Source organism: Bufo gargarizans, chromosome 1, assembly GCF_014858855.1.
Source record: "Bufo gargarizans isolate SCDJY-AF-19 chromosome 1, ASM1485885v1, whole genome shotgun sequence".
Lineage (NCBI taxonomy): Eukaryota > Metazoa > Chordata > Amphibia > Anura > Bufonidae > Bufo > Bufo gargarizans.
In genome coordinates this window covers 740,690,485-740,834,663 of record NC_058080.1, presented here as the reverse complement: position 1 = coordinate 740,834,663, position 144,179 = coordinate 740,690,485, and the positions used below count along the sequence as shown (strand labels likewise).

The 144,179-nt window shown below is 47.4% G+C and overlaps 2 protein-coding genes and 2 long non-coding RNA genes across 5 annotated transcripts; 2 read left to right on the top strand and 2 right to left on the bottom strand.

Annotated features, from left to right (window-relative positions):
• Positions 1-4,253: 4,253 nt before the first annotated feature.
• Positions 4,254-6,577, bottom strand: LOC122924961 (zinc finger protein 260-like). Its single transcript, XM_044276505.1, has one exon. It carries the CDS (start codon positions 6,555-6,557, stop codon positions 4,830-4,832), a length of 1,728 nt encoding a protein of 575 aa, XP_044132440.1. The 5' UTR covers positions 6,558-6,577; the 3' UTR covers positions 4,254-4,829.
• A 16,297-nt stretch (positions 6,578-22,874) lies between these two features.
• LOC122925003 lies at positions 22,875-24,269 on the bottom strand. The gene is made up of 3 exons (XR_006387473.1): positions 24,240-24,269; positions 23,228-23,352; positions 22,875-22,924 (listed from the first exon to the last, which is right to left on the bottom strand). It is a non-coding gene; the product is annotated as an uncharacterized LOC122925003 (long non-coding RNA).
• Positions 24,270-48,241: 23,972 nt separating this feature from the next.
• LOC122925004 lies at positions 48,242-67,175 on the top strand. Its single transcript, XR_006387474.1, has 3 exons — positions 48,242-48,305; positions 66,952-67,043; positions 67,123-67,175. It is a non-coding gene; the product is annotated as an uncharacterized LOC122925004 (long non-coding RNA).
• A 10-nt stretch (positions 67,176-67,185) lies between these two features.
• LOC122924978 (zinc finger protein OZF-like) lies at positions 67,186-101,801 on the top strand. Of its 2 annotated transcripts, XM_044276526.1 has the most exons (4): positions 67,186-67,243; positions 71,185-72,415; positions 82,535-82,546; positions 100,517-101,801. In XM_044276526.1, exons 2-4 carry the CDS (start codon positions 71,217-71,219, stop codon positions 101,436-101,438), a joined length of 2,133 nt encoding a protein of 710 aa, XP_044132461.1. In that variant the 5' UTR covers positions 67,186-67,243; positions 71,185-71,216; the 3' UTR covers positions 101,439-101,801. The 2 variants fall into 2 exon arrangements, with proteins under 2 accessions (XP_044132461.1, XP_044132460.1); XM_044276525.1 differs by lacking the exons at positions 82,535-82,546; positions 100,517-101,801 and having other exon boundaries at positions 71,185-72,784.
• The last annotated feature ends 42,378 nt before the right edge of the window (positions 101,802-144,179 follow it).

The window sequence follows — 144,179 nt, the reverse complement described above, 5'->3', positions numbered from 1 at the left end:
ATTGATTTTCTGCAGAAAATATGGTGAATGCACTGCTGAGGACTGGGGCAAAGTCATATTCTTCGATGAAGCCTCTTTCCGATTGTTTGGGGCATCAGGAAAAAGGCTTGTCCGGAGAAGAAAAGGTGAGCGCTACCATCAGTCCTGTGTCATGCCAACAGTAAAGCATCCTGAGACCATTCATGTGTGGGGTTGCTTCTCATCCAAGGGAGTGGGCTCACTCACAATTTTACCCAAAAACACAGCCATAAATAAAGAATGGTACCAAAACACCCTCCAACAGCAACTTCTTCCAACAATCCAACAACAGTTTGGTGAAGAACAATGCATTTTCCAGCACGATGGAGCACCGTGCCATAAGGCAAAAGTGATAACTAAGTGGCTCGGGAACCAAAACGTTGACATTTTGGGTCCATGGCCTGGAAACTCCCCAGATCTTAATCCCATTGAGAACTTGTGGTCAATCCTCAAGAGGCGGGTGGACAAACAAAAACCCACTAATTCTGATAATTGCTATCAGTCAGGAAATGGCCCAGAAGTTGATTGAGAGCATGCCCAGTCGAATTGCAGAGGTCCTGAAAAAGAAGGGCCAACACTGCAAATACTGACTCTTTGCATAAATGTCATGTAATTGTCAATAAAAGCCTTTGAAACGTATGAAGTGCGTGTAATTATATTTCACTACATCACAGAAACAACTGAAACAAAGATCTAAAAGCAGTTTAGCAGCGAACTTTGTGAAAACTAATATTTGAGTCATTCTCAAAACTTTTGGCCACGACTATACTTCTGATTCCTCCCTGACAAGGTTTTTTGCTAATGGTAATAAAAGACTTCACTCCACAGGATTGTTCTTTGGTACTCCTCCTTCCACTCTCTGTTATGAGCTTTCCTCTAATGTGGAATATAATCTCCATTCCTTAGACCTTTCCGGATGTCCTAAGATCTATTTAGCCTGCAGGAAAAGAGATCCGGAAGGTTGTGAACAATAAGCTTAAGAGCCGCCATACGTACCCTGGCAGATATGTTATGGCTGTTATTAGACCTGATCACTTTGTTCAGAATTTGAATCTGCCTAATTTGTTTATAGCTACTATTAGAGCAGTGTCCACGTATTGTGCTGATGAAGTCTGACCCTGCTGGATTAGATTTATGCAAGTAGCATGGAGCTTGCACTGTCTGTTATATTTATAGTTCTCAGGGAGACTACTCTATGGCTGTCTATTTGAGTTCCACAACATAGGAGGGCCCTCCCTACGGGTATAGTGCTTGTTAATTCCCCATTATTGTGCTGCTGGTTGATTCTGTTCTCCCTTAGTCCTAGCAGCAGCACAAACACCCTGCCCTTAGTAAGATACATTTTAATCATTAATACAGGGTAGGAGGGGTTAGGTATCCTTATATAGGCTCAGGGGTCTCAAATTCCATCTGTTCTACTAGAACACAGGACCAGAGGGGGCATAAAACACCATTATTGTGCTGCTGTTAAGGGAAAACAGATTGTTAGAAATCAAGATTTTTTTTTTTAAAGAAGAACCCAAAACCTTTTTATTTTACTTGCTACAGAGCTGTTGAGGGACTGATTTTTGTAGAACAACTTGTAGTTTTCATTGGTATCATTTTGGGGTACATAACACCTTTTGATTGATGTTTATTCTTTTAGTTTTTGCAACAATTCTTGCATTTTTAACGGCGTTCACTTTACGGGATAAATTACACGATAATTGTATAGTGTGGGTCATTATTAACACAGTGATACCAAATATGAGATTTTTATATTTTTTTTATTTTCTTTTAACCATTTAAGTCCTACAGGATGACTATAATAGCCAATATTTTGCTTGCTTCTAAAATACTTTGCACTAGTCCTTTAGTAAAAGTCCTTTAGTGCAATGTATTTTAATCTCAGTGTTATACCGACATTGACTAGCAGGCTGCTCCAGAGAGGTGCAGCATGCTGGGAAACGCTGGAGGCACACTAGGCCCCGGCCTGCCTGCATTGATAATGGCATCTCATTTGCAGGGTGCTGATGGGATAAGGGGAGTCTGCTCCCTCTGTAACCGCTTATATGCCACAGGCGCTATTGCCCACGGCAATAAGAGGTTAAACAGCTTGAATCAGCGCTTCTTCCGGGCCATTAGAACAGTATGTATCAGCAGTGCCCTCGCTGCATGGCAGCCCAGTCTAACGCCTCTTACTGACCACTGTAAAAAGGAGAATGGAGCAGTACTATTTTTTGCACCAGGTTATTTTATTCTATGTGCATGTATTCCATCTAAAGTAAATGACAATGTGAATATATGACATGTATTACACCTGGTTCACCAGTGGATGGAGAGTGCCTGGCCATGTTCTGCATAGGAATGTAATTTACCATTCCATTCCTCCCCCTTTGGGAGAAGTGGGCTAGGCCGACTTCCTGCCAAGGGTGGGGGTTCAGCTAGTTCAGTCAGTGGAGAGTGAGGCAGAGAGGGGTGTCTGTGGCCCCTCTCCAGTCAGAAGGAATGTGGAAGCAGCTCATAGAGCATCCACTCCCTGCATATACAGAGAGGGAAAATGGGCCAAGGACACCCTCATCATCATCAAGCCACTATTAGGCCAGTGTTAGCTAAGTGCAGAGATCATCATCTAGTCAGCCTGCCACCGCACCTCCTCCACTGATGCCAGAAGGAATCTGCACTAAAGCCTGCTGAAACCAGTAATACAAAATCATACAGTAACAGGTAAGTTAGTTCCTAAACCTAAAACTACCTATAAAGCAACAATGTACCGTACAAAATAAATGCTATTAATCCATACACCATTTGTGATATTTAACTATTTATGATTATGGATTAATAAAAGTAGTTTTGTATGATATAATGTGGCTCTATTATTTGTAGGTTTATTGCACTGGGTATCAAAGTATCAATCAGTCTGGTTGGATAATGTCAGTTTTTCAATACTAAGCTGCACAAATTAGGAGAAGTTCCGATTAGGTACATGCACAACGCAGCGCACGCCATGTTCTCACCAGCAGCTGCACATAGAGAAGGACGGAGAGCGTCAGGGAGGGTGGAAAATCACTGACACATCCAAGAGGAGGGTTCCTCTTGCTTCTGATGATACAGCCAGCAGCACAGAGGAACACTGGGGGTTAATATGACCCATCAACCCAAATATTGCCATCATGTGAGATATATGACAGAGTAACTTATTATTGTGAGGCATTGACCACGTGGTGTTATTATTTTAGTACCTCCATATGCCTCACATTAGTAAGTAACCCCATCGTCTACCTCCTCATATAATGGGCAACATGTGAGGTACATGATGAGGTTATTTACTATGAATATGAGGCACATGGAGTGCCGGTGTGTGTGAAGGCTGCCTGGGGGTCCGATGTAGGCCCCAGACCAGCCTTCAGTAATTTCCATCAGGCTGCGCCTCTCTGGCACAGCCTGCTGGTCAATGTCAAAATAGCATTGCCATAAAAATGCAATGCACTATAGGGATAATGCATTGCATTTTTAAATGAATAAAAAAGCTGTCTGTTATAGTCCCCCAATAGGATTATTAAGTGGTAAAAAAAGAAATATATAAAAAATGTATTTAACAAAAAAATCCCATAAAAAATGAAGATTTTTTATTTCCATTGAATATACGCTTTTCGATAAAAAAAAATTGCAAAAAAAATATATCTCTCCCCATATGTTTGGTTTTGCCACGTCCGTAACGACCCGAACTACATAAATATGATGTAAATTACCCCCTACGGTGAATGCCGTAATTTTTTTTTTTTACCGAATTGCTAATTTATTCTTAGCTGCCACCGAAAAAATTTAATAACAAGCAATCAAAAAGCACTATATACTCCAAAAGGATACCAATCAAAAATACAAGTCGTCCTGCAAAAATGAAGCCCTCACACAAATCCATAGAAAGAAAAAGAAAAAAGTTATGAGTCTTGGGAAGTGGCAATGCAAAATCATTTTTTTTCTTTTAAACAAAGGGGTTTTATTGCATAAAAGTAGTAAGACGTAAAAAAACTATATATATTTGGTATCACTGTAATTGTACTGACCTAGAGAATAAAGATATTATGTTATTTATACCGAAAAATGAACGCCATAAAATTTATAACGTGAAAACGCAGTGGTAGTATTGCTGTTTTTCCCATTTCCCTCCCAGAAAGAGTTAATAAAAGCTAATCAGAAAGTTATGTGTACCCCAAAATGGTGCCATTAAAAACTACAATTTGTCCCACAAAAAACAAGCCCTCATAAAGCTATATAGACAGAAAAATAAAAAAGTTATAGCCCTTGGAACACGACGATGAAAAAAGGAAGAAAAACGCTTGGTCAGTAAGGCCCAAAACATGCTGGGCACTAGGGGGGCTAAAGCGGTTGTGCAGCAATATATATTGATGACCTATGCTCAGGATAGGTCATCAATAGATCAGTGGTGGTTTGACTCCTGGCACCTCCGCCGATCAGCTGATTGAAAGGTTGGCGGTGCTCCATGCGAGCTCTGCTTCCTGTTCGTTACACTGCACGTCGTCTCGGAAATCTTGGCAAAGCAGAAAATGACGAGAACTCACTCCATTCACTTGAACTAGTGTAACTATTGGTTACTACTGTAATGTAAATCAAGCAGCGCCCTTATGGAGCACTGCCTCCACTTCAAACAGCTGATCACCAGGGGTGCCAGGAGTTGGGCCCCTGTCCATTTCATAATGATGTCCTATCCTGAGAATAGCTTATCAATATTAAAAGCCCAAACAATCCTTTTATCCCTGTTACCCATTATGTGTGTAAAGTATCAGTTTGGTATTCAGTAACGTGATTCTTTAATTGGAATCGAAATCAAATTCTAAATTCTGGAATTGTGATCGTATCCTTACTCTTCTGTGATTTCTCTCATGACTAACAAGATCTGATTTTTGCGTAAAACATTGCTCACATTCTGAACATGAATATGGCTTCTCTACTCTGTGACTGCTCTGATGTACAACAAGACTTTGTTTATGTGTAAAACATTTCCCACATTCTGAACATGAATATGGCTTCTCTCCTGTGTGGATTCTCTCATGTGAAACAAGATATGATTTAGCTGTAAAACATTTCCCACATTCTGAACATGAATATGGCTTCTCTCCTGTGTGACTTCTCTGATGAACAACAAAATGTGATTTCACTGTAAAACATTTCCCACATTCTGAACACGAATATGGCTTCTCTCCCGTGTGACATATCCGATGAATAACAAGATGTGATTTCACTGTAAAACATTTCCCACATTCTGAACACGAATATGGCTTCTCTCCAGTGTGATATCTCTGATGATTAACAAGATGTGATTTCACTGTGAAACATTTCCCACATTCTGAACACGAATATGGCTTCTCTCCTGTGTGACTTTTCTCATGTATAACGAGATTTGATTTCATTGTATAACATTTCCCACATTCTGAACACGAATATGGCTTCTCTCCTGTGTGACATCTTTGGTGATTAACAAGAATTGATTTCACTGTAAAACATTTCCCACATTCTGAACACGAATATGGCTTCTCTCCGGTGTGATATCTCTGATGATTAACAAGATGTGATTTCACTGTGAAACATTTCCCACATTCTGAACACGAATATGGCTTCTCTCCTGTGTGACTTTTCTCATGTATAACGAGATTTGATTTCATTGTATAACATTTCCCACATTCTGAACACGAATATGGCTTCGCTCCTGTGTGACTTTTCTCATGCATAACAAGAATTGATTTCCATGTAAAACATTTACCACATTCTAAACATGAATATGGCTTCTCTCCTGTATGATTTCTCCCATGTGAAACAAGATATGATTTAGCTGTAAAACATTTCCCACATTCTGAACATGAATATGGCTTCTCTCCTGTGTGACTTCTCTGATGAACAACAAAATGTGATTTCACTGTGAAACATTTCCCACATTCTGAACATGAATATGGCTTCTCTCCCGTGTGCCTTCTCTGATGAACAACAAAATGTGATTTCACTGCAAAACATTTCCCACATTCTGAACATAAATACGGCTTCTCTCCTGTGTGTCTTCTCTCATGTATAACAAGATTAGATTTTTCTCCAAAACATTTCCCACATTCTGAACACGAATATGGCTTTTCTCCTGTGTGACATCTCTCATGTCTAACAAGATCCGATTTTTGCGCAAAACATTTCCCACATTCTGAACATGAATATGGTTTCTGTCCTGTGTGACATCTCTCATGTATAACAAGATGTGATTTCCGTGTGAAACATTTCCCACATTCTGAACATGAACACATTTTCTCTCCTCTGTGACGTCTTCGGTGTGTAGAAAGTCCTGAGCTGTTTATGGATTCTTTACCACAATGAAACCTTTTATTCCTTTTCTGACTTGTACTTGCGGTAACAATCTGTGATTGGTCCGGAGAAGGTCCCTCATAATTAGGAGGACTATATGACAGATCTGTACTGTGAAGACCTGGATGTACATTAAGGGTAATGAGGTTTTCTCCTGAAGAGCGCTGCATGATATCTTCATCTAGTGGTAACATGACATTTTTAAATTTCTTACTGGGATTTTCTGTTAAGATAAAAATAAATATTAATTTTAAATAAAAATTTTTTTTTTGCAAACTATAGCGTAGACAAACTTAGAACATTCCAATTAGGCTGGAAGTCGATCCAGCAGGAAGGAGAAGTGTTCATTCAGTTGGAATCCATTCCTGACTTTGGCCAAAAAAACTGCACTTGTGATCCCAGCCTTACAAAGCTTCTATAACTTCCTGATAAAGTCCAGGATTCTGGTTTACACCAGGTCATGACTTTTATTACATACAGTAAATAATCACTTAACAAAACAAAAAAATTTGAAAAGCCTGGCCATGTCTGGAAACGAGCCCTGCTCTCTGCCAACACATTTTGCCTTTCAACAGCAACTAGACATCATTTGAATAAAACAAGGAGCATCTTGGTTGGAGCTGGTGAAGTGGGGCCTAATTATTTGAGGCTGGTGGAGGGAATATAATGGTTTGGATCTGGTGAAGGGGGCATCATGATTTGGGGCTGGTGGAGGTAACATCATGGTTTGGAGCTGGTGGAGGGAACATCACGGTTTGGGGCTGGTGGAGGGAACATCATGGTTTGGAGCTGGTGGAGGGAACATCATGGTTTGGAGCTGGTGGAGGGAACATCACGGTTTGGATCTGGTGAAGGGGCCATCATGATTTGGGGATGGTGGAGGGAACATCATGATTTGGAGCTGGTGAAGGGGGCCATTATGATTTGGGGCTGGTGGAGGGAACATCATGGTTTGGAGCTGCTTTGTTGCCTCATGGTCTGGACATCCTGCAACCATTGGGTAAACAACTGGGCAGACTTACTAATCCTGTTTAACCCCTTCAGGACCCTGCCATTTTTCACCTTAAAGGGACACTGACAGGCAAAATCAGCATATTTAGTTATATATATATATGACATTACAGGTCTTATACCGTCTATTAAAAGCATCTAAGTATCCCCCCGTCCACCTTATAAATCCTGATAAATAAAGTTTTATAACCTGCCTGTCTCCTCACCAATCTCAAAATGCGCCCAGCCAGCCGCTCCCAACTGCCGTTCTGAAGCCCCGCCCAGCTCATCAATATTCACTTCGCTGGGCGGAGGCTACAACTTCTGATGCAGTGACATCGGCAATCAGTTTTTTTTAGTTGAGTGCGAACAGTAGAGACATGGTGTCTGACCACACGATACACTGTTAGAACATTTAGTCACCCTCAGGGCAACTCTGAACCATTCAGTTGTGCATGAAAAGTTATTTAATTTTTACAGTTTTACATTCCAACTCTCCCCAGTCACGATCCTGCGCATGGGCAATTGAATCCTCCTGGCATCGTTACCTCTAATCTTCTGCGCTTGCGCCCGGCCATGGTTACATCGGTTTTACATGGGTCTGTACGCAGGCGCGATGTTACCACGGCCGGGTGCAAGCGCAGAAGATTAGACGTAACGATGCGAGGAGGATTCAATTGCCCATGCGCAGGATCGTGACTGGGGAGAGTTGTAGCCGCCGCCCAGCGAAGTGAATATTGATGAGCTGGGCAGGGCTTCAGAACGGCAGTTGGGAGCGGCTGGCTGGGCGCATTTTGAGATGAAACGCCGCCCCTTGGGCAGATTGGTGAGGAGACAGGCAGGTTATAAAACTTTATCGGTATTTATAAGGTGGACAGGGGGGATACTTAGATGCTTTTAATAGACTGTATAAGACCTGTAATGTCAGATATATAACTAAATATGCTGATTTTGCCTGTCAGTGTCCCTTTAAGGACCTGGCCATTTTTTTTGCAAATCTTACATGTGTCACTTTATGTGGTGATAACTTTAAAATGCTTTTACTTATCCAGGCCATTCTAAAAATTGTTTTCTCGTCACATATTGTACTTCATGACAGTGGTAAATTTGATAGCAGGAAGAAAGGACCGACACTTGCTGTTGGATCATTTTGTGAATGCCATTTTATTTTTTGGGGACGTTAGAAGGCTTAGAAGCAAATCTTGAAATATTTCGGAAAATTTACAAAACCCACTTTTTAAGGACCAGTTCAGGTCTGAAGTCACTTTGTGAGGCTTACATAATAGAAAACACCCAAAAATGACCCAATTTTAGAAAATACACCCTTCAAGGTATTCAAAACGGATTTTACAAACTTTGTTAACCCTTTAGGTGTTCCACAAGAATTAATGGAAAATGGTTACAGTCTGTTTAGAAAGGATCGTCAAAACCGAAGAGGGGGAGGGGTCTGCCTTCATGTAAAGTCCTGTCTAAAGCCCACACTACGTGAAGATATAAGTGAGAGACATGAACTTGTGGAGTCACTGTGGGCAGAGATACATGGAGCTAAAAACAACAATAAATTACTAATAGGAGTTTACTATAAACCACCTAATATACCAGAGTCCACAGAAAATCTACTACTAAACGAGATAGACGAGGCGGCAAATCATAATGAGGTGGTTATTATGGGGGACTTCAACTACCCAGATATAGACTGGGAAACTGAAACTTGTACATCTCATAAGGAAAACAGGTTCTTGGCAATAAACAAAGACAATTGCCGCTTCCAACGGGTTCAGGACCCGACTAGAGGGACGGCCATACTGGACTTAGTATTAACCAATAGGCCGGACAGAACAACAGACGTGCAGGTTGGGGGACACCTGGGAAATAGTGACCATAAAGTAATAACCTTCCAATTATCATTCAAAAGAGCGTTTCTACAGGGAGGAACAAAAATACCAAACTTCAAAAAAGCTAAATTTAGCCAACTAAGAGAGGCCATAAGCCTAACTAACTGGGACAAAGTCCTCACAAATAAAAATACAGCCACAAAATGGGATATCTTTAAAAACATCCTAAAATCTCATTGTGAGAGGTACATACCGTATGGGAATAAAAGGTTAAGGAACAAAAAGAAACCAATGTGGATAAACAGAACTGTAAAGAAAGCAATAAATGACAAAAAGAAAGCGTATAAATCACTAAAACAGGAGGGTAGCACGAAAGCACTGAAAAAAAAAAAATAAAAGCAGCCAAACTAGAGACCGAAAGATTAATTGCCAAAGAGAGTAAAACTAACCCTAAAATGTTCTTCAATTATATAAATGTTAAAAAGTATAAATCTTAAGGTGTCGGCCCTTTAAAGAGTAATGAGGGGGGAGTCGCAGAGAGCGACGAGGAGAAAGCAAAGCTGTTAAATATTTTTTTTCTCCAATGTATTCACTGAGGAAAATAAACTGTCAGATGACATGCCGAATGTTGAAATAAATTCCCCATTAAAAGTGTCCTGTCTGACCCAAGAAGAAGTACAACAGCGACTTAAAAAGATTAAAATAGACAAATCGCCTGGATCGGATGGCATACACCCTTGTATCCTAAAGGAATTAAGTAATGTCATAGCCAGACCCTTATTTCTGATATTTGTGGACTCTATACTGACAGGGAATGTCCCACAGGATTGGCGCATGGCAAATGTGGTGCCAATATTCAAAAAGGGTCCAAAAACAGAGCCTGGAAATTATAGGCCGGTAAGTTTAACATCTGTTGTGGGTAAACTGTTTGAAGGTTTTCTGAGAGATGCTATGTTAGGGCATCTCAACGGAAATAAGCAAATAACGCCATATCAGCATGGCTTCATGAGGGATCGGTCATGCCAAAGTTATATTGACTGGGAAAAAAAGGGGATAAAATACTTAGTTCAGGTGTTTGAAGATGATAAACTGAAGGATTTTAATACACTGGTTAGGGAGTTCGGGATCTCCCAAAAGGATATTTATAAATACTTCCAGTTCAGGAACGCTTTAAGGACAGGGGTAAATCTAGATAAATACAGAAAGGAACAAACAGATCGAATATATAAATTTACTGATGGTGGAGAAAAAAGTGGTATAACAAAAAAAAGATATGGGATATTGATGGAAGGAAAGAAAGAACGGATTACAATATTAGCTAAAAAAAAAGTGGGAAGAAGAACTCCAACCTCTTTTTTCCGACGAGAAATGGAAAGATGCCCTCAGAAATTATCCAACGGTATCGGATAGGGGTTCACACAAAATATCACAGTTTTTTATAGTACATAGATTACACCGATCTCCTAAGACGTTAAAGAAAATGGGGGTCAGAATGTTGGATAATTGTCCAAAATGCAGGGAAAGGGATGCAGATTTAATTCATTGTTTTTGGAGATGTCCCAGACTTTTCAGATACTGGAGGGAGATCGCAGAGATTGTATCGGTATTCCTGGATGTTCAGGTGATTGAAGATCCACTAGTCTGTATATTGGGAGCAACTGAACATTTGAAATTAAAGAAGGAAGTACGACTGGTTTTGGGGAAAGTACTAATTCAAGCTAGACTACTTATACTTAGGAAATGGATAAAAGAAGATCCGCCTACAGTGGGACAGTGGCGTGTAGCAGTAGAAAATCTTATTAAGATCCAACGGGTTTCTGGGTGCTATACTAAAAATTCAGCGGGAATTTTTTTTCTTTTCTTTCCCCCTTCCTCTCTCTCCCCCCCTCCCCCCTGGGGGTGGCGGGTGGGCTTTTGGGTGATAATAAATTATACTTGTTATAGTAGTAATACAGAATATGTATACTATGTTATTGATGTGATGAAAGATTATATGTTTTAAGAAAGAAAAGCATGCGGATCCGTCTCACAAATACATTGCAAGGACGGATCCGTCTCTCCGCTTGTCATGCGGACCGACAGATCCGTCTTGTACATTTTTTCACATTTTTACCGATCTGCGCATGCGCATGCCGGAACGCCGGATCCGGCATTCTGAATGCCGGATCCGGCGCTAATACATTCCTATGGGAAAAAATGCCGGATCCGGCGTTCAGGCATGTCTTCAGTTTTTTTCGCCGGAGATAAAACCGTAGCATGCTGCGGTTTTCTCTTTTGCCTGATCAGTCAAAATGACTGAACTGAAGACGTCCTGATGCATCCTGAGCGGATTACTCTCCATTCAGAATGCATTGGGATAAAACTGATCAGTTCTTTTCCAGTATAGAGCCCCTATGACGGAACTCTGTGCCGGAAAAGAAAAACGCAAGTGTGAAAGTAGCCTTAGCCTGTTTTCAAGCATAGTCGGTAAGAGCACCATCTTGTGACATTTACCATAGTTTATATCTGTTACTTGTTTCATAGCTCATTACTATCATCGCATTATCCCATGTACTGCATGTTTAGCAGATTATTCTGTGTCTTATGCCATGTACCATGGATATTTCTGTTCTAAATGCTACTGTTTTATTCTGTAGTTTCACCTTTCCTGTCAATCTACTATCAATAAAAGAGAAAGTTAAAGCAGTACAGTTTTCTCTTCAAGACAGAAGGTTTAGCTACATGTCAGATCACACACCGTGCTAACGTGTATGAGGACAGTATAGTGAAACGACTGCTGAGAACAAGCTCCGAATATCAGACTATACGGAGCCCGCCATTATCCACGCAGAGCCTAATTACGGATATCGCAGCAGTCTCCTAACAGTCACAACATGTCTAATAGTCGAGCATCTTCAGTCAAGACAAGGTCTCAGTTAAGTGGCTCTAACAGGACATCAATCAGAGAAGCCGCCGCCATTGCCCGTGCAAAAGCAGAAGCTGCAAAGGCAAAATCCAGCTTCACAGAACAAGACATGCAGATAAAGATGGAGAAAGCGCAACTTGAAGCTTCATTGAATATGGAGAAAGCGCAACTTGAAGCTTCCCTGAATAGGGAGAAAGCGCAATTTGAAGTGACTCTAGAAAAACTCGCCGCAGATAAAGAGACAGCAGCTGCCATAGCAGAAGCAGAATTTCTAGAAGCCAGGGAACCTCAGGAAACCAAGAGTTATCGCAGCATCGTCCATCCAGGACTTGAATTCCAAGATCCACAACAGCGAACCTTACAATACATCTATCAACATTCCAAGTCAGATGACGACCCAGATCCACAGCTTAATACAAAGCAGTCTGTTGACAAGCCAAGCCAACATGCTTATTCGGATCATCAGAAAGTCGACTATCAGTCTCCTTGCAGCAAACTAGAGAATACACATCAGAGTAAAACCGGCTACAACAACGTCTCTCCAGAACAGAGAATGAGAAATCTGCCCCTGCTAAGAGAGATGCCCTTCGCTTCAGAACGGTATTCCACAGACCGGATTAAACCAGAGACTTCCAACAGGTATGGCCGTGCACCACACATTCACTCTGACAATATAACACCAGCTGGTTCCAGCGCCAATCAAACCACAGTGGACTTTGCCAGGTAACATAGTAACATAGTACATAAGGCCGAAAAAAGACATTTGTCCATCCAGTTCGGCCTGTTATCCTGCAAGTTGATCCAGAGGAAGGCAAAAAAAACTAAAAACTGTGAGGTAGAAGGTTCCTTGCTCGACGTGAGCTGGTCACCAAGGGACTTGTAAAGTTCAGCGACCACGCTGAGAACTATAGAGCTTGGCGAGCTTCCTTCCAAAATGCCACCAGAGACTTAGGTCTGTCATGTAGTGAGGAACTGGATCTCCTGGTGAAATGGCTGGTAAGTGAGTCCGCCGAACACACTAAAAGGATTGGAGACATCAATGTAAATTATCCAGACGTTGGTCTAAAAAGGGTCTGGGATAGACTTGATGAGGTTTATGGCGCAGCAGAGGTCATAGAAAGCGCCTTATTTAAGCGAATTGAGGACTTTCCTAAAATAGCGAACAAAGGCTATTCAAAGCTTAGAGAGTTAAGTGACTTATTAATGGAGCTGAGTGTAGCAAAGGCAGAAGGGTATCTGGTGGGATTGACATTCCTTGACACTGCTAGAGGTGTGAATCCCATAGTTCAAAAGCTCCCATACAACCTGCAAGAGAAGCTGGTCATGCATGGTTCTCGGTATAAACAGACTTAGGCCGAATGCACACTATATTACTGTACAGCAGCGGAGGTATGAAGCGCATGGCGTCATAGCAACCAATGACGCCGTGCGCTCCTGCTCTGAACATGAATCCAGGCCGTGTTACCACGGACCGCTCTCGGGCGCGTGCATTCGGCCTTACAATGTACCATTTCCTCAATTTAATGTGTTTGTAGATTTTGTCTCTGAACAAGCAAAAATCAGAAATGATCCTAGCTTTGATTTCATGATGTCCTGTGCCACCGCCTCAGTCAGTAAACCTCGTAGGGCAATGGTGGAGGTCCACAAAATTAACGTTTCTTCCATAAGTTCAGTCCATAAAGAGTTCAGCTCCTATCAAAGAGGAGACAAACCCAAGGACCCGAGCAGACAGTGTCCCTTACACAGGAAGCCTCATTCCCTACTTAAGTGCAGAACCTTCAGAGAAAAGTCATTGGAAGACCGCAACACCTTCCTCAAGGAGAACAACATCTGCTTTAAATGCTGCTCTTCAACTTCGCACTTCGCCAGGGACTGTGAGGTTAGTGCAAAGTGTGCAGAATGTGACAGCACAGCTCTACATACTGGGCCACCACCGTGGGCTTCACCCAAAACCCAAGAGCATAGCGGGGAGCGAAAAGACAGAAATACTGACACTTTGGCAGTTACTTCTAAATGTACAGAGGTTTGCAGAGACCTCAGAGGCAGATCCTGCTCTAAAATCTCCCTAGTGAGGGTTTACCCAGCAGACGACCGAGACAAAGCCATCAAAGTGTACGCAATTCTAGACGATCAAAGTAACAAGTCATTAGCAAAGTCTGCCTCCTTTGATAGCTTCGACATCAGAGGACCCGGGGCCCCCTAATCTCTAAGAACTTGTGCTGGTACTGTGGAAACAGCCGGAAGGAGGGCAAGCGGCTACATAATTGAATCCAGCAATAGTCAAGTGCGTCTGCCTTTACCAACTATACTAGAATGTAACCAGATTCCTGACAACAGGTCCGAGATACCCACGCCAGAAGTAGCAGCGCATCAGCCTCACCTGAAGTGTATGAGACACCTGATCCCGAACCTTGATCCTAAAAGCTCAGATAGTCTTACTCCTCGGGAGGGATATCCTACAGGTCCACAAAGTTAACAGCAGATCAATGGACCTCACAACGCTCCATACGCCCAGAGACTTGACATAGGATGGGTCATTGTAGGAGAAGTCTGTTTGGGAGGTGTGCACAAACCAACAACTGTCAACAGCATGCTTACCAGTACACTTGAGAATGGACGCCCATCTCTTCTCCAACCATGCGAAAATCACTTCTTCATTAAGGAACTGCCTCAAAGCACTTCATCATCAGGTGACCTTGCAGGTCCTGCCTACGATGACTTCATCTTGGATGGCAATCAAGACCACCTGGGATCCACAGTCTTCCGCAAGACTAAAGAGGACAATCGTATGGCGATGTAATTCGAAGATAGACTGTTCCTAGATATAATGGAGCAGGGAATGGTGCAGGAGGAAACAAGAAGCTGGGTTGCACCTCTACCCTTTAAGCCTCAAAGACAACGCTTACCCAACAATAGAGAACAAGTTTTCAAACGATTTGTCTCTCTCAGGCACAACTTACGAAGCAAACCTGAGATGAGAGATCACTTCTTTACCTTCATGGAAAAGATATTCCGGAACGGTCATGCAGAGCTAGCACCTGTACTTCAGGAATCGGAAGAACGCTGGTACCTGCCCATGTTTGGGGTGTATCACCCGACGAAGCCAGGTCAGATCAGAGTGGTGTTTGACTCAAGCACCAAGTATGAAGGCGTATCATTGAACAACATTTTGCTGTCAGGCCCGGATCTAAACAACAAGCTCATAGGAGTGCTTCTCCGTTTTCGCAGAGACTCCATTGCATTCACGGCTGATATCCAACAGATGTTCCATTGCTTCCTAGTTAAGAAAGACCATAGAAATTTCTTGAGATTCCTATGGTTCAAGAACAACGATCCCTCTAAAGATGTTACAGAGTATCGTATGAAAGTTCACATCTTCGGCAATAGTCCTTCTCCTGCAGTCGCCATCTATGGATTAAGACGCGCAGCTCAGAAAGTAGAAGAAAAGTATGGAGTGGATGTCAGACTCTTTGTAGAGAAGAACTTCTATGTGGATGACTGTCTGAAATCAATGCCCTCAGATGAGACTGCAATCAGTCTCCTTAAAAGAACCTATGGTAAAGCTATGTTAAGAGACTTCACCAGAGAAGGGTCGAACTGGGATACTCCTCTTCCCATGAAGGAAAGAACCACGTGGATGGCCTGGAAGAATTCCCTTACAGCCTTATCGGATCTTCACATAGCTCATCCATATGTTTCTGTACCAACTACTGCACCAAGGTTGAGACTCAAAAACGTTGTGTTTTCTGTGATGCTTCAATCAAAGCAATTGCGGCTGTGGCTTACTTGAAGACATTAGATACCAGCGGACATTGCCATGTAGGGTTCGTCATGAGTAAAGCAAAACTAACGCCACTCCAGGAACACACAATACCACGCCTGGAACTATGTGCCGCTTTGTTAGCGGTGGAGTTGGCCAAACTCATCACTGTAGAAATGGACCTAGAGGTTAAAGACTAAGTTCTATACAGATAGCAAGATAGTACTGGGATATATCTGTAATGAAGCTAGACGCTTCTATGTCTAGGTCAACAACAGAGTTCTAAGGATCAGAAGATCTACCTCTCCCGAACAATGGAAATATGTACCTACACATCTCAACCCTCCGGACCAAGCAACTTGATCCGTCGCTGCTGACCGTCTCAAGGATACGATTTGGTTTACAGGCCCCACCTTTTTGTATAAACCGACGCCCAACAAAACTGAAACTGCCATGTTTGAACTAGTAGACACACATACTGATGTTGAGATACGTCCTCAGGTATCTGTGTTACATACGGAGACTCTGGACCACCACCTGAAATCCCACAGATTCAGTAGGTTCTCTACTTGGCGATCTCTTGTCCGTACCATCACTTTCCTGACTCGCATTGTTCGGTCGTACAAAGCAACCTCAACGGCAGATAAAAATACCTGTAGAGGCTGGCATCATTGTAAACGTGTCTACACAGCTCTCGATCTAGAGCGGTCAAAAAATTTAATCATCCAAGCTGTACAGCGTGAAACCTATGCAACGGAAATCGACTGTGTAGTCAGCCAAAGACCCGTGCCCAAAGGTAGTGTTTTACCCAGTGATCGACAAAGATGGGCTCTTATGAGTAGGTGGACGCCTTATAGAAGCCAATATAGGCCTAACAGAGAAACATCCTGTGATAGTTCCTGGACAGCATCATATAGCCACTCTGCTTGTGCAACATCACCATGAACAGACAAAGCACCAAGGTCGTCTGTTCACTGAAGGAGCTCTAAGAACAGCTTGACTGTGGATAGTTGGAGCTAAAAGATGCGTATGCAGATTCATATTTAAATGTGTTACCTGTTGGAAACTTTGTGGTATGTCACAGGCACCGAAAATGGCAAACCTCCTATATGACCGACTAAGTACGGATCCACCCTTCACTAATGTTGGCCTAGACGTGTTTGGTCATTGGCCTGTTGTTGTCCGGCAAACCAGGGGAGGCCGTGCGCACGGGAAACGTTGGGCAATTATGTTCACCTGTCTGTCCATCAGAGCTGTCCATATTGAAGTAATTCAATCTATGGATACTTCCCGTTTCATTAATGCTTTCCGACATTTCATTGCCATTAGATGACCTGTCAAATACATTCGTTCTGACAAAGGCACAAACTTCGTCGGAGCAGCGAGAGAACTACAACTTTCTTCCAACTTAGATGTTAACAACATAGAAAGATACCTCAGTGAACGAGGATGCACTTGGACCTTCAACCCACCACACTCTTGGGAGGTGCTTGGGAGAGGATGATAGGCATCGCCCAGAGAATCCTTGACTCAATCTTCTTACAAGAAGGATCTTCAAAGTTGACTCATGAAAGCCTGACTACCTTCATGGCGGAAGTATCGGCTATCGTAAATGCCAGACTGCTAACAGCCAAACAAAACTCTATTTATTGCCCTGACTGTAGTTTACAGAAACACCCCACATGTGGTCGTGAACTGCTGTACGGGCACACGGCATTGCGCCGAAGGAAAGGAACATTTTTGGAGGGCAGATTTCATTGGGATCATTTTAAGCTGCCATATCACATTTGAAGACCCCAAGGGTTGTTGCGGGTATCGAAATTTCGATACCCAATCGATATTTTTGTCCCGGTATCGATATGATACCGGGATTTCCATTTTTTCTATACTGGCCTGCGCTGCTGCGCAGTCTAGTATCTCTGGACATGAGAGCACTGCTGTCAGTGCGCTCATGTTCTCTCAGCAGCACATGGGAGAAGGGAGCAGTGTATCCCTCCCCCTGTGCTTCTGCTGCCACCAATGGGGAGAGAGGGGTGGAAGAGGGGCAGGCGCACTGCGCCACCAATGATAGGACGACCTTTTTTATGGGTTCGGACTTAGTTAAGTTAGCAGGACATGTAGAGCGGCGCCCAGGGATCTCCCTGCCCCTGCTATTATTCCTGGATGCCGCTCCGTTCGCCCGCTGTGCCCCAGTTACAGTCTCCTGCTCCGTATGCCAATTACTACTATTGGAGCGATGGGGAGGAGACATCAGCTTCTCTCCTGGGCGTTCCTTCTCCCTGGCTGTGACGTTATGCGCTGCGATTGGACAGCGCTACAGCAGGGAGAAGGAACGCCCAGGAGAGAAGCTGATGCCTCCTCCCCATCGCTCCGATGGTAGTAATTAGCATACGGAGCAGGAGACAATTTACTGCTCCTCCGCCCTCAATGACAGCCACTCCCCCCCATCCCCCTGATTATTAGGGCCAGGGATCTCGCCCGTCCTCATAATATTGTGTCTGTGAAGTAGTTTCCACTCAGCAGAAGCGTAATACATCTGCCTCTGCTTCCCCAGTAGATATCTACTGCCCATGCGCGGATGCAAACCACTGCACATGTGCAAGATTGCAGGGTTAGAGTAATAGATTCGATCCTGCTCACAGACCCGAGCCTGAGTTACCGGGGAAGAGGGTTCCTCACTCAGGACGCAGCTAGAAACTCAGGACTAGGGACTCCTCATAAAAATCCAAAGAGCTCAAATTTTTAATATTATTATGTTTTTATTAAGATTGTATTCTTTGTATTTATTATGGTATTAGATCTGCGGAGACATTTTTAATTGCAACATGTATGTTTTCCGCAATAATATTGGATTGTGATCACTTGGTTTATATATCTATTCAATATATAGATAAGTTTTTTACTGTTGACACTACAATATTATATTATTACAGTTAAAAACATATAGATAGATTTTTACTGATAAAACTATATTGCTTTAACTAATGTTTATTAGTAGGATGTTGGGCAAGTAATTTTGGGCTTTATTTAGATGTAAAAACAAAAAACGCACAGATGCCGCACCAAAAACGCAGAGCGTATAGATGCGTTTTTTGTCTTAAGAAATGCGGAATCTTCCGATATAAGATCAGATGAAATTATAGAAATAAGAAGGATTGCTAGGGGTGTGAACAGCACTTTTTAGTTTCTTGACTACAACACCATGTTTGCAATTGAATGATAATGGAGAACACCTGAATAAATCGATGAACAGGATATGACGTCCGATTTGGGACCAATGAGACCATGAATCATTTAGTATAAAAGAGGGGTGAAGCAGACCACTGAGGAAGGGGTTGAACCCCGAAACGCGTCTGGTGCTGCACCCCCTCTTTGTACCAAAGGACCGACCGTACCTGAGAATCGACCATTAACCAAAGAAGGAGCCGTTTTTAATCTCCCGGTTGAATAGTGCTGCAATACCAAAGGCACCTCCGGGCAGTGTGGACATTCTAAGGTTCTGATGAAAACTTCTGAAAAGCTTTTGGTCGATTACAAGGTAAAGGAATACTCGTATCTGCAAGTTATTTAGTAGCGGGACGCGGCTGTGATTAATTGTGAGACACTTGTTCTTAGTCTCGATACTAAGTGGCCAGTCCCATCGATACTTAGTTATAACCATCGGATCCAGCATATGGTGTTCTATCGAACATTTGCTTGTAATATAATACTTTTATATTGTATATCAGTTTATGGTATTGGATCAGAATATATTTTGCTTTCACACACATTGTATATCACACTGTTATCCATTATTGATTGCCATTTTAGACACTTTATGTATTAGTCATTTGTCTTACCTACTGAACGCGGTCACCGTTATCCTGAGGGCCCTGTTCATTCATTTACAAAAATTTGGTATCGCAACAACTCTACCCTGATGCACCCCTAGAGTAGAAGCTCTAAAAAAGTGACCCCATTTTAGAAACTACGCCCCTTAAGATACTCAAAACGGATTTTACTAACTTTGTTAACCCTTTAGGTGTTCTACAAGAAGGAAAGGAACGCCATATGGTTTTTGGAAGGCAGATTTTGCTGGACTTCACCATGTCCCATTTGAAGCCCCCCTGATGCACCCCTAGAGTAGAAACTCCATAAAAGTGACCCCATTTTGGAAACTACGGGATAAGGGGGCAGTTTTGTTGGTACTATTTTAGGGCACATATGATTTTTGGTTGCTCTATATTACAGTTTTTGTGAGGAAAGGTAACAAGAAATAGCTGTTTTGTCAGCGGTTTTATTTTTTGTTATTTACAGCTTTCATCTGACAGGTTGGATCATGTGGTATTTTTATAGAGCAGGTTGTTACGGATGCGACAATACCAAATATGACTTTTTGGAGGCATACGCCTTTTTGATTGCTTAGTGTTGCCATTTTAGTGATATAAGGTGACAAAAAATGTTTTTTTTAAGCACAGTTGTTATTTTTGACAGTGTTCACCTGAGGGACACAGCGATATCTAATGTCTACTTTTCTTTATTTTCCCTATTTTTTTAACTTTATTTTGGGAAAAGGACAATTTTTTTTTAACTTGAAACTTAAAATTTTTTTTTTTTTAACTTTCTTTTTTTAACTTTGTTTCACACCTAATTTGGGACTTCAACTTTTGGTGGTCTGATCCCCTTTACAATGTATCACAGTACTTCTGTATTGTGATGCATTGTAAGTGTATTACACAGTGTAATGCAGGGGCTGGATCTCACCGGCTGTCACGTATGGCATCGGCCTGCCTTCCATGCCATTGGGTCCCCCTCACAGCAGCACGGGGACCCGATGGAAGCTCCGAGCGCTGACCGCGGCACATCAAGGGTTAATGCGCCGGCATCGGTGATTTCACCGATGCCGGCGCATGCAGCGGGGGTCTGGCTATCAGTGGCTGCCGGACCTCTGCCGCGGATCGGGCGGGCGCGTCTCCTGCACCCACCCGATCACAGCGCCATACATGTACGGTGCTGGTCCTTAAGTCACGGACATCTACACATAAACTCCATGTATAATCTACAATATATATACAATGCAGAAGACGTCTCTGTAGTAAAGTCTACTATACCGGCCCGATGGAGGCCAGAAGGACACGCTCCCATCATGTGACTGGAGCCCTATGGATATGACTGACATATAAAGAACACGTAGCCTCTAATGTACTGTGAGAAAAGACTGTGGAGATCCTCCATTACATGTCACTGCACACACGTGTATACACTGCACATGACGGCTCTTACCTTGTGATATAAGAGGCTGGTGCTCCTCCATTACATGTCACTGCACACACGTGTATACACTGCACATGACGGGTCTTACCTTGTGATATAAGAGGCTGGTGCTCCTCCATTACATGTCACTGCACACACGTGTATACACTGCACATGACGGCTCTTACCTTGTGATATAAGAGGCTGGAGCTCCTCCATTACATATCACTGCACACACGTGTATACACTGCACATGACGGCTCTTACCTTGTGATATAAGAGGCTGGTGCTCCTCCATTACATGTCACTGCACACACGTGTATACACTGCACATGACGGCTCTTACCTTGTGATATAAGAGGCTGGTGCTCCTCCATTACATGTCACTGCACACACGTGTATACACTGCACATGACGGCTCTTACCTTGTGATATAAGAGGCTGGTGCTCCTCCATTACATGTCACTGCACAGACGTGTATACACTGCACATGACGGCTCTTACCTTGTGATATAAGAGGCTGGTGCTCCTCCATTACATGTCACTGCACACACGTGTATACACTGCACATGACGGCTCTTACCTTGTGATATAAGAGGCTGGTGCTCCTCCATTACATGTCACTGCACACACGTGTATACACTGCACATGACTGCTCTTACCCTGAGATATAAGAGGCTGGTGCTCCTCCATTACATGTCACTGCACACACGTGTACACACTGCACATGCCGGCTCTTACCCTGTGATATAAGAGGCTGGTGCTCCTCCATTACATGTCACTGCACACACGTGTACACACTGCACATGACGCCTCTTACCTTGTGATATAAGAGGCTAGTGCTCCTCCATTACATATCACTGCACACACGTGTATACACTGCACATGACGGCTCTTACCTTGTGATATAAGAGGCTGGTGCTCCTCCATTACATGTCACTGCACACACGTGTATACACTGCACATGACGGCTCTTACCTTGTGATATAAGAGGCTGGTGCTCCTCCATTACATGTCACTGCACACACGTGTATACACTGCACATGACGGCTCTTACCTTGTGATATAAGAGGCTGGTGCTCCTCCATTACATGTCACTGCACACACGTGTATACACTGCACATGACGGCTCTTACCTTGTGATATAAGAGGCTGGTGCTCCTCCATTACATGTCACTGCACACACGTGTATACACTGCACATGACTGCTCTTACCCTGAGATATAAGAGGCTGGTGCTCCTCCATTACATGTCACTGCACACACGTGTACACACTGCACATGCCGGCTCTTACCCTGTGATATAAGAGGCTGGTGCTCCTCCATTACATGTCACTGCACACACGTGTACACACTGCACATGACGGCTCTTACCCTGAGATATAAGAGACTGGTGCTCCTCCATTACATGTCACTGCACACACGTGTATACACTGCACATGACGGCTCTTACCCTGTGATATAAGAGGCTGGTGCTCCTCCATCATGGCCTCCTTGTACAGGTCCTTGTGTCCTTCTATATACTCCCACTCCTCCATGGAGAAATAGACAGTGACGTCCTGACACCTTATAGGAACCTGACAACACAATGACACCGTCATCACCCAGACCCCTCCAGTGCTGTTACTGGAGAATTTCCCAGCATTCCCAGCAGTGTCACCTCTCCAGTCAGCAGCTCCATCATCTTGTGGGTGAGTTCTAGGATCTTCTGCTCATGTATCAGGGGGTGAGGGGGAGGCTCTGTGATGGGGGGAGGGGTCCTGCTCCGCCCTCCTGACTCCTGGAGATGGATGATGGGAGTCACACAGTCCCCCGATGTCTTCTTCACTATTGTGTACTCCTGTGGATGGAGAGAGACACTTAGGGAATAAACCCTTCAGGGGCCATGTGCTCTCCTCCGGCCTCTCCTCCTGGTACAACGTGCCTACTTACCTTCTCATGGCTCCTACAACATGACTATTGGTCACTGGTCACATGACACATCACTCACCATACTGGGGGCTGATCTTCAGGTTCTCTGTCACTTGGAAGGTCTGGAGGCCGTTCTCCAGGACCCTGGACTCTTCCTATGATGGATTCTCCTCCCCGATGTCTGATTTGTTACAGAATACAATAAAGAGGAGAGAAATCTAGAAAAGTTTACCTCTCCGCTCAGCAGGGAGATGATCTCCGAGGTGAGGTCTAATATCCTTCTGCTGATCTCCTTCCTGTCCATCCTTGGTGGCTCGTTCAGAAGAAGGCTCGTATTGCTGGTTTTCTTTATGATGCCTCCAAAATAAAAGAATTGAAATTAAAACTATGAGCTCCTTGTGTATCTAAGCCCCTGGCAGTGCAGTGTGTGGAGGCAGGAGACATGTCCTGAGTATCTCGGCCCCCGGTCTGGTGCTGGTCGGCGCACAGAACACTGCACACACAGAGGAGAATACACGTGTTTAAATCAGGCCAAAAACGGCCGTACACCTTCAATATCGGTCAGATTAACCTTCTTCTCCTGGAAGTTCTTCTCTCATACAAATACTGCGGCTTCAGCTTCTATGTCTTCTGGATGGGGGGGCAGCGAGCTGCTGCCAGACACCGCTAGTGGCGGCGGGGAGTGGGCATGCTGAATTCATCGTGCCCAGTGCCGTGGGTCCGCCAGTGGAAGTGATTCTGGGGGACACCAATACTTACCAATGTCGTAGTTGCTAAATCTTGGGCATGTATACCCTCCATTACATGTCACTGCACACACGTGTATACACTGCACATGACGGCTCTTACCTTGTGATATAAGAGGCTGGTGCTCCTCCATTACATGTCACTGCACACACGTGTATACACTGCACATGACGGCTCTTACCTTGTGATATAAGAGGCTGGTGCTCCTCCATTACATGTCACTGCACACACGTGTATACACTGCACATGACGGCTCTTACCTTGTGATATAAGAGGCTGGTGCTCCTCCATTACATGTCACTGCACACACGTGTATACACTGCACATGACGACTCTTACCCTGTGATATAAGAGGCTGGTACTCCTCCATTACATGTCACTGCACACACGTGTATACACTGCACATGACGGGTCTTACCTTGTGATATAAGAGGCTGGTGCTCCTCCATTACATGTCACTGCACACACGTGTATACACTGCACATGACGGCTCTTACCTTGTGATATAAGAGGCTGGTGCTCCTCCATTACATGTCACTGCACACACGTGTACACACTGCACATGACGGCTCTTACCCTGTGATATAAGAGGCTGGTGCTCCTCCATCATGGCCTCCTTGTACAGGTCCTTGCGTCCTTCTATATACTCCCACTCCTCCATGGAGAAATAGACAGTGACGTCCTGACACCTTATAGGAACCTGACAACACAATGACACCGTCATCACCCAGACCCCTCCAGTGCTGTTACTGGAGAATTTCCCAGCATTCCCAGCAGTGTCACCTCTCCAGTCAGCAGCTCCATCATCTTGTGGGTGAGTTTTAGGATCTTCTGCTCATGTATCAGGGGGTGAGGGGGAGGCTCTGTGATGGGGTGAGGGGTCCTGCTCCGCCCTCCTGACTCCTGGAGATGGATGATGGGAGTCACACAGTCCCCCGATGTCTTCTTCACTATTGTGTACTCCTGTGGATGGAGAGAGACACTTAGGGAATAAACCCTTCAGGGGCCATGTGCTCTCCTCCGGCCCTCTCCTCCTGGTACAACGTGCCTACTTACCTCCTCATGGCTCCTACAACATGACTATCGGTCACTGGTCACATGATACATCACTCACCATATTGGGGGGTGATCTTCAGGTTCTCCATCATTTGGAAGGTCTGGAGGCCGTTCTCCAGGACCCTGGACTCTTCCTATCACTTCCTATGATGGATTCTCCTCCCCGATGTCTGACTTGTTACAGAATACAATAAAGAGGAGAGAAATCTAGAAAAGTTTACCTCTCCACTCAGCAGGGAGATGATCTCCAAGGTGAGGTCTAATATTCTTCTGCTGATCTCCTTCCTGTCCATCCTTGGTGGTCATTCAGGAGAAGAGGAGAGAACTGGAGGAGCTGGAGGCTTCTAGTACTGCAGGCGCCTTTATGAGAAGAGGAGAGGAAATCATCCAGGGGACAAGACCAGATGTCACCTCCAGAACCGCACTTCCTGAGCCTGGAGGGGCCCCGCTTCTCAGAGCCCCCACCACATGGATTCCAGGGGCCCCAACATGGAGATTTCTGGTGGCTCCACAGGAGATAAATGTCTGATAGATGCAGGTCCCACCTCTGGGCTGTGCTCAGCTGTGTCCACAACTCCTAGAGAAGAGACTGGAGAGAGCTGAGCTCAGGCCGGGCCCCGCTCCATTCATTATCCTCCTGGAGGCAGGGGCCCCTCACCAAGACAGTCAGGGGCCAGCGAATGACAACTGTGCATCCCCCACACTCTGAAACTCACTACCCCAACATATCAAACTCTCACCTACAGTGTAATCCTTCAAGAGAAACCTGAAAACCCACCTTTTCAGACAAGCCTACAACCCGTGACCCTGCTGCCTCTATACCGCCATGACCAGCTTCACCCTCTCCTACTGTGTCCTTCTCCCATACCATGTAGATTGTAAGCCTCACGGGCAGGGCCCTCTCTCCTTCTGTACCAGTCTTTAACTCGTCTTCTTTATGATTAGTGCAATTGTTTGTATTATGTATGTGCACCGCTTATCATATGTACAGCGCTATGGAATTAATGGCACTTTAATAATAAATAATAATAATAACCCCCACTATCCCCACTACTACTCCCCCATCATACTAAGCTGTGGAGCGGAGAAGGATTCCTTGTGTGTAATGGAGGAGAATCTCCAGAGGTGACATGTCTGAGCTCTCCACCACACTGTCTCCTCACAGCTCATCTTACCTGCAGGCTGGAGGAATGGCTGATACCAGAGAGAACAAGAGCCCTGACTACCGACCAGGACCTGCCCAGTATCTGCTGCACTGCCAGAGCTGAAGGACCTGGGTGACGTCACCGTCATGTGATCAGGGGGCGGGGCTCAGGATAAGAGGTGGTGAAGAAGCGGAGATGTTAGTCATGTGACATGAGGGGGCGGGGCTTTCTATGGAGAAGTAACTGTAGGATTGAGGATATTTTTTTCTCTTTACAGCAAAGGAAATGCTGGGAGTTGTAGTTCTTTGATATCGTATAATAGCAGTCTGGATGTGCTGGGAACTATAGTTCTCTCCTTTGATTTCTTATGATAACAGCCTGGACAGGCTGGGAGTTGTAGTCATTTTCTCTGACATACTATAATGAGAGCCTGGGCATGTTCGGAGTTGTAGTTCTCTCCTCTGTTTCCTGCACATGATTACGGGGTGGCCATCTTTCCCGATGCTGAGAGCAGCTACATGGACTATGGGCACAGTAGACAGGAGAGGATTGTGGGCATGCTTTGTGCACTGAGCAGAGGCCATTGTGCAGGGAGGGGGAGGAGGTAAGCTGTGAGACTGATTGTAAATGGTGGATCCTGTGTTATCTAGACTGAGGTGTTAATAATGACAGAATTAGTCTTGCGTTGTATCTCCTCCTGTGAGCGCTGCAGGTCCCTTGTGAAGTGGGTTCAGTTCACACCAGACATAAAAAGCAAGAAGAACGGACGGCGCTGCTCCTCCAGGATCCACAAGCAGATTAGATCCTAGACGGCTCCTCCTCCGCTCCTTCTCCGTGCTGCCAAACACTGCTTCTCGTGTGGATTGCGGTACGGCTTCTACACGTTCCGCGTCCTCAGCTTCCCTCCAGGCTCTTCTCTTCCCCTCCAGACTTCTCTGCCCCTCCAGATCCCTCTATACCATTCGGACCCCTCCAGACTCCTCTCTGCTCCTGCAGACTCCTCTGTCACCTCCAGAGTCCTCTGTTTCTGTCCAGACCCCTCTGTTCCCCTCCAGACTCCTCTGTTCCCCTCCAGGCTCCTCTGTTTCCCTCCAGACCCCTCTGTCACCTCCAGGCTCCTCTGTTCCCCTCCAGGCTCCTCTGTTTCCCTCCAGGCTCCTCTGTTTCCCTCCAGGCTCCTCTGTTTCCCTCCAGACTCCTCTGTTTCCCTCCAGACTCCTCTGTTTCCCTCCAGACTCCTCTGTTTCCCTCCAGACTCCTCTGTTCCCCTCCAGACTCCTCTGTTCCCCTCCAGACTCCTCTGTTCCCCTCCAGACTCCTCTGTTCCCCTCCAGACTCCTCTGTTCCCCTCCAGACTCCTCTGTTCCCCTCCAGACTCCTCTGTTTCCCTCCAGAACCCTCTGTCACCTCCAGGCTCCTCTGTTCCCCTCCAGACTCCTCTGTTCCCCTCCAGGCTCCTCTGTTTCCCTCCAGACTCCTCTGTCACCTACAGACTCCTCTGTCACCTACAGACTCCTCTATTCCCCTCTGTCATGGTCTTACCTTCTTGCCGTCCTCCTTCGTTTGACATGTGCTGGCGGCCATCTTGGTTTCTGGGTTTCTTGTAGCCTCCCACCCTGCGGCTTCTCCTTCCCACTGGGAGGAGCTGGAGGCCTAGCTCATATATATAGGAGGTCTGTGGCTTCAGTTCCTTGCTTGGTCCTCCTGTGTTCACATGCTTCTAAGACTGCTGCTGCTTCTGGTTCCTGATCCTGGCCTCGTCTGACTACCCCGCTGGTTCCTGATCCTGGCTTCGTCTGACTACCCTGCTGGTTCCTGATCCAGGCTTCGTCTGACTACCCTTCTGGTTCCTGACCTCTGGCTACGCAAGACCCTGCTTCGGTTTAGCCATCCGTTTGGACTTTTGCTTACAGCTTGATTTTCAATAAAGCCTTCTTATTTCCACTTATCTCTTGTTGTACGTCTGGTTCATGGTTCCATGACATTAGGACCAAGCCATGAATTCTGACGGTACAGGGCCATCCTCGCTACCTACGCTGGTTGCCAGACTTGATCAGCAGGATCACCTGTTGGGTCGGTTCGCTGTGGCGTTGCAAACCCTGCTTGAACGCACGGCTCATTTCGCTTCCGTTGCCGATGGGTCGGTTGTCGCTCCTGGGCCCGCTCCTACTGCCGCTCCGGTTGTTGCGCCAGAGTCTACCCTGACACCTGTTGCTGCGCCTGCGGTGTCTCGGGGTATGACCGGTTCTGCCCCCCTTCCACAGCGCTTTGGGGGAGAGCCAACTCAGTGCCGAGGTTTCCTTAACCAGGTGGGCATTTATTTCGAGTTGCTGCCACATGCCTTTCCTACTGAGAGATCAAAGGTGGGCTTCTTGATCTCGCTGCTCTCGGACAAGGCCTTGGCCTGGGCCAGCCCTTTATGGGAGAACAACAATCCGGTGGTTGCCGAGTTTTCCGGTTTTGTTGCTTCTCTTCGGAAGGTATTCGATGTGCCGGCTCGTGCTGCCTCTGCTGCGAAGCTCCTTATGTCCATCAGACAGGGTTCACGATCCGTAGCTGAATACGCCATTGAGTTTCGTACCCTGGCAGCAGAGGTGAGCTGGAATAATGAGGCTCGGGTCGCTGCTTTCTCTCATGGTCTCTCGGATGCCTTGAAGGATGAGGTTGCAGCTAAGGACCTACCAGTGGAGCTCGAGTCTCTTATTTCTTTCCTGATTTTGATTGACACCAGACTCAGGGAGAGACCTTCCTTTAAAGGGTTTCTACCACTTAGGCGTCACATATTTGGCTGTCAGACACTAGCGATCCGCTAGTGTCTGCTCTGGCCAACCATCCTAATATAATTGCTTTTGGGGCGGTGGTTTGGCTAAAAAAACTACTTTTATTAATATGCTAATGAGCCTCTAGGTGCTATGGGGGCGTCATTAGCACCTAGAGGCTCCGTCTACCTTTAGAAACTGCCGCCCCCAGCGCGTCCCTCCAGCCCGCCCATCTCCTCCTGAATGCGATCCTCGTATGTATTCTGCGCATGCGCAGTAAATGTCTGACAGCTTCCCTGCTCAGACATCTCCACTGCGCCTGTTCCTCGGAGCACTATGGCGTCATCGCGCAGGCGCAGTGGAGATGTCTGAGCAAGGAAGCGGTCAGACATTCACTGCGCATGCGCAGAATACATACGAGGATCGCATTCAGGAGGAGATGGGCGGGCTGGAGGGACGCGCTGGGGGCGGCAGTTTCTAAAGGTAGACGGAGCCTCTAGGTGCTAATGACGCCCCCATAGCACCTAGAGGCTCATTAGCATATTAATAAAAGTAGTTTTTTTAGCCAAACCACCGCCCCAAAAGCAATTATATTAGGATGGTTGGCCAGAGCAGACACTAGCGGATCGCTAGTGTCTGACAGCCAAATATGTGACACCTAAGTGGTAGAAACCCTTTAAGGAGAGCCTGCGGAGGTCTTCTAACAGATTGGCGCCTACGTTTGCTGTCCCACCCGTGCCTCCCTCTCCTCCCACGCCTCCTGGGGATGACTTGTCTGGGGGTGAACCCATGCAGCTGGGGTTTGCTCGCCTGTCCGAGAGGGAGAGGGTACTCCGGAGACGCGAGGGCCGATGCATGTACTGTGGTCTCGGTGGGCATTTTCGGTTGGCATGTCCGAACCGTCCGGGAAACGCTCGCACCTGAGATCCTGTCGGGGGCAGATCTTGGGTGGAGTCTCCTCGTCCCCGGTTTCCCGTGTTGACAAACCACTGATCACTGTTGTCCTCTCCTGGGTCGGGGGCTCGGTGACGACCCAGGCGTTGGTGGACTCTGGTGCTGGTGGTTTGTTCATTGATAGTGTGTTCGCTGCCGCCAATTCCATTCCTCTGCAGCCTCGAGGTTCCCCACTGGCTCTTGAGGCGATAGACGGCAGACCCCTTCTGCCGCCACACGTGACTCATGAGACCCTTCCAGTGGGGATAGCCATTGGTGCCGTTCACAGAGAGTCGGTCTGTCTCCAGGTTATTTCGTCTCCACACTACTCGTGGTCTTGGGGTACCCCTGGCTCCAGAAGCATAATCCGACTTTCGATTGGAGATCGGCCGAGATCCTCTCGTGGTCACCGCAGTGTGGGGCTAGTTGCATCCATGGGCCTGTCAAGTTGCTGTGTACTTCCTCGGACTCTCTGTTGCCTCCTGAATACGAAGAGTACTGGGATGTATTCGATAAGGTGCGCGCGGTTGCCCTACCTCCGCACCGCCCATACGATTGTGCCATAGAGTTACAATCTGGTGCCGTTCCTCCTCGTGGCAAAGTCTATCCACTGTCGGTAGCGGAGAATGAGGCCATGGAGGAGTACGTGAGGGAGGCGCTTTCACGCGGACACATTCGCAAATCCTCGTCCCCGGCAGGGGCTGGATTTTTCTTTGTGAAAAAGAAGGGCGGCATATAACCTGGTAAGGATCAAGGCGGGCGATGAGTGGAAGACCGCGTTTAACACCAGGACCGGTCATTATGAATCCTTGGTTATGCCCTTTGGGTTGTGCAATGCGCCCGCAGTCTTCCAGGAATTCATCAACGATGTTTTCCGTGACCTGTTGCAGCAGTGTGTGGTGGTCTATTTGGATGACATCTTGGTATATTCTGAATCCATGGAGGCCCACATTCTGGATGTCAGACGAGTGTTGCAACGGTTACGAGAGAACAGGCTGTTCGGTAAGCTTGAGAAATGCGAATTTCCCCGATCCCAGGTAACCTTCTTAGGTTACATCATTTCCGCTGAGGGGTTCTCCATGGATCCTGAGAAGGTTTCAGCTGTCTTACAGTGGCCCCAGCCCAGTGGTCTCCGTGCCCTGCAGCGCTTTTTGGGCTTCGCCAATTATTATCGGAAGTTCATCAGGGACTTTTCTATGCTAGCCAAGCCTCTCACGGATCTGACCAGGAAGGGCAGTAATTTCCAGGTCTGGCCGCTCGAGGCCATCCGAGCTTTTGAGGCTCTAAAGTCCGCCTTTGTGTCGGCTCCGATTGTGTCGCATCCCAACCCTGGGTTGCCCTTTGTCCTCGAGGTGGACGCGTCTGAGACGGGAGTAGGCGCCCTTCTGTCTCAGCGTAGAACACCAGAGGGTCCTCTGCTTCCTTGTGGGTTTTACTCCCGGAAACTGTCTTCCGCGGAGTGCAACTATCAGATTGGTGACAGGGAGTTATTGGCCATCGTGCAGGCCCTTAAAGAATGGAGGCACTTGCTCGAGGGTTCGGTGGTTCCGGTTCTCATCCTGACGGACCACAAGAATCTGACCTACCTTTCTGAGGCCAAGAGATTGACACCACGTCAGGCCAGATGGGCTCTGTTCTTGTCACGTTTTAATTACGTGGTCTCCTACCTACCCGGTTCCAAGAACATCAGAGCGGATGCCTTATCACGGCAGTACTCCGAGCTGTCCGGGGAGGAGTCGATTCCGACTTCGGTCATACCTCCGAATCAGATCCTGGCCGCCATTCGCACCAGCCTGACCTCTCCCCTGGGTGAGCAGATTTTGGCGGCTCAATCTGGTGCTCCCTCTGGGAGACCCAACGGCAGATGTTTTGTGCCTGAGGAGTTGTGCACTCGGTTGTTGCGAACCTACCATAACTCCAAGGCCGCGGGGCATCCTGGAAAGAATCAGCTGTCCTGGGCTGTTTCACGTCTGTTCTGGTGGCCTTCTCTACGTTCCGACATCGCCGCATATGTAGCGGCATGCTCCGTTTGTGCCCAGAGTAAGTCCCCTCGGCACCTTCCGTTGGGCCTTTTGCAACCCATAGCCACCGGGGAGCGCCCATGGTCACACCTGGGGATGGATTTCATTGTGGACCTCCCTGCATCCCGAGGCCATACGGTCATTCTCATGATTGTGGATCGGTTTTCCAAAATGTGCCACTGTGTTCCTCTCAAGAAGCTACCCTCTGCACAAGAGTTGGCCACGATTTTCGCCAGGGAGGTCTTCCGGTTGCACGGTTTGCCCAAGGAGATTGTGTCGGATCGGGGGAGTCAGTTTGTGTCCAGGTTCTGGCGCGCCTTTTGTTCCCAGTTGGGGATTCATCTCTCTTTCTCCTCGGCCTACCACCCTCAGTCCAATGGGGCCGCAGAACGATCCAATCAGGCCTTGGAGCAATTCCTTCGTTGCTATGTCTCCGATCACCAAGACAATTGGGTTGACCTCCTGCCTTGGGCTGAGTTTGCCAGGAACACGGCGGTGAACTCTTCCTCTGGGACGTCTCCCTTCATGGCCAATTATGGGTTCCAACCTGCCGTGTTACCGGAGGTATTCTCTCCCCAGGATATTCCGGCTGTGGAGGATCACCTTTCCGTCCTACGTGCTTCTTGGGTACAGATCCAGAGGTCCCTTGAGGTCTCTGCGCAGCGCCAGAGACTCCAGGCTGATCGCAGACGAGCGCCCGCTCCTTCCTACCAGGTCGGAGACCGTGTATGGTTGTCCACCCGCAACCTCAACCTTCGAGTGCCCACTCCCAAGTTGGCGCCTCGCTTTGTTGGTCCCTTCCGAGTGCTTCGCAGGGTAAACCCGGTAGCCTATGCCCTTGCGCTTCCTCCTGGCATGCGGATCTCCAACGTGTTTCATGTCTCCCTGTTGAAGCCATTGGTGTGTAATCGTTTCACTTCCTCGGTTCCTCGGCCTCGTCCGGTCCAAGTGGGCAATCGTGAGGAGTATGAGGTGAGCAATATCCTGGACTCACGCCTGGTCCGCGGTCGGTTGCAGTTTTTGGTCCATTGGCGTGGTTATGGTCCAGAGGAGCGTTCCTGGGTTCCCTCCGCAGATGTCCATGCTCCTGCTTTGCTCCGAGCCTTCCACGCACGCTTCCCTCAGAAACCGTTCCTTACTCCGCGGAGGAGGGGCCCTTGAGGGGGAGGTACTGTCATGGTCTTACCTTCTTGCCGTCCTCCTTCGTTTGACATGTGCTGGCGGCCATCTTGGTTTCTGAGTTTCTTGTAGCCTCCCACCCTGCGGCTTCTCCTTCCCACTGGGAGGAGCTGGAGGCCTAGCTCATATATATAGGAGGTCTGTGGCTTCAGTTCCTTGCTTGGTCCTCCTGTGTTCACATGCTTCTAAGACTGCTGCTGCTTCTGGTTCCTGATCCTGGCCTCGTCTGACTACCCCGCTGGTTCCTGATCCTGGCTTCGTCTGACTACCCTGCTGGTTCCTGATCCAGGCTTCGTCTGACTACCCTTCTGGTTCCTGACCTCTGGCTACGCAAGACCCTGCTTCGGTTTAGCCATCCGTTTGGACTTTTGCTTACAGCTTGATTTCAATAAAGCCTTCTTATTTCCACTTATCTCTTGTTGTACGTCTGGTTCATGGTTCCATGACACCCTCCAGACTCCTCTGTTCCCCTCCAGACTCCTCTGTTCCCCTCCAGACTCCTCTGTTCCCCTCCAGACTCCTCTGTTCCCCTCCAGACTCCTCTGTTCCCCTCCAGACCCCTCTGTCACCTCCAGGCTCCTCTGTTCCCCTCCAGACTCCTCTGTTCCCCTCCAGACTCCTCTGTTCCCCTCCAGACTCCTCTGTTCCCCTCCAGACTCCTCTGTTCCCCTCCAGACTCCTCTCTGCTCCCCTCCAGACTCCTCTGTTCCCTCTATGGAAGCTTCTAGAAGGTTCCCATAAAAAAAATGTCATGCTCATGGAAGCCAAGCCCTGCAGGACTAGGTAGGATTGAAGTGGCTTCTGCTTGTCCCTGGTCTTCTTCAGGACTCGGGAACGAGAGGGATAGGAGAATAAATGTGGAGAAATATTATCCAGCAGGTAATGGATAGACCGTCCAGCTCCTCAGGATAATCAGCCGTCAGACTTCTCTCACATCACCATCACACCCATATCTGGAGCTCTCAGTTTCTGAATGATTTGGAGGAGAAGATGAGTATTAACCCTTACTCCGCTGAGTGGATTGTCTTGCAGATGAGCAGATTGGATTTGCCATTGACATTGCCTCTGATATGAACTGTAGAAATGCTTCTCAAGGTGACCTCCGCCCAACACACAATCTGTCTCCATTCTTCTGACCGGGAAAGGCGTCTGTTTCCACCGTGTTTATGGGGAAAAAAACATCCCCGGTAGGTCTCGGTGCTGTACTGTCTCAAGATGTTAACGGGGAGGAGCATCCCATTGTCTTCCTCAGCCGGAAGCTCACCCCAGCCGAGACTATGTACAGTATAGTGGAGAGAGAGTGCCTGGCCATCAAGTGGGCACTCGAGTCTCTCCACTATTATGTTTTGGGGAGAAAGTTCCGTCTGGTGACTGACCACTGCCCTCTCAAGTGGATGAGCCAGGCCAAAGAGAGGAATGCTCGGGTCACCAGATGGTTCTTATCTTTGCAAAACGTTAAGTTTTCCATGGAACACAGGGCAGGCCGGTTACAAGGAAACACGGATGCCCTGTCCCGGGTCCACTGTCTGGCAAGTGTTCACCCCCTCATCCTTGGTGGACATTTAGGAGGAGAGAACTCCACAGGAGATAAATGTCTGATAGATGCAGGTCCCACCTCTGGGCTGTGCTCAGCTCTCAACCACACTGTCTACTCTCAGCTCATCTTACCTACATTACGTTTTTTGTAAGAGGGATGGAAATGGTGATTTTTATTTAAAACTTAACTTTTAATTAATTTTTATATAGAATAGGGTCCCTAGATATTCTCTTTAGAAACAAAGAAAGTGCATGGTAACACCAGGGATACAAAGAAAGATTGTGCACGACAGCACCTTGTAAAAACCAGTGGTCCTACCGTACAGGCCAGGATCCTCCGGTCACCGTGGATGTTCAGTGAATTCAGTTAGCTGCAAAGAAGAGCAATTAAGGCTGGGCGGGGGGTATTAGTTGGTTGGGGGCACCTAGACAGCCCTAAGATTTAGGTACTGACTTGGCCCTAACATGGAGCACCCGTTCTAATAAGAACGACCCCACCCGGAACCTTGCCCTTTTTGTCTACTTGGCCCTATTGTGCCCTAGTGTAGCTAATCCCGACACGCATGTTTCGTATATAAAACTCATCAGGGGAATTTTAGGCAAATACAATGGGGCAATACAATAAGAACTTATTCAGTGGTGGCCTTTGATCCAGGCTCCAGTAAAGTACCAGGGCGCAAAACTTGCCTGACGGTATTCGGGCAGTATTGAGAGGTTGACCTAGATAGTGATCCGATTCTTCTCATGGAGCGCAGCGTTGTGTCCGGAGGCCATGATGTAGCCTGCTTGCCGGAGAGCGCTGGCTCCTATTTAAACATCCATTGGACTCAGAGTGAGGCTTGAGACGCAGCGCAATGACGTCAGCGGCACATACGACGCCATCGCGCACGCGCTCAAGATGTGGGAGGTACACATTGTTGCTCCTCAGAAGGAGACTTGATGCGCAGCGCGGTGACGTCAGCGGGCCAGCCGAAGCAGCCGCGCATGCGCAGACTATGCTGGAGATAGGCAGCAAGCTGACTGACGTAGTCAGAGAGAGACACATCATTCCAAATGGCCGGGGATTAGGTCATCAGCCCGGGACCGATAGTTGTCAGCGGCCAGTGTTTGGAGGGTTGCCTAGTAACCGGGACGCTGTGGGGCAACCTTTATTGCAAACACCGTCTATAGCAAGTGCGGTGTGTTTTTTTTTTAAATTTCATTTTTTGCAGTGCGATTTAAAATAGAATAAAGGTGTTCTGGTCGGTATGTTCCAAATACGGACACAGATAGAAGAGTATTCAGTGGATGTATACGACTATATGCCTCTCAGGAGTCACAGGCACATGTTATTAGCAGGGATTAACGTCCTTATTAACGTATACTTCCTTTGGGGTATTTCTAGTCTCATAGGATTTATAGTCTGTGCATTGTCTAGGGTGACACATGATAGGTAGAGTTAAAGGGAGATTGTCAGCATTGGTCTATAAGATAACCTGTGCTGTTCTTTTTGGCACATGCCCTTTACCTTGCCTTGTATGGGCCTATATGAGTCGTATGTGATGGTGCACAGCCCCTGTTGTTTTCCTGACAGATATAATGCGAGAGTATCAGCATCTACGGTACCTTATCTTTATTAAGAGAGGATAGGAGTTGGTGAAGGGCCTGTGATTACATCACTGTCATCTGGTAAGTGCCTCAACCACCGAGTCCCACCCCCAGGGCCGGACTGGGGATAAAAACCAGCCCTGGAAAAAGTTGCACACCAGCCCCACAGCGTTGCGTCATTATTTACTTGTTTATAAAAGGCGAAAGCGTTCACTTTAAAACACGTGTGTAAACACGAATATGAACTTTGCCCCACGATAGCTCTTTTGTACAACCCCCATTGTCTATATTATCACAGTAGACCAGCTTTTCCCAAACAGGATGCGATAACGATATGCAATGTGATATTTTAAGGGAATTGTGCTAGAGGTCTATTTGCACTGTTATGGGGGGATCTGTGGATGGCACTGTTATGGGGGATCTGTGGTTGGCACTGTTATGGGGATCTGTGGATGGCACTGTTATTGGGAATTTGTGGTTGGCACTGTTATGAAGGATCTGTGGTTGGCACTGTTATGGAAATCTGTGGTTGGCACTGTTATGGAAATCTGTGGTTGGCACTGTTATGGAGATCTGTAGTTGGCACTGTTATGAAGGATCTGTGGATGCCACTGTTATGGAGGGGATCTGTGGATGACACACTGTTATGGGGGATCTGTGGATGACGCTGTTATGGGGGGATCTGTGGATGACACTGTTATGGAGGGGATCTGTGGATGGCACTGTTATGGAGGGGATCTGTGGATGACACTGTTATGGAGGGGATCTGTGGATGACACTGTTATGGAGGGGATCTGTGGATGCCACTGTTATGGAGGGGATCTGTGGATGACACACTGTTATGGGGGATCTGTGGATGACACTGTTATGGGGGATCTGTGGATGGCACTGTTATGGAGGGGATCTGTGGATGCCACTGTTATGGAGGGGATCTGTGGATGCCACTGTTATGGAGGGGATCTGTGGATGACACACTGTTATGGGGGATCTGTGGATGGCACTGTTATGGGGGGATCTGTGGATGGCACTGTTATGGGGGGATCTGTGGATGCCACTGTTATGGAGGGGATCTGTGGATGCCACTGTTATGGAGGGGATCTGTGGATGCCACTGTTATGGAGGGGATCTGTGGATGCCACTGTTATGGAGGGGATCTGTGGATGACACACTGTTATGGGGGATCTGTGGATGACACTGTTATGGAGGGGATCTGTGGATGACACACTGTTATGGGGGATCTGTGGATGGCACTGTTATGGGGGATCTGTGGTTGGCGCTGTTATGGGGATCAGTGGTTGGCACTGTTATGGGGATCTGTGGATGGCACTGTTATGGGGGACCTATGGGTGATGCACTGTTATGGGGGATGTGTGCTGCCACACGCAGGATGCCGGTGAGGACATCCGCATCACGTCTGTATACAATGACTATTCTGAATCGGCTGCAAAGGCTATGAATGTGGTTTTCAGTAGCACATGGAGCTCATTGCCCTGAAGAGATTATTCATCCCAAATCACCTTTCCAGATAGCTTACTCAGTCCCAACTCACATGAAAGAAGATCTGGCGATGTTTATTCGTCGTATGATCCGTAGAATGCAAGTTACAACAGGTAAAAGAACGATTCTTCCATGCAGGTATAGAGAATAGACACAGGTCAGATGAATTACAGCATTAAAATGGCTGATACAGCAAAGAGGGGGAGGAGACTGAGCAGCATGCAAACTAAGGAATGCCACAAGAGACAAACTAGATAGGCATTAAAGAGACAGTACATAATAAAAAATAATATCATGTAACATGACACTCCCCGCCTGAAATCTTTAGATTTCAAAGTCTATTACATATATAAAGATAAGTCCAACTTGAACCTGTAGGGGAAGAAACGTTAAAGGTAAAACTGGTGTGTAAACCATAGATACGAGATCCCCGCAAACACAAGAAGGTATGCAGTAAATGAACAATGAAACATGACGTCCAAAAAACAGATGGCTTGAGTCCTGCGGTCTATCGTTTGTAATGGTGGGACTTCAACAGTAGCACAGTCAATAGTGATAGTGATATTCTCCCCGCCATAACAGGTATAGCCGGTACTCCTGCCTAAGTCACTTACTTGGGAGAAGAAGCACCAATTCCGTGATTGGTCGTGAGAAAGTCCGAGCAGAACCTCCTTTAGTTATCTTAACTTCAACCTTTCGAACCTTTCCGTCATCGCTGGGCATTACGCCTGTTACAAGACCCATAGGCCACTCATTGCGACAGACTTCTCTATCTTTCAGAAGAACAAGGTCTCCTACTTTGAGGTTAGGCTTGGGTGTTTGCCATTTGGAACGGCTTTGAAGGGTATGCAGGTACTCCATTCTCCAGCGGTGCCAAAACACATTGGCTAGGTGTTGCACCCGTTTCCATTGACGCCTATAGATATCCTTCGGGTCAATCTCGGCAGAAGATATCACGGTAGTTCCAACCTTCTGAGTAAGGAGTGTGGCTGGGGTAAGGATCATTGGAGCATCAGGATCGGAAGATACTGGTACTAGAGGCCTTGCATTAATGATGGCGGATACTTCTGAGAGAAAGGTACTCAAAGTCTCGTGAGTCAATAGTGAAGACTTGTGGTCCTGCAACATGGAATCGAGAATTCTTCGAGCGATTCCAATCATTCGCTCCCAGGATCCTCCCATATGCGAAGAATGTGGTGAATTAAACAGCCAAGTACATCCATTGTTTGCTAAGAAATTGTCTAGTTGAAGTTCTTTACAGGCTCCAACGAAGTTGGTACCACAGTCGGATCTTAGTTGTTTGACAGGTCCTCGGATGGAGAAGAATCTTCGTAAAGCGTTGATGAAACAAGACGAATCCATTGACTCGATCACCTCGATATGTACAGCTCGTACGCTGAGACAGGTAAACAACACGGCCCACCTCTTGCTATTGGCTGCTCCACCGCGAGTCCTACGAGTTACCACAGTCCATGGACCAAATACATCAACTCCAACGTAGGTGAAAGGTGGGTCTGTACTCAGGCGATCAAATGGCAGGCTTGCCATTTGTTGTAGTTGGTGTCTACCTCTTAACTTGCGACACTTGACGCATTTAAAAAGCAGGGAAGAAACACATCTCTTCATTCCAACAATCCACAAGCCAGCTGACCTGATAGCACCTTCTGTAAATTGTCGGCCTTGGTGCTGTATTAGTTCGTGATGGTGCCGTATTAGAAGAGTGGCAATGTGGTGCTGACCTGGTATGATGACGGGGTTTTGTTCCTTGCTGCACAGGTCAGATTTCTCTATTCGGCCTCCAACTCGTAGCAACTGATTGTCATCGACTACAGGGTTCAGATTAAATAGTGAACTACCCTTTGATAGAGGTATTCCACCTTTGAATCTGTGCAACTCTTCCCTGTACACTTCTTGTTGTACACAGCGAATGATTACCCTTTCCGCCTTTTCAATTTCCGTTGCAGTAGGGAGGTTGGTACAGATATGCCAGCCATGACATTCTGAAGTTGAGCTCCATTTAAAACAATGGGCAATGTGTATCAAATAAGCAACGGTCCTAACAGCTGATGACCAGGTTGAGAAACGTTCAAAACGATGCGACTTTAGTTTTTGTTCTGAACTCGCAGAGGTACACAGTGTGGTGTACATAGACCTGATTTCTTTATCATCGTCAGGATGTACCAGTTCATAGGTAGTGTCCGTGGGAATTGAGTAGGAGTTTTCAGAAAGAAATCTTGGAGGCGACAGCCACAAGCAGTCGAGGAGAGCTACTGGAGATATAGCTCTTGTCCCACAATCGGCAGGATTAAGGTCAGTGGGAATATGATGCCATTGCTTTGGCAAGGAGAACCTTCTGATACGTTCTACTCTATTGCTGACGTACACGTAAAATTGTTTAGTTTGGTTGTAAATGTAACCAAGCACTATCTTGCTGTCTGTGTAAAATGTGAAGGAATCAATGTTAATGTCCATTTCACTCTTTATGACTTCAGCTATTTCCACTGCTAGCACAGCTGCACAAAGTTCAAGTCTGGGTATGGTATGTGCGGGTTTTGGTGTTAGCTTTGTCTTGCCTAGAACAAAGTTGCAGTGTATGTCTCCATTAACTCCTGAGGTCTTCAAATAGGCCACTGCAGCTATAGCTTCAACTGATGCATCAGAGAAAATATGGATTTCCCTCTGGACAGCGGCTGAGATGGAGACTGGGGCATAGCAACGTGGAATTTGGAGCTGTTCTAATGTCTTCAGAGAACCTCTCCATTTCTCCCATCTTCGTTGTTTCTCAATAGGTAACGGAGTGTCCCAATCTATGTTATCAGTAGTAAGCTGTCTTAATAACATCTTACCTTGGATGGTGACTGGGGCTATAAATCCCAGTGGGTCGTAGATGCTGTTCACTACGGACAAGACTCCTCTCTTGGTGAAGGGTTTGTCACAGGTTGACACCTGGAAGGCGAATGTGTCTACTTTGATGTTCCACAGCAGACCTAGACTTCTCTGCATAGGGGGTGCGTCTGACCCAAGGTCAAGGTCTTTCACACTGGCAGCATAGTCCTCAGGGTGAAATGCATTCATTAGCTCTTGGCTGTTAGATATAATTTTGTGAAGTCTCAAGTTTGCTACAGCTAGCATCTCTTTTGTTCTGGTAAGAAGATTAATTGCTTCTTTAGCAGTAGGAAAGGATTTGAGCCCGTCATCTACGTAAAAGTTCCTTTCAACAAATTGACGAGCATCGGATCCATACTCAGCTTCTCCAAGCTGAGCTGTCTTTTTTAGTCCATAGATTGCTACAGCTGGGGAAGGGCTGTTCCCAAAGACATGTACCCTCATTCGGTAATCAATTACCTCTTTGTTGATGTCGTTGTCCTTGTGCCATAGAAACCTGAGGTAATTCCTGTTATCTTCCTTGACGATGAAGCAGTGGAACATTTGTTGAATGTCGGCCATCACCGCTACAGGTTCTTGACGAAAGCGAATTAGGACTCCAATGAGGTTGTTGTTCAAGTTAGGCCCTGTGAGGAGCATGTCGTTAAGTGAGAAGCCTTCATGTTGGGCACTGGAGTCAAAGACAACTCTGATTTGGTCTGGCTTTCGTGGGTGATACACACCGAAGGAAGGGAGGTACCAGCATTCTTCTCCTTCTTTCAATGGGGGTGCGGGTTCGGCATGACCCCTGTCAAAGATATTCTGTATGAAGTCCACAAAATGTCTTTCCATCTCTGGCTTCCTGCTTAAGGTACGCTTTAAGGAGGAGAATCTTTTGACTGCTTGATGTAGATTGTTTGGTAGCTTCTCTCTCGGGAGGCGAAAGGGTAGGGGTGCTACCCAGCTATTGGAATCTTCCTGAAAGAACTCATTGTCCATTACTTTAAGGAATTCTTTGTCTTCTGCCGAAGGAGCCAACTTGTCGTCTTCACTGCTTACATTGAAGACTGTAGAACCAAAGCTGTCATCGTAGGTGGGGGAAAGGTTTGTGTTGCGATGTTGCAACTTGCAGCTAGTTACCTTCTCCTTCACCCAGTAGTGATGTGGGCATGGCTCAAAGTGAGTATTACGACCATTTGGCAATACATTTGTCTTGAATGAAGAAATGTTAGTAGGCCTTTTCATTTTGCCTATACAGACGTTGCCTATGATGACCCAGCCTAAGTCCAGGTACTGGGCGAATGGGGCCTCTGGAGGTCCGCTGACCTGCCTGTGTACCTTGTGGATCCTTAGAATATCTCTTCCCAGCAGAAGAAGGATTTTAGCATCTTTGTCAAGTGGTGGGATTTCACTGGCTATTGACCTTAGATGAGGGTGGTAGAAGGCAACTTCTGGTGTAGGTATTTCTTCTTTGTTGGCTGGTATCTGGTTACACTCTACAAGTGTAGGTAAGGGTAATTGTAGGTTATTTTCTAGGGAGGACACAATAAATCCATGAGCCCTTCTTCCAAAAACCTCTGTAGTTCCACTACAAGTGCCTAAGGTGTAAGGGTGAACCTCTCCTTTTGTGCAAAATAGATCGAACAGTTCGGATCGTGCAAGCGATCGATTGCTTTGATCGTCTAAGATAGCATACACCCTTAAAGTCTTTTCTGGCTGATCCTTGTGATGAATATTCACTAGGCATATTTTAGCGCAAGATTTGTCACAGTGGTCTTCCCCACAGACTTCAGTGCACGAAGAAAATACCATGGTGGAATTAGGTACGTGATCTGTACTCTTCCCGCTGTGGTTCTGCCCAGGAGGAAGGTCTGCATGTTGTGAAGGATTGGACTCAAGGGGATGGAGTGCTTGCACATGGTCCTCGGAACCGCACTCTATGCACTTGATAGGAGTTTTACATTCCTTGGCAAAGTGATCGGTGGAAGCACAGCATCTATAACATACCCCAAAAGTCTTTAGGAGTTCCTTTCGTTCTTGTAGGGGCTTCTTTCTGAAACCGATACATTTTTTGAGGGGATGAGGCTTCTTGTGGATGGGACATAATCGGTTTGGGTTTTCGATCTTGCCGCTCTTGTTTGGGGCGGGAGTGGGAATAATGTCTGTCTTCCTAACGGACACGGGACCTCTGCGGTTCCTGTAGCTAGTATGTAGGTTGTCACCTTTAGGTGAGGGAGTATTGAACTCGTTGAATGCAAAACTAGGATCGTTCTTGGTGTCAGCAATGTTCCTGACGAAATTGCAGAAGTAGGAGAACGGGGGAAAGGAAACCTTGTTTTCCCGTTTGTATGATGACCCAACTTGGATCCACTTTTCTTGTAGGCCATGCGGAAGCTTGCAAATGATAGGGTTAACTCCTCGAGCAGTGTCCAGGTAACTGAGGCCAGGTAGCTTAGGGTCAGTTTTGGCAAGCTGGACTTCGAGAAGAAGGTCGCTGAGTCTCTGGAACTCTATATTGTCCTTACCAGATATCCTTGGGAAATTTTCCAATCGTTTGAGCAATGCATTCTCTATGGCTTCAGGACTACCGTAAGTCTGTTCTAGACGCTCCCATGCTGCGGTGAGACCTGCAGTTGGATTGTCGATGTAAACTGACCTGAGGCTCTTGACACGTTCTGTTGACTGTGGGCCAAGCAACCCGATCAGCAGATCCAGCTCACGATCGGCAGTAAAACCGATACCGCCTAATGTAGTTTTGAAAGCGGCTTTCCAGCTTCTATAATTTTCAGGATGGTCGTCGAAGTTTACTAGGCCTGACTTGGCGAGCTCATGTCGAAGTAAGTACTTTACTACCTCTGTTGTATCGGTTGCCTCTGACTTTACATAGGAGGTTGCTGGTTGATTGTTGTGGATCGCATTGTTTATGGTATCGTTGCAAAGAGACGTGGGAAGATATGGTGCAGCAAGGGCATTCAGCTGAATTGTTGGGTGAAGGTCTGGAACAGTACTGTTAGCAGGAGGCTGGCGACTTGCTTGCGGCTTAGTGTGCCGTTTTGTGACATATGCGGGATCAGCATGACAGTCGGGAGCTGCACTGGGGTGGGTTTGCATGTAGGAAGTGGCTGGAACGGCTTTTACCTGATGATGTGGTGAAGTCCTTGCGTTGCCGTGAAACGTGGAGGTAATTGAGTGTTCACTGCTGTGGTTTAGAACATAGTTCTTAGTGCGTTCAAAAGGATCTGCTACATCTGCCTTGACGCTGACCCTTTCGCTAGCATTTTCATCTGCACCGATAGCTTGTTCCAAAACCTTTAGTTTTGCTGCAGCTGCCTCGTAGTTGCTCTGTTCCTTTAAAGCTTCAATTGCTGCCCTTTGACGTGCCGTTTGAGCTTCTATTGCTGCCTTTTGATGCGCTGCCTCGGCTTCCATTACTGCAACCTCGGTCTCCATATCTGCTCTTTTTTTTGCATATGCGGCCCGTACCTTGATAGCCTCTGCTTCGGCGCGGGCATTCATTAGCTGTTCACTAAGCGTTGAGTGCTTTGAACTTCGGGATCTAGAGGAACCTTTAGAACGTCTGGTGGATACAGATTTGTGAGATACAGTGTCCCGTGGCAGCATTAATTTTGCTTCTGCCTTTGCTTTAGTTCGCTGGATAAAGCTTTCTCTTTCCTCATTAAGAAGCTGGGCATTGTTAAGTTGCTCTAAGGACTCCTCAGTGTTGATGCTTTGCAGAATAGTTTTATATTTGTTGCTTGTAGTCTGGTACAGTTCGTATGAAGCAGAGAGATGCTTTATGGCGCCCTCTAGTTGCAGTACCTCATGGCTGGGACATGAAATCACATCAATGTGGGTGAGGATTTTATCCCAAATCTGCTTCAAACTGGTTGCTAGTTCAGTTCTCATGGATTCATAGTTCTCTTTAACCTTCCAAGTGGGTTTCACAGAGCGTTTGGTCGATGCAGTGAACTCTGGGTCCTCATCCTGACTTTCTCTGTGTGAAGCATGCTGTGGTGTTTCATCACACACTGAGCCCTTTCCACTCATGATGGCCTGCAGTACACAGGCTTGACTGTAGCAGTGAAGAGTGTCTGTATACTGTGAGGAGCTGTAACGAGCTGTGCTGGGGTTGTATGCAGAATTCTCGTGCAATACACACAGTTACACTTCACTATGATCTGTCCTGTGACGCAGTTATCTCTGTGCAGGCTGCTGGATACGTTCTGCTGCAAAGGCTATGAATGTGGTTTTCAGTAGCACATGGAGCTCATTGCCCTGAAGAGATTATTCATCCCAAATCACCTTTCCAGATAGCTTACTCAGTCCCAACTCACATGAAAGAAGATCTGGCGATGTTTATTCGTCGTATGATCCGTAGAATGCAAGTTACAACAGGTAAAAGAACGATTCTTCCATGCAGGTATAGAGAATAGACACAGGTCAGATGAATTACAGCATTAAAATGGCTGATACAGCAAAGAGGGGGAGGAGACTGAGCAGCATGCAAACTAAGGAATGCCACAAGAGACAAACTAGATAGGCATTAAAGAGACAGTACATAATAAAAAATAATATCATGTAACATGACAATGACCATCTAACATTGAACAGATAAGTAAAATTATTGGTGACTCAGTGCCTCTGAATGGTCGCCTCTTATTGCCATAACCTGACCATAATGTCTGTTTCACTGTGAGGGACTGAACACCAGATGAGCTTTCTGTGCATTGAACATAGGTGTATTCGGGCTGGTTGGACTATACTGGCTCGGACTACAGCTGCACTGGGCTTTCTTGACATTATATCTGCGATTAGACATCTGGTGGTCATAAGGAAAGTGGATCTGGGCCGATCATTGTATAGCAACCTGGATGGCAATCTGTCTGTGTCGATTGGAGACATTGGATTTTTGACCAGTCATCTTGTGGTCATATATGTTTAATTTAGTCCCCTGAGGAATTGGTGGAAACCAAAGAAACGCGGCGGGACATGTTTAATCACAACTAAAAGGGTTAAAACCAGGACCTTTGATCATTGAGTGATATTAGTGTTGTATCATCAAGGCCTGATTGAGTCGGGCAGGAACACTGTATTGCCAAGCTTTACTGCATCTTTGCCAGTTGTCTCTGGACCACCGGTGGTGTCAGAGTGATCGGACCTGTTCACACCTGCTGGACGACGCTGGGCAGTCTAAACCTAGGGAGGGAGACTCTAGGGAATGTAAGGTAGCGTGGGGACAGAGACAGACTCAGGGACACCTAGGGCTCGAGACCCGGCCCTGTGTCCTTCCGTCTGTGTTTCTGTCCCGTTACTGGTCCCTCCCTCTCCTACAGCCACACTGCAATGTATCACACACACGCCGTCCTTCAGTTGTATTCAATGCAACACTTTTAATAACTTTTTGGGCCTATTATTTTATAGGCAAACATTAAATGCTAAGTTTTAGTACAAGCTTCTGACGATGTGTGAATTGTTACTGGATCTAGGGGTTTAGCTCACCATCTTGACGTGGTTGTGTTCAATTACTAGGACACATAGGGCCATGAGGGAGGCCAGCAGAAGATGCATTACTGTATTAATGTCCCCTCATATAAACCGCGCACATAACGGTCTCTGAAGGCAAAGTCTTTACTGCTGAAACTATCGCTCTCCTATTGATATTGAAAATCACCAGCCTCTGTACCTGACACACAGCCCTGAACAGCCGGGTGACAGCTCTGCACAAGCAGCAGGCTAAAGGACCTTCCGTGATGCCATGATCATGTGACCAGTCACATGTGTGGGAGGAGTCAGGCTCTGGGCAATGTCCGCGCTGGAGCCTGCTGTTGAGGGCGGGGCCGGGGGATGGGCTCCTCTCTCTGTCAGTCACTCTGTGTAATATACTGCACCAGCCAAGAAGCCTCCTCGCTGTCGGCACAGCCAGCCGTGCGGCAGGCAAGGCTACCGGACTAACGGGAATTGTCCCGGTATCCCGTTAGGCCAGTCCGGCCACCCCCTCATGCACTGATCACATAACGGTGACCTCATCACAGATTCTCCACCACCTGTTCTCCTCTACACTGATCACATGACGATGCCATCATCACAGGTCCTCCCCCCCCTTTTCTCCTCTGCACTAGTGAGCTCCGCCCTCTGCACCGGTCACATGACGATGCCATCATCACAGGTCATTCACCACCTCTTCTGTTCCCCACTGCTGAGCCCCGCCCCTTGATCACATGACAATGACATCACCCCAGGTCCTTCACCACCTCCTCTCCACTGCTGAGCCACGCCCCCTGATCACATGACGGTGACGTCACCCCAGGTCCTTCAGCTCTGGCAGTGCAGCAGATACTGGGCAGGTCCTGGTCGGTAGTCAGGGCTCTTGTTCTCTCTGGTATCAGCCATTCCTCCAGCCTGCAGGTAAGATGAGCTGTGAGGAGACAGTGTGGTGGAGAGCTCAGACATGTCACCTCTGGAGATTCTCCTCCATTGCACACAAGGAATCCTTCTCCGCTCCTCAGCTTAGTATGATGGGGGAGGAGTAGTGTGGATAGTGGGGGTTGTCATCATTTATTATTAAAGTGCCATTAATTCCCTAGCGCTGTACATATGATAAGCGGTGCACATACATAATACAGACAATTGCACTAATCATAAACAAGACGAGTTAAAGACTGGTACAGAAGGAGAGAGGGCCCTGCCCGCGAGGGGTTACAATCTACATGGTATGGGAGAAGGACACAGTAGGAGAGGGTGAAGCTGGTCATGGCGGTATAGAGGCAGCAGGGTCACGGGTTGTAGGCTTGTCTGAAGAGGTGGGTTTTCAGGTTTCTTTTGAAGGATTCCACTGTAGGTGAGTTCCAGATGTGTGGGGGATGCACGGGAGAAATCTTGGAGGCGATTGTGGGAAGAGGTGATAAGAGAATAGGAGAGCAGGAGGTCTTGTGAGGATCGGAGATTGCGTGTGGGGATCTATTGGTGAGTAGTGGGGATAGTGGGGGTTGTCATCATTCGCTCCTGTGGAGCCACCAGAGATCTCCATGTTGGGGCCCCTGGAATCCATGTGGTGGGGGCTCTGAGAAGCGGGGCCCCTCCAGGCTCAGGAAGTGCGGTTCTGGAGGTGACATCTGGTCTTGTCCCCTGGATGATTTCCTCTCCTCTTCTCATAAAGGCGCCTCCAGTACTAGAAGCCTCCAGCTCCTCCAGTTCTCTCCTCTTCTCCTGAACGACCACCAAGGATGGACAGGAAGGAGATCAGCAGAAGAATATTAGACCTCACCTTGGAGATCATCTCCCTGCTGAGCGGAGAGGTAAACTTTTCTAGATTTCTCTCCTCTTTATTGTATTCTGTAACAAATCAGACATCGGGAAGGAGAATCCATCATAGGAAGTGACAGGGTCCTGGAGAACGGCCTCCAGACCTTCCAGGTGATGGAGAACCTGAAGATCAGCCCCCAATATGGTGAGTGATGTATCATGTGACCAGTGACCAATAGTCATGTTGTAGGAGCCATGAGAAGGTAAGTAGGCACGTTGTACCAGGAGGAGAGGGCCGGAGGAGAGCACATGGCCCCTGAAGGGTTTATTCCCTAAGTGTCTCTCTCCATCCACAGGAGTACACAATAATGAAGAAGACATCGGGGGACTGTGTGACTCCCATCATCCATCTCCAGGAGTCAGGAGGGCGGAGCAGGACCCCTCCCCCCATCACAGAGCCTCCCCCTCACCCCCTGATACATGAGCAGAAGATCCTAGAGCTCACCCACAAGATGATGGAGCTGCTGACTGGAGAGGTGACACTGCTGGGAATGCTGGGAAATTCTCCAGTAACAGCACTGGAGGTGTCTGGGTGATGACGGTGTCATTGTGTTGTCAGGTTCCTATAAGGTGTCAGGACGTCACTGTCTATTTCTCCATGGAGGAGTGGGAGTATATAGAAGGACACAAGGACCTGTACAAGGAGGCCATGATGGAGGAGCACCAGCCTCTTATATCACAGGGTAAGAGCCGTCATGTGCAGTGTGTACACGTGTGTGCAGTGACATGTAATGGAGGAGCACCAGCCTCTTATATCACAGGGTAAGAGCCGTCATGTGCAGTGTATACACATGTGTGCAGTGTCATGTAATGGAGGACACCAGCCTCTTATATCACAGGGTAAGAGCCGTCATGTGCAGTGTATACACGTGTGTGCAGTGACATGTAATGGAGGAGCACCAGCCTCTTATATCACAGGGTAAGAGCCGTCATGTGCAGTGTATACACGTGTGTGCAGTGACATGTAATGGAGGAGCACCAGCCTCTTATATCACAGGGTAAGATCCGTCATGTGCAGTGTATACACGTGTGTGCAGTGACATGTAATGGAGGAGCACCAGCCTCTTATATCACAAGGTAAGAGCCGTCATGTGCAGTGACATGTAATGGAGGAGCACCAGCCTCTTATATCACAAGGTAAGACCCATCATGTGCAGTGTATACACGTGTGTGCAGTGACATGTAATGGAGGAGCACCAGCCTCTTATATCACAAGGTAAGAGCCGTCATGTGCAGTGTGTACACGTGTGTGCAGTGACATGTAATGGAGGAGCACCAGCCTCTTATATCACAAGGTAAGAGCCGTCATGTGCAGTGTATACACGTGTGTGCAGTGACATGTAATGGAGGAGCACCAGCCTCTTATATCACAGGGTAAGAGCCGTCATGTGCAGTGTATACACGTGTGTGCAGTGACATGTAATGGAGGAGCACCAGCCTCTTATATCACAGGGTAAGATCCGTCATGTGCAGTGTATACACGTGTGTGCAGTGACATGTAATGGAGGAGCACCAGCCTCTTATATCACAAGGTAAGAGCCGTCATGTGCAGTGACATGTAATGGAGGAGCACCAGCCTCTTATATCACAAGGTAAGACCCATCATGTGCAGTGTATACACGTGTGTGCAGTGACATGTAATGGAGGAGCACCAGCCTCTTATATCACAAGGTAAGAGCCGTCATGTGCAGTGTGTACACGTGTGTGCAGTGACATGTAATGGAGGAGCACCAGCCTCTTATATCACAAGGTAAGAGCCGTCATGTGCAGTGTATACACGTGTGTGCAGTGACATGTAATGGAGGAGCACCAGCCTCTTATATCACAGGGTAAGAGCCGTCATGTGCAGTGTATACACGTGTGTGCAGTGACATGTAATGGAGGAGCACCAGCCTCTTATATCACAAGGTAAGACCCATCATGTGCAGTGTATACACGTGTGTGCAGTGACATGTAATGGAGGAGCACCAGCCTCTTATATCACAAGGTAAGAGCCGTCATGTGCAGTGTGTACACGTGTGTGCAGTGACATGTAATGGAGGAGCACCAGCCTCTTATATCACAAGGTAAGAGCCGTCATGTGCAGTGTATACACGTGTGTGCAGTGACATGTAGTGGAGGAGCACCAGCCTCTTATATCACAGGGTAAGAGCCGTCATGTGCAGTGTATACACGTGTGTGCAGTGACATGTAAAGGAGGAGCACCAGCCTCTTATATCACAAGGTAAGACCCGTCATGTGCAGTGTATACACGTGTGTGCAGTGACATGTAATGGAGGAGCACCAGCCTCTTATATCACAAGGTAAGAGCCGTCATGTGCAGTGTATACACGTGTGTGCAGTGACATGTAGTGGAGGAGCACCAGCCTCTTATATCACAGGGTAAGAGCCGTCATGTGCAGTGTATACACGTGTGTGCAGTGACATGTAATGGAGGAGCACCAGCCTCTTATATCACAAGGTAAGACCCGTCATGTGCAGTGTATACATGTGTGTGCAGTGACATGTAATGGAGGAGCACCAGCCTCTTATATCACAAGGTAAGAGCCGTCATGTGCAGTGTATACACGTGTGTGCAGTGACATGTAATGGAGGAGCACCAGCCTCTTATATCACAAGGTAAGAGCCGTCATGTGCAGTGTATACACGTGTGTGCAGTGACATGTAGTGGAGGAGCACCAGCCTCTTATATCACAGGGTAAGAGCCGTCATGTGCAGTGTATACACGTGTGTGCAGTGACATGTAATGGAGGAGCACCAGCCTCTTATATCACAGGGTAAGAGCCGTCATGTGCAGTGTATACACGTGTGTGCAGTGACATGTAATGGAGGAGCACCAGCCTCTTATATCACAGGGTAAGAGCCGTCATGTGCAGTGTATACACGTGTGTGCAGTGACATGTAATGGAGGAGCACCAGCCTCTTATATCACAAGGTAAGAGCCATCATGTGCAGTGTATACCCGTGTGTGCAGTGACATGTAATGAAGGAGCACCAGCCTCTTATATCACAGGGTAAGAGCCGTCATGTGCAGTGTATACACGTGTGTGCAGTGACATGTAATGGAGGAGCACCAGCCTCTTATATCACAAGGTAAGACCCGTCATGTGCAGTGTATACACGTGTGTGCAGTGACATGTAATGGAGGAGCACCAGCCTCTTATATCACAGGGTAAGAGCCGTCATGTGCAGTGTATACACGTGTGTGCAGTGACATGTAATGGAGGAGCACCAGCCTCTTATATCACAAGGTAAGAGCCGTCATGTGCAGTGTATACACGTGTGTGCAGTGACATGTAATGGAGGAGCACCAGCCTCTTATATCACAGGGTAAGAGCCGTCATGTGCAGTGTATACACGTGTGTGCAGTGACATGTAATGGAGGAGCACCAGCCTCTTATATCACAAGGTAAGAGCCGTCATGTGCAGTGTATACACGTGTGTGCAGTGACATGTAATGGAGGAGCACCAGCCTCTTATATCACAAGGTAAGAGCCGTCATGTGCAGTGTATACACGTGTGTGCAGTGACATGTAATGGAGGAGCACCAGCCTCTTATATCACAAGGTAAGAGCCGTCATGTGCAGTGTATACACGTGTGTGCAGTGACATGTAATGGAGGAGCACCAGCCTCTTATATCACAAGGTAAGATCCGCCATGTGCAGTGTATACACGTGTGTGCAGTGACATGTAATGGAGGAGCACCAGCCTCTTATATCACAAGGTAAGAGCCGTCATGTGCAGTGTATACACGTGTGTGCAGTGACATGTAATGGAGGAGCACCAGCCTCTTATATCACAGGGTAAGAGCCGTCATGTGCAGTGTATACACGTGTGTGCAGTGACATGTAATGGAGGAGCACCAGCCTCTTATATCGCAAGGTAAGACCCGTCATGTGCAGTGTATACACGTGTGTGCAGTGACATGTAATGGAGGAGCACCAGCCTCTTATATCACAAGGTAAGACCCGTCATGTGCAGTGTATACACGTGTGTGCAGTGACATGTAATGGAGGAGCACCAGCCTCTTATATCACAAGGTAAGAGCCGTCATGTGCAGTGTATACACGTGTGTGCAGTGACATGTAATGGAGGAGCACCAGCCTCTTATATCACAAGGTAAGAGCCGTCATGTGCAGTGTATACACGTGTGTGCAGTGACATGTAGTGGAGGAGCACCAGCCTCTTATATCACAGGGTAAGAGCCGTCATGTGCAGTGTATACACGTGTGTGCAGTGACATGTAATGGAGGAGCACCAGCCTCTTATATCACAAGGTAAGACCCGTCATGTGCAGTGTATACACGTGTGTGCAGTGACATGTAATGGAGGAGCTCCAGCCTCTTATATCACAAGGTAAGACCTGTCATGTGCAGTGTATACACGTGTGTGCAGTGACATGTAATGGAGGAGCACCAGCCTCTTATATCACAAGGTAAGACCTGTCATGTGCAGTGTATACACGTGTGTGCAGTGACATGTAATGGAGGAGCACCAGCCTCTTATATCACAAGGTAAGAGCCGTCATGTGCAGTGTATACACGTGTGTGCAGTGACATGTAGTGGAGGAGCACCAGCCTCTTATATCACAGGGTAAGAGCCGTCATGTGCAGTGTATACACGTGTGTGCAGTGACATGTAGTGGAGGAGCACCAGCCTCTTATATCACAGGGTAAGAGCCGTCATGTGCAGTGTATACACGTGTGTGCAGTGACATGTAATGGAGGAGCACCAGCCTCTTATATCACAAGGTAAGAGCCGTCATGTGCAGTGTATACACGTGTGTGCAGTGACATGTAATGGAGGAGCACCAGCCTCTTATATCACAAGGTAAGACCTGTCATGTGCAGTGTATACACGTGTGTGCAGTGACATGTAATGGAGGAGCACCAGCCTCTTATATCACAAGGTAAGAGCCGTCATGTGCAGTGTATACACGTGTGTGCAGTGACATGTAGTGGAGGAGCACCAGCCTCTTATATCACAGGGTAAGAGCCGTCATGTGCAGTGTATACACGTGTGTGCAGTGACATGTAATGGAGGAGCACCAGCCTCTTATATCACAAGGTAAGAGCCGTCATGTGCAGTGTATACACGTGTGTGCAGTGACATGTAATGGAGGAGCACCAGCCTCTTATATCACAGGGTAAGAGCCGTCATGTGCAGTGTATACACGTGTGTGCAGTGACATGTAATGGAGGAGCACCAGCCCATGTCCTGGCTCTTTTCTTTTTTTGCTGATGTCAGATGTTTGGACTCTGCAGTTATGGAGTCAGCAGAGCGTTGGCGACTATTATGTACTATGCACCTTCGCAATTGGCGACCCTACTGTGTAACTTCACATAGTCTCCTCTTTAGGGCTGGGTTGCTGTGGTTCCTTCCAATTAATACCGATCACAGGTGAAGGTGGAATGTTTAGGAGGGAAGACATTTCAGAAAGTGACTTGTGTGAGCTGTGGTTCCTGTTACAGGACCACACTGTCATTCAGGGTGCTCCTTAGAGTTTAATAAATGTCTGTATAGGCAGACTGTATGGTCAAGGGTTCGATGTTATACACTGTGGTAATGGCAGGACTGCATGGCTACACTGTGGTAATGGTAGACTGCATGGCTAGGGGCTGGATGTTATACACTGTGGTAATGGTAGACTGCATGGCTAGAGGATGGATGTTATACACTGTGGTAATGGCAGACTGCATGGCTAGAGGATGGATGTTATACACTGTGGTAATGGTAGACTGCATGGCTAGAGGATGGATGTTATACACTGTGGTAATGGTAGACCGCATGGCTAGAGGATGGATGTTATACACTGTGGTAATGGCAGACTGCATGGCTAGAGGATGGATGTTATACACTGTGGTAATGGTAGGCTGTAAGGCTAGAGGATGGATGTTTTTTATTAAAATATAAATAAATAACTTACATAATGGAAAACTTATCCAAACATAGCAATAAACCAAACAAGTGACATAACACAGAGCCTAGCAAAAATACTATTCCCTTACCCGACCAGTCTCCCACCCCAAAACCCCCTATTTTACATATTTACATATTAAAATGCTTTCATGCTCATCTAAAATCCATTTATGCAAAACATATATACAAATGCAATAATTATATGCCAGCCGTATAAAAACAAATATATATAGACAAAACACAAGCAGAAACCTTAACTTAAATACTAACTATTAAACCCTTCACCAACCCCCACTGCAAACAGACAAACTGATCCCCCTCAAAGTGCAAAGGGAAAAGAAAACCCTGAGCTCTGTCAGTCCGTAAGTTCATCCCCAGTTGGACTGGGGTCGACCAGTTTGTATCACACACAATTTTTTTTTTTTTTTTATATATATTTTTTTTATATATTTTCCCTTTTATTAATAAATATATATATATATACACAAACCGGATTCCAAAAAAGTTGGGGCACTATACAAATCGTGAATAAAAACTGAATGCAATGATGTGGAGGCGCCAACTTCTAATATTTTATTCAGAATAGAACATAAATCACGGAACAAATGTTTAAACTGAGAAAATGTACCATTTTAAGGGAAAAATATGTTGAATCAGAATTTCATGGTGTCAACAAATCCCCAAAAAGTTGGGACAAGGCCATTTTCACCACTGTGTGGCATCTCCCCTTCTTCTTACAACACTCAACAGACGTCTGGGGACCGAGGAGACCAGTTTCTCAAGTTTAGAAATAGGAATGCTCTCCCATTCTTGTCTAATACAGGCCTCTAACTGTTCCATCGTCTTGGGCCTTCTTTGTTGCACCTTCCTCTTTATGATGCGCCAAATGCTCTCTATAGGTGACAGATCTGGACTGCAGACCGGCCATTTCAGTACCCGGATCCTTCTCCTACGCAGCCATGATGTTGTGATTGATGCAGAATGTGGTCTGGCATTATCTTGTTGTAAAATGCAGGGTCTTCCCTGAAAGAGATGACGTCTGGATGGGAGCAGATGTTGTTCTAGAACCTGAAGATATTTTTCTGCATTGATGGTGCCTTTCCAGACATGCAAGCTGCCCATGCCACACGCACTCATGCAACCCCATACCATCAGAGATGCAGGCTTCTGAACTGAGCATTGATAACAACTTGGGTTGTCCTTGTCCTCTTTGGTCCGGATGACATGGCGTCCCAGATTTCCAAAAAGAACTTCGAATCGTGACTCGTCTGACCACAGAACAGTCTTCCATTTTGCCACACTCCATTTTAAATGATCCCTGGCCCAGTGAAAACGCCTGAGCTTGTGGATCTTGCTTAGAAATGGCTTCTTCTTTGCACTGTAGAGTTTCAGCTGGCAACGGCGGATGGCACGGTGGATTGTGTTCACTGACAATGGTTTCTGGAAGTATTCCTGAGCCCATTCTGGGATTTCCTTTACAGTAGCATTCCTGTTTGTGGTGCAGCGTCGTTTAAGGGCCCGGAGATCATGGGCGTCCAGTATGGTTTTACGGCCTTGACCCTTACGCACAGAGATTGTTCCAGATTCTCTGAATCTTCGGATGATGTAATGCACAGTTGATGATGATAGATGCAAAGTCTTTGCAATTTTTCGCTGGGTAACACCTTTCTGATATTGCTCCACTATCTTTCTGCGCAACATTGTGGGAATTGGTGATCCTCTACCCATCTTGGCTTCTGAGAGACACTGCCGCTCTGAGAAGCTCTTTTTATACCCAACCATGTTGCCAATTGGCCTAATTAGTGTTAATTGGTCTTCCAGCTCTTCGTTATGCTCAAATTTACTTTTTCCAGCCTCTTATTGCTACTTGTCCCAACTTTTTGGGGATTTGTTGACACCGTGAAAATTTGAATCAACGTAATTTTCCTTTAAAATGATACATTTACTCGGATTAAACGTTTGATCTGTCATCTACGGTCTATTACAGATAACATACTGACATTTGCCATCTCCACATCATTGCATTCAGTTTTTATTCACAATTTGTATAGTGTCCCAACTTTTTTGGAATACGGTTTGTATATCCCCCCCCTTATATACACATATATACATATCACCCCCCCCCCCCTCCCAACCTAACTAAGCCCCACTACACCTCTACTAATATAATACAACATAATATAATATGATATAATACGGTACAAATTAACTACTTTCCAAAATCTACAATACCGAACACTTCCCACAACTTGTCGGCTATGGTTCAGTAGCCCGTAGCCTTTTCATCCTATTCTTATACAAAACAAAACTCTAACTGTGTCTTCTAGATCAGCCCACCACCAGGACCAGGAGTATTACTCAGTCAGGGAACCCCAAAACAAAAGCCCCTCCACAGGCGAGAGGCCTTGGGGTCCCCCAACTTTTCATACTCCAGAGAGTGCACCTTCACCAGGTCACCCATAATGTTCCTATGTACCGTTTCCACTGGGAGGATTTTAGACACCTTGCACATCAGATGTGATGCCTAACCACTGCACTAACTAAAAATAAAGTGCGACGGTCCCTCCCACCAAGGTCTTTAAATGCGCCATAGGCCCATTCCGCATAAGACAAGGCGGCCAGCCTGGGCCAACCGATGGAAGCCCCCACCCTTTTGTACACCTCTATATTAAAGGGACAGTGAAGCAGGAAGTGGTCCTTGTTTTCTAGCACGCTCCCACACTCCTCCCGGCGACAACCTGTCACGAGGGTGTCAAGACCCACGCCTGACTCCGTTATACCCGGGATCAGGAAGTCGCAGCGGTTGGCTGCGCGCTCTATGTAGTAAGATAGGGCTGTTTCTTTATGGTAGCTTTCTGGGTTTGCTTTGCAACCCTTTTTGGCTCACTCAGGGATCCGTAGCTCCTTCTCCTCAGCTGTTCCTTGTCCAGCACTCCCAACCTCCTTATATTCCCCTCTCACACTTCTCTGGTTGCCAGATATAGAGCTTTCTGCCTGGACTTCTATACTGACCCACTGGAGCTGTGTTGCTGCGTTCTCTGGTTGTTGGTCCAGAACGTTACCCTCCGGATCCCTGTTGGACCTTTTGTGGACTGCTGTGGTCGCCCACCTGGGTTTATGTGTTTGTCCGTATTGTCTGTCCTCTCCCTGGTGTTTTTCTCTTAGTGTCAGTGGTGCGGACTAGTGATCCCACCGCCCGTTCACTATCTAGGGCTCATTTTAGGGAAAGCCAGGGTTTAGGCACGTGATCGCCGCACGGGTGAGGAACCCGTCTAGGGACGTCAGGGCAGTCAGGTGCCAGCTGCAAGGTGAGTCAGGGGTCACCACCTTTCCCTCTCCCTTGGGCAGGGCTTTCCCTTTCCCTCCCTTTGCGTGACGCCGGTCATTACATTATATCTGGCCCTTATTTTGTGTAGGTAAATCCAGTATGGATCCAATTGCTGCTCTGTCCAAGCAATTTCATGGCCTGTCTTTGGAGGTGGCAGGATTGAAGGCGTCGGTCCTCCAGCAACAGCAGCAATTACAATTGACCGCAAGCCCAGCGGTTGCTACTGGTAACCAGGTTGTTGCGGAACCCAAGGTTCCTCTCCCTGACAGATTTTCTGGGGGAAGGGACAAGTTTTTGGCATTCCGTGAGGCCTGTAAATTATATTTTAAACTGCGCCCTTACTCCTCTGGTAATGAAGATCAGCGGGTGGGGGTTGTTATTTCCCTGCTGCAGGGGGACCCGCAGTCCTGGGCATTCTCTTTACCCACTGATTCCCAGGCTCTTCAGTCAGTTTTTCGGGGCCTTGGGTCTCATATATGACGACCCTGACCGAGTCGCACTGGCTGAATCAAGATTACGGAGACTCCTATAGGGAGAGCGGCTGGTAGAGAAGTATTGCTCTGACTTCCGTAGGTGGGCTACGGATACCCAATGGAACGACCCGGCTCTCAGGAGTCAGTTCTGCTCTGGGTTATCCGAAAGGGTTAAGGATGCGCTTGCATTGTATGAGACCCCCTTTTCCCTTGATGCGGTTATGTCCCTTTCTATCCGAATAGATAGACGCCTTAAGGACAGGTTGAAAAAACCGGAGCAATTGGTAACCCCTCCCAAGCAGCAGTCAGTCTGTACGGACTTAGACGAGCCAATGCAGCTAGGAGGAACTACTCGTCAGGTCCGTCCTCCTGAGGCTCGCCGTAGGCGTGGGGTTTGTTTTTTTTGTGGGGAGAGGGGTCATTTCATTAATGTCTGTCCTTCTTTCCTCAGAAACAAAAGACCGTCGAAAAACTACTGACCCCAGGCTGTGTGGAGGATGTCACCCGGGGGGTATATGTTTCCTCCATACGTACATCGCAATTTGTGTTGCCAGCGGTTATTGTTTTTGGTGTTAAGACGGAGACTATTTCTTTTTTTCTAGACAGTGGAGCAGGAGTAAATTTGATAGATGCCCATTTTGCCCGCACTATGGGTTTGTCTCTCTGTACGCTACAGAGACCTATTCCCATATTCGCTATTGATTCTGCTCCTCTGTCTCAGAGAAACCTCACCCACATTGTCCGTAACTTACACCTTCAGGTAGGGGACCACCATAACGAGATGCTTTCATGTTATGTTCTGGAGGGGCTTCCCACTCCGGTAGTGCTGGGCCTTCCCTGGTTGGTATCGCACAATCCAGTGGTGGATTGGCAGGCCAGGGAGATATCGGCGTGGAGTAAGCATTGCAGAGAAAATTGCTTAAATAGCAATTGCTTAGTCGCCTCCATAACTACCCTACCTACATTTATTTCGGATTTTGAGGGTGTTTTTTCTGAAAAGGGTTGTCAGAAGTTACCACCTCCATCGTCCTTATGATTGCCCGGTTAACCTTATTCCCGGCGCAAAGTTACCCAAGACCAGGTTATATAATCTTTCGGGTCCGGAGAGACAAGCCATGAAAGATTATATCTCCGAGAGCTTGGCTAAGGGACACATCAGACCCCCTTCTTCACCCGTGGCTGCAGGGTTTTTCTTCGTTAAAAAGAAAGATGGGGGCCTGCGTCCTTGCCTAGATTTTCGCGAATTAAATCGGATAACCATCCGAGACCCATACCCTCTTCCTCTCATTCCTGACCTGTTTACCCAGATTGCGGGTGCTAGGTGGTTCTCCAAACTTGATCTTAGGGGGGCCTACAATCTGATTCGTATCAAGGAGGGGGATGAGTGGAAGACAGCTTTTAACACCCCTGAGGGGCATTATGAAAATCTAGTTATGCCTTTCGGTCTGACCAATGCTCCTGCCGTCTTTCAACATTTCGTTAATGACATTTTTTGTCATCTTATCGGCAGGTTTGTGGTGATATACCTAGATGATATTTTAATTTATTCGTCTGATCTGAGAACACATGAGGAGCATGTCAGACAAGTACTGCAGGTCCTACGGACAAATAAATGATATGCTAAAATTGAAAAATGTGTCTTCGCCGTTCAGGAGATACAATTCCTAGGTTATTTTTTATCTGCTTCAGGTTTCCGTATGGATCCTAGGAAGATCCAGGCAATTTTAGATTGGGATCTTCCTGAGAACCTCAAAGCACTGCAACGGTTCTTGGGCTTCGTGAATTTCTATAGGAAACCTTGAGACATATCTAAGATGTTTTGTGTCTGAAAACCAAGAGTTGTGGTCATCATATTTACCGTTAGCTGAGTTTGCCATAAATAATCGTTGTCAGGAATCCACTGGCAAGTCACCATTTCTTGGTGCATATGGTTTTAATCCCCAATTCTGTACTTTCAAAGAGGTGGGGGGGTCTTCTGGGGTTCCCGAAGAGGAACGGTTTTCGTCATCTCTTTCATCGGTAGCTTTCTGGGTTTGCTTTGCAACCCTTTTTGGCTCACTCAGGGATCCGTAGCTCCTTCTCCTCAGCTGTTCCTTGTCCAGCACTCCCAACCTCCTTATATTCCCCTCTCACACTTCTCTGGTTGCCAGATATAGAGCTTCCTGCCTGGACTTCGATACTGACCCACTGGAGCTGTGTTGCTGCGTTCTCTGGTTGTTGGTCCAGAATGCTTCCCTCCGGATCCCTGTTGGACCTTTGTGGTCTGCTGTGGTCGCCCACCTGGGTTTATGTGTTTGTATTGTCTGTCCTCTCCCTGGTGTTTTTCTCTTAGTGTCAGTGGTGCGGACTAGCGATCCCACCGGCCCGTTCACTATCTAGGGCTTATTTTAGGGAAAGCCAGGGTTTAGGCACGTGATCGCCGCACGGGTGAGGAACCCGTCTAGGGACGTCAGGGCAGTCAGGTGCCAGCCGCAAGGTGAGTCAGGGGTCACCACCTTTCCCTCTCCTTTGGGCAGGGCTTTCCCTTTTCCCTCCCTGTGCGTGACGCCGGTCATTACACAACCCCTTTCCTCGGAGTTCCTGCACTTCATATTAACCCTTACATATAGCTTTCCATGAAAGCAGCGCCAAGTCACATCCCAAACCTTCTTAGAGATCCTTTCTGAATTAGGCAAAAATAGCCCACCCTCCAGATCCTGACTTGGGCAATCCTTCAAGGCCAGCGGCGCCTGTAAGAAAGAAGACAGGACCCCCCTGTCAAGTGAACCCCTCGACATGGTCTCTATCTCAGTCCTTTTCAGGCCCCACCACCTTATGATCTTGAGAACCGGAGCAACGTAAGCCGGGAGATGTCCATGTGACACACGCAGGTCTTTCACACGCCCTCCTGTCTCCCATTCCTGGAAGAAGGGCCGGAACCATTCCCTACAGGAAATTGCCCACAAAGGAGCCCTCTCTTTCCAGAGGTTTGCAATGTTTATTTTCAAGAAGGTATTTGTTAAAAAATACCACTGGGTTGACCATATCCAACCCGCCTAGTCTCCTTGTGCGGTAAGTCACCTCTCTCCTGATTAGGTTCAGCCTATTTCCCCATAACATCTGGAAAAAGAGGCTGTAGACCGTTGCCCAGAGAGAGCCCGGCAAGACACAGACACTGCTCAGATATAAAAGCACAGGAATCAGGTAAGCTTTGCACAAGTGAACCCTTTTCCTGAGGGATAAATACCACCCCTTCCAGCGGTCTACCTTTTGGGCGACATCTTTCAGTCTACCCTCCCAATTTTGTTGATGATAATCCTCATCTTGGCCAAAGTTGATGCCTAAGATCTTTACTGATTTCTGGGGTTCTGGAAGAGTGCCCTGGAGATCGAAGACAGGATCCCCTTCCCCCAGCCAGAGAGTCTCACATTTGTCCCGGAAACTTCCGAATAGCGATTCACCTCCGACATCACCCATCCCACCTCCTCTTCCGAAGAGGTAAAAATAGAGACATCATCAGCGTACGCTACCACCTTCAGAGATAGCCCCCCCCCCCCCACCAGTTCTATCCTCCATCCCCGCCAACAGTCCACGATCTACCCTTCTGATGAAAGGATCGATTGCAAACATGTACAGCAGAGGGCTTAAAGAACATCCCTGGCGGACACCGGAAGCCACCTCAAAAGGACGACCCAGCCAACCATTAACCAACGGGAAACTCTCTGCCCCTTTGTACAAGGTTTTTAGCCAATCTACAAACCTCCCGGGTAGACCATACCGCAAGAGGACAGACCACAGGTATTCGTGATTCACTCGGTCAAAAGCCTTAGCCTGATCCAGGGATAACAAAAGCCCCTTCCAAAGACCCACCCTGCCCCGTTCTGCGGCCTCCCGGACACTGAGAACGGCGCTAAAAGTGCTTCGCCCAGGAACTGAACAATGCTGGGACCCCGAAAGGAGCTTCGGCGCAAATTTCGCCAGTCTGCAGAAGAGTATCTTTGCCAAAATATTTCTGTCCACATTGAGAAGCGATATGGGTCTCCAATTCTCAATGCGGGATGGATCCCTACCCTTTGTCAGAAGAATCAGGGCGGACTTTCCCATTGACCTTGGCAGAGTGCCCGAGGAAAGACACTTATTATAGACCTCGGTCAAGAGAGGAACAAATTGTTCCCTAAAGGTCTTATACCACTCGGATGTTAAGCCATCCGGACCTGGCAATTTTTTTGGGCCTAAGCCCATCAATGGCCAGTCTCACTTCCTCTTCCCTGATGGGTTCTGTCAAAATATCAAGAGAGGGGTCCATTCCTGCCCCGGGAATCGACCCAGCCAAGAAAGCTGAAAGACTGTCCCGATTTAGTTCTTTCCTACCCAAGAGGTGAGAGTAGAAGGACCTGACAACCTCCAGGATCCCTGATTTGGACCTATTCAGGGAGCCTGTACTGTCAATCAGGCCCATCACTAGTTTACTTCTTACTGCCATCTTACAGTTCCCGTAAGGGTCAGGCGAGTGGTATTTCCCGAAATCCCCCCGGCAACTAAAGAGGCATACGTACCTATCATACTGACACCTCTTGAGCAAGGATTTTACACAAGAGATATCCTCACGGCTATCTCCCGTCGACGCAAGTCTTTCAAGTTTCTTCCTCAGTTCCTGGTACAGACGGTATCTGTCCCAGCTCCTGAGGTTAGAGAGCTTTTGGTAAAACCTTGCCGTCCTTTTTTTAAACATCTCCCACCACTCCGACTTACTGTTGCACATGTCCACCAAAGGTTCCTGGCTCTGAAGGAAATCCTCAAAGGATTGTCTTACCATCGCTTCTTCCAGGAGAGACTAATTAAACTTCCATATTCCTTTTCCCATACAGGGAGTCTCTGTAAAATTCAGAGAGAAACTAATTAAACAGTGATCAGAGAATTCCACTTCCTCAGCTTGTAAAGCCGAAAAAACAGCCTCCTCCTTCAAATAAAACCTATCTATTCTAGACCTACGATTTCCCTGATGAAAGGTGAAATCCACGTGATCTGGTTTGTGCCGTAAATGAGCATCCACCAGACGAGCTTCCTCAACTATTCTAACCAAGACGACGCCATCAGTATCCAGCCCACCTCTGGAGACCCCCCTATCACAGGCTCTAGTCACATTGTTAAAGTCTCCTCCAAAGATCACTTGTCGGCTGGTAAAAAGAAAAGGCTTAATCCTCATAAGAAGACATTTACGGTCTCATCTACTTTGTGGTCCATAGATGTTGATTAATCTTAATTCTTGTCTTCCCATGAGGATATCTAGAATCAGGCACCTTCCCATTTCCAACTCGATAATCCTCCTGCATTCTACTCTTTCGGCGGTTTTAAAAAGGACCGCCACCCCGCTACATTGCTCGGCCGCAAGAGACCAGATTGACGGACCGAGCCGCCATTCCTGGTTGGCTTTTGCCAGCAACTCAACACTTGTTAACCAGGTCTCTTGCAAAAATTAAATATCAGCATCAATACGGCTGAAAAAATCAAAGGCCATAAAACGGGCCACATCTGACTTAATGCTAGCAACATTAATACTTGCTAGCGTCAACAGGGTGAGTTCCACCATCATACATGATCGAGTTGGATAGCTTTCTTTTTCCCCCCTCCACCACCAGCCTCCTCATCATTATCTCCTGATCCTTCATTTTCCTTTTGCCTTTTCAGACACACTGATACATCCATACCGTTCTGTTTGCCCACGGAATCAGGCTTAGCCCCCCTCCAGAAGAAGGAGGGCAGGGCCCGGCAACCTGCGAGGAGGCCTTTGCGCCCTCTGGTACCACATCCTCCTCCTCCCCAACTGGAGTTGGGGGATCCTCGTCAAGGACCTGATACCGGTTGGAGAGATCCACAGGAGGGGCCCCGACTAATTCTTCCTCTGGCATCTGGTCAAGGGTGAGTGGGACAGATGAATCCCACTCCAGAGAGGGCTTGCGACCCTCTCCTTTCTTTTTCCTCCTGCTCCGTTTGTTCCTCCTATCCCTCAACCACATCCTGTAATCCTCATCCATGCTTTCGCCGTACGAGGATGCGGATGTAGCAGAGGGGTTGGCTTCCTCAGGCTGAACCCCAGGTCCTCCCTCCTCATCGCTGTACCCTGGGTCGCTACAACCTGGATCCCCAGCTAAAAGGCCTGCTAGAGGATCAACTAAGGGACCAGCTGCCACCTGCTCCCTATCTCTACAGCGTTTTTCTTGCCGTTTAATATTGGAAGGCCTTAAGTTCTTAACTGTACCCTGTCTGCTTCTTCCAGTGCTGGTATCACCGGCACTCGTCCCTTCACCAACCGGCCCAGTCCCGGCAGCAAGCCTTTCTTCAACAACAGACCCAGCTTCATAGCTAGGATCCGCTTGAGTCCGGGCCCAGCCCTAAGCCTTGTTGGAAAAGGCAAGCGGACAACGACTGAAGGGATGACCCAGGTCCCCGCACAGGTTACACCGAATCCGCCTACAGGATGCGGCAAGATGGCCAATGTCCCCACACTTTGCACACTTGCGAACGTCGCATTGTGCGCTAAAGTGGGTGGGACTACCACACCTATAGCAGACCTTCGGCTGTCCCTGATAGAAAACCATAATTCTATCTCTACCCAAGAAAGCAGAGGAGGGGATATGAGCAACTGAGTTGCCCTGTGCCCTCAGCTTTACGCTGAAGGTCCAGGCACCTGACCATATGCCGTGATCATCCAAAACTTTGGCGGGGAATTGTCCAACCTTGCCATAACGACTGAGCCATGTCATAATGTCCACGCTAGAAAGTGATTTGTTACAGGTTAAGACTGTCACTTTCTTGACTATCGTCTGGCGGGTTATAGCCTGGACAGAAAATCCCCGCCAGGCCGGGGTGTTCTTTGCTAGTTCATATTTAGACCAAAAGAGCTCAAGCCCCTCTTGTCTAACAAAACTAACATCGAAACTCTTGGTGCCGTAGGGATGGATTAGGGCAAAGATGTCATTTGCCACAAAGCCCATCCCAGGAGAAGCTCCACAACGTCTATCCTAGAAGGCGTTGCTTCTTCACTCCTCCAAGAGAGACGGGCCACATTCCTAGGGGTCCCCCTGGATGTAGGGAGAGACCAAACGGTCTCTCCCGCTCTTTCCTCTCGGAAGGTTCTCAGACCATGTCTCTCTGTCCAAAAAGACAGGTTAACCGGTTCACCCTCCACCTGCATGGAAGTCTCTTTCCCCTTCCTCAAAGCCTCCAAGAGGCGCCGTTGCAAGTTACCATTACCTGATTCCCTGGGCAAAGAGTCACCTGCAGCCACACTAGCATATGATCTCCTATTTGGACTTACACAATCCCCTGCTTCCCTTGCAACCTGCCTCCTCCTGTCAGCCTCTTCCTCCTCGACTTCCGTATCTGCTGCATAAGCAGCTACCAATTCCTCATTCATACTCTCGCCAGTTATATCTTCATTTGCCTCGCCATTCATTTCACTATTTACATCCTTATTTGTAACAATGTTCTCATTCAAACTCTCATTCATGCTCTCATTCATACTCTCATTTGTGTCTCCTCCTAAGTTACCACTCGCAACATCTTTTACCTTGCTTACAATCTCATCGCAGCCATTCCATCCTTCATCTTGTCCGCAACACTGTCAGGGGTTTTAACCCTGTCTGCTCCTGTGTTCTCCTTTCCACTGCAGGAAAGAGGGACACCTGCTGCCACCATCTCAGATTCATTCTCCCGTGCTGTTTGGCCCGATTCCACTACAGGAACTGGGCTGGGCTCAGCAATGGGTTCAGAAGGCACAAAACGTAATACTTCTTTTTTTATGATCTTCTTTTTCTTTTCTCTTACTACCTCATCTCCTGGGACCTCCTCGTCACCGAAATACAATTTGCCCACTGGGGATTCCAGCTGCCTGATCTCCACCATTAGTCTCCCCCCAGACCTGCCTTCATCCCCAGAGGATGACATAACTGGTTCACAGGGGTCCCCTTGGCCACCCGGTAATGAGTCCACCTCTGATTCCACCGCCAACTCCTTCACCTTCCTCTGGCTTCCAGACCGCAGCCCTAACGGACTGGAGCCAGACATGCTTTCAAACCGAGAGTCATTTTTGAATTTTTCAATAAACGGCCCTCCATTTTTCACTATAGAGGCCCTCTTTTCCTCCAAAGTTGCAATCTCCTCCTCCAGCTTCTCCAGCCTGGAGGAGAAGACCGCTCTTTTACTTCTTGGTAACATGTCCTGAACTTTCACATTCTTATACTCCAATTAAAGTCATTTTAATTGCTTCTTTACCTCCTCATACTGGTTAAAAAAATACGCCATCCTTGATGAGTATAACGACGGCGTTTCAGTGGGGCCCATGACACCCCAATTAAACAGTCTCCTGGCCTCTCCAGCTTGTACACCAGAGGAGATACCAGGAGAACCAGAAACACCGGCAACAACACTAGGAGCTAAGTCACTGCTAGTTACACCTGAAGCCCCCCTTCTGGGCTGAGGCACAGAAACACTACTCCCAGCCTCACATACCTCACCCTTTGGGGTTCCAGGCTCCATTCCTGCAGCTTTCCTTGGTCCAGAGACTTTGCAGGCTGCTTGTTCAGCAACCTGACCCGCCGGCTCTGCTCTCTGTTCACCCGCTGCCTGCTCAGCAGCGGGCCTTTCTTTTCCATCCAGCTTTCCCGGGTGCAGAGTTATCTGCTCTGAAGAGGAGCTCAGAGGGGATCCTAGGCTTGTTTTCCTCCCAGGACCTCTCCTGACCCCACCCGGTGCATTGCTGGAGTCACACAGGGATTCCTGTAGTGGATCTCTGCTGCTCCTGGTTGCTGCTCCTTTCCTGCCCGCTATCTGAGCGGGGCTGTCATCTGCTCCCTGCGGCTTTGCAGCCGCACGCTGCGGGGTTCTCTGAGGCTTTCCACTGGCCGCCGATGTCACATTGCCGCTGTTTCTTGATGCTGGAGAATCAGGAGGTAAGTCTCCAGTTTCAAGGGGTCTTCCTGCCGCACGCGGGGTTCGAATATGGCTGCCGGCACGTGTATATAAACAGCGGCAGTCAGGAACTCGAGCGGCAGTCAGGATCTCCTTACCTGGATAACACGCCACCCCCTGGGGAAAAGGCAGCGTATCTCCTAGCACACGATGTCAGGCTCTCGATCCTCTCACAGTGCAGCACAGAGGCAGAAACACATCTCCTCCCACAGGATGTGATACACTGTGGTAATAGTAGACTGCATGGCTAGAGGCTGGATGTTATACACCTGTGGTAATGGTAGACTCCATGACTAGAGGATGGATGTTATACACCTGTGGTAATGGTAGACTGCATGGCTAGAGTATGGATGTTAATTATCTGGGGTTATAGCACTAAATGAAAAACATGAATCCAAAGGTTAAGACATCCGGCCCAATACTTTACTCCATATAGTGTATATCTACCTAATCATAGATCAAGATACATATGAGATGATATGTGTAATTTATTATATACCACCTCAGATCATGGTCTACACGGCTCTGGGACTTTAGCACTGGTGGTGAGGAGCAGAACATTGATAACTAAACCTGAAAGAACTGAGAGAAGAGTCTGATCTATGGACAGATTTACAGGAGGCCATGTATTCAGTCACTGTGTGCTTGTGTATCCACAGATGGATCCAGGAGGAGAAATCTACCAGAGAGATGTCCCCGTCCTCTGTATTCCCAGGACTGTTCAGAGGAGAAGGTCCTAGAGAATACTCAGGTAGATGGAGCATAGAGGGGTCATAGATTGTGGGCACCTCTTCTGTGGATCTGTTAGATTTTGTACTGAATTTTTACAGATGACAAATCAGGGGGAAGATCTGACTGATATTAAAGTGGAGGATGAAGAAGATAGGATGATGGCCGATCCCCCGTGTAAGAGTGAGGTGGAGGAGGACATTCCAGGAGATGTCACCACAGGTATGGAATCATGAATGGAGAAAGGGAATTCCGAGGTTTATCAACCCTTCCACAAATGGACCTACAGTTACGTTCATTGGATGGCACAGAAGCTGTGCCCGCACCATTTGTAGCAGGAGCTGGGCTCCTACTGCAGTGATTGAGAGGAGCAATAACTCTTATCCCAGCCGTTTAACACCTTAGATGCTGTGGTAGATTGACTGCGAAATCTGTGCAGTTTGACTGGGTAGCTGTCAAGGACATCAGTCCCCCTTGACTTGTTTGCAGATTGCTAAAGTTTCCTATGGCAGCTGAGAGCCTGACAGTGGCCCACCATGGCTGCCATCTTGGTACTCCTATTAGGCCCTGCCCAAGGCCTCTCAATTCAAGCTCCCTTGCTCCCTTTATTGCTGTTCAGGTATCCGTCTTGTAAACTTCTGGATAGACTGGGTCATATGTGCCTCTGCAGCCAATGACTGGCCTCAGTGGTGAGGTGTCACCGAGCAATACATCTGCCTTTTGATTGGAGCACCTGCAGTGAAATTGTAGGGCTCCAATAGGCTACTATGACAGCCTCAAGCCCGCCGAAGTTGCCCAGACCTGTCATGGTAACCTGTCTGCTTAGCTGTGCACGAGGCATGGCTCAGCAGGCAGCGCGTCATAATCCCATTCACCATAATAGATCTCTATTATGGTGTACGGGACAAGGGATCAACAGATCCCAGGGACCAAAATGTATTATGTAAAAATAAAGAAAAAAAACTCAAAAATATTAAAAGTTTAAATCATTAAAGTCATTTTCCCAATTTTACTTATTAAAATAAATACCGTATATACTCGAGTATAAGCCGAGGCCCCTAATTTTACCCCTAAAAAATGGGAAAAATTATTGACTCGAGTATAAGACTAGGGTGGGAAATGCAGCAGCTACTGGTAAATTTCAAAAATAAAAATAGATACCGTACCAATAAAATTACATTAATTGAGGCATCAGTAGGGTAAAGGTTTTTGAATATTTATTTCAAAGAAAAACAATATGGTATCAACAATAACTTTAACAGTACAAAAACCAACTAAAGCGAATATTCGATTTTTGGGAAAATACCAGTTCATGCGAATTTTTATGCGAAAATTTGAATGCTTTTTTTTTTTTTTTGCAAATTTTCGCAATCAAGACCTAGACTCGAGTATAAGACGAGGGGGCTTTTTGAGCACAAAAATATGTGTAAAAAAACTTGTCTTATACTCGAGTATATACGGTAAACAATAAAATATTTTTCCTGTTCGATGAATTTCGTAACGGAAAAAACAAACACACAATTTGTCATTTTTTGGGTCACCTTATCCCCCCAAAATGATTGAATAACAGTGATCAAAAAGTTAAATGTCCCCAAAAATTGTACTAATAAAAACTGCAGTTTGATCTCCAAAAAACCAGCCTTCATACAGCTCTGTAGATGGAAGTATTAAATCCTTATGGCGGTCAGAAAATTGTAATTTCTTTCAAATAAAAACGATATGTTTGGTATCGCTGTAATCCTTTTGAGCCGCAGAATAATTAAGTCATCACATTTTTAGTGTACAGTGAAATCCGTAATATCGCACTCAAATTTTTTCCCATTTTCCATTACAAGAAAATGGTGCCATTAAAAAAGACGACTTATCCAGCAAAAAATTTAAAAAGTTATGGTTATTGGAATATGGGAAAGAAAATGACAAAACGGTGGATTTATTTTTATTTTTTTTCATCTCTGCATATCAAAAGCTATAACATTTTTATTTTTCTACTGTCATCGCTTATGAGGGATTGCTTTATATGGGATGAGCTGTATTTTTTAATGCCAACGTTTTGTGGTACATCTACTGTGTTGCATAAGTTTTAAACATTTTTCCTTTATGCCCACGACAGCACCCTGAGAGACAGGCTGCAGACCTATGGAGATCTTTAAAGGGGGGAACACCCCCATCCCCTCCGCTCCTATTTCTTGTCCTGCTGGAGAGTGTGGGAAGTGTAGAGGTGGAGAGCTTCCTTGGCCCTGCAGGACCTCAATGCTGTTTATGTTACCTGTGGGTATAAGACTGGTAGCTCCACCTCGTATCCTACTCAGCCCTGGGCAGAATTTCTGGCAGGCGCTGCATGCCATCCCCTCATGAAGTTTCAGTGAAGTTTTCAGTTCACTGTGCAGTTGACTCCAGGCTATTTTAGCGCCGGATATCTGGTCCTTCTTTTTCCCCTAGGCTGTTTGGAGATCATGTCTGGATGTTCCCCCTAGAAGTGGCATTACGGAAGCGGGGCGTCTTTCCTTTAGGTTTCTGGGTGCACTGGAAGTGACTACCAGTTTTTGGCTGCATGTGGACGCCAGCAGGGGCGGACATTTAAAATCAGCCTGGTTGGCTGAGCCGTGTTAGAGTAGGAGAGCCCAGCCAGACTTTGTTGGATCGCCAACTTCTTCTTGCTGCTAGGATGTAAAGGTTTTGATCATGTCGCCCCTTTTCGTTTTTTCCTCAAGACTATACAAGTTAAAGGGGTTGTCCAAGTTACTTTTATTGATGACCCATCTTCACTTCTATAGGACGGTTCTGCAGTATACACTTGAACAGGAACGAGCTGTCCCATAGTAGTGAATGGGACGGATTAGGTTTAATTACATTGCTCACCGCTGCGATGTCGAGGGTGATCAGGTAATCAATGTAGAAAAGGCTGTGCTGGCACGGCGTACGCCTTCACTTCAAACTGCTGATTTAAAACAAATGAATGCATATAAAAATCAAACAGTGGAGAAAAAGACGCACCATTTGATTTTATATGCATTCATTTATTTTAAACTTTGTAAGTACAATAAAAAAAAAAGCGTGATCATAAGAACCCCTGCGGTACTTCACTATGTTGGGTTGTCTTGCTAATATGTAGGAGACAAGAAGTCCGACTGGAGAGGAAGTCCTGTTGTTTATCCAGTGATCAATTGGATCGAAAATAGGCTGTCTGTGTGCCTTCGAACACTGATACTTCCATTGTGGATTTAGGAGCTGCGCCGTCTTTGTTCGCCTATAACGTTATCGACAAGCTCAATGTACCTCCTCCCCTGCTGCTGCTGCTGGCATCTTACACATACGTAGTGTATTTAGTTTCCAGTAAAATAAGGCAGCGGATGCAATTAGATGCTGTAATAGCACACTGAGACTGTTGCTGGTAGACAGACACTCTCTCACTAAAGAGTCTGCAGCCTATACTGACCAGTGTGATATTTTAGCAGCAGCAGGGGAGGAGGTGCACTAAGAAGAGCCGGTGAGAGAGCCTATGGCATGGATTCTTCTAGTGAGTCCACCAGCTTCATCCGGTATAGGAGATCTGTTTAATAATGAATGCAGTTTGTGTTGAGGAATGTGGTGACAGATACTTTTAAGGAAATTCGTATTAAAGTGATCACAGTTGGTGCGGAAGAGCACAATGTTTTGGCAGAGTGCAGGGCTAGTTACCAGACATGTTCAGGCTTTTCTACTAATTGATTCTGTCAGGATGTTATAGAAAGCTTTATAAGGCTGGAATCACAGGTGCATTTTTCTTAGTCAAGGACAGGAATGGATTCAAAATGAATGGCTTAGGCTAGTTCCACACTAGCATTTGTCAGATCCGGCAGGCTGTTCCTTCCCTCTGTATCTCTCCACACGTAGCTGTATTTTTCTGGCCGATTCTTGGCATATTTTGCCAGGTTAAGGCCAGATCTTCACTGGCCCCCATTATAGAAAATGAGGCAGAATGGCATCCATGCAGCTTCCAGCAACGTCGGATACAGAGAGTTCCAGCAAGCTGTTCCCTGACGGATCTGACAAACACTAGTGTAAAACTAGCCTTATACCTTTCCTTCCTGCTGGAACAACTTCCAGTCTACTATGAATGTTATACGTTTGTCTACTCGTTAGTTTAGAAAGAAACTAACAAATTAAATTTTTTATCTCAACAGAAAACCCCTGCAAAAACTCTGAGGGAAACTTCATGTTAGCTCTAGATTATAAAGTGGAAGATGAAGACAGCATGCAGCACTTTTCAGCAGAAAGCCATATTACCTTTAATGTACATCCAGGAATTCACAGTACAGATCTGTCATATAATCCTCCTAATCATGAGGAACCTTCTCCTGACCAATCAAAGATTGTTACCACAAATATAGGTCAGAAAGGAGGTGAAAGGTTTCAGTGTGGTAAACAGTTCACTAAAAGCTCAAGTCTTTCTACACACAAAATAATTCACACAGAGGAGAAGCCATACTCCTGTTCAAAATGTGGGAAGTGCTTTACAGAGGAATCAACTCTTGTTATACATGAGAGAAATCACACGGGGGAGAAGCCGTTTTCATGTTCACATTGTGGGAAGTGTTTTAAACGGAAATCAATTCTTGTTGCGCATGTGAGAATTCATACAGGAGAGAAGCCATATTCATGTTCAGAATGTGGGAAATGGTTTACACGAAAATCAGATCTTGTTACCCACAAGAGAAGTCACACAGGAGAGAAACCATATTCATGTTCAGAATGTGGGAAATGTTTTACATGGAAATCAAATCTTTCTATACATAAGAGAAGTCACACAGGGGAAAAGCTATATTCATGTTCAGAATGTGGGAAATGTTTTACACAGAAATCAAATCTTATTTCACATGAGAAAAGTCATGCAGGAGAGAAGCCATTTTCATGTTCAGAATGTGGGAAATGTTTTACACACAGATCACATCTTGTTAGACATGAGAGAATTCACACAGGAGAGAAACCATATTCCTGTTCAGAATGTGGGAAATGTTTTACACATAAATCAGATCTTGCTAAACATCAGAGATTTCACACAGGAGAGAAACCATATTCATGTTTAGAATGTGGGAAATGTTTTGCACAGAAATCAGATCTCATTACACATGAGAGAATTCACACAGGAGAGAAGCTATATTCATGTTCAGAATGTGGGAAATGTTTTACACAAAAATCAAATCTTCTTACACATGTGAGATTTCACACAGGAGAGAAGCCATATTCATGTTCTGAATGTGAGAAAAGCTTTACACATAAATCAGATCTTGTTATACATAAGAGAAGTCACACAGGAGAAAAGCCATATTCATGTTCCATATGTGGGAAATGCTTTACACATAAATCACATCTTGTTAGACATGAGAGAATTCACACAGGAGAGAAACCATTTTCATATACTTAACATGCTGAGTTATTAATGGACCTTAAACAACTAGTAACAGTGCTTTTTTAGCCCGGATCTTTCAGATTATCAAACCAAATTATATTTTCTAACTGAGACTAAGATCCATGTAGGAAACGTACTATGGGTATAAGGAAGTGAAGAAGAGCCTTTCTTATTTCCAGACCAGTAAAGATGAATTGCCCCCATGAACCTTGCTTCTTATCACTGTATTCATACCTCCACCCACAATGCGGAGTCACATGGGGAGAAGTAACAACGCTCCATGGAATAGTTTTATAATGTATGTGGACATATTAATATTTCATCTTCATCCAAACAGTATTTACAGAAAATAAACTCTTCTACTTTCTCCATGACAGCGCCACTATTTTCACTGACAGACATTGTCTTCTTGGCTTGTATTATACTTTCTCCTAGCGCTGTGACCTTCATTGCTCCTACAGACTAACCATCCTGTGCAGAGACAGTGATATTGGTGGCATGATGACTATATCACTGATTTATCTGACCGGGTGATCTGTGATAATTAACCCCATATGTACATTCCTGCGGTTTAATGGTAAACCTATCTAGATACTAAAGCTAAGTGATATATCAGTGGTGGGAATCGCTTGTGATTAGGGTTTAGGGACCCGAACTTGACCCAAACCCCATTGAAGTCAATTGGGACCCGAACTTTGGTGCACTAAAATGGCTGTAAAATAGTCGCAGTAAGGTCTAGAGGGCTGTAAAGAAAGCAAAATGGGGGTAAGAGCAGGACAGTTGCCCTGCAACCAAATGTGGATAGGCAAATTACTTTAAAAAACATAGAATAGAAAGAATAATAATAATAATCTTGAACTAGGAGTCGGAGGTCAAAGTGGAATAGGAGGTTGAGGAGACAGTGGAAGGGGCGGTGTAGAAGGACATAGCCAACACTTTTTTTTTGTATTTTTATCCCTTTATTTTTTTTTATACATTTGGGAAGACCCCAAAACATTGGGAACTAATAAAGAGAATGCAAAGAGAAGGTGCGCTGGAGTCTAACAATGGCTGGGTGCGGCCGATATGCTTGTCTATTCAGCACATGGTACGGACAAGTCCTGTGGGATCCACGCCTGGTTCATTTTAATGAACGTGAGCTTGTCCACGTTGGCTGTGGTTGTCTGTGATCATCCCCCCTGCCGTGCTAAACACATGTTCGGACCGCAGGGCAGGCCAGCACCTCCAAAGCGTAAAGGGCAAGCTCTTGCCATGTGCCCAATTTGGAGACCCAGAAGTTGAATGGGGCAGACCCATCAGTCAGTATGTAGGCGTGGAACTGTACCACCATCTTGCTGAAATGCTGCCTCCTCGCGCTGTCAGGTGGGAATGCCATTAGCAGTGCGTCTACCAGCGTGCGCTTGTACTCGCGCATCTTCCGATCACATTCCAGTGAAGGAATTAAGGACGGCACATTGTCCTTGTAGCGAGGATCCAGCAGGGTGGCCACCCAGTAATCAGCACTGGTTAGAATGTGGGCAACTCGGCGGTCGTTGCGCAGGCACTGCAGCATGTAGTCGATGATGTGTCCAGGCTGCCCAGAGGCAGCAAGCTGTCCTCTGTGGGAGGTGTATCATCTGTGTCCTTTGTATCCCCCCAGCCACGCTCCAGTGATGCCCATGAGCTGCTTTGGGTGCCATCCTGCTGTAAACACGGTTCTTCCTCCAGAACTCTGTCCTGGCTGGACAGTTGTGTACCTGGCCTCTGTTGGTCCAGGAACCCACCCTCCGAGCCACCTGTGAATGACTGGCCTGATAACCGTGAAAATGATTCCTTTTCCTCCTGTGCCACATCCTCTTCCATCATCGCCTAAAGTGTTTTTTCAAGGAGACAAAAAAGTTGGATAGTAACTGAAGATGGCGTCATCGGCACTGGCCATGTTGGTGGAGTACTCGAAAGAGCGCAACACGGCATGCAAGTCCCGCATGGAGGCCCACTCGTTGGTGGTGAAGTGGTGCTGTTCCGCAGAGCGACTCACCCGTGCATGCTGCAGCTCAAACACCACTATCGCCTGCTGCTGCTTACACAGTCTCTCCAGCATGTGCAACGCAGTGAGCGGGAAAGCCGAAGTTACGCTGCAGCACAGATTGGCGAGCAGCAGCAGATTCAGAACGCCGAAAGTGCGCAGATAGCACTCTGCAGCAGCTCTGACATATCGGGGTCATTTTTCAGGAACCTCTGCACAACCAAATTTAGCACATGTGCCAGGCAAGGGATGTGCGTCAAACCGGCTATTCCCAGAGCTGCTATGAGATTTCGCCCCTTATCGCTCTTCACCCTAACCCTAACCACTCATTGGTCTGTTGTTGCATGTTCGTCCACAGCTTCTGCGCGGTGTGGGTTTTTCTCCCCAAAACAGATGAGTTTCAAAAAAGCCTGCTGTCGTTTCCCCCTGGCTGTGCTGAAGTTGGTGGTGCAGGTGTTACACTGACTAGATGAGGAGGAGGAAGCGGAGTAGGAGGCAATGAGAAATGTCCTGCAATCCTCGGTGGCGGAAGGACATGCCCCAAACTGCTATCTGCCTCAGGCCCAGCCACTACTGCATTTACCCAGTGTGCAGTTAGGGAGATATAACGTCCCTGCCCGTGCTTACCGGTCCACGTATCGATGGTTATGTGGACCTTGCGACACATGGCATTGCCCAGTACAAACCTGATTTTGTCAGCCACTTGGTTGTGCAGGACACGGATGGCTCGTCTGGGAACCACGTACTGTGGGACAGCCACCACCATAAGGTTTTTAAAGGTCTCCGTCTCTATCAGACGGATTGACAGCATTTCAAAGGCCAGGAATTTTGAAATGCTGGCATTCAGGGCCAGGGATTGCGGGTGGGTAGGGGGGTACTTCCCCTTTTTTCCAGTGTTTAGGGGATGGACAGCTGAACGCTTCCATGTATCAGTGTGGAGATGCTTTGTGACGGTGGTGGAGATGGTGGTGTTGCTGCCACATCCTCTGTTTGCGGGGTGGCAGGTGCCACTGTCACTCCAGAGGGGGAGGAAGAGGCCAAGACTGCAGCATAAGAGGGAGCAGGAGGAGCCTGAGATCCTTTGTGGTTTTTGAGGTGTCTACTCCACTGCAGCTCATGCTTTGCATTTAGATGCCTGGTCATGCAGGTGGTGCTCAGGTTTAGAACATTTATGTCTCGCTTCAGCCTCCGATTGCACAGCGTGCAAACCACTCGCGTCTTGTCATCAGCAGATTGTGAGAAGAACTGCCACGCCAGGGAACTCCTTTGAGCTGGCTTTGGCGTGCTCAGTCCCTGCACGTCTGGTGCAGGAGGGCAGTGAGTCCGGGCGCTGCTCCGGCTCCTGTTGTAATGCGCAGGCGCGCTGCCTCTGTGCGCCAGCCTGCGGCGGTTTTCGTGCTGCCGGGAGTTGGCCCCGCCCCTTCCTTCGCTTCAGCCACTGTGTACCTCAGCGTGGCAAGCGGCGGGACCGTGTAACATGGGGTCAGGCAATAGTGTGGGGGTAGCGGAGGATCGCCCATTAACCCCTCTGGATTCTCAGCAGGCCCCCTCCCCCTTCCACCTCTGCAGGGAGACATGTTGCCCCCCCCTTCTGTGGGGTTGGGGCTGGCTCAAACATTTCAGCCACTGCAAGTGACTCCTGCTGCGGGTATACCCGCTTCTGGCCCCCCTCAATTGGTCCCTCCCTCACAACCCCCTCAGCCACTTGCGGTCCCCCCCCCCCCCCGTCCGATCACGCAGGTGCAGGGAGTTGTCATTGTCCCCCTCCTCCTCAGTGGACGGCAGGAGTAGGGGCCGGCGTGAACGCCGTAGTCGCCGTTTGTGGCGGGGTTCCCGGCGGTCCAGATCCTCTCGATGGCGCTCCCCGTCATCCTCGGATGGGTCCTCAGGCGCATCGGAGGAGTCTGTTCGTACACCGCGTTCCAGACGGGGCAGACCGGTTCCAGTTCATGGGTCCAGGGCCTCTAGCCTTTGGCGATTCACAGGGATGTCGTGCCTGTACCTGCGATGGCGGCGCCGATGCCTTCTTCAGCTGGTGAGTACCAATATGCGGGGGCATGGGGGGCGGGTGGATCCAGTGCAGGTCTGGAAGTGTTGCTGAAATCCTTATTGGACAAATTGCTGTCCTTGTTGCCCCCAGCGGCTCCTGCGTCTACGGCGCCAGAACTGGGGTCTGATCCACAGGAGGCCTCATCGTCCTCTGGGAGGGTCCCCCCGGTGTTGGCGAGCGTGCATAATGATTCCTTTTTCTGCGGGGTTAGCCCCTTAGGTTCTCATTTAGATGAGGTGGTGCGTGAAAAAATTTGGTCCAACCAATATGTGGACATTTGGTCTCTGAGATCGGTGGACCAACACACAGTAGATAAAGAAAAATTTTTTTTAGATAAGCCGTATGACAGGAGGGTGAAGGTGTCAAAGACTATGAACAATTGGCTACAAGCATTCTCGGTTCTGGGTTGCGTTATGGGCCAGCCGAAGCAGCCGCGCATGCGCAGACTATGCTGGAGATAGGCAGCAAGCTGACTGACGTAGTCAGAGAGAGACACATCATTCCAAATGGCCGGGGATTAGGTCATCAGCCCGGGACCGATAGTTGTCAGCGGCCAGTGTTTGGAGGGTTGCCTAGTAACCGGGACGCAGTGGGGCAACCTTTATTGGAAACACCGTCTATAGCAAGTGCGGTGTGTTTTTTTAAAAATTTCATTTTTTGCAGTGCGATTTAAAATAGAATAAAGGTGTTCTGGTCGGTATGTTCCAAATACGGACACAGATAGAAGAGTATTCAGTGGATGTATACTACTATATGCCTCTCAGGAGTCACAGGCACATTGTTATTAGCAGGGATTAACGTCATTACTAACGTATACTTCCTTTGGGGTATTTCTAGTCTCGTAAGATTTATAGTCTGTGCATTGTCGGGTGACACATGATAGGTAGAGTTAAAGGGAGATTGTCAGCATTGGTCTATAAGATAACCTGTGCTGTTCTTTTTGGCACATGCCCTTTACCTTGCCTTGTATGGGCCTATATGAGTCGTATGTGATGGTGCACAGCCCCTGTTGTTTTCCTGACAGATATAATGCGAGAGTATCAGCATCTACGTTACCTTATCTTTATTAAGAGAGGATAGGAGTTGGTGAAGGACCTGTGATTACATCACTGTCATCTGGTAAGTGCCTCAACCACCGAGTCCCACCACCCCCTCATGCACTGATCACATGACGATGCCATCATCACAGGTCCCCCCCCCTCTTTTCTCTTCTGCACTAGTGAGCTCCGCCCTCTGCACCGGTCACATGACGATGCCATCATCACAGGTCCTTCACCACCTCTTCTGTTCTCTACTGCTTAGCTCCGCCCCTTGATCACATGACAATGACATCACCCCAGGTCCTTCACCACCTCCTCTCCACTGCTGAGCCACGCCCCCTGATCACATGATGGTGACGTCACCCCAGGTCCTTCAGCTCTGGCAGTGCAGCAGATACTGGGCAGGTCCTGGTCGGTAGTCAGGGCTCTTGTTCTCTCTGGTATCAGCCATTCCTCCAGCCTGCAGGTAAGATGAGCTGTGAGGAGACAGTGTGGTGGAGAGCTCAGACATGTCACCTCTGGAGAGTCTCCTCCATTACACACAAGGAATCCTTCTCCGCTCCTTAGCTTAGTATGATGAGGGAGGAGTAGTGGGGATAGTGGGGGTTGTCATCATTTATTATTAAAGCGCCATTCATTCCATAGCGCTGTACATATGATAAGCGGTGCACATACATAATACAGACAATTGCACTAATCATAAACAAGACGCGTTACAAACTGGTACAGAAGGAGAGAGGGCCCTGCCCGCGAGGGCTTACAATCTACATGGTATGGGAGAAGGACACAGTAGGTGCGGGTGAAGCTGGTCATGGCGGTATAGAGGCAGCAGGGTCACTGGTTGTAGGCTTAGTAACATAGTAACATAGTACATAAGGCCGAAAAAAGACATTTGTCCATCCAGTTCGGCCTGTTATCCTGCAAGTTGATCCAGAGGAAGACTCCTCTCTAGTAGCTATAGCCTGTAATATTATTACACTCCAGAAATACATCCAGGCCCCTCTTGAATTCCTTTATTGTACTCACCATCACCACCTCCTCAGGCAGAGAGCTCCATAGTCTCACTGCTCTTACAGTAAAGAATCCTCTGCTATGTTTGTGTACAAACCTTCTTTCCTCCAGACGCAGAGGATGTCCCCTCGTCACAGTCACAGTCCTGGGGATAAATAGCTGATGGGAGAGATCTCTGTACTGACCCCTGATATATTTATACATAGTAATTAGATCTCCCCTCAGTCGTCTTTTTTCTAAAGTGAATAACCCTAATTTTGATAATCTTTCAGGGTACTGTAGTTGCCCCATTCCAGTTATTACTTTAGATGCCCTCCTCTGGACCTTCTCCAGCTCTGCTATGTCTGCCTTGTTTACAGGAGCCCAGAACTGTACACAGTACTCCATGTGCGGTCTGACTAGCGATTTGTAAAGTGGTAGAACTATGTTCTCATCACGGGCATCTATGCCCCTTCTGATGCAACCCATTATCTTATTGGCCTTGGCAGCAGCTGCCTGACACTAGTTTTTGCAGCTTAGTTTGCTGTTTATTAAAATTCCTAGATCCTTTTCCATGTCAGTGTTACCGAGTGTTTTACCATTTAGTATGTACGGTTGACTTGCATTTTTCCTTCCCATGTGCATAACTTTACATTTATCAGTGTTAAACCCCATCTGCCACTTATCAGTGTAAATTACTTTACACAGTTTAGTGTCATCTGCGAAAATTGATATTTTACTGTGCAAGCCTTCTACAAGATCATTAATAAATATATTGAAGAGAATAGGGCCCAATACTGACCCCTGAGGTACCCCACTAGTGACAGTGACCCAATCTGAGTGTGTACCGTTAATAACCACCCTCTGTTTTCTATCACTGAGCCAGTTACTTACCCACATACAGATGTTTTCTCCCAGTCCGAGCATTCTCATTTTATATACTAACCTTTTATGTGGTACAGAGTCAAATGCTTTGGAGAAATCCAGATATACGACATCCATTGATTCGCCGCTGTCAAGTCTAGAACTTACCTCCTCATAGAAACTGATTAAATTAGTCTGACATGACCGATCCCTTGTCTGAAGAGGTGGGTTTTCAGGTTTCTCTTGAAGGTTTACACTGTAGGTGAGAGTCTGATATGTTGGAGCAGCGAGTTCCAGAGTGTGGGGGATGCACGGGAGAAATCATGGAGGAGATTGTGGGAAGAGGTGATAAGAGAATAGGAGAGCAGGAGGTCTTGTGAGGATCGGAGATTGCGTGTGGGGATCTATTGGTGAGTAGTGGGGATAGTGGGGGTTGTCATCATTCGCTCCTGTGGGTCCACCAGAAATCTCAATATTGGGGCCCCTGGAATCCATGTGGTGGGAGCTCTGAGAAGCGGGGCCCCTCCAGGCTCAGGAAGTGCAGTTCTGGAGGTGACATCTGGTCTTGTCCCCTGGATGATTTCCTCTCCTCTTCTCATAAAGGCGCCTGCAGTACTAGAAGCCTCTAGCTCCTCCAGTTCTCTCCTCTTCTCCTGAATGACCACCAAGGATGGACAGGAAGGAGATCAGCAGAAGAATATTAGACCTCACCTTGGAGATCATCTCCCTGCTGAGCGGAGAGGTAAACTTTTCTAGATTTCTCTCCTCTTTATTGTATTCTGTAACAAGTCAGACATCGGAAAGGAGAATCCATCATAGGAAGTGATAGGAAGAGTCCAGGGTCCTGGAGAACGGCCTCCAGACCTTCCAAGTGATGGAGAACCTGAAGATCAGCCCCCAGTATGGTGAGTGATGTCTCATGTGACCAGTGACCAATAGTCATGTTGTAGGAGCCATGAGGAGGTAAGTAGGCACGTTTTACCAGGAGGAGAGGGCCGGAGGAGAGCACATGGCCCCTGAAGGGTTTATACCCTAAGTGTCTCTCTCCATCCACAGGAGTACACAATAGTGAAGAAGACATCGGGGGACTGTGTGACTCCCATCATCCATCTCCAGGAGTCAGGAGGGCGGAGCAGGACCCCTCCCCCCATCACAGAGCCTCCCCCTCACCCCCTGATACATGAGCAGAAGATCCTAGAACTCACCCACAAGATGATGGAGCTGCTGACTGGAGAGGTGACACTGCTGGGAATGCTGGGAAATTCTCCAGTAACAGCACTGGAGGGGTCTGGGTGATGACGGTGTCATTGTGTTGTCAGGTTCCTATAAGGTGTCAGGATGTCACTGTCTATTTCTCCATGGAGGAGTGGGAGTATATAGAAGGACACAAGGATCTGTACAAGGAGGCCATGATGGAGGAGCACCAGCCTCTTATATCACAAGGTAAGAGCCGTCATGTGCAGTGTATACACGTGTGTGCAGTGACATGTAATGGAGGAGCACCAGCCTCTTATATCACAAGGTAAGAGCCGTCATGTGCAGTGTATACACGTGTGTGCAGTGACATGTAATGGAGGAGCACCAGCCTCTTATATCACAGGGTAAGAGCCGTCATGTGCAGTGTATACACGTGTGTGCAGTGACATGTAATGGAGGAGCACCAGCCTCTTACATCACAAGGTAAGAGCCGTCATGTGCAGTGTGTACACATGTGTGCAGTGACATGTAATGGAGGAGCACCAGCCTCTTATACCACAAGGTAAGAGCCGTCATGTGCAGTGTATACACGTGTGTGCATTGACATGTAATGGAGGACACCAGCCTCTTATATCACAAGGTAAGAGCCGTCATGTGCAGTGTATACACGTGTGTGCAGTGACATGTAATGGAGGAGCACCAGCCTCTTATTTCACAGGGTAAGAGCCGTCATGTGCAGTGTATACACGTGTGTGCAGTGACATGTAATGGAGGAGCACCAGCCTCTTATATCACAGGTAAGAGCCGTCATGTGCAGTGTATACACGTGTGTGCAGTGACATGTAATGGAGGAGCACCAGCCTCTTATATCACAAGGTAAGAGCCGTCATGTGCAGTGTATACACGTGTGTGCAGTGACATGTAATGGAGGAGCACCAGCCTCTTATATCACAAGGTAAGAGCCGTCATGTGCAGTGTATACACGTGTGTGCAGTGACATGGAATGGAGGAGCACCAGCCTCTTATATCACAGGGTAAGAGCCGTCATGTGCAGTGTATACACGTGTGTGCAGTGACATGTAATGGAGGAGCACCAGCCTCTTATATCACAGGGTAAGAGCCGTCATGTGCAGTGTGTACACGTGTGTGCAGTGACATGTAATGGAGGAGCACCAGCCTCTTATATCACAAGGTAAGACCCGTCATGTGCAGTGTGTGCAGTGACATGTAATAGAGGAACACCAGCCTCTGATATCACAGGTTAAGAGCCGTCATGTGCAGTGTATACACGTGTGTGCAGTGACATGTAATGGAGGAGCACCAGCCTCTTATATCACAAGGTAAGAGCCGTCATGTGCAGTGTATACACGTGTGTGCAGTGACATGTAATGGAGGAGCACCAGCCTCTTATATCACAAGGTAAGAGCCGTCATGTGCAGTGTATACACGTGTGTGCAGTGACATGTAATGGAGGAGCACCAGCCTCTTATATCACAGGGTAAGAGCCGTCATGTGCAGTGTATACACGTGTGTGCAGTGACATGTAATGGAGGAGCACCAGCCTCTTATATCACAGGGTAAGAGCCGTCATGTGCAGTGTATACACGTGTGTGCAGTGACATGTAATGGAGGAGCACCAGCCTCTTATATCACAAGGTAAGAGCCGTCATGTGCAGTGTATACACGTGTGTGCAGTGACATGTAATGGACTGGGGTCGACCAGTTTGTATCACACACAATTTTTTTATTTTTAGATATTTTGCTTTTTAATTTTAATTTTTTATTTTTATTATATATCCCCCCTTATATACACATATATACATATATCCCCCTCCCAACCCCCATACCTCCCTCCCAACCTAACTAAACCCCACTACACCTCTACTAATATAATACAATATAACATAATATAATATGATATAATACAGTACAAATTAACTACTTTCCAAAATCTACAATACCGAACACTTCCCACAACTTGTCGGCTATGGTTCAGTAGCCCATAAGCCTTTTCATCCTATTCTTATACAAAATGAAACTCTGTGTCTTCTAGATCAGCCCACCACCAGGACAAGGAGTATTACTCAGTCAGGGAACCCCAAAACAAAAGCCCCTCCACAGGCGAGAGGCCTTGGGGTCCCCCCACTTTTCATACTCCAGAGAGTGCACCTTCACCAGGTCACCCATAATGTTCCTATGTACCGTTTCCACTGGGAGGATTTTACAACTCGTTGACACTAGACACCGTGCACACCAGATGTGATGCCTAACCACTGCACTAACTAAAAATAAAGTGCGACGGTCCCTCCCACCAAGGTCTTTGAATGCGCGATAGGCCCAATCCGCATAAGACAAGGCGGCCAGCCTGGGACAATTAATGGAAGTCCTTACCCTTTTGTACACCTCTATATTAAAGAGACCGTGATGCAGGAAGTGGTCCATGCTTTCGAGCGCGCCCCCACACTCCTCCCGGGGACAACCCCTTTCCTCGGAGTTCCTGCAATTTACATTATCCCTTACATATAGCTTTCCATGAAAGCAGCGCCAAGTCACATCCCAAAGCTTCTTAGGGATCCTTTCTGAATTAAGCAAAAGTAGCCCACCCTCCAGATCCTGACTTGGCCTATCCTTCAAGGCCAGTGGAGCCTGGAAGAAAGAAGACAGGACCCCCCTGTCAAGGGAACCCCTCAACATGGTCTCTGTATCAGTCCTTCTCAGGCCCCACCGCCTTATGATCTTCAGAACCGGGGCAACGTAAGTCGGGAGATGTGACGTCCATGTGACGCACGCAGGTCTTTCACACACCCTCCTGTCTCCCATTCCCTACAGGAAATTACCCACAAAGGAGCCCTCTCTTTGCAGAGGTTCGCAATGTTTATTTTCAAGAAGGTATTTGTTAAAAAATACCACTGGGTTGACCATATCCGACCCGCATAGTCTCCTTGTACGGTAATTCACCTCTCTTCTGATTAGGTTCAGCCTATTTCCCCATAACATCTGGAAAAAGAGGCTGTAGACCGTTGCCCAGAGAAAACCCGGCAAGACACAGACACTGCTCAATTATAAAAGCACAGGAATCAGGTAAACTTTGCACAAGTGAACCCTTTCCCTAAGGGATAAAGACCACCCCTTCCAGTGGTCCACCCTTTGGGCGACATCTTTCAGTCTACCCTCCCAATTTTGTTGATGATAATCCTCATCTTGGCCAAAGTTGATGCCTAAGATCTTTACTGATTTCTGGGGTTCTGGAAGAGTGCCCTGGAGATTGAAGTCAGGATCCCCTTTCCCCAGCCAGAGAGTCTCACATTTATCCCGGTTAATCTGGGACCCGGAAACTTCAGAATAGCGGTCCACCTCCGACATCACCCATCCTACCTCCTCTTCCGAAGAGGCAAAATGAAAGGATCGATTGCAAACACGTACAGCAAAGGGCTTAAAGGACATCCCTGGTGGACACCGGAAGCAACCTCAAAAGGATGACCCAGCCAACCATTAACCAATAGGAAACGCTCCGCCCCTTTGTACAAGGTTTTTAGCCAATCTACAAACCTCCCGGGTAGACCATGCCACAAGAGCACAGACCACAGGTATTCGTTATTCACTTGGTCAAAAGCCTTAGCCTGATCCAAGGATAACAAAAGCCCCTTCTAAAGATCCGCCCTGCCCCGTTCCACGGCCTCCCGGACACTGAGAACGGCGCTAAAAGCGCTCCGACCGGGAACTTAACCGTGCTGGGACCCTGAAAGGAGCTTCGGCGCAAATTTCGCCAGTCTGCAGAAGAGTATCTTTGCCAAAATCTTTCTGTCCACATTGAGAAGCGATATGGGTCTCCAATTCTCAATGCGGGATGGATCCTTACTCTTTGACAGAATAATCAGGGCGGACTTTCCCATTGACCTTGGCAGAGTGCCCGAGGAAAGACACTCATTATAGACCTCGGTCAAGAGTCTTATACCACACGGATGTAAAGCCATCCGGAACTGGCACTTTTTGGGGGCCTAAGCCCATAAATGGCCAGTCTCACTTCCTCTTCCCTGATAGATTCTGTCAAAATATCAAGAGAGGGGTCTATTCCTACCTTGGGAATCGCCCCAGCCAAGAAAGCTGAAGGACTGTCCTGATTTAGTTGTTTCCTACCCAAGAGGTGAGAGTAGAAAGACCTGACGACCTCCAGGATCCCCGATTTGGACCTATTCAGGGAGCCTGTACTGTCAATCAGGCACATCACTAGTTTACTTCTTACTGCCATCTTACCGTTCCCATAAGGGTCGGGCGAGCGGTATTTACCGAAATCCCTCTCGGCAAACCTCTTGAGCAAGGATTTTACACGAGAGATATCCTCACAGCTATCTCCCATCGACACAAGTCTTTCAAGTTTCTTCCTCAGTTCCTGGTACAGACGGTATCTGTCCCAGCTCCTGAGGAGGTTAGAAAGCTTTCGAAAAAACCTTGCAGTCCTTTTTTTTTAAACATCTCCCACCACTCCGACTTACTGTTGCACATGTCCACCAAAGGTTTCTGGCTCTGAAGGAAATCCTCAAAGGATTGTCTTATTGTCTTACCATCGCTTCTTCCAGGAGAGACGAATTCAGCTTCGATATTCCTTTTCCCATGCGGGGAGTCTCTGTAACATTCAGAGAGAAACTAATTAAACAGTGATCGGAGAATTCCACTTCCTCAGCTTGTAAAGCCCAAAAAACAGCCTCCTCCTTCAAATAAAACCTATCTATTCTAGACCTACGATTTCCCTGATGAAAGGTGAAATCCACGTGATCTGGTTTGTGCCGTAAATGAGCATCCACCAGATGAGCTTCCTCAACTATTCTACTCAAGATCACGCCATCAGTATCCAGCCCACCTCTGGAGACCCCCCTATCACAGGCTCTAGTCACATTGTTAAAGTCTCCTCCAAAGATCACTTGTCGGCTGGTAAAAAGAAAAGGCTTAATCCTCATAAGAAGACATTTACGGTCCCACCTATTTTGTGGTCCATAGATGTTGATTAATCTTAATTCTTGTCTTCCCATGAGGACATCTAGAATCAGGCACCTTCCCATTTCCAACTCGATAATTCTCCTGCATTCTACTCTTTTGGCGGTTTTAAAAAGGACCGCCACCCCGCTACGTGGCTCGGCCGCAAGAGACCAGAATGATGGACCGAGCCGCCATTCCTGTTTGGCTTTTGCCAGCAACTCAACACTTGTTAACCAGGTCTTTTGCAAAAATAAAATATCAGCATCAATACGGCTGAAAAAATCAAAGGCCATAAAACGGGCCACGTCTGACTTATTGCTAGCAACATTAATACTTGCTAGCGTCAACAGGGTGAGTTCTGCCATCGTACATGATCGTGTTGGATAGCTTTCTTTTTCCCCCCTCCACCACCAGCCTCCTCATCATTATCTCCTGATCCTTCATTTTTCTTTTGCCTTTTCAGACACACTGATACATCCATACAGTTCTGTTTGCCCACGGAATCAGGCTTAGGCCCCCCCACCCCAGAAAAAGGAGGGAAGGGCCCAGCAACCTGTGAGGAGGCCTTTGCGCCCTCCGGTACCACATCCTCCTTCTCCCCAACTTGGGGGATCCTCGTCAAGGACCTGATACCGGTTGGAGAGATCCACAGGAGGGGCCCCGACTAATTCTTCCTCTGGCATCTGGTCAAGGGTGAGTGGGACAGATGAATCCCACTCCAGAGACGGCTTGCGACCCTCTCCTTTCTCTTTCCTCCTGCTCCGTTTGTTTCTCCTATCCCTCAACCACATCCTGTAATCCTCGTCCATGCTTTCGCCGTACGAGGATGCGGATGTAGCAGAGGGGTTGGCTTCCTCAGGCTGAACCCCAGGTCCTCCCTCCTCATCGCTGTACCCTGGGTCGCTACAACCTGGATCCTTAGCTAAAAGGCCTGCCAGAGGATCAACTAAGGGACCAGCTGCCGCCTGCTCCCTATCTCTACAGCGTTTTTCTTGCGGTTTAATCTTGGAAGGCCATAAGTTCTTAACTGTACCCTTTCTGCTTCTTCCAGTGCTGGTATCACCGGCACTCGTCCCTTCACCAACTGTCCCAGTCCCGGCAGCAGGCCCTTCTTCAACAGAACCAGCTTCATGGCTAGCATCCGCTTGAGTCTGGGCCCGGACCCGAGCCTTGTTGGCAAAGGCAAGCGGACAACGACTGAAGGGATGACCTGGGTCCCCGCACAGGTTACACCGAATCCGCCTACAGAATGTGGCAAGATAGCCAATGTCCCCACACTTTGCACAGTTGCGAACATCACATTGTGCGCTAAAGTGAGTGGGACTACCACACCTATAGCAGACCTTCGGCTGTCCCTGATAGAATTATGGTTTTCTATCTCTACCGATGAAAGCAGAGGAGGGGATATGAGCAACTGAGTTGCCCTGTGCCCTCAGCTTTACGCTGAAGGTCCAGGCACCTGTCCAAAACTTTGGTGGGGAATTGTCCAACCTCGCCAAAACGACTGAGCCACGTCATAATGTCCACGCTAGAAAGTGATTTGTTACAGGTTAAGACCGTCACTTTCTTAACCATCGTCTGGCAGGTTATAGCCTGGACAGAAAATCCCCGCCAGGCCGGGGTGTTCTTTGCCAGTTCATATTTAGACCAGAAAAGCTTAAGCCCCTCTGGTCTAACTAAACTAACATCGAAACTCTTGGTGCCGTATGGATAGATTAGGGCAAAGATGTCATTTGCCACAAAGCCCATCCCCAGGAGAAGCTCCACAACGTCTTTCCTAGAAGGTGTTGCTTCCTCACTCCTCCAAGAGAGACGGGCCATATTCCTACGGCTCCCCCCAGATGTAGGGATAGACCAAACGGTCTCTCCCCCTATTTCCTCTCGGAAGGTTCTCAGACCATGTCTCTCTGTCCAAAAAGACAGATTAACCGGTTCACCCTCCACCTGCATGGAAGTCTCTTTCCCCTTCCTCAAAGCCTCCAAGAGGCGCCGTTGCAAGTTACCATTACCTGATTCCCTGGGCAAAGAGTCACCTGCAGCCACACTAGCATATGATCTCCTATTTGGACTTACACAATCCCCTGCTTCCCTTGCAACCTGCCTCCTCCCGTCAGCCTCTTCCTCCTCGACTTCCGTATCTGCTGCATAAGCAGCTACCAATTCCTCATTCATACTCTTACCATTTATATCCTCATTTGCCTCGCCATTCATTTCACTATTTACATCCTTATTTGTAACAATGTTCTCATTCATACTCTCATTCATACTCTCATTTGCGTCTCCTCCTAAGTTACCACTCGCAACATCTTTTACCTTGCTTACAATCTTATTTCTCTTCACTCCCCTCAGACTGGTCGGGTTCCCTAGAGAAGTACTGGCGTCATTGGGGGCAGGGTTTGAAGGGTCCCCCCTTTCAGGAACTGCGGAGGACTTCTTACCCCCCACACCCCTCAACCTCTCTGCAGCCTGCACAGTCCCTGAAGATTCTTTAAATTCAGCATCTGCAACCTCCACAGACTTTAATGGTTTTATTACTGGTTTCTTTATAAACCTTCCAGATTTTGCTCTGGCCCTTTGAACTGTCTTTTCCTGAGCCTTGTCTGCAACACTGTCAGGGGTTTTAACCCTATCTGCTCCTGTGTTCTCCTTTCCACTGCAGGAAAGGGGGACATGTTCTGCCACCATCTCAGATTCATTCTCCCGTGCTGTCTGGCCCGATTCCACTACAGGAACCGGGCTGGGCTCAGCAAAGGTTTCAAAAGGCACAAAATGTAATACTTCTTTTATGATCTTATTATTCTTTTCTCTTACCACATCGTCCTCCGGGGCCTCCTCGTCACCAAAATACAATTTGCCCACCGGGGATTCCAGCTGCCTGATCTCCACCATTAGTCTCCACCCAGAACTGCCTTCATCCCCAGAGGATGACATAACTGGTTCAGAGGGGTCCTTTTGGCCACCCGGTAATGAGTCCACCTCGGATTCAACTGCTAACTCCTTCACATCCATACCGTTCTGTTTGCCCACGGAATCAGGCTTAGCCCCCCGCCCTCCAGAAGAAGGAGGGCAGGGCCCGGCAACCTGCGAGGAGGTCTTTGCGCCCTCCGGTACCACATCCTCCTCCTCCCCAACTGTAGTTGGGGGATCCTCGTCAAGGACCTGATACTGGTTGGAGAGATCCACTGTAGGGGCCCCGACTAATTCTTCCTCTGTCATCTGGTCAAGGATGAGTGGGACAGATGAATCCCACTCCAGAGAGGGCTTGCGACCCTCTCCTTTCTTTTTCCTCCTGCTCCGTTTGTTCCTCCTATCCCTCAACCACATCCTGTAATCCTTGTCCATGCTTTCGCCGTACGAGGATGCAGATGTAGCAGAGGGGTTGGCTTCCTCAGGCTGAACCCCAGGTCCTCCCTCCTCATCGCTGTACTCTGGGTTACTACAACCTGGATCTTTAGCTAAAAGACCTGCCAGAGGAATAACTAAGGGACCAGCTACCGCCTGCTCCCTATCTCTACAGCGTTTTTCTTGCCGTTTAATCTTGGAAGGCCTTAAGTTCTTAACTGTACCCTGTCTGCTTCTTCCAGTGCTGGTAACTCCGGCACTCGTCCCTTCACCAACTGTACCAGTCCCGGCAGCAGACCCTTCTTCAACAACAGGACCAGCTTCATGGCTAGCATCCGCTTGAGTCCGGGCCCGGCCCTGAGCCTTGTTGGCAAATGCAAGATTCCAGCTGCCTGATCTCCACCATTAGTCTCCCCCCAGACCTGCCTTCATCCCCAGAGGATGACATAACTGGTTCAGAGGGGTCCCCTTGGCCACCCGGTAATGAGTCCACCTTTGATTCAACCGCCAACTCCTTCACCTTCCTCTGGCTTCCAGACTGCAGCCCTAACGGGCTGGAGCCAGACAGTCTCCTGGCCTCTCCAGCTGGTACACCAGAGGAGATACCAGGAGAAGAGCCAGAAATACCAGAAACAACACCAGGAGCTAAGTCACTACTAGTTACACCTGAAACACCCCTTCTCGGCTGAGGCACAGAAACACTACTCCCAGCTTCACATACCTCACCCTTTGGGGTTTCAGGCTCCATCCCTGCAGCTTTTCTTGGTTCAGAGACTTCACAGGCTGCTCCGGCTGCTTGTTCAGCAACCCAACCCGCCACCTCTGCTCTCTGTTCACCCGCCGCCTGTTCAGCAGTGGGCCTTTCTTTTCGATCTAGCTTTCCCGGGTGCAGAGTTATCTGCTCTGAAGTGGAGTCCAGAGAGGATCCTAGGCTTGTTTTCCTCCCAGGACCTCTCCTGACCCCACCCGGTGCATTGCTGGAGTCACACAGGGATTCCTGTAGTGGATCTCTGCTGCTCCTTTCCTGCCCGCGATCTGAGCGGGGCTGTCATCTGCAGCCGCACGCTGCGGGGTTCTCTGAGGCTTTTCACTGGCCGCCGGTGTCACATCACCGCTGTCTCTTGGCGCTTGAGCATCAGGAGTTAAGTCTCCAGTTTCAGGGGGTCTTCCTGCCGCACGCAGGGTTCCGATATGGCTGCCAGAACGTGCAGATAAACGGCGGCAGCCTGGGGCTCGAGGAGATACCAGGAGAACACGCCACCCCCTGGGGAAAGGGCAGCGTATCCCCGTCACACAATGTCAGGCTCTCGATCCTCTCCCAGAGCGCAGCACAGAGGCAGAAACACAGCTCCTCCCACAGGATGTTATACACTGTGGTTATGGTAGACTGCATGGCTAGAGGATGGATGTTATACACTGTGGTAATGGCAGATTGCATGACTAGAGGCTGGATGTTATACACTGTGGTAATGGTAGACTGCATGGCTAGAGGATGGATGTTATACACTGTGGTAATGGTAGACCGCATGGCTAGAGGATAGATGTTATACACTGTGGTAATGGTAGACTGCATGGCTATAGGATAGATGTTTACACTGTGGTAATGGTAGACAGCATGGCTAGAGGCTGGCTGTTATATACTGTGGTAATGGTAGACTGCATGGCTATAGGATAGATGTTATACACTGTGGTAATGGTAGACTGCATGGTTAGAGGATAGATGTTATATACTGTGGTAATGGTAGAATGCATGGCTAGAGGCTGGATGTTATACACCTAAGGTAATGGTAGACTGCATGGCTAGAGGCTGGATGTTATACATCTGTGGTAATGGTAGACTGTATGACTAGAGGTTGGATGTTATACACTGTGGTAATAGTAGACTGCATGGCTAGAGGATGGATGTTATACACTGTGGTAATGGTAGACCGCATGGCTAGAGGATAGATGTTATACACTGTGGTAATGGTAGACTGCATGGCTAGAGGCTGGCTGTTATACACCTGGGGTAATGGTAGACTGCATGGCTATAGGATAGATGTTATACACTGTGGTAATGGTAGACTGCATGGCTAGAGGCTGGCTGTTATACACCTGGGGTAATGGTAGACTGCATGGCTAGAGGCTGGATGTTATACACTGTGGTAATGGCAGACTGCATGCAGCCCAATACTTTACTCCATATAGTGTATATCTACCTAATCAGAGATCAAGATACATATGAGATGATATGTGTAATTTATTAAATACCACCTCAGATCATGGTCTACACGGCTCTGGGACTTTAGCACTGGTGGTGAGGAGCAGAACATTGATAACTAAACCTGAAGGAGCTGAGAGAAGAGTCTGATCTATGGACAGATTTACAGGAGGCCATGTATTCAGTCACTGTGTGCTTGTGTCTCCACAGATGGATCCAGGAGGAGAAATCCACCAGAGAGATGTCCCCGTCCTCTGTATTCCCAGGACTGTCCAGAGGAGAAGGTCCTAGAGAATACTCAGGTAGATGGAGCATAGAGGGGTCATAGATTGTGGGGGTCTCTTCTGTGGATCTGTTAGATTTCCCACCTGTCTGCTGTATTGTACTGAATTTTTACAGATGACAAATCAGGGGGAAGATCTGACTGATATTAAAGTGGAGGATGAAGAAGAGCGGATGATGGGCGATCCCCCGTGTAAGAGTGAGGTGGAGGAGGACATTCCAGGAGATGTCACCACAGGTATGGAATTGTGAATGGAGAAAGGGAACTTCGAGGTTTATCAACCCTTCCACAAATGGACCTACAGTTACGTTCATTGGATGGCACAGAAGCTGTGCCCGCACCATTTGCAGCAGGAGCTGGGCTCCTACTGCAGTGATTGAGAGGAGCAATAACTCTTATCCCAGCCGTTTAACACCTTAGACGCTGTGGTAGATTGACTGCGAAATCTGTGCGGTTTGACTGGGTAGCTGTCAAGGACATCAGTCCCCCTTGACTTCTTCGCAGATTGCTAATGTTTCCTATGGCAGCTGAGAGCCTGACAGTGGCCCACCATGGCTGCCATCTTGGTACTCCTATTAGGCCCTGCCGAAGGGCCTCTCAATTCAAGCTCCCTTGCTCCCTTTATCGCTGTTCAGGTATCTGTCTTGTAAACTTCTGGATAGACTGGGTCATATGTGCCTCTGCAGCCAATGACTGGCCTCAGTGGTGAGGTGTCACCGAGCAATACATCTGCCTTTTGATGGGAGCACCTGCAGTGAAATTGTAGGGCTCCAATAGGCTACTATGACAGCCTCAAGCCCGCCGAAGTTGCCCAGGCCTGTCATGGTAACCTGTCTGCTTAGCTGTGCACGAGGCATGGCTCAGCAGGCAGCGCGTCATAATCCCATTTACCATAATAGATCTCTATTATGGTGTACGGGACAAGGGATCAACAGATCCCAGGGACCAAAATGTATTATGTAAAAATAAAGAAAAAAACCACAAAAATATTAAAAGTTTAAATCATTAAAGTCATTTTCCCAATTTTACTTATTAAAATAAATAAACAATAACATATTTTTCCTGTTCGATGAATTTCGTAACGGAAAAAACAAACACACAATTTGTCATTTTTTGGTCACCTTATCCCCCCAAAATGATTGAATAACAGTGATCAAAAAGTGAAATGTCCCTAAAAATTGTACCAATAAAAACTGCAGTTTGACCTCCAAAAAACAAGCCTTCATACAGCTCTGTAGATGGAAGTATTAAATCCTTATGGCGGTCAGAAAATGGTAATTTCTTTCAAATAAAAACGATATGTTTGGTATCGCTGTCATCCTTTTGAGCCGCAGAATAATGAAGTCATCACATTTTTAGTGTACAGTGAAATCCGTAATCCGTAATTTTTTCCCATTTTCGATTACAAGACATGATAAATTAAATGGTGCCATTAAAAAAGACGACTTATCCAGCAAAAAAATTAAAAAGTTATGGTTATTGGAATATGGGAAGGAAAACGAAAATGACAAAACGGTGGATTTTTTTATTTTTTTTCATCTCTGCATATCAAAAGCTATAACATTTTTATTTTTCTTCTGTCATAGCTTATGAGGGATTGCTTGATGTGAGATGAGCTGTATTTTTTAATGCCAACGTTTTGTGGTAAATCTACTGTGTTGCATAAGTTTTAAACATTTTTCCTTTATGCCCATGACAGCACCCTGAGAGACAGGCTGCAGACCTATGGAGAGCTTTAAAGGGGGGAACACCCCCATCCCCTCCGCTCCTATTTCTTGTCCTGCTGGAGAGTGTGGGAAGTGTAGAGGTGGAGAGCTTCCTTGGCCCTGCAGGACCTCAATGCTGTTTATGTTACCTGTGGGTATAAGACTGGTAGCTCCACCTCGTATCCTACTCAGGCCTGGGCAGAATTTCTGGCAGGCGCTGCATGCCATCCCCTCATGAAGTTTCGGTGAAGTTTTCAGTTCACTGTGCAGTTGACTCCAGGCTATTTTAGCGCCGGATATCTGGTCCTTCTTTTTCCCTAGGCTGTTTGGAGATCATGTCTGGATGTTCCCCCTAGAAGTGGCATTACGGAAGCGGGGCGTCTTTCCTTCAGGTTGCTGGGTGCACTGGAAGTGACTACCAGTTTTTGGCTGCATGTGGACGCCAGCAGGGGCGGACATTTAAAATCAGCCTGGTTGGCTGAGCCGTGTTAGAGTAGGAGAGCCCAGCCAGACTTTGTTGGATCGCCAACTTCTTCTTGCTGCTAGGATGTAAAGGTTTAGATGTAAAGGTCACTTTAAGTGCTGATAACTTTAAAACGCTTTGACTTATCCAGGCCGTTCTGAGATTGTTTTTTCGTCACATATTGTACTTCATGACACTGGTAAAATGAAGTAAAAAAAAATCTTTTTTTTTGCACAAAATAATACCAATTTTACCGAAAAATTTGCAAATTTCAACGTTTCGGTTTCTCTACTTCTGTAATACATAGTAATACCCCAGAAAATTGTGATGACTTTACATTCCCCATATGTCTACTTCATGTTAGAGTTATTTTGGGAATGATATTTTATTTTTTGGGGATGTTACAAGGCTTAGAAGTTTCGAAGCAAATCTTGAAATTTTTCTGAATTTTACAAAAAAACAATTTTTAGGGACCAGTTCAGGTCTGAAGTCACTTTGCGAGGCTTACATAATAGAAGCCACCCAAAAATGACCCCATTCTATAAACTACACCCCTCAAGGTATTCAAAACTGATTTTACATACGTTGTTTACCCTTTAGGTGTTGCACAAGAGTTATTTGCAAATGGGGATGAAATTTGAGAATTTCATTTTTTTGATTAATTTTCCATTTTAACCCAATATGTGGCCGTAAACTACTGTACGGCCACACAGCGGGGCGTAGAGTGAAAGGTGCGCTGTTTGGTTTTTGGAGGGCTGATTTTTATGGACCGGTTTATTTACACCGTGTCCTGTTTCAACCCCCCTGATGCACCCCTGGAGTAGAAACTCCCTAAAAGTGACCCCATCTAAGAAAGTACACCCCTCAAGGTATTCAAAACTGATTTTACATACGTCGTTAACCCTTTAGGTGTTGCACAAGAGTTATTGGCAAATGGGGATGAAAGTTGAAAATGTAATTTTTTTGCCTTATTTTCCATTTTAACCCATTTTTTCCACTAACAAAGCAAGGGTTAACAGCCAAACAAGACTGTATCTTTATTGCCCTGACTCTGCTGTTTACATAAACACCCAATATGTGGCCGTAAACTACTGTACGGGGCGTAGAGTGAAAGGTGCGCCGTTTGGTTTTTGGAGGGCTGATTTTTATGGACCGGTTTATTTACACTGTGTCCTGTTTTAACCCCCCTGATGCACCCCTAGAGTAGAAACTCAATGAAAGTGACCCCATTTTGGAAACTACGGGATAAGGTGCCATTTTTTGGGGGACTATTTTTAGGGTAAATATGATTTTTGGTTGCTCCATATTACATTTCTGTGAGGCAAGGTTACCAAAGATTGAAATTCTGAAATTTCATCTCCATTTGCCATTAACTGTTGAGGATCACCTATAGGGTTAATAAAGTTTGTATAATCAGTTTTGAATACCTTGAGGGGTGTAGTTTCTTAGATGGGGTCACTTTTAGGGAGTTTTTACTCTAGGGGGGCATCAGGGGGGCTTCAAAAGGGACATGGTGTCAATAAAAAAGGCCATCAAAATCGGCCTTCCAGAAACCATGTCGGTCCTTTCCTTTTGCGGCCTCCCTTTTACTGATACAGCAGTTTACGACCACAAATGTGGCATTTCTGTAAACTGCAGTATCAGGGTAATAAATATTAACTTTTGTTTGGTTGTTAACCCTTGTTTTGTTACCGGAAAAAACGGACTGAAATGGAAAAGTGCCCAAAATTGCATTTTGGCACCGTTTTTTTTTTTTTTTTAACCGTGTTAATCTAGGGGATTAGGTCATGGGATATTTTTATAGAGGAGATTCTTACGGACGCGCCGATACCTAATAAGTCTACTTTTTTTTTACAATTATTTAGGTTTTTGACTATATTATCCTTTTTGATACAAAAATACATTTTTTGTATCTCTAAAGTTTAAGTGTCATTTTTTTTATTTATTTTTTATCCTATTATCCTTTGTGGGGGCTCATTTTTTGCGGGACGAGCGGACGGTTTTATTGCCACTATTTTGGGGGCTATATGACTTTTTGATCGTTTGCTATAAAATTTTTGGTTATGTTTGGTGACAAAAAAAATCTTTTTTTGCACCTTTTTTTTATTTTTTTTTGACCGTGTTAATCTGGGGGGTTGGGTCATGGGGTATTTTTATAGAGGAGATTCTTACGGACGCGGCGATACCTAATAAGTCTATTTTTTTACATTTATTTAGGTTTTAGACTATATTATCCTTTTTGATACCCAAAAAATGTTTTGTATCTCTAAAGTCTAAGTGTCATTTTTTTTTTTTTTTTTATCCGATTATCTTATGTGGGGGCTCATTTTTTGCGGGACGAGCGGACGGTTTTATTGGCACTATTTTGGGGGCTATATGACTTTTTGATCGCTTGCTATAAAATTTTTTGATATGTAAGGTGACAAAAAAAAAGTTTTTTTTCACCTTTTTAATTTTTTTTCCTGGACCGTGTTAATCTGGGGGGTTAGGTCATGGGGTATTTTTATAGAGGAGATTATTATCGACCCGGCGATACCTAATATTTTAGTTTTTTTGGGTGTCTCAAGTCTGAGAACCAGTTTTTTTTATCCGATGTCAGTGCTAAATTGGGATATAAATTTAGTACTCCATGGAAGTGTGATACTCCCTGAAGCAACCATCAATGCAGAGGCCCGTATGATCGGGGCACGTGTCACATTGAGTAGTGGTGTCCTTCCGTATCCCCCTCCTGTGACACACTCTGCACCTTTTTTGGGTACGTCCCTTCTTTCCAGTATGGGGGACCACACCTGGAAAGTGTTGGCCAGGGATGATCTGGGCGCCTCCAGTTCCCGAGGTACTCCGGCCTGCTCTTTCCCAGTCTGAAAAAATCAGGGCCTTGAGGACTGCCTCATAGAACTGGAGGAATGTCCCTGTGCTGCCAGCGCTTCGGGATAGTACAAAAGAGTTGTACAAGGCAACCTGTACCAAGTAGACCGCAACTTTTTTGTACCATGCCCGGGTTTTGCGCATGGCGTTATATGGCTTGAGGACTTGATCAGAGAGATCAACTCCTCCCATATACCGATTGTAGGTGACGATACAATCGGGCTTGAGGACCGTTGCCGTGGTACCTCGCACAGGGACAGGTGTGATGCCGTTACCATGAATTGTGGACAGCATAAGGACATCCCTCTTGTCCTTATACCTGACCAGCAACAGGTTTCCAGTGGTAAGGGCACGGGTCTCACCCCTGGGGATAGGTACCTGGAGGGGGAGGGCAGGGAGGGCGCGTTGATTTTTCCGCACGGTCCCACAAGCGAACGTGGATCTGGCGGCAAGGGACTGGAACAAGGGGATACTGGTATAAAAGTTATCCACGTACAGGTGGTAACCCTTATCCAGCAGTGGGTACATAAGGTCCCACACAAGTTTCCCGGTAACACCCAGAGTGGGGGGACATTCGGGGGGTTGAATCCGGGAATCTCGCCCCTCGTATATACAAAATTTGTAAGTGTACCCTGAGGTACTCTCACAAATTTTGTATAGCTTCACGCCATACCTCGCCCGCTTGGAGGGCACATACTGGCGGAAAATGAGTCTCCCCTTGAACGCAATGAGAGACTCCATGAATTTGGCCCCAAAGTGATCGATGACCGGCCGTATCTTATACAGACGGTCATGGGCAGGATCACCTCGGGGGAGACATGCTGCATTATCAGAATAATGCAGACATTTCCGGATGGCCTCAAACCGGGAGCGTGTCATGACCATACTGTACAGTGGGGTCTGATATAGGACGTCCCCACTCCAGTACAGCCTGAGACTGGGTTTCTTGACCAGGCCCATATGCAGCACGAGGACCCAAAATGTCCTCATTTCAGCTGCACTGACCGGCGTCCAGCCACCGGGCCTGGCCAAAAAGGAGCCCGGGTGTTGAGCGACGAACTGTTGGGCGTACAGATTCGTCTGCTCCACCATCAGATTTACCAGTGGGTCACAGAAAAAATGACAAAAAAAGTCATATTCAGTGTAGCCCACTGTGGAAATCTGGATTCCTGATTGGCCTACAAAATCAGGAATCACGGGCTCGTATCGCTCTGGGCCACACCAGTCTAGTTCTGGGCCACACCAGTCTAGGCCACACAAGTCTAGTTCACCAGTTAAATCCACCAGAGCACCCGGCAGGGTGCTCTGGTGGATTTAACTGGTGGGCCGGGAAACCAGTACGAGCCCCAGAGCTGCTCGTACTAGGCTGGGCCACAGGGTCCCTAACATGGCGGTCCCCTTGCTCCGCCTGGCGGCGTCTCCGCCGCCTTGGGGGCTCATCATCATCGCTAGATGATGATGAGGACGCGGATGATAACAGGAATGTGGGGTCATCCTCGTCCTCACTGGGACTCTCGGAGTCAGAGGCAAGCTGGGCATATGCCTCCTCGGCCGAGAACATCCGGCGGGCCATAGGGGAGTGTGTGTCTGCGTGTGTATGTGCATGTGTGGAAATCTTTATTTTGTGTGCATGTGTGTGGGGGCACGGGTGTTCGCGGACTTAACCCTAAAACTAACAAAAAAAAAAAACTAACAAAAAAAGGCCAAAAAATGTGAAAAAAACAAAATCTAAATCACTGATCAACCGTCCGAAGTTGATCAGTGGTGGCGTGTGCGATGCGCTAACAGTGGCCGGACGCTAAGAGTGCCGGCCACAGTCAGCGTACACAAAAAAAAAAAATCCTGCACCCCAAAAAAGTGGGGGGGGGGGGCAGGGGGGGCAAGCAGCAGCACCCCTGGGGGGGTCTAGGGTCACACAGCTGTGCTGTGGACCCCAGACACCCTAACTAGGGTGATTCAATAAAAAGTTCAGAAACTACCTTTCCCTTTTTTTCCCCTGCCTAACCCAAACTTTCCCTATGCTGTCCCTATGCTGTCCCTATGCTGTCCCTATGTACCTGATGGGGTGCTGTGGGCAGAGATCGGGTCCTGTGGGCACAGATCGGGGCGCTGGCAGCGATGGCGGACACACGTGCAGGCAGCTCCTCTCTCCTCAGCTCCGGAACACAAAAGGAGGAGGAGAGGAGCGCCTGCCTCTTTTGAATCTGCCGCCGGACCGCCCACAGACCAATCAGAAGCGATCCTGAGTGGTGATGTCACCATCACCACTCAGGATCGCTGGATGGTGATTGGTGGGGTGAAATCACACCACCATCACCATCCTGTTCCGGGTTATCGGGTCTTCAGAGACCCGAATAACCCGGAAACGCAGAAAACCGCAGGTCTGAATTGACCTGCGGTTTTCTGCGATCGCCAACATGGGGGGGGGTCACAGGACCCCCCGGCGCATTTAGCCTAGGTGCCTGCTTAATGATTTGAGCAGGCACCGGGTTCCGATCACCGCCCACCCGGCGGCAGTGATCGGAACCATACATGACGTACCGGTACGTCATGTGTCCTGAAGAGATTAATTACATTGCTCACCGCTGCGATGTCGAGGGTGATCAGGTAATCAATGTAGAAAAGGCTGTGCTGGCACGGCGTACGCCTTCACTTCAAGCAGCTGATTTAAAACAAATGAATGCATATAAAATCAAACAGTGGAGAAAAAGACGCACCATTTGATTTTATATGCATTCATATATTTTAAACTTTGTAAGTACAATAAAAAAAAGCGTGATCATAAGAACCCCTGCGGTACTTCACTATGTTGGGTTGTCTTGCTAATATGTAGGAGACAAGAAGTCTGACTGGAGAGGAAGTCCCGTTGTTTATCCAGTGATCAATTGTATCGAAAATAGGCTGTCTGTGTGCCTTCGAACACTGATACTTCCATTGTGGATTTGGGAGCTGCGCCGTCTTTGTTCGCCTATAACGTTATCGACAAGCTCAATGTACCTCCTCCCCTGCTGCTGCTGCTGGCATCTTACACATACGTAGTGTATTTAGTTTCCAGTAAAATAAAGCAGCGGATGCAATTAGATGCTGTAGTAGCACACTGAGACTGTTGCTGGTAGACAGACACTCTCTCACTAAAGAGTCTGCAGCCTATACTGACCAGTGTGATATTTTAGCAGCAGCAGGGGAGGAGGTGCACTAAGAAGAGCCGGTGAGAGAGCCTATGACATGGATTCTTCTAGTGAGTCCACCAGCTTCATCCGGTATAGGAGATCTGTTTAATAATGAATGCAGTTTGTGTTGAGGAATGTGGTGACAGATACTTTTAAGGAAATTCATATTAAAGTGATCACAGTTGGTGCGGAAGAGCACAATGTTTTGGCAGAGTGCAGGGCTAGTTACCAGACATGTTCAGGCTTTTCTACTAATTGATTCTGTCAGGATGTTATAGAAAGCTTTATAAGGCTGGAATCACAGGTGCAGTTTTTTTAGTCAAGGACAGGAATGGATTCAAAATGAATGGCTTAGGCTAGTTCCACACTAGCATTTGTCAGATCCGGCAGGCTGTTTCTGCCCTCTGTATCTCTCCACACGTAGCTGTATTTTTCTGGCCGATTCTTGGCATATTTGCCAGGTTAAGGCCAGATCTTCACTGGCCTCCATTATAGAAAATGAGGCAAAATGGCATCCATGCAGCTTCCAGCAACGTCGGATACAGAGAGTTCCAGCAAGCTGTTCCCTGACGGATCTGACAAACACTAGTGTAAAACTATCCTTATACCTTTCCTTCCTGCTGGAACAACTTCCAGTCTACTATGAATGTTATACGTTTGTCTACTCTGTAGTTTAGAAAGAAACTCACAAATTAAATTTTTTATCTCAACAGAAAACCCCTGCAAAAACTCTGAGGGAAACTTCATGTTAGCTCTAGATTATAAAGTGGAAGATGAAGACAGCATGCAGCACTTTTCAGCAGAAAGCCATATTACCTTTAATGTACATCCAGGAATTCACAGTACAGATCTGTCATATAATCCTCCTAATCATGAGGAACCTTCTCCTGACCAATCAAAGATTGTTACCACAAATATAGGTCAGAAAGGTGGTGAAAGGTTTCAGTTAAACAGTGGTAAACAGTTCACTAAAAGCTCAAGTCTTTCTACACACAAAAGAATTCACACAGAAGAGAAGCCATACTCCTGTTCAGAATGTGGGAAGTGCTTTACAGAGGAATCAACTCTTGTTATACATGAGAGAAATCACACAGGGGAGAAGCCGTTTTCATGTTCACATTGTGGGAAGTGTTTTAAACGGAAATCAATTCTTGTTGCGCATGTGAGAATTCATACAGGAGAGAAGCCATATTCATGTTCAGAATGTGGGAAATGGTTTACACGAAAATCACATCTTGTTACCCACAAGAGAAGTCACACAGGGGAAAAGCTATATTCATGTTCAGAATGTGGGAAATGTTTTACACAGAAATCAAATCTTAATTCACATGAGAAAAGTCATGCAGGAGAGAAGTCATTTTCATGTTCAGAATGTGGGAAATGTTTTACACACAGATCACAACTTGTTAGACATGAGAGAATTCACACAGGAGAAAAACCATATTCCTGTTCAGAATGTGGGAAATGTTTTAAACATAAATCAAATCTTGCTAAACATCAGAGATTTCACACAGGAGAGAAACCATATTCATGTTTAGAATGTGGGAAAGGTTTTGCACAGAAATCACATCTCGTTACACATAAGAGAATTCACACAGGAGAGAAACCATATTCATGTTTAGAATGTGGGAAAAGTTTTGCACAGAAATCACATCTCGTTACACATGTGAGATTTCACACAGGAGAGAAGCCATATTCATGTTCTGAATGTGAGAAAGGCTTCACACATAAATCAGATCTTGTTAAACATAGGAGAAGTCACACAGGAGAAAAGCCATATTCATGTTCCATATGTGGGAAATGCTTTACACATAAATCACATCTTGTTAGACATGAGAGAATTCACACAGGAGAGAAACCATTTTCACATATTTAACATGCTGAGTTATTCATGGATCTTAAACAACTAGTATCAGTGCTTTTTCCAGATTATCAAACCAAATTATATTTTCTAACTGAGACTAAGATCCATGTAGGAAACGGCTATGGGTATAAGGAAGTGAAGAAGAGCTTTGCTTACTTCCAGAGCAGTAAAGATGAATTGTCCCCATGAACCTTGCTTCTTATCACTGTATTCATACAGTGACATGGGGAGAAGTAACGACGCTCCATGTAATAGTTTTATAACGTATGTGGACATATTAATATTTAATCTTCATCCAAACAGTATTTACAGAAAATAAACTCTTCTATTTGCTCCATGACAGCGCCACTATTTTCACTGACGGACATTGTTTTCTTGGCTCGTATTATACTTTCTCCTAGCGCTGTGACCTTCATTGCTCCTACAGACTAACCCTCCTGTGCAGAGACATTGATATTGGTGGCATTATGATTATATCACTGATTTATCTGACCGGGTGATCTGTACATTCATGCGGTTTAATGGTAAACCTATCTAGATACTAAAGCTAAGTGATATATCAGTGGTGGGAATCGCTTTTGATTAGGGTTTAGGGACCCAAACTTGACCCGAACCTCATTGAAGTCAATGGGGACCCGAACTTTGGTGCACTAAAATGGCTGTAAAATAGTCGCAGTAAGGTCTAGAGGGCTGTAAAGAAAGCAAAATGGGGGTAAGAGCAGGACAGTTGCCCTGCAGCCAAATGTGGATAGGCAAATTACTTAAAAAAACATAGAATATAAAAAATAATAATAATCTTGAACTAGGAGGCGGAGGTCAAAGTGGAATAGGAGGTTGAGGAGACGGTGGACATGGCAGTGAAGGTGGAAGGGTGGTGGAGAAGGACATAGCCAACACTTTTTTTGTATTTTTATCCCTTTATTTTTTTTATACATTTGGGAAGACCCCAAAACATTGGGAACTAGTAAAGAGAATGCAAAGAGAAGGTGCGCTGGAGTCTAACAATGGCTGGGTGCGGCCGATATGCTTGTCTATTCAGCATAAGGTACAGACAAGTCCTGTGGGATCCATGCGTGAGCTTGTCCACATTGGCTGTGGTTGTCTGAGATCATCCCCCCTGCTATGCTAAATACATGTTCGGACAATATACTGGCCGCAGGGCAGGCCAGCACCTCCAAGGCGAAAAGGGCAAGCTCTTGCCATGTGCCCAATTTAGAGACCCAGAAGTTGAATGGGACAGACCCATCAGTCAGTATGTAGGCATGGAACAGTACCACCATGTCGCTGAAATGCTGCCTCCTGCTAAGACGTTCCGTATCAGCTGGTGGTTCTGTTTGTTGTGGCGTGCTGACAAAGATTTTCCACATTTTGGCCATGCTTGCGATGCCCCAGCTGCTTTGGCGACTTCTTCCTCCTCCTCCTGCCTTCGCCTTGTGCGTCCACTGAGCTCCCGCTGTCAGGTGGGAAAGCCATCAGCAGTGCGTCTACCAGCGTGCGCTTGTACTCGCGCATCTTCCGATCACATTCCAGTGAAGGAATTAAGGACGGCACATTGTCCTTGTAGCGAGGATCCAGCAGGGTGGCCACCCAGTAATCAGCACTGGTTAGAATGTGGGCAACTCAACGGTCGTTGCGCAGGCACTGCAGCATGTAGTCGATGATGTGTCCAGGCTGCCTAGAGGCAGCAAGCTGTCCTCTGTGGGAGGTGTATCATCTGTGTCCTTTGTATCCCCCCAGCCACGCTCCAGTGATGCCCATGAGCTGCTTTGAGTGCCATCCTGCTGTAAACACGGTTCTTCCTCCTCATCCTCCAGAACTCTGTCCTGGCTGGACAGTTGTGTACCTGGCCTCTGTTGGTGCAGGAACCCACCCTCTGAGCCACTTGTGAATGACTGGCCTGATAACCGTGAAAATGATTCCTTTTCCTCCTGTGCCACATCCTCTTCCATTATCGCCTAAAGTGTTTTTTCAAGGAGACATAAAAGTTGGATAGTAACGCTGCAGATGGCGTCATCGGCACTGGCCATGTTGGTGGAGTACTCGAAAGAGCGCAACACTGCATGCAAGTCCCGCATGGAGGCCCACTCGTTGGTGGTGAAGTGCTGTTCCGCAGAGCGACTCACTCGTGCATGCTGCAGCTCAAACACCACTATCGCCTGCTGCTGCTTACACAGTCTCTCCAGCATGTGCAAGGCAGTGAGCGGGAAAGCCGAAGTTACACTGCAGCACAGATTGGCGAGCAGCAGCAGATTCAGAACGCTGAAAGCACGCAGATAGCACTTTTTGCAGCAGCTCTGACATCGGGGTTATTTTTCAGGAACCTCTGCACCACCAAATTTAGCACATGTGCCAGCCATAGGATGTGCGTCAAACCGGCTAGGCCCAGAGCTGCTATGAGATTTCGCCCGTTATCGCACACACCCTAACCCTAACCACTCATTGGTCTGTTTTTCTCCCCAAAACAGATGAGTTTCAAAACAGCCTGCTGTCGTTTCCCCCTGGCTATGCTGAAGTTGGTGGTGCAGGTGTTACACTGACTAGATGAGGAGGAGGAAGCGGAGTAGGAGGCAATGAGAAATGTCCTGCAATCCTCGGTGGCAGAAGAACATGCCCCAAACTGCTATCCACCTCCGGCCCAGCCACCACTGCATTTACCCAGTGTGCAGTTAGGGAGATATAACGTCCCTGCCCGTGCTTACCGGTCCACGTATCGATGGTTATGTGGACCTTGCGACACATGGCATTGCGCAGTACAAACCTGATTTTGTCTGCCACTTGGTTGTGCAGGGCACGGATGGCTCGCCTGGAAAAGTAGTGGTGGCTGGGAACCACGTACTGTGGGACAGCCACCACCATAAGGTTTTTAAAGGTCTCCGTCTCTACCAGACGGATTGACAGCATTTCAAAAGCCAGGAATTTTGAAATGCTGGCATTCAGGGCCAGGGATTGCGGGTGGGTAGGGCCATTTCCCCTTTTCTCCAGTGTTTTGGGGATGGACAGCTGAACGCTTCCATGTATCAGTGTGGAGATGCTTTGTGACGGTGGTGGAGATGGTGGTGTTGCTGCCACATCCTCTGTTTGCGGGGTGGCAGGTGCCACTGTTACTCCATAGGGGGAGGAAGAGGCCGAGACTGCAGCATAAGAAAGAGAAGGAGGAGCCTGAGATCTTTTGTGGTTTTTGAGGTGTGTACTCCACTGCAGCTCATGCTTTGCATTATAGATGCCTGGTCATGCAGGTGGTGCTCAGGTTTACAACATTTATGTCTCGCTTCAGGCTCCGATTTCACTGCGTGCAAACCGCTCGCGTCTTGTCATCAGCAGATTGTAAGAAGAACTGCCATGCCAGGGATTTCCTTTGAGCTGGCTTTGGCGTGCTCAGTCCCTGGGTGTGGTGGGCAGTAGCAGGCGTTTTGGCTAGGGGACGGCCACTCTGCTTTTGCACCCTGCTCCTTCTTTTGCCATGTGGCTGGTGCTGTGTGATCACCACCTCTTTCTCCGAACTGCACAGGTCACTTGCATGACCTTGACTTTTCATGTGGGGTCTAGGACCTCATCATCCTCCACCGACTTCTCACCCCTGCCCTTGTTGCCGGTCTGCACACTGCAGAAAGTCACAGCAGTTGGCACCTGTGTTTTGTCATCAGAGATGTGCTGCGGTGGTCCTCCCATGTCCACATCCTAAAACATAAGTGGTTGGGCATCAGTGCATTCAATCTCTTCCACTTCTGGGGCAGGTTTAGGTGGATGGGCCACGGAAACCTTGCCAGCAGAGTCATCAAAATGCATAAAAGACTGCTGCATGACTTGGGGTTCAGACTGCTTGCCTAATTTGCAAGGGGGTGAGGTGAAAGACAGATGCCCATGGGCTGCAGATGCCAACTCTGCGCTTCCAGCAGGGGACCGGGTGGGAGACATTGTGAAGGAACACCCAATCTACTACCGCCTCTACTTGTTCTGGCCTCACCATTCGTACAACGGTATTCGGGCCTACAAAATAACGCGGAATGTTCTGTCGCCTACGTGCACCTACGGATCCGTCTTCAAAATGCTTTCAGTGTTACTATGGCAGCCAGGACGCTATTAAAGTCCTGGTTGCCATAGTAGTAGTGGGAGCGGGGGAGCGGCATACTTACAGTCCGCGCGGCTCCCGGGGCGCTCCAGAATGACGTCAGAGCGCCCCATGCGCATGGATGACGTGCCATGCGATCACGTCATCCATGCGCCTGGGACGCCCTGACGTCACGCTGGAGCGCCCCGGGAGCCGCACGAACGGTAAGTATGCTGCTCCCCCGCTGCCCACTACACATTACCATGGCTGCCAGGACTTTAGCGTCCCGGCAGCCATGGTAACCATTGAGAAAAAGCTAAACGTCGTATGCGGCAATGCGCAGAAACGACGTTTAGCTTAAGGCCGGATCCGGATCAATGCCTTTTAATGGGCATTAATTCCGGATCCGGCCTTGCGGCAAGTGTTCAGGATTTTTGGCCGGAGCAAAAAGCGCAGCAACGTTCCGTTCCGGAACTGAAGACATCCTGATGCATCCTGAACGGATTTCACTCCATTCAGAATGCATTAGGATAATCCTGATCAGGATTCTTCCGGCATAGAGCCCCGACGATGGAACTCTATGCCGGAAGACAAGAACGCAGATGTGAAAGAGCCCTAACTATATTAATTTCCCTGTCACGGATGCAGTGAACGTGTACCTCACACAAACATTTGGTATATGTCACCCACTGATGTAACAGATGGATTAACTATATTAATATTCCTGTCACGTATGCAGTGAACGTGTACCGTAAAAAAAAAAATGTGTATATGTCACTGTCACGATCAATGTGGGGGGAAAACTCCACACTGAACACAGGAGGGAAGGGGAACAGTAACTGGGCCTGGAAACTAGGGAAGAAACAGGTCACCTCCTAACCAACCCTAACCCGGGCCCTAACTATCTATCAATATAAATAGACCCTGAAGGTAGAAATATTCATATGCAGTATACCTAGGCCTTTATATAAGGCCCTGGAAAAAGGTTAGGACCAGAAACAACCCATTCATCCCCAAATGGATGAATGGAAGTCTCTTTCTCAGGCCAAGATACAAACAACAGGGAATATATCAAACACAAATGCGATACTTCTGTAGACACGGACGAGCAGGAACACCAGAGACAAACTCACACCAGCTCAGCCAGACCCAAATGAAGCTATCTACCGCATAGTCAGAAGGGTGGGGTCAGACTATAAAGAGTAGAAGTGATGACCACTGAGCAACAGCTGAGAAAACGGAAGTGGTCATTAATCCTATCAATACTGAATCAAGAGAAATCAAGGAGACTGTTAGATTCCTCCACGCTCAGCCAATGTCCTTGATCTCCTGACATCGGTCACCTGAGGTACCGTGAAAAAAAACTCCCAGGCTGTGAGCTCTGGGAGGAACGCCCAGGGAGAAACGGGGCAGACTCCTCCCAGCATAACCAAATCAGCGAAACTACCGGGGGACATAGCGGGAGAATGGAGCGGTGCCCCGGAATAATTGTAAGTGCAGTGAGATCCCAGGGCGCCGCTCTACACAGCCTGATAGTTATCTTACAATGGTTGGACCGATGAAAGGTCCTCTTTAAATCTGGCGAAAAACAGCGACCATCTGGCCTGCCTTGGATCTAGTCCTTTAGACCAGTGTTTCCCAACCAGTGTGCCTCCAGCTGTTGCAAAACTACAACTTCCAGCATGCCCGCACAGCCAAAGGCTGTCCAGGCATGCTGGGAGTTGTAGTTTTTCAACAGCTGGAGGCACACTGGTTGGGAAACACTGCTTTAGACGACTCAAGGTAAGCCAGATTTTTGTGATCAGTAATCACCGTAATAGGATGAATTGCTCCTTCCAACCAATGGCGCTATTCTTCAAAAGCCAACTTAATGGCCAACAATTCCCTATTACCCACGTTATAATTTATTTAATCAGAGTATTTTAGAGAAAAAAGCACATGGGCGCCATTTACTAGGTGAAGGACCTTGTGATAAAACTGCTCCCACCCCTACCTCAGATGCGTCAACCTCTACAATGAATGGCTGAGACAAGTCCGGTTGCACCAGAATAGGGGCTAAAGCAAAGCATTCCTTCACAGCAGAAAAGGCCTGTAATGCCGCATCAGACCAAACAGAGAAATCTACCCCCTTCCTAGTCATGATAACTGATATACGTAGTCCTTGTGACCTGGATACGTCTGTTTTATGTGCTGTATATTTTTTTTAAACTTCTCTTTTATTTATTTATTATTTAAAACAGCTAATTACACATTATAGACTCTTTAAAAATTCTCAGTGATAGGCTGGCTGGTTAATTATTTTCCTCTTTCACCATTTATTATCTGTATTTCTTTCCAGCAAAAAGTTGTAGCCTCGGCTGTGTATACGCTCCGGCTGGCAGTCACGGTTCCAACCTCCTCTTATGCTATTTCATTAGCTCTTATTTGAGCTTCTACTATTTTTATTGCTCTCCTTTATTTACTGGAGGTTGATATATTGTATTCACTCCAGCCGCTAGAGCGCTACTGCCGACGGTCAACCTACACTCCTCACTGCGCTGTCTGATTGCTCTTGTTAGAGCGCCTGCCTGCTATCACTGGTTCTAAAAACGTTTAACACACATACACCCTGCGTCCCGACATGTTTCTCTGGACACCCAGCGTCTTCAGGGGAAAAAACAGGTATGTGTGTTTGGGGTGGGGACTATGCTTTAAAGGTTCGGTATCTGATGACGTTTCTTACTTAGTCAATCGTACTGCTCCTTGTACAGTGACCCCTCCTCTTCACTACCTTCCTCCAATCCCTGTAGGCTTACCTTCCTCTGGAGAGCACCCGACAGTTTAGGAAGGGTGATGAGGGACTGATGGTGCCCCCATCCCCTTCCCAGGTTATGAGAGCAGCCCCCCCCCCCTGTTTCTTCTCTCCTCTGCCTTAGCCCTGCAGTCTGGGCCCGTTTGGGCGATGTGGGGTTAAGGGAGTGGGGAGCGGGGGGTGGAAGGGTTAAATGTGCGGTGGTGGGGCTATGGAGCAGGAAGGGGAGGAGGCAATGACAGGTGATATATACTCCCCCCTCTGCTCCTGCCTCTTCCTCTGTACGGCGAAGGCAAGCTGGTAGGTTCTGCTGGCTGCCTGTCCCCAAAGAGCTATGGCAGCAGGAGACGCTCACCTCCGCGATGCGCTCCTGGCAAGGTTTAGTGAGGAAGGGGAGGGCTGGCTGCGTTCGTTATTAGGCAGCCTGAGCGCTCCCTCTTCCTCTATCCCTCCTGCGTTCGTGATGCCTGATGCGGTGGGGACACCGCAGGTGACTGCCCCACTCCCACCCAACCCCTTTGTCATGCTGGCCGAGCGGCGTTCGGGGAGGACTCACCGCCCTGGTGCAGGAGGGCAGTGAGTCCGGGCGCCTCTCCGGGCGCTGCTCCGGCTCCTGTTGTAATGCGCCGCCGGGAGTTGGCCCCGTCCCTTCTGCTTCCTCCTCTCCCTCCGCTTCAGCCACTGTGTACCCCATAACATGGGGTCAGGCAATAGTGTGGGGGTAGCGGAGGATCGCCCATTAACCCCTCCGGATTGTCAGCAGGTCCCCCCCCTCTTCCACCTCTGCAGTGAGACATGTTGCCCCCCCTTCTGTGGGGTTGGGGCTGGCTCAAACATTTCAGCCACTGCAAGTGACTCCTGCTGCGGTATACCCGCTTCTGGCCCCCCTCAATTACCCCCCTTTCACAACCCTATATACCGCCACTTGCGGTTTCTCCCCCCCCTGTACGATCACGCAGGCGCAGGGAGTTGTCATTGTCCCCCTCCTCGTCAGTGGACAGCAGGAGTAGGGGCCGGCGTGACCACCGTAGTCGCCGCTCGCGGCGCGGTTCCCGTTCGTCTAGATACAGTCGGCGGTCCAGATCCTCTCAATGGCGCTCCCCGTCGTCCTCGGATGGGTCCTCGGGCGCATCAGGGGAGTCTGTTCGTACACCGAGTTCCAGACAGGGCAGACCGGTTCTGGTTGAAGGGTCCAGGGCCTCTAGCCTGGCTACTTTGGCGGCTCACAGGGATGTCGTGCTGTACCTGCAATGGCGGAGCCAATGCTTTCTTCAGCTGGTGAGTACCAATTTTCTGGGGCCTGGGGGGCGGGGGGATCCAGTGCAGGTCTAGAAGTGTTACTGAAATCTTTATTGGACAAATTGACGTCCTTGTTGCCCTCTTCAGCTCCGGTGGCTGCAGCGCCTGAATCTGGGCCAGATCCACGGGAGGCTTTGTCGCCCTCTGAGAGGGTTCCCCCGGTATTGGCGAGTGTGCATAAGGATTCCTTTTTCTGCGGGGTTAGCCCCTTAGATTCTCATTTAGATGAGGCGGTACGAGCAAAAATTTGGCCCAACCAATATGTGGACATTTGGTCTCTGATATCGGTGGACCAACATACGGTAGATAAAGAGAAACGTTTTTTAGATAAGCCGTATGACAGGAGGGTGAAGGTGTCAAAGACTATGAACAATTGGCTACAAGCATTCTCGGTTCTGGGTTGCGTTATGGGTCAGCGGCACCCCGAGCGATGTTCCGAATTGTTCATATACTTGGACACTATCTATAGTGCGTATAAGGCTCACGGGGGCAGTGCGTGGTGGAGATATGATGAGTTTAGGAGACGCTGGGATGGAGGGTGAAGGCCACGGATGTATGGCTTCGCCTGATGGTGTCACCCCCTTCCTTTCAAGGGGCAGCCGGTGGGACTGGGGCCTCAGCAGCCCAGGGAGCAGTGGCCGTTCGACGACCAGGCACGTGCTGGTTGTTTAATGAAGGTTTCTGCAAGTATTCCGGTTTGTGCAAATACAAGCACGAATGCTTGTCATGTAGGGCTCTCACACAGCGGGTAGGTGTATCAGGTCCCAGGTTAAGCCCGGTAAAACCCCCTCCACCTTCGAGCAGAAGGACGCCAGTCAGCATGGTAGAGATGGCGCCGTGGCTAGACAGGTATCCCAATAAGGAGGCAGCTTTCACTTTGCGTAACGTTTTTTCTGAGGGTTTTTTCATACCGTTTGTTCTTAATAGTCCCCGGTTTATTCTGATAATCTTAAGTCGGTCAGGGAAAACCCGGAGGTACTGGAGGCTAAGTTGCGGAAGGAGGTGTCAGCGGGAAGGATTGCCGGCCCTTTTGTAGCCCCCCCTTTCCCTAATTTGAAGGGTTTCGCCGTGGGGCGTGGTTCCTAAAAAAGAGTCAGGAAAATTCCGCCTCATACATCATTTATCTCATCCCCGGGGTTCGTCCATTAACGATGCTATCCTCCAAGAGGAAGCATCGGTAACGTATGTCTCGTTTGATAGGGCAGTGGCTTTGGTGAGAGCAGCGGGTCAGGGTGCCCTTCTGGCCAAATCAGATATAGAATCGGCGTTTAGACTTCTGCCCATTCACCCTGATTGTTTTCATGTGCAGGGAGGTTGTTTCGAGGGCCTTTTTTACTACAACATGTGCTTGCCCATAGGGTGCTCTTTTTCGTGCCATTTTTTCAAGATGTTCAGCTCATTTTGGAATGGGTTGTGCCCGTTGAGTCTGGGTTGTCGTCGGTGATTCATTATCTTGACGACTTCCTTTTTATGGCTCCGCGGGAAAGGGATGGCTGCCGATTCCTGCTGTCTACCTTTCTGGAGTTTATGGCGCGTTTTGGAGTCCCTATCTCGGCCGAAAAAATGGAGGGCCCGGTGACCTGTCTCTCCTTTTTAGGAATTGAGATTGATACGGTCGCTATGGTCTCTCGTCTCCCTTTGGACAAACTGAATAATCTCATGGGATTGATTGATGGTTTTTTGGTGGTACGGAAGGTTTCCTTACGACAACTCCAGTCTCTCTTGGGCTTACTTTGCTTTTCGTGCCGAGTCATGCCTATGGGACGGGGTTTTTCGCGGCGCCTATCTTTGGCTATGCGCGGAGGCCGGTCCCCTCGGCATCGCATTCGACTTACGAAATCGCTAAAGGCTGACTTGAGGGTGTGGAGTTATTTTTTAGGTGCCTATAATGGGCACACTTGCTTTATTGTAGAGGAAGTTTCAAACTCAGAGTTGGCATTGTGGTCTGATGCGGCTGGCTCTTGTGGTTTTGGCACGATACAGGGAACGGAGTGGTGCGCGTCTTCCGGGCCGGAGGATTGGCGTACCTCGGGGCTAGGAACCTTACTCTGTTGGAACTGTTCCCTATAGTGGTGGCGGTGGAGATCTGGGGGGAACGTTTAGCGAATCGGCATGTATGTTTTTGGTCGGATAATTTAGGGACTGTTCAATGTATTAATTGTTTGTCATCATCATCCCTCCCGATGTTAGCGTTGCTACGGCACTTGGTTCTCCGTTGCCTGGAGTGTAACATTTATTTTAGGGCCAGGCATGTTCCTGGGGTTGACAACCGGATCGCTGACGCTCTTTCTTGCTTCAAGTGGCAGGTGTTTCGGGAGCTTCTTCCGGAGGCGGAGTCGGATGGAATGGACTGCCCACAGTACCTGTGGCAGCTAGTAGCCAGCAGTTGATGTCCCTTGTGAGTGCGTCGGTGTCACCGGCGACATGGCAGGCACATGGTAAGGCCTGGGGAGACTGGTTGGCTGTGAGAGGGGTAAGAGAGGTCGCCAGGAGGGATAATCTACGTTTAGAGGTTACTATTGATTGGCTGTTAGGGATGAGGTCCAGGAGTGGTGTTCTACTTTAAGTTGTGTGGATGGGCGGATGTGACAAAAAACTTTGTGGTGAGGCAGGCCATGAAGGGATGGCAGAGGGAGTATGTGGTGAGGGATAGTAGACTGCCTATTTCTTTTACATTGCTATGCAAGTTGATTGAGTGTTGCGGGGAGGTTTGTTCATCAGCCTTTGAGTGTTCTATGGTGGCGGCTAGTTTCAGTCTTGCCTTTTTTTGTGGCTCTAAGGGTGGGGGAACTCGTGGCGCCTTCAGGCACTAGATGTGGTTGCTTGTTGGAATTGGATGTCGTGCTGGGTAATAATGCTCTCGGAGTCCGTATTAGAAGGTCAAAGATGGACCAGTTGGGGAATGGGGTGTGGTTACCGATATTGCCTGTACCGGGAGTAGCCTGCCCGGTTCGGTTGGTGTCTGAATACAAGTCGGTTAGGATGGGAGGCGTAAATTTTTTTGCGCATGCTGTTGGGTTTCTGTTTACGAAATTTCAGTTTTCTTCGGTCCTGCGCAATTGCTTGCGGCATTTGGGGGTGGAGCCTGGTTAATTTGGCACTCACTCTTTTCGTATTGGCGCGGCCACAGAGGCGGCTAGGGCGGGTTTATCGGAATCGGAGGAGATGCGCATTGGCAGGTGGCGGTCGGCCTACTTTGCGCAATATATTCGACCTGATCTGCTGGTTTGAGTTATTATGTTTGCAGCCATGGCATTATTGATACAAAAAAAAAAAAAATCGTGATTAAGGTATTCATGGCAGATCTATGTTTCATTGTTTTTTCTCTTTCAGGGGCTGTTCGTCCGGTGGTGTGGCTGTTGGGCCACTCTTACATATTTTAGGCGGCGCAGAGAGCGGAACGCAGGCCTGGAGGTCGGGGCCTTGGATTCAGGGAAATAGAGGTTTTTTGGAAGGGTATACGGGGCCTTCGATGGTCACAGCTGTTACCTGAGGTGGTTGATTAGGGTCTCAGGTCTGTGGGGCCGGTCATACTGGTCATTCATGCGGGCGGAAACGATCTCTGCGCCCTACGGCTGACTTAATGGCGCTTATGCGCTCTGATCTGGAAAGGTTCCTGGCCTTCTTTAGGGAATTGGTCAGTGTGTGGTCGGAGGTGGTTCCCCAAGTGGTGTGGCATAGGGCTCGGGATGGAGAGGCACTGGAGAGGTGCCGGAAAACTTTAAATGCCCGTATTTCACGCTATGTGCGCTCCCGAGGTGGTGTAACGGTTCGTCACCGACAATTTGAGGGTGACAATAGGGCGTTGATGAGACCGGATGGGGTACACCTGACAGAAATCGGTTTGGATATATTTTTGTCTGGCCTTTAAGATGGCATTGAGCAAGGTTTCTTTTTGCTGGGTGGTGGTCGGAGTCCCATATAAAAGTCGGTACTCCTCCGTGGCGGCAATGTAGAGAACAGGAGTATGGTGGGAACAGATTTGGTGCACGTGCCCTCTGGGGTGCAGGGGTTGGCACATCGCACCGAAGGAGTGGTTGGAGGAGGAGTTTAATTTGCCGTTATAATGTTTAGCTGTGGCCGATCATCACCCAGTAAAGCAAGTTAAAGTTAAACAGTGTTCGTGTCCTTTGTTATAGGATAAGTGAATAACGGGGGGCCTGGTGGTATTTCTCTTATCCTAACCCCTGTTCCTGAGTACCAGCAGTCCCAGGTTTCGCCTTCTTTCTACATCATGCCGCAGTCTCATCTTTGCCCCTACGCTGCACAAAGACTTTGCGCACGCGCATGGACTTAGAAACTCAAACCTTTCATGTTTCTAATGCGCATGACTGGGGACTTAGTCAAAATTTCCTCTTCATCATGCTACATTTTCATCTTCACCCGTACGCTGCACAAATACTTCGCGCACGGACTTAGAAACTCGAACCTTAGAAACTCGAACATTTTTCTAATGCGTATGACTGGGGACTTAGTCAGAATTTCCTCTTCATCATTTTCATCTTCACCCGTACGTCGCAGAAAGACTTTGTGCATGCGCACGGACTTAAAAACTCGAACCTTTCATTTTTCTGATGCGCATGACTGGGGACTTAGTCTAAATTTTCTTTTATACGCCCCACTATATTACCAGAGATATCCACATCCACCTATATTATTCTAAGGTGGTATTCTCCAGATAGATAGAATTCAATGCAATAATCACCGCAGGGGCGGACTAAAAACTCATGTGGCCCCCGGGCATTAGGAGATTATGGGGCCCCTGTGTCCCGGCCCACCCTCAAGCCACACCCCCGCACAGCCCCACCCACATATTGCGCCGTGTCAGCTCCATGCTCATGTGGACCCTTGGGCGATAAAGTCTCAGTGGGCCCCCTTACACAGTGATAACATAGTAGATGTCCCCTGCAGTCCTATGTAACAACACGATAACACAGTGATGGCTATCTGAGTACAGAAAATGTAGTAGTAACATAGTATATAAGGCCGAAAAAAGACATTTGTCCATCCAGTTCGGCCTGTTATCCCGCAAGTTGATCCAGAGGAAGACCCCTCTCTAGAAGCTATAGCCTGTAATATTATTACGCTCCAGAAATACGTCCATGGCCCTCTTGAATTCCTTTATTGTACTCACCATCACCACCTCCTCAGGCAGAGAGTTCCATATTCTCACTGCTCTTACCGTAAAGAATCCTTTTCTATGTTTGTGTACAAACCTTCTTTCCTCCAGACGCAGAGGATGTCCCCTCGTCACAGTCACAGTCCTGGGGATAAATAGCTGATGGGATAGATCTCTGTACTGACCCTTGATATATTTATACATATTAATTAGATCTCCCCTCAGTCGTCTTTTTTCTAAAGTGAATAACCCTAATTCTGATAATCTTTCAGGGTACTGTAGTTGCCCCATTCCAGTTATTACTTTAGTTGCCCTCCTCTGGACCTTCTCCAGCTCTGCTATGTCTGCCTTGTTTACAGGAGCCCAGAACTGTACACAGTACTCCATGTGTGGTCTGACTAATGATTTGTAAAGTGGTAGGACTATGTTCTTATCATGGGCATCTATGCCCCTTCTGATGCAACCCATTATCTTGTTGGCCTTGGCAGCAGCTGCCTGACACTGGTTTTTGCAGCTTAGTTTGCTGTTTATTAAAATTCCTAGATCCTTTTCCATGTCAGTGTTACCGAGTGTTTTACCATTTAGTATGTACGGTTGACTTGCATTTTTCCTTCCCATGTGCATAACTTTACATTTATCAGTGTTAAACCCCATCTGCCACTTATCTGCCCAAGCCTCCAGTCTATCCAGATCCCTCTGTAGTAGTATACTGTCCTCTGTAGTATATATACAGTATACTGTCCTCTGTAGTATATATACAGTATACTGTCCTCTGTAGTATATATACAGTATACTGTCCTCTGTAGTATATATACAGTATACTGTCCTCTGTAGTATATATACAGTATACTGTCCTCATCAGTGTAAATTACTTTACACAGTTTAGTGTCATCTGCGAAAATTGATACTTCACTATGCAAGCCTTCTACAAGATCATTAATAAATATATTGAAGAGAATAGGGCCCAATACTGACCCCTGAGGTACCCCACTAGTGACAGTGACCCAATCTGAGTGTGTACCGTTAATAACCACCCTCTGTTTTCTATCACTCAGCCAGTTACTTACCCACATACAGATGTTTTCTCCCAGTCCAAGCATTCTCATTTTATATACTAACCTTTTATGTGGTACAGTGTCAAATGCTTTGGAGAAGTCCAGATATACGACATCCATTGATTCGCCGCTGTCAAGTCTAGAACTTACCTCCTCATAGAAACTGATTAAATTAGTCTGACATGACCGATCCCTCACGAAGCCATGCTAATATGGCGTTATTTGCTTATTTCTGTTGAGATGCTCTAATATAGCATCTCTCAGAAAACCTTCAACTGTTTACCCACAACAGATGTTAAACTTACCGGCCTATAGTTTCCAGGGTCTGTTTTTGGACCCTTTTTGAATATTGGCACCACATTTGCCATGCGCCAATCCTGTGGGACATTCCCTGTCAGTATAGAGTCTGCAAATATCAGAAATAAGGGTCTGGCTATGACATTACTTAATTCCCTTAGGATACGGGGGTGTATGCCATCTGGTCCTGGCGATTTGTCTGTTTTAATCTTTTTAAGTCGCTGATGTACTTCTTCCTGGGTCAGACAGGACACTTTTAATGGGGAATTTATTTTTGCATTCTGCATGTCATCTGACAATTTATTTTCCTCAGTGAATACATTGGAGAAAAAAATATTTAACAGCTTTGCTTTCTCCTCGTCGCTCTCTGCGACTCCCCCCTCATTACTCTTTAAAGGGCCGACACCTTTAGATTTATACTTTTTAACATTTATATAATTGAAGAACATTTTAGGGTTAGTTTTACTCTCTTTGGCAATTAATCTCTCGGTCTCTAGTTTGGCCGCTTTTATTTGTTTTTTACATGTTCTATTTTTTTCCTTATAGTTTTTCAGTGCTTCCGTGCTCCCCTCCTGTTTCAGTGAATGATATGCTTTCTTTTTGTCATTTATTGCTTTCGTTACAGTTCTTTTTATCCACATTGGTTTCTTTTTATTCCTTAACCTTTTATTACCATACGGTATGTACCTCTCACAATGAGATTTTAGGATGTTTTTAAAGATATCCCATTTTGTGGCTGTATTTTTATTTTTGAGGACTTTGTCCCAGTTAGTTTGGCCTATGACCTCTCTTAGTTGGCTAAATTGAGCTTTTTTGAAGTTTGGTATTTTTGTTCCTCCCTGTAGAAACGCTCTTTTGAATGATAATTGGAAGGTTATTACTTTGTGGTCACTATTTCCCAGGTGTCCCCCAACCTGCACGTCTGTTGTTCTGTCCGGCCTATTGGTTAATACTAAGTCCAGTATGGCCGTCCCTCTAGTCGGGTCCTGAACCAGTTGGGAGAGGTAATTGTCTTTGGTTATTGCCAAGAACCTGTTTCCTTTATGAGATATACAAGTTTCAGTTTCCCAGTCTATATCTGGGTAGTTGAAGTCCCCCATAATAACCACCTCATTATGATTTGCCGCCTCGTCTATCTCGTTTAGTAATAGATTTTCTGTGGACTCTGGTATATTAGGTGGCTTATAGTAAACTCCTATTAGTAATTTATTGTTGTTTTTAGCTCCATGTATCTCTACCCACAATGACTCCACATGTTCATGTCCCTCATTTATATCTTTGCGGAGTGTGGGCTTTAGACCGGACTTTACATAGAGGCAGACCCCTCCTCCTCTCCGGTTTTGACGATCCTTTCTAAACAGACTGTAACCTTGTACATTAACCGCCCAGTCATAGCTATCATCCAGCCATGTCTCAGTTATTCCCACTATGTCATAGTCCTCCTCACACATCACTAATTCCAGTTCCCGGTTTATTAGTCAGGCTTCTGGCATTAGTATACATACATTTGAGAGGTTTATGTATATTTTTTACCCTACACCTTTCCTTCTGAACTGTTCTAGTCCCTCCTTCCATTCCTCCCCCAGTCCCATTACTTTGCCCCCGGTCTCTATCTGCACTATCTTCCCGTCCTATAACGTAATTACCCTCCCCCCCAGTCCCTAGTTTAAACACTCCTCCAACCTTCTAGCCATCTTTCTCCCCAGCACAGCTGCCCCTTCCCCATTGAGGTGCAGCCCGTCCCTACGATAGAGCCTGTAGCCGATAGAAAAATCGGCCCAGTTCTCCAGGAACCCAAACCCCTCCTTCCTACACCAGTTCTTGAGCCACTTGTTAATCTCCATAATCTCCCGCTGCCTTTCTTGTGTGGCTCGTGGTACAGGCAGTATTTCGGAAAATACTACCTTTGAGGTCCTTGCCCTCAGCTTTTGACCTAAATCCCTGAAATCATTTTTAAGGACTCTCCACCTACCTCTAACTTTGTCATTGGTTCCGATATGGACCATGACCGCTGGATCTTCTCCAGCCCCTCCCAGTAATCTGTCAACCCGATCCGCAATGTGTCGAACTCTAGCGCCAGGAAGACAGCACACTGTTCGGCGATCACGGTCTTTGTGACAGATTTCCCTATCTGTTCCCCTAATAATGGAGTCGCCCACTACCAGCACCTGTCTGGCCTGCCCTGCTCTCCTGGTTCCCTGCTTACTGGAGCTGACATTCCCCTGACTGGCAGAGGAAGTGTCCGGCTGCAGCAGTGCCGTCCCCGGACTGACATCCCCCTCATCTGCCAAACGTGCAAACTTGTTGGGGTGTGTCAGATCAGGGCTAGCCTCCCTGGCACTCTTCCCTCTACCCCGCTTTCTAACTGTTACCCAGCTAGCTACCTCACTTTCCTCAGCCTCCTCTCTGTCACCCTCCCCCTCATCTACCCCAAAGAGTGCTTGCTCGGTGAGAAGCAAACTCTTTTGCAAATTATCAATGCCTCTCAGTGTTGCAACTTGCCCGTTTAGAGACTCGATTAGCGATTCCAAACGGGTAATTTGCTCACATCTAGAACAAAGATATGCACCCTTGAACTCCTGTTCCAGGACTAGTGTTACCTGCAGTCCTATGTAAAACCACAGATAACACTAGTGCTGATAATGTGGTAGTGTTACCTGCAGTCCTTTGTAAAACCACAGATAGCACTAGTGCTGATAATGTGGTAGTGTTACCTGCAGTCCTATGTAAAACTACAGATAACACTAGTGTAGATCATGTGCTAGTGTTACCTATGTCCTTAGTGTGCCTCCCTGTGTCTCTTCCACAGACTCCATGCTGGCGGCGCTGCATCCTCTTCCATATTCTTCTTTTTGCCCCGCACAGAACGTCCTGATGCAGCTGCGTCAAGACATAGAAACACTGTGGGCATGGTGATAGTGACACACACAGGGAGAGACACACAGGGACAGACACGACACACACACACACAGGGACAGACATATATACACACACACACAGACCGGGAAAGACAGACACACACACACAGGCACAGACACACACACAGGGACAGACACACAGCTAGGGCTCACCACACTCATCCACGCTCCTCTCCGTACAGGAACACACAGGGTCACTAGTGGGGGGAGCAGGGTTACTAGTGGGGTGACAGGAGGAGGGGGAGCAGGGTCATTAGTGGGGTGACAGGAGGAGTGGAAGCAGGGTCACTAGTGGGGTGACAGGAGGAGGGAAAGCAGGGGGAGCAGGGTCACTAGTGGGGGGATAAGAGGAGGGGGAGCAGGGTTACTAGTGGAGTGACAGGAGGAGGGGGAGCAGGGTCACTAGTGGAGTGACAGGAGGAGGGGGAGCAGGGTCACTAGGGGGGACAGGAGGTGGGAGCACAGGTGAACAGGCAGGCTAAATGTGTAAAATGCATCTATACCACTAGTTACTATCACATTGCCACCTATCCACAGCTGCACCTAAGATGATGGGCATTTAAACGCCATGAACACTGTACACGGCCATCCTGCAGGGCAGATTATACGTTACAGACATGTCACCACTTACTCAGGGCAGCATCATCTTCCTGTTTATTGTATTTCCGCAACTAGAGGTCTCCCTTCCTTGCTTGATATCTTACTTCAGGTTCGTGTGTTCCACATGACGTACGTCTCTGCCTTTCACTCCATATTCAGGTATAGGTGCCGAGGTCGGCAGTACTTCCGGCACTTATGGCTGATGGGTGACGTTCTCCTCCGGATAATATGATAGTATGCGCTATATCGACACCTGATAATATGCTGATAATGTCCGGACCATCTTCTAATGTGCTTTAGCAGAGTATCTTCCTATATTGGCAGTACGCCATTGCCAGAAGCCTCTCACGGGGTCCCCTAGTGGCCGCGGGCCCTCAGTCCATGCCCGAGTGCCCGAATGGTCAGTCTGCCCCTGAATCATACCAATCCAGAATCTGTCTAGCTTGCCAATCGATGGTTGGAATGTGCTTGCTTAACCATGGTAAACCCAGAACCAACGGAGCAGGGAGACCCTCCAACACAAAACACGAGATGAACTCCTGATGAAAGTCACCCACTCTTAATCAGATGTCATGCACCATCTGAGATAAACACTTCTGAGTTACAGGTGCAAAATCAATAGCAAAAATGGAAATGTTTTTCTCTAATTCACTTGCAGACAACCCCTGCATACGGACGAACTGAGCATCAATCAGGTACACCACTGACCCACTGTCGATAAACACCTCAATCCCCACAGTCTTGGACTCTATCCCCATCTCGGCAGTCAGGAGAAATTGGGTACTACCAGTCAAAGACAAATGCACGTTCTCTGACTCCCGTCTCACCCCTCCAAGAGTCAGATACAAATTAGACGTCCCTTTGTTTCTATTTGACGCTGAATGTATGGACATACATCGATAAAATGTCCCTTTTGTACGCAGAAAAAACACACTCTCTTCCTACGACTAATACGCTTAAAAGCAGATCCAGGAGTACCCCCCCTAATTGCATGGGTTTGTCCCCAGACATAAACCCAGGAGTATCTTCACCCAAAGTGTCAGAGGAAGACAATATGTTGTGTGATAGTACGTCCTGAGAGTGGGGGCCACTAGACCTCTCTCTCAGGTGTCTATCAATGCGTACTGCAAGAGACATAGTGGCTTTCAGAGACTCAGGATTCTCATGAAAGGCCAAAGCGTCCTTCAGCCTCTCTGATAATCCTTGACAAAACTGACTATGGAGAGCCAGATTGTTCCACTCAGTATACAGAGCCCACCTCCTAAACTCAATGCAATAGATCTTAGCAGAACGCTCTCCCTGACGAAGGCCACATAGTTTGGTCTCGGCCAGAAAGGTCCAATCCAAGTCATCATAGATGAGATCCAGAGCTTTGATAAATTAATCCACCGACCAGATAGACTGCAATCCGGTCGGCAGAGAAAAAGACCATGACTGAGCGTCCCCATTTTAGCAACTAAATTATCACACCAACTCTCTAAATCTCATTCCCAGATGAGTGTGGACATAGGCTAAAATACAATTAGCACGCCTCCCTAAACAAAATGAAATTATCACTTTCCCCAGAGAATCTGTCCGGGAGGTCAACTTTAGATTTGAGACCTGGTAACCACCACTAGGACCAGCAGCCTGTGGTCTCTGGATCTGTGAGACGGTCATGCGGAGGTCAGCTACCTCCAAAGACAGCCCCTGCAGCTGTCCGGCCAGTGCAGCAAAAGGATCCATGGCTGTACTGAAACAAGCAAAAAAAATACAGTTTTGGTGGTTCATAATGTCACGTTCGGGTGTGGGAGGGACACACTACACCGAACATAGGGGGAAAGGGTGAGGAAATAAGCCCTGGAAACTAGGGAAAGGAGATGGACACCTCCAAGTAAAACCCTAATCAAAGTCCTGACTAACTACCAGTATGACTCCTACAACGACTTCACTAATAGCCCCCAATAATTATGAAAAGTACTCGCATATAGAATGTAGAAAAAGTCTTTATTGATAATAAAAAATATATTAGACAAGGTGAAAACAGAAGGGAGGAGGTGGCCGGAGAGACCCCCTCACCCAAAAAACCCTGGTAGTAGAGACCACACTGGAGCAACTCGGGTTATCATCCCAATAGAGTAATGGTATAAGTACCCACAGACGGTATATGTACATGTAGCCAATATAATACACAATTAGAACATGATGAAACAATTGTTATATATAGAGACAAATATGTACTGCATTCATGCGATGTATGAGGGCCATGTGACACCCCGGACCTGAGTCCGATCACCAGAATCTATGCAAATGCGTGATGGCAGGTCTGCATACCAAAGCATGTATGCATGAACTACAAAACACAACAACATATGGCTGAAAATGACAGAAATAAATTACCCATAATGGACTGTACAATCGAGGCTCTTAGTGTGCAAATGCCCCAACGCGTGTTTCGCCAACCCAATGGCTTCGTCAGGAGGCTTAAGCCATTACTCTATTGGGCTGATAACCTGAGTTGCTCCAGTGTGGTCTCTACTACCAGGGGTTTTGGGGTGAGGGGGTCTCTCCGGCCACCTCCTCCCTTCTGTTTTCAACTTGTCTAATATATTTTTTATTATCAATAAAGACTTTTGCTACATTCTATATGCGAGTACTTTTCATAATTATTGGGGGCTATTAGTGAAGTTGTTGTAGGAGTTGTATTATATGTGTCTAGGCCCTCCTATATTTTGCCGTTGTTATTTCTGTGGTATGTGTTGGTTCTAAGTACCAGTATGAACAGAACCCAGAGGTTGGGGAGTTCATACACAGGAATACCTAATGTCCTAACTCACCCTATAGGTGTCACAACCAGACATCTGAGAAGCTCTGACAGATGCCTTTCAGAACCTCCTCCTTGAGCTTCCTTTTGTTTTGGTTTCAGTTCCTCATCTCGTTAGCCTTTCTCAGCTGTCTTGTACTTGGACTGATTGCATCCCTTTAAATTCCTCCCCATAATGCAGTAGTGTGCGGTTTATACAACTTCCTGGAGTGTGTGTGCATGCTATCCTGTTTCCCAGCCTGCTACTAAGTTAAGTGCTGTACATTTATCTGTTATTTTCTGTTTGCTGGATCCCAGGTGACCCTGACTCCCTCCGTGTCTGGTGTAGGGAGCCGGTGGTCGTGTCCCCTCACTATTGTAGGGTGTTCAGGTGTTATATAGTCGAGGTACGTGGATATGCAACCATCCACCTTTGGGATCTTTGCATAGGCTGAGCAGCCAGGGAAAGTGCCAGGTCTGGTGCACGGGTCTCCCTTTTGGTTCCTTAGCTTTGGATCCAGTGAGTCATATATGCATGTTGCATTGTCTTGTTTCCTGTACACCGTCCGTGACATTATAAACCGCCAAAACCGTCTCAAGCATGGATCCGGTTTCACTTTTGGCTGAACGCTTCCAGGGTCTTTCATTGGAGGTAGCTGATCTCCGTAAGACTTTTTCTCAGCTTCAAGTGACCGGTTCAGCATGCGTTCATGGAGTTTGTTCTGAGCCTAAGATCTCGCTCCCGGATACGTTCTCCGGGGGTAGTGAGAATTTCGTGCGTTTTAGAGAGGCTTGCAAACTCCATTTTCGCCTTCTTCCCCATTCCTCTGGTGATGAAGAACGGAGGGTGGGGATCATTATATCGCTGCTCAGGGGTAACGCTCAGTCTTGGGCCTTTTCGCTGCCGGAGGGGGCACGGCCCCTCCGTTCAGTGGATGAATTATTTTTAGCCCTGGGTCAGATATATGATGATCCGGATCGTATTGCTCTGGCTGAGTCTAGACTACGTCTATTATGCCAGGGTAAACAATCCGCAGAGATATACTGCTCAGAATTTCGGAGATGGGCAGCTGATACTGGTTGGAATGATGCTGCACTCCGAAGTCAATTTTGCCAGGGTCTTTCAGAGGGATTGAAAGATGCATTTGCCTTTCATGAAAGGCCTATTTCCTTGGACTCTGCTATGTCTCAGGCCGTTCGTATTGACAGGTGTCTTAGAGAGAGAGGAGAGATCTCTCCTTCATGTCATACTCGGTCCCAGGACTGTGCAGCGGTCCCATTCTGTGCGCAGGGGTCTCAGTCGCTGTCAGCCCCTTCTGAGCAGGAGCCCATGCAGCTGGGGTCGATTGCTTCTGACAATAGAAGATTCAGCCCGCATGGGAGGGTTTGTTTTTGTTGTGGAGGTATAAATCATTTGGCAAATATTTGTCCCTCTAGGAGATTCAGGCAGTTCTCTGGGAGTAATAAAGAAACAAAGAGGAAAAAATCTTTTAAAAATGTTCCGTCTGTTACTATTGGCAGGGTTGAGGCGGAAATTGAAGGTTTTCCGTTTGCTTGTAGTTCCCGTTTTGTCCTGCCTGCTAGGGTGGCGCTAGAGAGCAAGAGCATTTTTTGTGAGATTTTTGTGGATAGTGGAGCAGCGGTCAATCTCATTGATAATCAATTTGCAATAACTCATGGTTTCCAGGTGCGCACTTTGGGAAAGGATATTCCTGTTTTTGCTATTGATTCCGCTCCACTTTCTCAGAAATCATTAAAGGGCATAGTTCACAATATCCGTTTAATTGTGAGTGATGCTCATGTTGAGGATGTCATGTTTCGTTCTTAGAAGTTTGCCTACTCCTCTAGTGTTGGGGCTACCCTGGCTCACTAAACATAACCCCACCATTGATTGGCAAGCGAGGCAAATAAATGGTTGGAGTGACTTTTGCAGAGAGAATTGCCTCACGACATCTGTTTCTGAGGTTGCTACTAAGACTGTACCATCTTTTCTCTCTGAATTTTCGGATGTCTTCTCTGAGAGTGGAGTTCAAGATTTGCCCCCGCACAGGGAGTACGATTGCCCTATTAATCTCATCCCAGGCGCCAAGCTGCCTAAATCTCGTTTATACAATCTTTCCCAACCTGAAAGGATCGCTATGCATGCTTATATCTCTGAGAGTCTGAGAAAGGGACACATACGACCCTCGAAGTCACCTGTTGCCGCTGGGTTTTTCTTTGTTAAGATAAAAGATGGTTCTTTAAGACCTTGTCTGGATTTCAGGGAGTTGAACAGTATCCCTATTCGTGATCCTTATCCACTTCCTCTGATCCCGGACCTGTTTAACCAGGTTGTTGGGGCTAAAGTCTTTTCCAAATTAGATCTAAGAGGGGCATACAACCTGGTCAGGGTCAGAGAAGGAGACGAATGGAAGACGGCCTTCAATACCCCTGAGGGCCATTTTGAGAATTTGGTTATGCCTTTTGGTTTGATGAATGCCCCAGCCGTTTTTCAGCATTTCGTGAACAGCATTTTTTATCATTTGATGGGAAAATTTGTATTAGTGTATTTGGATGACATTTTGATTTTTTTCTCCTGATTTCAAAACTCATAAGGAACATTTACGTCAGGTCTTGCTCATTCTGCGGGAGAATAAATTATATGCGAAACTGGAAAAATGTGTGTTTGCGGTTCCAGAAATTCAATTTCTGGGGTTTCTTCTCTCCGCTTCTGGTTTTCGCATGGACCCCGAGAAGGTCCGCGCTGTGCTTGAGTGGGAGCTTCCTGAGAATCAGAAGGCACTGATGCGTTTTTTGGGCTTTGCCAATTATTACAGGAAGTTTATTTTGAATTATTCCTCTATTGTTAAACCACTCACTGATATGACCAGAAAGGGGGTAGATTTTTCCTCTTGGTCGGTAGAGGCGCGTAAGGCTTTCTCTAATATCAAGGAGAGTTTTGCTTCCGCTCCCATCTTGGTGCAACCCAATATTTCTTTACCCTTCATAGTTGAGGTTGATGCTTCTGAGGTGGGTGTGGGGGCGGTCTTGTCTCAGGGTTCCTCTCCTGCCAAATGGCGACCGTGTGCCTTTTTCTCGAAAAAACTCTCCTCCGCAGAGAGAAATTACGATGTGGGAGATAGGGAATTGTTGGCCATCAAGTTGGCTTTTGAGGAATGGCGCCATTGGCTGGAGAGAGCCAGACACCCTATTACCGTGTTTACTGACCATAAAAATCTGGCCTACTTGGAGTCAGCCAAGCGTCTGAACCCGAGACAGGCCAGATGGTCTTTGTTCTTTTCAAGATTTAATTTTGTTGTCACGTTCCGCCCTGGGATTAAGAATGTGAAGGCAGATGCCCTGTCACGTTGTTTTCCGGGAGGCGGGAATTTTGAAGACCCGTGTCCCATTTTGGCCGAAGGTGTGGTGGTCTCTGCTCTTTTTTCTGAATTGGAGGCAGAGGTGCAGGCAGCCCAGTCAGAGGCTCCTGATCTTTGTCCTCCTGGGAGGTTCTTTGTGCCTCTCGCTTTAAGACACAAGATTTTTAAGGAACACCACGATACGGTCCTTGCTGGGAACCCGGGGGCAAGAGCCACAGTGGATCTCATCGCTCGGAGATTCTGGTGGCCTGCGCTTCGTAAGTCGGTTGAGGGTTTTGTGGCAGCCTGCGAGACTTGCGCTCGTGCCAAGGTCCCTCATTCACGGCCGTCAGGTCCTCTCCTTCCCCTACCCATTCCTTCCCGTCCTTGGACACATCTGTCCATGGACTTCATAACGGACCTGCCTCGTTCCTCGGGGAAGACTGTGATTCTGGTGGTGGTGGACCGTTTTAGCAAAATGGTGCATTTCATCCCTTTTCCTGGTTTGCCCAATGCTAAGACCCTGGCACAGGCATTTATTGATCACATTGTCAAATTGCACGGTATTCCTTCAGACATAGTCTCTGATAGGGGCACGCAGTTTGTTTCCAGATTCTGGAAGGCTTTCTGTTCTCGCTTGGGGGTTCGGTTGTCATTCTCTTCTGCTTTCCACCCGCAGTCGAATGGCCAGACAGAGCGCGTCAATCAGAATCTGGAGACATATCTGCGCTGTTTTGTGGCGGAGAATCAGGAGGATTGGTGTTCTTTTTTGTCCCTTGCTGAGTTTGCTTTAAATAACCGTCATCAGGAGTCCTCTGATAAGTCACCTTTTTTTGGTGCATATGGGTTTCATCCGCAGTTTGGGACTTTCTCGGGAGAGGGGTCTTCTGGTTTACCTGATGAGGACAGATTCTCCTCGTCTTTGTCATCTATTTGGCAAAAGATTCAGGATAATCTAAAGAGCATGAGTGAGAGATATAAGCGTGTGGCAGATAAGAGACGTGTGCTTGGTCCGGACCTGAATGTTGGTGATCTGGTGTGGTTGTCTACCAAGAATATCAAATTGAAGGTTCCCTCCTGGAAGTTGGGTCCTAGGTTTATTGGGCCTTACAAAATCCTGTCTGTCATCAATCCTGTTGCCTACCGTCTTGATCTTCCTCAGACTTGGAAGATCCATAATGTTTTTCATAAGTCCTTATTGAAACCTTATGTTCAACCCATTGTACCCTCGCCTTTGCCTCCTCCTCCGATTATGGCTGATGGGAATCTTGAATTTCAGGTCTCTAGGATTGTGGATTCTCGTCTTGTCCGCGGTTCTCTCCAGTACCTTGTTCATTGGGAGGGTTATGGTACTGAGGAGAGGATGTGGGTCCCAGTCACGGACATTAAGGCCTCTCGTCTCATCAGGGCTTTCCATAGGTCCCATCCTGAGAAGGTGGGCTCTGAGTGTCCGGAGTCCACTCGTAGAGGGAGGGGTACTGTCACAACCAGACAGCTGAGAAGCTCTGACAGATGCCTTTCAGAACCTCCTCCTTGAGCTTCCTTTTGTTTTGGTTTCAGTTCCTCATCTCGTTAGCCTTTCTCAGCTGTCTTGTACTTGGACTGATTGCATTCCTTTAAATTCCTCCCCATAATGCAGTAGTGTGCGGTTTATACAACTTCCTGGAGTGTGTGTGCATGCTATCCTGTTTCCCAGCCTGCTACTAAGTTAAGTGCTGTACATTTATCTGTTATTTTCTGTTTGCTGGATCCCAGGTGACCCTGACTCCCTCCGTGTCTGGTGTAGGGAGCCGGTGGTCGTGTCCCCTCACTATTGTAGGGTGTTCAGGTGTTATATAGTCGAGGTACGTGGATATGCAACCATCCACCTTTGGGATCTTTGCATAGGCTGAGCAGCCAGGGAAAGTGCCAGGTCTGGTGCACGGGTCTCCCTTTTGGTTCCTTAGCTTTGGATCCAGTGAGTCATATATGCATGTTGCATTGTCTTGTTTCCTGTACACCGTCCGTGACATTATAAACCGCCAAAACCGTCTCAAGCATGGATCCGGTTTCACTTTTGGCTGAACGCTTCCAGGGTCTTTCATTGGAGGTAGCTGATCTCCGTAAGACTTTTTCTCAGCTTCAAGTGACCGGTTCAGCATGCGTTCATGGAGTTTGTTCTGAGCCTAAGATCTCGCTCCCGGATACGTTCTCCGGGGGTAGTGAGAATTTCGTGCGTTTTAGAGAGGCTTGCAAACTCCATTTTCGCCTTCTTCCCCATTCCTCTGGTGATGAAGAACGGAGGGTGGGGATCATTATATCGCTGCTCAGGGGTAACGCTCAGTCTTGGGCCTTTTCGCTGCCGGAGGGGGCACGGCCCCTCCGTTCAGTGGATGAATTATTTTTAGCCCTGGGTCAGATATATGATGATCCGGATCGTATTGCTCTGGCTGAGTCTAGACTACGTCTATTATGCCAGGGTAAACAATCCGCAGAGATATACTGCTCAGAATTTCGGAGATGGGCAGCTGATACTGGTTGGAATGATGCTGCACTCCGAAGTCAATTTTGCCAGGGTCTTTCAGAGGGATTGAAAGATGCATTTGCCTTTCATGAAAGGCCTATTTCCTTGGACTCTGCTATGTCTCAGGCCGTTCGTATTGACAGGTGTCTTAGAGAGAGAGGAGAGATCTCTCCTTCATGTCATACTCGGTCCCAGGACTGTGCAGCGGTCCCATTCTGTGCGCAGGGGTCTCAGTCGCTGTCAGCCCCTTCTGAGCAGGAGCCCATGCAGCTGGGGTCGATTGCTTCTGACAATAGAAGATTCAGCCCGCATGGGAGGGTTTGTTTTTGTTGTGGAGGTATAAATCATTTGGCAAATATTTGTCCCTCTAGGAGATTCAGGCAGTTCTCTGGGAGTAATAAAGAAACAAAGAGGAAAAAATCTTTTAAAAATGTTCCGTCTGTTACTATTGGCAGGGTTGAGGCGGAAATTGAAGGTTTTCCGTTTGCTTGTAGTTCCCGTTTTGTCCTGCCTGCTAGGGTGGCGCTAGAGAGCAAGAGCATTTTTTGTGAGATTTTTGTGGATAGTGGAGCAGCGGTCAATCTCATTGATAATCAATTTGCAATAACTCATGGTTTCCAGGTGCGCACTTTGGGAAAGGATATTCCTGTTTTTGCTATTGATTCCGCTCCACTTTCTCAGAAATCATTAAAGGGCATAGTTCACAATATCCGTTTAATTGTGAGTGATGCTCATGTTGAGGATGTCATGTTTCGTTCTTAGAAGTTTGCCTACTCCTCTAGTGTTGGGGCTACCCTGGCTCACTAAACATAACCCCACCATTGATTGGCAAGCGAGGCAAATAAATGGTTGGAGTGACTTTTGCAGAGAGAATTGCCTCACGACATCTGTTTCTGAGGTTGCTACTAAGACTGTACCATCTTTTCTCTCTGAATTTTCGGATGTCTTCTCTGAGAGTGGAGTTCAAGATTTGCCCCCGCACAGGGAGTACGATTGCCCTATTAATCTCATCCCAGGCGCCAAGCTGCCTAAATCTCGTTTATACAATCTTTCCCAACCTGAAAGGATCGCTATGCGTGCTTATATCTCTGAGAGTCTGAGAAAGGGACACATACGACCCTCGAAGTCACCTGTTGCCGCTGGGTTTTTCTTTGACCTTGTCTGGATTTCAGGGAGTTGAACAGTATCCCTATTCGTGATCCTTATCCACTTCCTCTGATCCCGGACCTGTTTAACCAGGTTGTTGGGGCTAAAGTCTTTTCCAAATTAGATCTAAGAGGGGCATACAACCTGGTCAGGGTCAGAGAAGGAGACGAATGGAAGACGGCCTTCAATACCCCTGAGGGCCATTTTGAGAATTTGGTTATGCCTTTTGGTTTGATGAATGCCCCAGCCGTTTTTCAGCATTTCGTGAACAGCATTTTTTATCATTTGATGGGAAAATTTGTATTAGTGTATTTGGATGACATTTTGATTTTTTTCTCCTGATTTCAAAACTCATAAGGAACATTTACGTCAGGTCTTGCTCATTCTGCGGGAGAATAAATTATATGCGAAACTGGAAAAATGTGTGTTTGCGGTTCCAGAAATTCAATTTCTGGGGTTTCTTCTCTCCGCTTCTGGTTTTCGCATGGACCCCGAGAAGGTCCGCGCTGTGCTTGAGTGGGAGCTTCCTGAGAATCAGAAGGCACTGATGCGTTTTTTGGGCTTTGCCAATTATTACAGGAAGTTTATTTTGAATTATTCCTCTATTGTTAAACCACTCACTGATATGACCAGAAAGGGGGTAGATTTTTCCTCTTGGTCGGTAGAGGCGCGTAAGGCTTTCTCTAATATCAAGGAGAGTTTTGCTTCCGCTCCCATCTTGGTGCAACCCAATATTTCTTTACCCTTCATAGTTGAGGTTGATGCTTCTGAGGTGGGTGTGGGGGCGGTCTTGTCTCAGGGTTCCTCTCCTGCCAAATGGCGACCGTGTGCCTTTTTCTCGAAAAAACTCTCCTCCGCAGAGAGAAATTACGATGTGGGAGATAGGGAATTGTTGGCCATCAAGTTGGCTTTTGAGGAATGGCGCCATTGGCTGGAGAGAGCCAGACACCCTATTACCGTGTTTACTGACCATAAAAATCTGGCCTACTTGGAGTCAGCCAAGCGTCTGAACCCGAGACAGGCCAGATGGTCTTTGTTCTTTTCAAGATTTAATTTTGTTGTCACGTTCCGCCCTGGGATTAAGAATGTGAAGGCAGATGCCCTGTCACGTTGTTTTCCGGGAGGCGGGAATTTTGAAGACCCGTGTCCCATTTTGGCCGAAGGTGTGGTGGTCTCTGCTCTTTTTTCTGAATTGGAGGCAGAGGTGCAGGCAGCCCAGTCAGAGGCTCCTGATCTTTGTCCTCCTGGGAGGTTCTTTGTGCCTCTCGCTTTAAGACACAAGATTTTTAAGGAACACCACGATACGGTCCTTGCTGGGAACCCGGGGGCAAGAGCCACAGTGGATCTCATCGCTCGGAGATTCTGGTGGCCTGCGCTTCGTAAGTCGGTTGAGGGTTTTGTGGCAGCCTGCGAGACTTGCGCTCGTGCCAAGGTCCCTCATTCACGGCCGTCAGGTCCTCTCCTTCCCCTACCCATTCCTTCCCGTCCTTGGACACATCTGTCCATGGACTTCATAACGGACCTGCCTCGTTCCTCGGGGAAGACTGTGATTCTGGTGGTGGTGGACCGTTTTAGCAAAATGGTGCATTTCATCCCTTTTCCTGGTTTGCCCAATGCTAAGACCCTGGCACAGGCATTTATTGATCACATTGTCAAATTGCACGGTATTCCTTCAGACATAGTCTCTGATAGGGGCACGCAGTTTGTTTCCAGATTCTGGAAGGCTTTCTGTTCTCGCTTGGGGGTTCGGTTGTCATTCTCTTCTGCTTTCCACCCGCAGTCGAATGGCCAGACAGAGCGCGTCAATCAGAATCTGGAGACATATCTGCGCTGTTTTGTGGCGGAGAATCAGGAGGATTGGTGTTCTTTTTTGTCCCTTGCTGAGTTTGCTTTAAATAACCGTCATCAGGAGTCCTCTGATAAGTCACCTTTTTTTGGTGCATATGGGTTTCATCCGCAGTTTGGGACTTTCTCGGGAGAGGGGTCTTCTGGTTTACCTGATGAGGACAGATTCTCCTCGTCTTTGTCATCTATTTGGCAAAAGATTCAGGATAATCTAAAGAGCATGAGTGAGAGATATAAGCGTGTGGCAGATAAGAGACGTGTGCTTGGTCCGGACCTGAATGTTGGTGATCTGGTGTGGTTGTCTACCAAGAATATCAAATTGAAGGTTCCCTCCTGGAAGTTGGGTCCTAGGTTTATTGGGCCTTACAAAATCCTGTCTGTCATCAATCCTGTTGCCTACCGTCTTGATCTTCCTCAGACTTGGAAGATCCATAATGTTTTTCATAAGTCCTTATTGAAACCTTATGTTCAACCCATTGTACCCTCGCCTTTGCCTCCTCCTCCGATTATGGCTGATGGGAATCTTGAATTTCAGGTCTCTAGGATTGTGGATTCTCGTCTTGTCCGCGGTTCTCTCCAGTACCTTGTTCATTGGGAGGGTTATGGTACTGAGGAGAGGATGTGGGTCCCAGTCACGGACATTAAGGCCTCTCGTCTCATCAGGGCTTTCCATAGGTCCCATCCTGAGAAGGTGGGCTCTGAGTGTCCGGAGTCCACTCGTAGAGGGAGGGGTACTGTCACAACCAGACAGCTGAGAAGCTCTGACAGATGCCTTTCAGAACCTCCTCCTTGAGCTTCCTTTTGTTTTGGTTTCAGTTCCTCATCTCGTTAGCCTTTCTCAGCTGTCTTGTACTTGGACTGATTGCATCCCTTTAAATTCCTCCCCATAATGCAGTAGTGTGCGGTTTATACAACTTCCTGGAGTGTGTGTGCATGCTATCCTGTTTCCCAGCCTGCTACTAAGTTAAGTGCTGTACATTTATCTGTTATTTTCTGTTTGCTGGATCCCAGGTGACCCTGACTCCCTCCGTGTCTGGTGTAGGGAGCCGGTGGTCGTGTCCCCTCACTATTGTAGGGTGTTCAGGTGTTATATAGTCGAGGTACGTGGATATGCAACCATCCACCTTTGGGATCTTTGCATAGGCTGAGCAGCCAGGGAAAGTGCCAGGTCTGGTGCACGGGTCTCCCTTTTGGTTCCTTAGCTTTGGATTCAGTGAGTCATATATGCATGTTGCATTGTCTTGTTTCCTGTACACCGTCCGTGACAATAGGACCCTGGTACTAATATCAGAACTGAGACAACCTGTTCCTCCAAAAGAAAGGACGATCAGGAGTCTCCCTCAGGCCTTAATATGAATGACAGGGAAATGCAACACACAAAATAACCCAAAGAAAATACAAAAGGGAAAGAAAGCACTTAACTTCCAAGTGGCTATGGCAGCACCAGGAACTAAGCTGAGATCCATACACCAGCTATCCACAATAGTGATGGACGAACATCTGCCGGGACGGTTAGCGAACGCGATCAAATGTTCGCGAACTGCAAGTTCCCGGCGGGTCCCATTCATTTTAATGGCAGGCGAACCTGAAAAACCTTCAGCTCATATTTGCAGCCAAGAAATAATTACTAGAAGTGCACAAATAGTCCCACAACATGGACAGTGACATACCAGATGTATTATTCCAATTTGCGATCTACATTCATAATTTTTTTCAATGCAAAATATCGGCAATATAATTTTCGCGTACGCGCATGCGCAAATGCACTATACAGTACCCAAATGCACTATAAAGAAAGTATATTGGTATATAACACCCCGCTTTTAATCAGTTTTTTTGGGGGAACGACTGGTATATCACACCAGTAGAAATGATTTGTTCCAATAACGCTTGTCCCTCTATATACCTGCAGTATCGCAGCAGAACCGCACACAACTGCCGCACAATACAAATGCACTATAATATACTACAAAGAGAAAAATATGGAAAATTTCAGCCCGCACAACCCCTAGCAGGTGCAGATTGCTATGGCGAAATAGAGGTATAAATGTAAAAACACAAAATGCAATCGCACACTGCAACCAGCACTCTGCCTTGCCTTTATGCTGGATGTTGAATAAGGCATTGGTGTACATTTTGGCCAAAGCGTAATAAGCCACTCACCGCGTCAAGGTTGCCTTCATGAGTGGTCCCTAACACTAGTTCCTACCTTTTTATGGGCCATGACAGCCACATAAAGTCCAGGGAGCGCAGGTACAGCATGCATGCCAAGCACAATCTGCTTTTAACCCCGTCCGGTGCCATTACAGCTTTCATCGGATCCAGGGATGCAAGTACTCACATGCATGCTGAGCCCACTTTATACTTCTCCTGGAACCTAATGGTTACTGGTAGGTGCTGTATAAGCAGACTCAGTTTTATACTGACTTTAAAACCAGCCTCCAGGGGGCAGATTCTGGACAGGTGTGCTTGACTGCTTGGAGATCGCCACGCCTCCAATACATACTACAAAGAGAAAAATATGGAAAATTTCAGCCCGCACAAGGAGGGCTCATAACCCTGCCCTCCTTGTGCCTGTGCCCGCCCGTTTACTCCCCTCCCCTCGCCTTTTCCATTGCGGCTGCGCGGACAAATTCGTAGCCGGCGCATGCGCAGTAGGTATTGCGATGCCCTGCCAGGACCGGGCATCGCATTGCGCATGCGCCAGCTACGAGTCTCGTAGCTGGCGCATGCGCAAAGCGATGCCCGGTCCTGGCAGGGCATCGCAATACCTACTGCGCATGCGCCGGCTACGAATTTGTCCGCGCAGCCGCAATGGAAAAGGGGAGGGGAGTAAACGGGCGGGCACAGGCACAAGGAGGGCAGGGTTATGAGCCGTTAGGGAGGTCCGGTCTTGGGCTCGGAAGATTGAGACACCGCCCTGGGCACTTGAGAGGGCTCGCTTACACAATCTTCAAAGTTCATTTTTGGCAGAAAGAAGACTCGGTTATATGCAACAAAGGTACCGTTTTTAACTGCTGGGTGGCACATATAACGCTATAGGATCTGTCTAATATGGTCAAATGTGGTGACAGACTCCCTTTAATAATGTAACTATGAGGGTCCATTCACACGTCCGTAAGTGTTTTGCGGATTCACAAAACACTGGCAATGTGCATTCCTCAATTTGCGGACCGCACATTGCCGGCACTATAATAGAAAATGCCTAATCTTGTCTGCAATTGCAAACTGCAATTTTTTGGCGGAAACGGAAGCATGGATGCGGAAGTGCGGATCCGCAAATGCGGATGCGGACAGCACATTCCAGCCCCATTGAAAATGAATGGGTCTGCACCCGTTCCGCAAAATTACGGAACGGATGCGGACCCATTTTGCGGACGTGTGAATGGAAAAAATATCCCTCAAAATGAAAATAAATTAAATTATTAAAGTTAAGCAAAAAGCATAGATGTGGTCGGCAATAATAAGTGCTCGGTAGAGATGTCCCAAACTATTCGCTGGCGAACAATTCCCGGCGAACATTGCTTGTTCGCGTTCGCCGAGGCGGGCGAACATATGCGATGTTCGGTCCGCCCCCTATACGTCATCATTGAGCAAACTTTGACCCTGTACCTCACAGTCAGCAGACACATTCCAGCCAATCAGCAGCAGACCCTCCCTCCCAGACCCTCCCACCTCCTATCAAAAAGCAAGGACAGCATCCTACTTAGATTCATTCTGAAGCTGCAGTCTTAGTGAGAGGAGGGACAGTGCAGCTGCTGCTGATTTCATAGGGAAATCGATAGCTAGGCCAGTGTTCTGTGTCCACTGCAGTCCTCAAAGACTCATCTAATCTGCTGTAAGGACAGCACCCCAAAAAGCCCTTTTTAGGGCAAGTACATCAGTCTGCTTTTTTTTTTTTTTCTCTGTAATCTAATTGCAGTTGCCTGCCAGCGTGTGTCAGGCCCACAGCGTGTACTGTGCCCACTACTGCCAGTGCCCAGTGCCACCACTTATATCTGGTGTCACAGTAGCTTGCATTTAAAAAAAGAAAACAATTTTTTCACTGTAATCTAATTGCAGTTGCCTGCAAGCGTGTGTCTCAGGCCCACAGCGTGTACTGTGCCACTACTGCCAGTGCCACCACTCATTTCTGGTGTCACAGTAGCTTGCATTTAAAAAAAGAAAACAAATTTTTCACTGTAATATAATTGCAGTTGCCTGCCAGCGTGTGTGTCAGGCCTACAGCGTGTACTGTGCCCACTATTGCCAGTGCCCAGTGCCACCTCTCATATCTGGTGTCACAGTAGCTTGCATTTAAAACAGTAAAACAATTTTTTCACTGTAATATAATTGCAGTTGCCTGCCAGCGTGTGTGTCAGGCCCACAGCGTGTACTGTGCCCACTACTGCCAGTGCCCAGTGCCACCACTCATATCTGGTGTCACAGTAGCTTGCACGCATAGTACAACTAATCGAAAAAAAAATGACCGGCATAGGCAGGCCACACAGCAGGGGCCGTCGTGGTCGTGGTGCTGTGATTTCCTTTGGCCCTAGAATAATGCCCAGTGTTCAGAGGCCACGTATCCTGAACTCGAAAAGTTCTGAGGACATAGTTGACTGGCTAACACAGGACACCCAATCTTCTACAGCTTCCTCTCGGAACCTTGACGCACCATCCTCCTCCAGCTCAGCTTCGGGCACCTCTCAAGTTACCACTCGCCCGCCTGCCGCCACCACCAACACTAGCACCACAGCTGCTTCACTTGATCTGTCAGAGGAGTTATTTACACATCAGTTGGAAGAAATTAGTGATGCGCAACCATTATTGCCAGAGGATGTAGATAACAGGGATATGTCTCAGTCAGGCAGCATTACACACATGGACGTATGGTGTGATGATGATGATGTTGTACCCGCAGCTGCTTCCTTTGCTGAGTTGTCAGATACAAGTTAAGCGGTTGATGATGACGATGTGTCCGTGGATGTCACGTGGGTGCCCGCTCGAAGAGAAGAAGAACAGGGGGAAAGTTCTGATGGGGAGACAGAGAGGAGGAGGAGACGAGTTGGAAGCAGGCTGAGGTCATCGCCAGGAGCTAGTGGCACAGTCAGACAGCATGTATCGGCCCCCGGGGTCAGCCAGACAGCACGCCAATCAACGCATGCTGTTGCCACCACCAGAATGCCGTCATTGCAAAGCTCAGCAGTGTGGCATTTTTTTGTGTGTCTGCCTCTGATAACAGCGATGCCATTTGCAACCTGTGCCAAAAGAAACTGAGTCATGGGAAGTCCAACACCCACCTAGGTACAACTGCTTTGCGAAGGCACATAATCTCACATCACAAACGCCTATGGGATCAACACATGATAAGTACAAGCAGCACACAAACTCAAAGCCACCATCCTCCTCCTGGTCCAGCATCTTCAGCCACGTCAACCACTGCTGTCCTCCTTGCCCCCTCTCAACCATCCGCCACTCCGCCTCTCACCTTCAGCAGTTCCTGCTCATCTGCCCACAGTCAGGTGTCTGTCAAGGAAATGTTTGAGCGTAAGAAGCCAATGTCACAGAGTCACCCCCTTGCCCGGCGTCTGACAGCTGGCTTGTCGGAACTCTTAGCCCTTCAGCTTTTACCATACAAGCTGGTGGAGTCTGAGGCCTTCCAAAAATTTGTAGCTTTTGGGACACCGCAGTGGAAGGTACCCGGCCGAAATTTCTTTGCACAAAAGGCAATCCCCAACCTGTACTCTATTGTGGAAAAGGAAGTAATGGCATGTCTGCACACCGTGTTGGGGCAAGGGTCCATCTGACCACTGATACCTGGTCTGCAAAGCACGGTCAGGGCAGGTATATCACGTACACTGCGCATTGGGTAAACCTGCTGACGGCTGCCAAGCATGGAATGCGTGGCTCTGCAGAGGAGTTGGTGACACCGCCACGACTTGCAGGCAGGCCTGCTGCCACCTCCTCTACTCCTCCTACTCCATCCTCTTCGCTAACCTCCTCGGCTGAGTCCTCTTCTGCTGCTGCATCTTGCTCCTCATCAACTGCACCCCCCAGCTCCCCAGGGGCTATTCCACATCCCGGATACGACAGTGTCCCGCCGTCTTGGGGTTGACTTGCCTGAAAGCAGAGAGTCACACCGGACCAGCACTCCTGTCCGCCCTGAACGCACAGGTGGATCAGTGGCTGACTCCGCACCAACTGGAGATCGGCAAAGTGGTCTGTGACAACGGAAGCAATTTGTTGGCGGCATTGAATTTGCGCAAGTTGACACGTGCCGTGCATGGCACATGTGTTGAATCTGATCGTACAACGCTTTGTGCATAAGTACCCAGGCTTACAGGATGTCCTCAAGCAGGCCAGGAAGGTGTGTGGCCATTTCAGGCGTTCCTACACGGCCATGGCGCACTTTTCAGAAAATCAGCGGCGAAACAACATGCCAGTGAGGCGCTTGATTTGCGACAGCCCGACACATTGGAATTCAACACTCCTAATGTTCGACCGCCTGCTCCAACAAGAAAAAGCCGTCAACGAGTATTTGTATGACCGGGGTGCTAGGACTGCCTCTGCGGAGCTGGGTATTTTTTTGCCATGTTACTGGACGCTCATGCGCAATGCCTGTAGGCTCATGCGTCCTTTTGAGGAGGTGACAAACCTAGTCAGTCACACCGAAAGCACCATCAGCGACATCATCCCATTTGTTTTCTTCCTGGAGCGTGCCCTGCGAAGAGTGCTGGATCAGGCCGTAGATGAGCGTGAAGAGGAAGAGTTGTGGTCACCATCACCACCAGAAGCAGCCTTATCAGCATTGCTTGCTGGACCTGCGGCAACGCTGGAAGAGGAGTATGAGGAAGAGGAGTCAGAGGAGGAATGTGGCTTTGAGGAGGAGGAAGACCAACCACAGCAGACATCACAGGGTGCTCGTTGTCACCTATCTGGTACCCGTGGTGTTGTATGTCGCTGGGGGGAAGAACAGACCTTCAATGAGATCAGTGAGGACGAGGAACGGGACATGAGTAACTCGGCATCCAACCTTGTGCAAATGGGGTCTTTCATGCTGTCATGCCTGTTGAGGGACCCTCATATAAAAAGGCTGAAGGAGAACGACCTGTACTGGGTGGCCACGTTACTAGACCCCCGGTATAAGCAGAAAGTGCCTGAAATGTTACAGAATTACCGGAAGTCGGAAAGGATACAGCAGTTCCAAAACAAGTTAAAAAGTATGCTTTACACAGCGTATAAGGGTGATGTCACAGCACAACGGAAATCTAACAGGGGAAGAGGTGAAAGTAATCCTCCTCCTACCACAACCACGCCGGACAGGACGCTTTACAGACGTGTTGTTGATGGAGGACATGCAGAGCTTTTTAAGTCCTACGCATCGCCACAGCCCTTCGGGGTCCACCCTCAGAGAACGACTCGACCGACAGGTAGCAGACTATCTCGCCTTAACAGCAGATATCGGCTTGACCTGTGGCCTGAGCTATCCCAATTTGCGATAGAACTTCTGGCCTGCCTTGCTTCAAGTGACCTGTCAGAAAGGACCTTCAGCGCAGCAGGAGGTATTGTCACTGAGAAGAGAAGTCGCCTAGGTCAAAAAAGTCTAGATTACCTCACCTTTATTAAGATGAATGAGGCATGGATCCCGAAGGGACTGACAGTGGGGGATGCATTTAACTAAAAAAGGCCTGATGAGATGCCTTGGACTATAAAATGGTCCACACGCTGCTGTATTTAATCTCTGCATGCCGGATGACTTGCGTGACTTCTCCGCCACCAACTAGGGTTCAAGCCGCAATGTTTTAGTGCACTTTCTGCCTGGAAAACATCAACTTTTCCGGCCGCTGCTACAATACCTGCATAATTTTTCTGGCCTCTGGTGCTGCACTGTGGCTGCAAAAACAAAAAAAAGGCACATACATGTGTCAATTCCCCTTCGTGATCGTTACCTTGTTGTGGTGAAGGGGCTTGCGTATCACAATGAAGCGATCACCTCTATGAGTGTGTTGGCAATGGCAATGTTGGCACACCCCAGATGAGATAAGGTCGTTGCTTCATTGTGAACAGACCAAAAGCGATCGGCTGGATAATTTTGCATAGAAAAAACATTAATTTTCTTTGTGATCATCTAAGGTGATCATTAAAGCCTACTAGGCCAACAATGGGCCCACACTGCAGAATCATTGTTTTCTGGGTCACTTAACTGTCACTGAACTACCTCAGCACGACCATAGGCTTTGAAAAACCGCCATCGACTGCAATCTGCCAAACGTGCGCACGAGCACAGTCAACACTACACCAAGATTGACGCATAGAGGAATAAAATTTATGTCATGAGCGTGTCAACTATTGACAACTCTTTGCGGTTGTCTAAACTCTATTCCATACACGTCCCCTGATAGGGGATGTAACAGGGATTAAACTGATAGGAATAGTACTACTTAACATACCACTCATATCGGGTAGCACAGTACATTGCACGGCGCACGCGCAGTGCCCCAAATTGGAAGTAAGAGGACCGACCAAGCATCTTTTTCCATCTCCCGGTTCCTAAAATCTATTCCATACACCACACCGGCCCCTGATAGGGGGCAAAACAGCGATTATACTGGTAAGAACAGATTTTTTTTAATTTAAAAAAAAGAGGACAGCTGGTTATGTTTTGGCCGCGTTACTGAACGCTCATGCACAATGGCTGTAGGCTCATGCGTCCTTTTGCGGAGGTGACAAACCTGGTCAGTCAAACCCAAGGCAACATCATCGACCTCATCCCATATACGTTTTTTCTGGAGCGTGCCCTGCGAAGAGTGCTGGATCAGGCCGTAGATGAGCATGAAGAGGAAGAGTTGTGGTCACCATCACCACCAGAAGCAGCCTTGTCGTCATCGATTGCTGGACCTGCGGCAACGCAGAGAGAGGAGTCTGAAGAAGAGGAGTCAGAGGAGGAAGGTGGCTTAGAGGAGGTGGAAGACCAACCACAGCAGGTGTCCCAGGGGGCTTGTTGTCACCTTTCGGGGGACCCTTGGTGTTGTACGTGGCTGGGTGGAGGAAGAGACCTTCAATGACGTCAGTGAGGACAAGGAACGGGACATGGCTAGCTTGGTATCCAACCTTGTGCAAATGGGGAGTTTGCGCTTGTGCAAATGGACTGTTTGCGGTTGTTTGCGGTGCGTTAAACGGGGAGTTTGGTCTGTCACTGTGATGCGGGCGTAACCTTTACACTACCTGATCAATACAACATCATACCTGATGTTTTAAAGCACGTTATTCCAAACAATTTAGGAATGTTAGGTGATTTATGCCTTTTATGGATTAAAACCCGACTCTGCGTCAACTACGTAATTTTCCATGGGAGTTTTGCCATGGATCCCCCTCTGGCATGCCACAGTCCAGGTGTTAGTCCCCTTGAAACAACTTTTCATTCACTATTGTGGCCAGAAAGAGTCCCTGTGGGTTTTAAAAGTCGCCTGCCTATTGAAGTCTATGGTGGTTTGCCCGATCGCGAACATTTGCGGAAATTCGCGTTCGCCGCTCGCGAACTGAAAATTTTATGTTCGCGACATCTCTAGTGCTCGGCGGCACTAAATCAGAAACCATATGTCCTACCACAATCCGGGGGATTCCAGTGCACATCCATGAATCCCGGAGGGAAAGCAAAAACCATCTATCCCTGGGCCAGATGATGATGTGGTATTGAAGTACAGGGTGGGCAAAGAACTGTGCCTGATATTGCCCTACAGGGGGTGCTATTCTGGCCCTGATAGACTAACCACAGACCACCCGCCCTGATAAGAGCGACCCCGTCTGGAACCTTACCCTATATAAAAATGGCCCTAGTAAGCCCTTAGCCCGTAGGCCCCTGATTTCCAGGTGATCACTATATAGATCTATGTGTTTTTGACTCATTATAAAAGTATATTATAAGTATATCGCACCCCTCTGTGCATCACACCTATCGATAGCACACCTATACTAGTCCTTAAAAATACTTTTGTGGCCCTATTAGCTAGCGTTTGGTGTCCCTAACAGCCTGTCCCTGCTCCACACAGCAACCTCTCCCTACACTGGTGAAACACTGAATGTAACATTTATTTATAAGGTAGGGGGTATGTCCATGTGCTGAAATGTCTCAATTGGCTGTCCTGTACCACCTGATGGATGTGTCATGGGTCAAAGTTCTTCACAATGTAAAAGAATATGGTGGGCGCGAATATCTCCATATGTTCGCATGCTCGGCGAATCGCGAACACGCAAAGTTCGCCGCGAAACGACCGCCAGGCGAACCGCAAGGCTATCTGTAATCCACAACTCAAACTGAAGCTATAAACCGCATAGCATAGTGGGAGAAACAACAATAAATAGAGAAGGTTCAATGACCATAATAGCCACATCTGGGGGAAATAAGGTGCGGCAAGCACCAGAAACAACACAGACGTCATTTGATCCAAACGGAAAACATGTCAGATCAAACCACGTGTTGCCAGTATCACCGGTCTCCTGGCACCTGTCGCGGGAACATCCCTGACATAGGATCTCTTCTCTATATAGAGGGCATATGTGTCATAAGGCTCAAGAAGCTACCTCTGCAACTCCGCAAGAGACTTTCTCCAGCACAGGTATTGAAATAAATGGCCAGCAGACTGAAGATAGCCAATCATCCAGGTTTGGAACCACAGACATTCTCTGTGTTCTTAAGGAGTCTGTGCTCTTAAGGAGGCAGCTATAGAGGACACCACTACATAAAGGTGTGAAGAGCTGAGGAGATCCAGGATAGATGGGCTGTGAATTGCTGGAGGATAACACCTTGCTCCTCACTCAGGAGTTACGACCACCTTAGCTGAAATTATAAAACATGCAGCCATCCGGACTGACCCTGTCAAGGCTTTATATCCTCTTGTCTCAGTCTTGACTTCAGGAACGTCAGAGGAGATGTTCTACCTATCTCCATTACCCTATCCAGCTCTGAACCCATGAGTCTACTTGTCTCCAGAGAGCAACTTACCCATTGTAATCTAGGCCGTAGATTTTTCTGACAACTCATGTGTTAGGAGTTGGCATCACAGCAAACGTATCATAGCTGGAACTCTAGACCTGAAGGATACATTTCCTAGGACTTTGGAGACAATATAAGTAGCCACAGCAACCTGAGGGTAGGGTTCTCTCAGCTTGGAGGAGCGACCACAGCCGGGCGTTGAACTCATAGTTCTGTCTCTGTAGGTACAACAGAATTCCAAGATAATCTGGCTATAGATTTATTACCTTTAGGAGGAGGAACCCACTTAGTTGTACTTTACAGGCCTGAAGCTGTGTACTTTGTGCTCCGATGAGGGCAGACACATTCACCTCAATAGATGATTCACTTTATGCAGATGAAAGATCTGATGACGTCTACACTTCCACAGAAGAAAACTGAGCAGATGACTTTTTGGCCTTATTCTCTCAAGTACAGCAGCTCCTGAGTAAAGGTGTAGGTCCCCAACCCAGACCAGAACAGCTTCCCACATTAGGCAGAAGAAGACCTGTTCAGTAAGGAGAGGCGGTCTATAGTGAATCCGGACTGAATTGGATCATTTCCAGGATGTTTGCATTCGGCCATCATAGCTTTTTTCAAAGCTTTAACCACTTTGAAGGCCCTAGAACCCTACAGGTGGAGACCCCCTGGTCATCATCCTGGTCCCCCAACCGGTCGAACATGAACAATCTCTTTGTTACTTTCTTCCCTTAGAAGGAATATTCCCCTCTTTATTCTTCTCCTCCTCAGAGGAGGAAAACAGTTTATCCTGAATTCCCCATCAGGGGCTTCCTCTTCAGACCTGCATTCCCGGGAACAATTACATCTCAGTCTTTTATGTCGTCCATAGGAGACTCTAGTGAGGTGACCACAGCTCTGTACAGACTGTTATATCAGAGAACTACAACCCCCAGCATGCCCAGACAATAATATACCAGAGGAGAGAACTACAACTCTCACAATGTCCAGACTGTTATATATCAGAGGAGAAGAGTACAGAATGTTATATGATATCTCAGAAGTAACACTCCAGGCTGTTATTGTAGGTTTCAGAGGTGAGAACTACAACTCCCAGTATTTTTCCAGTTCTGTAGGAAAGAAATCATAAGATGCTTTCTCCATACAAGGATCATCCCTCACATGTCACATGACCACAATTACAGCTTTTCCTCCTCCTTATTTCTGCTCTACAGCTGACCCCGCCCCTTCACTGATCACATGATGGTGACATCATCACAGGTCCTTCACCACCTCCTTTCCCCACTACTGAACCCCTCCCCCAGCAGTAATCACATGACGGTGACGTCACCCCAGGTCCTTCCCTACCTCTTCTCCACTGCTTAGCCCCGCCTCCTGCACTGATCACATGACGGTGACGTCACCGCAGGTCCTTCAGCTCTGGCAGTGCAGCAGATACTGGGCAGGTCCTGGTCGGTAGTCAGGGCTCTTGTTCTCTCTGGTATCAGCCATTCCTCCAGCCTGCAGGTAAGATGAGCTGTGAGGAGACAGTGTGGTGGAGAGCTCAGACATGTCACCTCTGGAGATTCTCCTCCATTACACACAAGGAATCCTTCTCCGATCCTCAGCTTAGTATGATGGGGGAGGAGTAGTGGGGATAGTAGGAGTTGTCATCATTCGCTGGCCCCTGACTGTCCTGGTGAGGGGCCCCTGCATCCAGGAGGAGAATGAATGGAGCGGGGGCCCGGCCTGAGCTCAGCTCTCTCCAGTCTCTTCTCTAGGAGTTCTGGACACAGCTGAGCACAGCCCAGAGGTGGGACCTGCATCTATCAGACATTTATCTCCTGTGGAGCCACCAGAGATCTCCATGTAGGGCCCCTGGGATCCATGTGGCGGGAGCTCTGAGAAGCGGGGCCCCTCCAGGCTCAGGAAGTGCGGTTCTGGAGGTGACATCTGGTCTTGTCCCCTGGATGATTTTCTCTCCTCTTCTCATAAAGGCACCTGCAGTACTAGAAGCCTCCAGCCCCTCCAGTGCTCTCCTCTTCTCCTGAATGACCACCAAGG

Excerpts from the sequence above, each read along its gene's own strand:
- LOC122924978 (XM_044276526.1), top strand. The coding sequence starts at position 71,217 with ATGTTAGCTCTAGATTATAAAGTGGAAGATGAAGACAGCATGCAGCAC.
- LOC122924961 (XM_044276505.1), bottom strand. The coding sequence starts at position 6,557 with ATGTTACCACTAGATGAAGATATCATGCAGCGCTCTTCAGGAGAAAAC.